Below are 131419 nucleotides of genomic sequence, written 5' to 3'. Positions count from 1 at the left end.
AAGTCCTGAGCGTTCTGGACTCAGTCAAAACCAACGTGGTGCACGTCTATGAAAACTTACAGCAGAGAGGACATACCTGTCTAGTGTTTGAAAAGCTGGACAGGAGTCTGGACGAGCTTCTCAGTGACGGACACAACATGCCGCTGTCTGTCAGTGAGATACGGCCGATAGCGCACCAGGTAACCTCTATGGCCTCACACAAAGAGTGTATAATATACAAGTATTGCAGTAGACTTAAAAAGTCTTAATTTTGTTCCTTGTTGATCTGTACACATCTGTACGCTGGTCTACATTGAGTTTAATTGACATTTCTTCCTCCGGCCCTGCAGCTGCTGACGACTTTAGAAGCCCTGAGGAGACTCAGGGAAACCTTTCTGCCTGAAAGAGCAGCAGCTGCTGAGAGAAGCTTTGGAAAATTAAGATTTTGATACAGTAAATGGACCAAGCTTCAGAGTATCCCTGTTTAACCCTGAACAGAGAAGGTAAGCCTTTATTAAATAATTCAAATAAAGTGTCTAAAACGTTTCCGGCCACAGCATCGAATCATCTGACATATCTAAATACGAGCAAAATTAGATTATGGGATTACAAGGATTACAGTCACTTGATATGAATAAAATACACTGAAAAAAAAAACTGAAGAGGGCTGGGAAAAACATGAGAAATGTATTTAGAAATAAATGAGACAAGAGACCAAGACACTGTGGATCACACACACTGTTTCCCAGTGTTGGTCATGATGAGATGTTCTTCTGTAGTTATTCAGGAAGGAGAGAGGAGTACACTGAACAAGTTGACAAACCTAAAACCCTGAAAATACAAATGAATTAAATTAATCTGATCAAATGTGTTAAAATAAATAAATTTTAATCTTAATTTATTCAACAATTTTCTTGTATGAGACAATGTTACGAGCTACTTGAACTACTATTTCCATTTCCTTCACCACATCTCAGTTGGATTCTTTTTACCTTTTGCTTAACTATATTATTTTAACAACGGAAGAATATTACTTTATTCTTTAAGTTTCTGAACACTCAACTTAAAAAATGCTCTTTCATCAAAACAACATGTTACACACTGCACATAAAAACAGCAAAATCCTACGAAACATTGACAAATATTAACATTCTTTGTTATATGTTTGTGCCTAAACCTAAGAAAATCCCCAGGAGCCACAATTCTGCTATAGCCTAGGTGTGTGGCTGTGAGTGATTGTATTGAACACCAATTAAAACCAGATTGTAGGAAAGGACTGTTTACGGTAAAAATGTAGCCATAACCCTAAAGCTTTATTTATTTTAGTGTTGTGCTGTATATGTTCTGTATACAACACAGCCTACTGCTGAATCTGAGGGACTAAGGTGCACACTCTGAACACCTATCACTGTCGTACCACAGATTTCTCATCAAGCGTGTTCGACTTCCCTGCCGTTCTTCATGATCAAATCCGGCACTCCCCCTGACTGATGTTCACAGGGACTGGTGCTGCTGTTTCAAATCACAACTCCGAGGACAATCAGCTCTGAAGAAAATACGTGTCATCACGTGGAGCACAGACCGGAGTGAGAAGGGCTAAAAATCAATCGACAAATATCTACTACAGCAAAGGAAAGAAAGTCACAAGAATTGACAAAGCAAATTTCACCGAAAAGGAAAATGTGTCAACACATAACATCATAGCCATCAGTTATAGTTCTAATCCCCTAAAAGAGAAATATTTTAGAAACGATCAGAATACAACCTTTGAAAAACCATGTGTGTACACTGAGATTTATTTTATCAGTGAGGGCACTGCACTCTAGTGGCTAAATGTACGAACAACATAGACCAGCTGTCACGACTGCAGAGGATCGATATGATCTGTTATAACATATTATGTTAAGTGTTAGAGGAAGTATAGAATAAAGAAGATTATATATATATGTATTTACAAATAGTGCAAAACAAGATTCATTGGTAATGATTAAAGATTTTATAGATTAAAGTATTAAAAAGTAAAAGTACTTTTATCGGCCTGGTAGTTTCCTATTACCGAATGCATTGGTCTTGGACTTGGTTACCTATTTCAAATGTATTTGAGATGTTCCTATACCAGTGGTGCTACTGCTGCTGCTGCTGCACTCAAACTTTGAAATAACGATAGATAGATACACACATATATATATATATATATATATATATATATAGTTAGAGAGATAGATAGATAGATGGATAGATAGATACAATTATACTTCCCAGAAGTATTCAACCTCTTTTATTTAAATAACACACACACACACACACACACACACACACATAGCCATGGGTTTTTAGTATTTATTTGTGTGGTCTGAGGCACTCCCGGGCTGAAAGTGAATTTGTACTCTAGGTGGCGCAATTGCTCTTTCTCTGAAGTTCTCAAGCACCTTCAAGGTCCCGAGCATGAAAGCATGAACGACAGTCATGGTGTGGATTGTATTTTACATGGCCTGGACTTGAAGCCGATTGCTGTTTTCTCCCGCTTGTATATTAAATATTTTTCATATTGCCTCTCAAGGAAGCTGCAGGTAGATGCTGAGATTTCAAGAGACCTCAGGTCAGTAAGAGTTACCAAAGTTAACTGCAGTTGGTGTTTGTGGTGATGATGGTGATGATGGCGGTGCCTGCAGTGGCCCTTACAGCTGTAGCGATAGTGACCACAGCAGTAGCAGCTGTCAGGACGAGATTACATTTGATGATTATTCTGAAGAGATTCAGAGGGGAGAGGGTGGGAGGGATTTCTAACTTCTGTTGTTGGCTGCTCTTTTTTTTTCTTTCTGCCAGACCTAGTGTTATCATTATCTAAATGACTTTTGAAATTAGTACTGATTAGCTTTCCAGTATTTTTCACAGATTTAGAGGCAAGAAACCCCATCTGGCAGCACATAACACAACAGAAGGCACTTTTAATTATTTGAATTGCGTGCTGATTTTTACTTTTTTGAAAGAACTATTTTTTATATTTGTTATTACTTCACTGTGTAAAATATCAAATGGCAGACCTTGTAACAGATCATAGCCAGTAGAATGATCAGGTAAAATAAGCTTCACCTTAATCAGCCACAGCAGTAAAGTGTTGCCTACATGCAACTACAAAGTATAATAATCATCAATAATAATCCAGCAGCAGCGGGACCTATTTCCTGCCTCTTTGCTTTTGATCCTCAAAGAATGTTTAATGCAATTTCACTTGAAAAACGTTTTGAATACAGAGGTTGTGTTGGATTATATTTACACTGTGGTGTACAAGTACTTTCACTAAGACAAATCATCTATATACTCCTCCCAGTATCAAGGTTAACAGATTATGAAATAATGTTCAGACTATTTAAATGAGATTTATCAGAAATGTTGATGAGAAATGAGGTTTAACTCAAATTTTGATTTATAGTCAGTATTTATTTATATTTCAGTAGTTACTTCAATTTTATTTTTTCCTTGTCCTGGCAAAACATGGGCTTCCATATGAAGATCAACCAGAGTTACAAGGTTAAAAGTTTTTTAACCCGGAGCAAAAAAAGTTGTCCAAAAGGTTTGGAAATACATCGGGAGTCAGGCAAAGGGAAAGCAGGCCTCTGTATATATAGACACAAAGTGTAAACTGTACATCATACATATATGAAAACTCATTAGCATGTCATTTTCTTTACCCACGCTGATACTGTGAACGCCTCTTTGATTGAAGTGAAACCACCATTTTCTATCATTAACCAATCAGTGGCACCACAGGAGCTGTTAGTTCGTTTGAAATTAAACACTCAGACAGATTACATTTTTTTAGACATCAAGAGTAGTTGTAGTTTTCATTTATTCTGAGATGACAAACTTTATTTTCATGTGATGATGAGATTAAAGTAGTAGGCTAAATGGTACGTTGTAATATCGGCCTCTGGTTGGCGCTGACCCTGCCGTTCGATGCTCAGTTGACCAAAGTTGTGCAGTCCTGCTTTGAGACACTTAAAGAATATCAGGTCTTTGCTGTCTTCTGCAGACTAAGAAGGGGTCTTCCACCCCTTATTTCTTCAAGACTTGCCGATTGTAATGCAATAATAATTTGTGGTATCAGTAAGAGAAACTTTGAAATAGTCCAATTAATCCTCAATTTGCTGCTGCCTGTCTGAAGATTTCAGGCAAGTGTCTTCTTTTAAATCTCTTCTTATGACTCATTTTTTTAGCATGGCTTATTTATAACTGTTATTATTTGTCTTTAAAATTTAAACATTTGATTCTTGAAATTCACTCAAAGCCCTTTGTAACTTTGTTTTTAAAAGGTGCTACATAAATAAATGTATTGTTAATATTATTCGTAAAATGCGCCCGTCAGTTATCATTGCTCCAGTTCCAGGAAAAATCCACAAACGCTGTAATACAGACTCATGCAGGAGATCTGGTGATGCTGTAACTAGTGTTTAAATAGGAATCAGAGCTGCACAAAGAACCGACTGAGACTGATCTGAATTCTGAAACCAGCCACAAGCCACAGATCACAGACGTTGACCTCGAGTGTGACAAAATCACAACAGCACTGCCTCGACTAAGATCGCCTCATGAAGGTTGTGGGTTGAACTTCCAGCTGACTGGGGGCTGTTCTGTTTGGAGTTTAAATTTTTCTGGATTTTATGTGGAGCTGTGACTTTTTCCACAGTCCAGAGTCACTCAATTTAGGTTCAGTGCAGAATATTATTTATAAGTGTGAATGTGAGTGTGGATGGTTTGTGTCTTTATAGCAACTTTCACCTCTATCCAGTCTGATATAAAGTCCATTGTCAAATTTCAAAGTCTTTAAAAGCATCTTTTGCTCACGGTCATTACTTTCTTTAAGAGGATTTGATGTAACTACTTGAAGCTACGATCAAGCAGCAGGCGACCCAACTCCTGTCCTAAAGAAATGAACATAGTAGGGGAGAGCGGGGTAATGTGGGACATTTTTTTTTACATTTGCTAAACTTAACTTGTGCTTCATGGTGGGGTAAAGTGAGACAGCATTTGTCCCACTTTACCCCACAGCCACCGTTTTAGAAAAATAACATCTCTTAGCAATTCAGGCTAATCTTCAGCTAGCATCAATCACATGGTTTTATATGTTGGAAGTTCACCAACATGTATTATATAAGTTGTTCTACCTGATTCAATTTGTTTTGACACAACAGTTGATCAAGTTCAAAGCAAGAAAATTTACTTTTACATGCAAAAAACACATTTTTGTGAAAAAACATACTTTCCACAGCACCAGCACCAACTTCTCCTTCATGGCAAGGGGGGAATGGGAGGGGCTTGAAAACATAATAGTCAAATGACCACAAATGTGTTCCGTTGCCTAGATCCAGGGGGTATTTCACATTACCTGATGTCCCACATTACCCCGCTCTCCCCTATGTACTGAAATCTGTTCTCTTATATGAATTTCATTTTAACATGTGTATTATTATCATTATTATTACAATTGTTTGTATTATGAATCCAGGTATTTCATCTATATTTTCCTTTTTATTAAGTTAAAGCAGGCTAGATCATTAACGCTAGATTATGAATCACTCTTTATTTTCGAATATATTCAACAGATCATATCACACTCATGTCAATTCCCCTTGAATAATTCACTATTTCGTGCTGTTTATTCGCACCTCTGCTGATGTGCAAAGGCCTGATATAGACAACAAAACAACAGCAGTCATAAGAAATTTATAGACAAAAGCTCTTTTAATGAAAATCATCTTTTTTTCTGTCAGGTATAAAAAGATTGACCATATGCATATAATTTATAGTTTCAACACAGCAGGCAGTAGAAAAAGAGTTTATATTTAAAATATTCAAAGCATTCAAAAGCACAAGTCTCCTACTAAACTGAAACTGAGACCTTCCCATAAATCATCTACTCACTGTGGTTCTAGTTCTGGCTGCTGTCATCAGCTCCTGGCTAATACAGTGATGTACAGTACACAAGCCTGGGACCAAACTCTGTCCACAATCCTTCCACATGGACAGTCATAGCCAGAATCGGAAAAATGTGGGCAGATGATGCGGTCGGCTGCTCAAGCATTCATTGTGAAAAGCTTCCCAAAAAGGATTCAGGATTATATTTTACCCCCGTGACTTCAATTCTGTTCCTTCTGCAGCTTTTTCCTTTTGCTGTTTCTGTTTTATTATCCCTCATCTTTCATCACTATACTCCAGGGTGTCCGGGAGACCGCTTATATCTCTAACTATGGAAGACTGTTCATGGGCTGCTGCCATGAAAGTTTTGTGTTTATATTTCACAAACTGAGATGACGTATTTGCTTTTATTTAATCTCTGTTGGATAATGTGGGCATGTTTCGGAACATCAGAAACTACTTATAGGTTCTACAACAGGCCCAGTGCATGTTATGTATCTGTCTTGTAACAGATTCATGCAGCTGCAGTGGAGGATTCAACCAAAACCTTAATTTCGTTAAAGAATTGAAGACTTGAGTAGGATTTAAAAATATGAATCCGTGTATAATAATTATTACCATGTGTTGTAACGCTGCCCAGAAGGACATTGAATGTGTATCACAACGTTTTTGTCTACTTAAAACAATGTTTGTGCTAATAATTTATTTTAAAACTTGGTAGTGACGAAAACTTTTTTGGGGCTGCAACTCGGATTTTCATGATCAATTAAACAGCTGATATTTCCTTGATAAATAATAATATCTATAAGTGTGTGAATTGTTATAAAAGTGCTGGTTATATAAAATATCCAGAGATATCAAAGCAGCACTTCTTCTGAGTAGCAGTAACAGTGGGTTCTCGGGTCGAGTCAGCGATGCTTGATTACATATGTACAGTATATAAAGTACGACATGGCTAGTGATCCCAGAACCAGAACGCACACAAGCACACAGAACAACAGGCCCCCAGATATGGCTCTTAAAGAGACAGACAGGGTCAGGGTCGGTCCCGATTTGTCCCATATCCAGTACACCCACCAAACTAAGACTTATTTATTCTTTCTTAACGTACAATAAGAGATACATCTGTTTAAAAAAAAAAGATGCATCATTGCCCTGCAATACATCTGTAATATGCATCACTTATTTATTTAGGCTTTTCCTTGTAGATCTGGATTTATATTTCTTCTTCTTCTGATTTCAAGATTTTTTTGTTCATATGTTAAAAATAGTAATATTTTTTTTTCACTATAATATAATATCCTATTGGGTACTTTTGTCTTATTGTCTACTTATCCATGAATAAAACTCAAGTCAATCAATCAGTCAATCAATTTTCACTACGAGGCAGTGCAGTCGAGAGAGCAAACAATGTGACAGTGAAAGAGGCTTTGATCATGTTCCTCTTACGAAAGAGGCAAAAACTGCTTTTTGTACAAGGTGAAGGAACGTCATAGTTTCCTAACAACTCCTGAAGTCTCTTCTCAAAATGTTGTGCCATTATTGAAATTTCTTCCTTGTGTCACATGGTTCTCTTGCTTTAACTATTGGCTACACTGTCCCATGATTCCGGTGGTCCTGCCCGATTGTCTGTTTAGCCATCAACTTTCTAACATCATTTGTTAGCAGCCTTGCCCACTGATCCTCACAAAACTGTAAATACAAATATACAGAGTACTCTCACTCACCGCTCTCTCATTTTCAGTGAAGGACTTTCAGCCTCCACTGAAATATATCCTCATACACTATATCATCAACTATATTAAGGGTTGAAAGTCTTCGTGTTCTTTCTTTGAGCAGAGTGGGAGAAGAAGAGCGAAGCAGAAAATTCTCAGGCAGTAATTATCGGCGCAGAACTCAGCAGGGGATTCAGACTACGTCAACGGGTTATGAGCAAAAGCAATCTCAATGAAAGGGAGAGTAGAGGGATACATTAAAAGGTCGGCTGCGGTGTTAAAGGGATTATTGATTCAGTATTTATTTATTTATATATTTGGAGGGTATGTGGCGAACAGCAGCTACATTATATAAATTAATAAATTATAGGCCTGATCCCCAGCATGGGAACAGACACCTGGTACCACACGGCACGGTAATAAAGATACGACCATATCAAGGGGAATATTGGTGGTGGTGTTCAAGGAAGGTGCTCAGGAGAGGGAGGGGGGGGGGGGGGGGGGGGAGCATGAATAATCCATCAGAGAATCACGCCGGGATTAAGACAAGGTGGGAGCCAAAAATATCCCCGGCCAAGGCAGCTTGGCGCAATAATGCTGCAACAGAGCTCAACACGACAGCAGGAGCTAACGCTGCCAGTCTCCGTCAGTTCAGGAAGTAAAAAAAACAAACACTATGATGTTGCTGCTTGCAGTAAAAAACTTCCATTGCCATGCAATATGGAGCTCACATACACATACACACACACACAGCAGTGCTTCTGCTTTCTCTGTGCAGCCTGTATGCAAAACACACTATGACCTCTCATTTAATGAGCTTTCAAAGGGCACTACAGCACATTGAGTTCAGTGAACTCATCATGGGCATTGCTGTTAAACTGTTGAACAACAATTGTCTAGTACATCCAAGAGGCAACATTGACAAAACAAACAAAACCCTGTCTGTGTTATGTTGATTTGGAAACTCAAATTTAGGCAGGGAGCCTGTGTAAGTATGGACCAAGTGTTTTTGGAGCCTGACGGAAAGCAGGCCTCTGTCCCAGCTCCAATGCAGGAGCCTAAAAGCTCCATGCAGGTTGTCTGTGAGACAGATACCTTGTTATACTTCATTTTGTACTGTATATGTTTTCTGAAACGTTACTAATATGAATGATTGAGCATGTCAAGCACTTATTTTAAATTTATGAATAGGCTTTTATTTTCTGGTACAAGTATTTGTAATATTTGCGGTGTGTGTTTTTTTCAGTTTGTTTTCATATACCATCACATAAATTAACTTTAAGGGAATCAAAAAAAAAACATTATCCAACTTAACCCCTCACCTGAAATTAGCGATAAACACTTAAAAGCCACAAAAACACAAATATCTTGGCTGAAAAAATAAACAAAGTTATTAAACAATGTACAGGCCCGGTCACACATACGCAAATGCAAAGCAAAAATGGCAAGTTCATGTTTACCAAAGTTGAGCTTCACGTGAAGCTACTTTGGGATAGGCCTAGCCACTGGATGCAAATGTTTTTTATTCTTAATTGCTCCCTTGCTTACACAGATTGGAAGTGAAGAGGGGACAGAGGTTTGCCTCTGAAACAAAATTTCAGTTGAAATTATGATGATATTTTACCTGTTTCTCTCCTCTCCACCAACTTTATGACAGTGCAATACTGCTATGCTGGATTAACCCACTAGAATATGTAATTTAATAAATAGCCTAATCTGATGTTATTCTCTTAACCTGATTTAAAAAAAAAAAGTGTCTGGACATTGTCTTAATATTAGAGGTAAAACCTCACTTTCCTCCAAATCAGCATTTGTCACAACAGACCAACCTTCTATACTAGCTGCAAACAAACTGAGCCAATAAGACTCTCTACATCAGTAAAGCACTTAATGTGAACATTTCCTGCATAATGAAACTCTCCTCCCCCTGAAAAACCTCCCATCATTCCTGCTGCTGAAATCTTCTCAAATTCAAATGAGGGCTTACCTCCTCTCTTGCTGGCATCCCCTTTTCTATATCTCTTCCTCCTTCTTACGTTTCCCTCCAGCTTGCCTCACTCTATTTTCCCCCACTCACTCTGTCACAGTCAGTCAAATGAGGCTAAATCTTCCGGATGTTTTGTAAGAGGTGCAAATTAACAAAACAGGGTTCAAGCTCTGCAGCCTCCTCCAAGGCGACCACAAATACATACCCAGCTTCACAAAGGCAGAGCAGGTAATTTTATGTTCTTTTTTGAGAGTATTGTTGTGTGCATGTGTTTGTGTAACATACAAAGCAAGTACACTATTCAAACAGCTTTTACTGTACATAAGAGGAGTAAGGTTATCAGGTAATAAGATGGGGTTTACATTTTAGCTAAACTGCACCATGTGAACATAGAGGTTCTTCTCTCAGTTTTTCAGAGCACAAGTGCAGTTTCATATGATTGTTGCGAAGTGAATTGTTAAAAGAGAGGCATTCAAATCAAACAGCGTCAAATAGCCAAAATTTAACTGGATTATGATAATCTACCCTTTAACTCAAAGTACTCAAAGTACTAGACCTCTAACCTACATCACGCAGTCAATCAAAAGTGTCATCTCCTCGCAGCGATCTGTCCCTCACCAGGTTCTGAGGATGTACTGTAATCTACACTTTAATCTTAGCTACAGTGTAACAAACATCTGTACTGAAATATTGGAAACATATATGTAAGGTAATCCTACTGGTTATATGAAGAGCAGGGCTATGGTGCTATCAGGCGATTTAAAAGGGGAACACCACCCAGTTAGTCAGGCGAGGAAAAACTGACCCAATCACATCAACCTCAGAACTGAAGCTAATGTGAAGTTTGCAGCACTTTTGGACGAGGGCTGTGAAGCCGCATCTTAGTTTGAAAATACTTGATTACATTACATTACATCCCATTGACAGGGATCTAGACAAACGAAATGCTTGTCAGGGATCTTGACCTAAAACTGCATTAATTTGCTATTTGCTTCAGCAGCAAATATGTGCTGTGTTTGATTTGAAGATGAGCTAACCAATCTGATCAAACTGACTGGACCATCCAGAAGAAATCACAATGCATATGTACTTTCTTTAATTAGGTGGTATACCCTTGAAGACATGATATATAAGGCTAACACTTTGGCAAAAACAAAGAGAATCCTCCAAATGCATAATAAGAACAAACAACCAATTGTACTGTCAGTTGGATCTGCTATCCAGGTTCCAGATGATTGGGTCAGAAAATTCCCATCAGGCCTAGAAAGATGGGAAGAATAGAGAAGCTGTAGCACAGAAACAGCATTTTAACAGCAGTTTAAAGTTATGCCATATGTTAGTATTTAAATCAATAATGATGTAAGGAAATCATTAGATAGATAGATAGTTAGACATAAGGACAAAGGTTACCAAATAACCCTGTCCCTATTGAGCGTGCTGCCCTGTACACTGTTGAACGGTTATGAAAAATGCTGACCTAGATGCCATAAATAACAGGTTTGATGAATGACCGTACATGTCAATTATTCAACAAGCAGTGATTGCATAATTTTATTGCCCTGTTTCGTGAAAACGTTTTGCCGTCCCTGGTTGTGGAAACACAAAATGTGCGAGTGTATGGAAAGCACTCCATGAGACTTATAGTGCACTCACACCTATATGCTGACTGACTTTTGAAATAACAGCACTACGTCATTTATATGTATTTATATTGCTATTTTAATTCTGCGTTCCCCTTTTGATTATCATGCATGGTACTCAAACCTCATTTTGAGGTGACCTCACCTAACAACTAATTCAAAGCCGATTTATTATAAGGACATATCCGCTGTAAAGATCTAATGAAACCTATTCTTTAAACTTGTAGAAGATTTAAACGCTTCAATAGGTTTGACTAAGTCTATCTAACTTTGAAGTAAAAAATGCTGCCTCTATGGATTAAAGTTAGTTTTTACATAGTAATGTAGTAGATGTATAAATGCGGGAGTAAAGCAACATGTACTCTGCAGAATGCATGCGGACTACCACATCTGGTACCTTATCAAGTGAAATTATATAGTAGTCAAGATGTTCAGAATAAAGCTGTCAATGGTGTTATTGTCTAGAAATCCCAAGACCCAAACCATCAGTCCATTGACCCTACCACTACAAATACAAGTCTCATTCCTCTGTGCGACAGACCTCCATTGTTTCCGTTAACCTATTAAAACACATCAATGAGCCACTCTGTTGCACGGGACGACGTCTCTTCATTACCAGGATAATACCTAATGCCATTTGTGAAAAAAAAAAACTTTTAGTGGACATGTCATTGGCTGTTGCAGTTACCCCATAATATTACAGATGTCAGAGGACAAAATAATTATAGTCTATTATGTCACGGATGAGGAGGAGCCAGACAGTAGTTTGATTTGAGCATAAAAACGTGGTTTTACACACAGCATGAATTCCCAACAAAAATGTCCAGCACAAAAGGTAGAAACTCCGGCCTCTGAGCAACTTCCTTGAAAACACCCCGGGAATTAGAAGACTGGTTCTCCATCGAAAGAATAAGGATAGAGCACCTCAACTACAATTGCAATGAATCACCAGTCAAATCTGATTTTAAATTAAGTTTGGAGACTCTGTCGCAAAAAAACGTCTTTACTCCCAACAATTTGTACTGTTCTGTGCCTGTGCAGTACCTGACACAAATCCGTTTAATGGTACAGTCATGTGCTCTGCCATCCTAATTCACCTATGAATACAGTAACACAGTTTTTATATCCACGTAAAATCCTCCTTTTCCATACTTACTTGAAGTGTGAACTATTTGTTGCTGGTTACACAATTTTTTTTTGCTGAGGCACCAATGTTGCTGTCCTCACGTTTAGAAACAAATGTGTTCACACCTTTAAACCAACCACAATTCACAATTTGCGGTCGCCATTACACCGTTTAAATACATAAATACTGAGTATAACACCAAAGGAATATCATTATCAGTTGTCATGTCTCCGGTCTGAGTAACATTAAATAACTACAGTACTCAACTGTTTATTATTTTAACCTTTTTAATGATAAATGGGTTTTAAATCATAAATGAAAAAAGAATATGAGAACCAGTAGGCTTTGGCTGGGGAAGTCAGAGATATTGAGAAATTGGTTTTGGTCTTTTCAGGGGATTTTTTGACAATAATAAAATACTGAATAATGGCATGCTCATCCTTAAAAACCCAGGTTTTCATTTTCATTGGTGAAAATAATACGTAGTATGTATTATTAATATGACATGCTCTTTCAATAACCTTTTGGTTCTTCTACTGCGTTGCTGTAGAATAATCTTTTCTTGTGACTTCTTTTCATTTCTTATGATAACAAATACACAGCAGCCTAATCAGACAGGCGAGTATTGGGAATGATGCTAATTTTAAAGTAGCTGAAAGGTGACAAGGGTTGCTAGGCAATAGCTTTGTAGCCAGCGATGAGGAGGAAGACGCCCATATCTAGGAATGATGTTCCAGACGAGTTAACAATAATGATTAATATTGATATCTTAGTTGCTAAGCTTGGTCTGCCAGACAGCAAAGTGTAACAAATTTAATTCCGGATATAAACTGGACATTCTGTCTATGTTCTGTAAATTTGTTTTTTTGGGTTAAAAATTATCTTAACAAAGCCTGATGGGCCGTCGTGTTGTTTACAAAAGGGCTGTTGATTACTAAGTAATATCCCTAAATGTGAAGGCCAGGTAGAGGTTATAAAGGAGTCAAGACACACAAACAAACAATAAAATGGTGGCAACAGTTTCCCACATAAAAATGTGAATCATCAACAAACATTGACACTGTAGTTTGCAAGGAATAAGATCTAGTATACTGGAAACATTCGACTGTTTGTTACTGGCCTACTGTGTTCAACTTTTTTCCCTTTTAATTTTTTTAAGAAAATTCTGTCATTAAAAATCTTTCTATAGTATATATATATTTTTTAGAAAATATAAAAAAGAATAATTTACAGGTATTTTACAGATGAAATATCCTCTGGCTTTTGTTTTGGAACAGATATGACTCATTTTGTTCTTTTGCAGCACACGGTGTTACAGAATATCCATCGAGACGACAAACTTAACCATAGCGGAGCAAAAGAAAGAGTAAAAAGATAATGCAGACTTCGCACAGAAAAATTAAATACATGCATACATACATACAATACAGTGCCATGCAAACAGTCCATTTTTGGGAGGTAAATTATTTATTATCTGCATTTCTTTCCCATTTTAAAAAGATTTCATGCCTTTTTGCTATACATACATGACGTGGCTTTTACATAACGTGACGCTCACTGCAGCTGCATCAGGAAGTCGCTGGCCATAAACACCTTAATTCTGATGAAAGATAAGGTTCCTGACAATTCAACACTTTACTGTCTAATTCTGCAACAGCAGGACATTATTCTTTTACCTTTATTTCTTATCACTTTACTGATTTAAATCCAAATAAGAAGGATTATCAGGCCTTTTTATAACTTGTTATGAGCTCGTTGTCAAACGACAGATGCCCCTCACTGACATGTGGTACAGTATGGATATTCCAACTTCCTTCCAGCTGCCTGATTAGCTGAGAGACATTCCCTATCCCTCAATGGCAGCCCTTTAAGAACAGTCAGTGTCCTCAGACGTTATTGACAGGTCTGCAATCAGCCTAATCTGCTCACAGGAGGCCACTCTATCACATGCCACCAGATCAGATCTGCCTGCCAGAGGTCAGGCTCAGACCGGTCTCTGCTGGGCCTGCTGACCTTGAGTGTGTGTGTTTTTTTGACTGCAGCACAGATTCCTATCGGACTTTGACCGACACAGATAATACTGTTTACCCCACGGTGAAACAGCAGCCAGTTTAGCCTTCCAAGACGGAATTAATAAACAGGGAATTTTATAGAGATAAATTGATAAAGCTTTTTTCACAGGCTAATGCTGCCTGCTGCTGCAAACCAGGTTGATGAAAGTAGTTGAACCAAAAACAGTGATGTCTTGGGTTATAGAATAAAAATAACGAGCAGAAAGATGCTTAAACGGTCTGCACTGCTGAGGGAACTGCAGCACCAGGTGATTATGATCCATACCTTACATTGCACACTTTGATCCATCGGCTCCATAAAAATATAATTTATTACAGTTTGAGGGCTGAAAACCAAATATAAAATAAAAAAAAGCAATACAATTTTGCATTGTTTTTCAAATGCACTATTTCTGTATAGACAAATGGTGTGAACATGATGGTCTTCAGCAAGGCTGCAGGGCTGGACTTTTACTTATTTGTATTATTAACATGTTATTGTGATTTTTTATTGAAGTTTACTACATTTGGAGCAAAATAAATCCTTATTATACTTCAGCTCTTCATTTCAATTTGTCACACTATTCAGAGACAACATTCTTCAAAAAAAGTGCCTCGCTGCCTAATTTAAAGCCTGTTTCATAATCAGCTTCACAAACCCAAAAGAAACTGAATAGCAATCATTTAAATTAGCTGGGACAAATATCAAACTGAAATTTTTTGTTGTTTGTTTTTATAGAAATCAGTCGCACAAAAGTTTCTGTACACCATTTGGCACCACTGCTAGTAATGAATCACATCCGGACCTTCCTTATACCAGTATCACGCCAGTGAGCTTTTGTGAGTGGATCACAAAGACATTTGTATCCTCACAGAAATTTTCCATTGTAATCAATCTTCTGGGATATGTTACTGGGAAGACACTCTTCACTTTTGGTTTTAGTGGTTTGCAGAAGCAGTTTAGGATTTACTCAAGTACTCTAATATAAGTACTCAATCAGGTTTGCTGCCTAGAATCAGGTTTAGGGCCTTTTCAAATACTGCTGCCCAATAGTTCCTTATCACTTTCTCCTCATACACTGCAGCCCTCTGCAGTATATTTTGCCATTGCCTGAAACCTCAGATGACTTCTGGGATGAAGACATATTTGCCTCATTACCTTGACCGTACTATTCACATAATGCAATGTGAAAGATAATTCTTCACAATTGACACAGTGTATGCCATCTGCCCGGTTCAGCTTGATTTCATGTTACAGAAAAGCATGCAGTGTGCTTCCAGGTCCACAGTTTCTCTATTTCCACAGAATTTGGTTCTGTATCTGTTTGATGTTACCAAGGTGTGAGGAGTGAGGTGCGATCACAGTCGCCGCCTGCCCACTTTCAATCTGTGCACTTGTGTATTATCACCCTTAGCACTTTCACCAACTTTTTCTTGTGTCCTTATTTTAACAGACTGCTTCGCTCCTCTCTCACTGTCTTTGAGATAAGGGCAGCTGGAGATGAACTTAGAATTGCTATTGCTATAATGGACCACCACACTGTGTGTTTAGAATGTACCTACAGACGCAGCAAGCATAGGTTCTGGCAACTAACTTGTGTTTAATACCAAATAGTTGGGAAAGAGCTTTAGAACCATGAGCATGTTTCACTGTCCAGACTGAAGGACTGCATGACCGACCAGTGGGGCTGCGCTCTACTCTGGCCAGCTTAGCTGCTATTGGTTGGGAGTGACGGTTGTCCACTCCTCAGGGGACATATCAAGCTCCCCTGCACCTGTAGAGGCACCTCACAGTTGGAGAACACCTCTCCTTAACCAATACCTGACCCACTGATGTGCACTGCTAAAATAACAAACTACTCAGACGTTTGTCACATGATCAGGATTCTCCCTGACTTCAATGCACTCTATCTCCTCCCTTTCTCTTTCCCTCTCCCTTTCCCGCTCTCTCTCCCTCTCCCGCTCTTTCCGCTTGGCCCGTTTCTTTTTCTTGTGTCTCTTTTTGGATGGTGGGAAGAAGGTCAAGAAGACCGGCAGGATGACGAAGCAGTGCAGCACAGTGCAGCCTGCAGTGAGGAGGGAGCACTTGAACAGTGTGTAGGTCAGATTGGAAGGCACAAACACCAGGGGCATGATCCCGATCACGAAGCAGGATGTGTTCTGCAGGATGGCAGCCCCGTGCTCCTCCAGTGCCAACTTGATGCACTGTGTCCTGGTGTGCTCGCTGGCCAGCACAAAAGTGTACAGGTGTGGTACACAGTGATCCATGGCGAAGTTGAGGGTAAAAATAAGGCACAGGATTGAGATGCTGTCCATGCCAACGTTCCAAAGGGTCATCAAACCCAAGACACCCAGTTCCACAGACGTTACTGTGAGGATGAGCCAGAAGTTCCCTAAGGGGTTGATGACCAGGAAGAAAGTGAGGATGAGGATGGTGAGCACACTGAAGCCTGAGGTCAGGATGGGGGAGATGACAGAAGAGCTGTAGCGGTCCATGAACACAAATGTTGGATTGAAGGCAATGAACTTGATGCTGTTGATAAGCATCAATGGACGGAGCTTTTCCAGGAGCTCCACCACTTCCTCACGCTTCTTCTCAGTTGTCCGCGCCACCAGGTACATCCGTGAGGCGATTATATCATACTCGTCAGTCTCACGATTCCTTGAGAAAATGATATCCTCGGTGAAGTGCTGGTACTCCGGGCTGCGCAGGAAGGAGCCTTTAAGGATGGTGATGAAGTCGCTCTTAGTTGACGCACTCACATTCACCACCCGCAGGTAGTGGAAAAAGTTGTCCATCCAGGAGATCTTGTTGAAGCCATGACTAAGAGTCTTCAGGTGCTCCTGCACCGTGGAGTTCCAGTACTCAATGGGCTCATAAATATAAAACCCGATCACAGGGCTGTAGTTGCTAAAGTATTTCTGCTGGGTTAGAGCATACGAGACACTTGGAGAGTTACTTGCCAGCAGGTTAACAATATTTGATCCATCACTAATTTGTAAACATCCCATGAATGAGAAAGAGGCGTAGATGAGATAGAGAATGACCACAAAGGGTTTCACATAAGTATTGGTTATCCACTCTGTGAAGTGCTCTCGCAGGAAGTGCTGGATGAAGTGATTCTGGTAGGGTACACTGTCGTGGTGCGTGGACAGGTCATGGCCGTCACTCATCATAGTTTTAAACCATGTGGGCTGGCGGTCCAGATACTCCACGGAGGGGATTTTACAACAGAAAACACTGTGGTAGCGGTTCTGCTCCAGCTGTCCAGCAAACACCAGGCAGGAGCCATAGAACGAGAAGACGTAGAAGTAGTTGACCAGTATGGCTACGCACATGCTCTGACAGAAAATTTTCACGGACTCGATGTTGGTAAAAGGGCTAGCTCCCATGCCAAAGGTGATGATGTAGAGTGAGCTTGTCATGGTGTAGCACACCATCACATCAGCAAAAGCGTCCGCCACACGTTCCTTGAAGGGGAGGGTTTCCCTCGTTCTCCTCCAGCCGGCTAGCAGCTCGAACACTCCTTTGGTCCCATGGCCTGGAAGAAGCAAGAGAGAGATGTGTTAACATTTTATACGTTAGAAAACGGCCCAGTTTGAATGTTGTGAAGAGAATATGGTCCATGTCATTGCATAATGAATCAGACACACTGCTGAATTTGTGATTTTCTGTGGCCATAAATGTATGTTGCTTATAAAGAATTATTTCAGACAGCCTGGTTTCGAAAAGTCAGTGTAAGAAAACAGATAATGAATGCATTGCAAAGGAGGAATCAAAACTCTCCTGGTTACATTTGAGGTCATATTTGAGGTCATAGAATAGATATTAAATAAATAGTAGAGACAGTTGGATTGCTTTAAACATCTGTGCCTAAAATACATCTGGTAAAGGTAGATGTCTAAGAGAAGAGAAAATCTCTGACTCCTAAGGTGAATTTCATTATAAATCACCCAACTACTGACCTTTAAGACTAATTAAACCGAAGGTGCTTTCAGACATGCACTGAACTCTGAACATAATCTCTTGAAATTATTCAAGAGAGGCTGTATGTGAGAACACAAATGTCCCAGTCAGTTGCTGCGGACTTTCTCTGGAAATTCTCCCTCCAGCCCCCTGGTAAAGAGTTAAGACAATGTCTGAGTGAGCACACGTGAGAATAAATTGAACAAATCTGAGAAAAACTAAAATAATACAAATATATCAGCATCAGCACTAGCAACACACATAATAGACACCAAAGAAGATGTAAATTCAAACAAAAACGACTTGATCGTTGCAGTGGAATGTAAATGTTACATCCTGCCTCCAGCACGCTGCGGAACCCCCCACAGAAAGTATGAACCGCATTGTGCCGACTCACAATGCTCGAGGGTAATTATCCTGCTCGCACTGTCAAACAGTGGTGACAATATGGTTTTTCCGAGACCCTCTGCAGCAGTAGTTCGGTGAGAGCAACTTTGCGTCCCAGGTAGATGTGATCAGAACGTGAAGCTGTGAAGCCTGGCTGGGTTCAACAGACCAGTAACTTTCAGCTCATAGAGGTCGGTGCAGCTGGGTTTTTCCTCCTTTCAAGTCTAGTATTGAATATTACTTACTTTAAAATTCTGTTACATGTGCCAGTACCAGTGAGAAGAAGTTGGCAAAGATAAATTAAACGGAATAAATGATCGATTCTGGGATGAGTTCTGCAGCGGTGGTGCTCTCTGTGGCCCCTATGGTGTTGTGTTTTGACCCAAACTGCAACAACTCATTTTATTATAAATACACTCTGAGTCATGACGATATCACACTTCCTCTGCACAGCCACTGCAGCCAGGGCTCATGGGTTTCTGTATGAAAAATGAAAACGGATATGATTGTATTACTGCCAGGGAGGGTGAATGTCATGAAAGGAGAAGAAAAAAGGATTTGCAGTGGGGAAAAGTACTTCTGGAACCAGTGGCTCTTCAGGGGTCCAACTTTAATAATAATAATAATAATAATAGACATAACTTTATTTGTATAGCACTTATATAAACTAGGTAACAAGGTGGTCGCACAAAAGTCCATGGAAAAATAAAAATTTGATTGTTATTAAAGATATTCTATTCACTCCAATTTAAGAGCCAAATCAAAACATAACAAGGTCAAGACCTTAAGTGCATAAGTTACATTAGATTTGTATATATTTTAGGGTATTTTTTATGAACCAGCTGGTATGAAAGTGTCAGCTGTCGCAGCAAACATGAAAGGACATCCTTTAAATCCAAAGTACTGGCTGCTAACTGGCTGCTAAATAATTTTAGTGTGACAAGAATTATTAACATACATTTGAAGAGGAAGGTGGGGGTGGTGATCGGGGAGACTGTCTTATAAATTTCTGAAGACTACAATTAATTTAATGTTCCTCCACTACGTAAATATTTCAGTAAGAGTGAAAGATGGATTGAGCACTCGTTTCTCTGCGGAAATCAGCTTTAAAATATTCCTTTCAGTTAGAGCACTGTAGGTGGACAGGAAAGTAAGGGGAGGATTGACAGTATTATAAATTTCCCTTTGTTTGACAGAGAGGGGGAAAGGAGTTAATTAACTATAAAGGATTAGGCCATAGTAATGAGTCGGCTAGATTGCTCTTCCTGCTTTTAGTTTTATTAAGCTGTTCTGCAAGTCAATTAGTTAGTGTCAGCTGGTTTATAGGGTTTGGACTGAGAGGTAATTCACACCAGCATTACACCATGGGCGAGTGCGTGTGTTTCCCTTCACTAGTTACCAAATAGGTTGTTAAGAAGCATGTTATTTTCCAGACATGATTGGAACAGCTCAAAGATTCATTAGAGTGATTGATTGCTGGCAGGTGGAGGTGGATAATGGCAGTGAGCCCATCTGGTAAAGTGTCCCTGGTTCTTATCTCCGAAGAAGGATTCTGACAAATGTGTGCATTTGTATACGTATCTGTGCGTACATGCTGGATCCAAGCCGGGGATGCCACAGTCACATAGTATATGTCCAAGCCGGCAGTCCACTGGGACGACCTGAGCATTTTTATGATTAATAGCAGCAGATAATGAACATTTTCCTAATCAAAACCAGGCGGATTTACATTCATATAAAACAGAAGGGAAGCAGTGAATCCCGAAATTCATAATCCTGGAACAAACAAATAATTTTGATTTTAATCCTTAAAATTAAGTCTATTCAAGTCTGTGTTTCAGAAATACATGTTCTTCAAATATTCAATTCAAAGGTTCAGACAAATGAAGTATGCAATGTTCTGAGAGGGATGTCATATATTATAGGTAATTTCTTCTAGCAAGTTAGAAGTGGAAATGTTGCCCTGAGGTGAATTTTAGGTTAACAGCTCATTTTTGTAATTTTGACACAATTTAGGTCATTTGCAATTGCAGGGATTGATTGCACCAGTTGTTTGTTGGATCAGACCTAAAAAACTAAAAGTAAAAGTGTTCATTAAGTGACAATAGTAAAAAGATACAGTGGACACAAGTCGTCCAAAATGTGGGAGCATTTTACATTCAAGCCTTTAGAAAAGACCGTTATCTACACAATGTACTGATTTGATTTCACATAAAACAGCAGCACAACAACACTGTGTGTATGAACCTGAAGAGAAAACATGTTGGAGCCATCCTTTGATTTCTCGGTTTACTGGAGGATCATACACAGATTAGGTTCATACCGCAGTGATGTTATGCTGCATGGGAAATTAGCTTTTAGGGTTTTTAAGAAAAAAAATTCACATTTTGAATGACTGTCGGTTCCCAGACTCAACGAGGAGATACAGTGAGGGCAGCATAGGGTGAGGGACCTCCAGGCTGAATGAAGAGAAGCAGCAGTGAAACAAAACCCAAACTGTAATTTTCTGATTGTTCCATGCAGATATAACATTTAATTCAAGATGACGAAAGCTTTGATTTGCCTCAATTTAAGATAACTTAAATGAAGTTTAAAGTTGTCTGAATGGTGTTGTAGATATCATGAAGCAGATATCTGAATCTGGAATATCATCATAATAAAGTGGCAGATGTGTGTAATACACACAAAAACAGCATTGTATAAGTTAGCATTTGTCCTTATATCCGATTAATAATCGAACATGTAATTGAAAGATTAATCTATTATCAAAATAATCGTTACTGCTATTGATACTGCTGCAATATTATCTAAAGTTTTCTTCTCTCACTTTTCAGTTTCTGTCAAAAATACTGAAGCTAAATCAAAATCCCAGACCTACATCAACCCTGTTTGGCTCTTGTTACTAACCCTGTAGGATACACATAACCTTAGAGATTGATTTACAAACAGGTGTTTAAAATGTCATCCAGAGGACAAAGGAAGGAAGAAAGCCAGAACAGTGCAGGCGCCTTAATGGGTAAGAGAGTCAAACGGTGGGATAGAGAGAAGCACATGTCTGGGAGCATCACTGATGCTCAATGCTAATCATATTTGGACAAAACCGACAAGTTCTCTCAATGTCTGAATTCTGATAGACGCAAAACCGAACGTCTTAAAGAGGCCTCTGTAACACTGCAACTGAGTCAGAGCAGGAGACTGCTGCATTCCCACTAGCCTCGATTATTGCTGTGATAAAACTAAACCAGTGTCCCCCACACACACAGCGTGACTACCATCTTAGAACTTTATAGCCACAACAATGAGTCTTCAGGGGAGACCAGACTCTCATTTGCTGTAGCTCTCGTCTTCTTCACCCACACACAAACACATGCATACAGATAGCGAAAAACAAAGGCTGCCTCATTTCACCTGCCTTTATTTCCCTCTGACACTGCAGGTTTTGACAGCTGCAGTGAGGTGAGTCAATATCTGCGAACAGCTATTTGCAATGATTGGAGCATTTTGGGACAATAACAGCTGGCAACAGTAAAGTCAATCTGAATTTTTGCTTTTCAAGCTCCCTAGTTAAGCTCTTTCCTGTTGCTAGGGAGGACAATGAGGTGATGCCTGCAGTATTTTTTCTTTCTTATTTTTATTAAGAATTTTTTTTTTTTTTTACTAAAACCTCTTATCATTGAGTTGTACTTGTGACTTTAGTTCTCTCAAACACAGTGGACAACATGTCCTCTGCTTAGGGTGCAGCCTTCTCTAATGTTGCTTTGTTTCGTGTCGCCCCACAAGGATCAGTCGTCGGTTCCCTGTTATTCTCTATCTGCATGCTGCGCCTCTCCACACTCAGACTGTCATTGTAATGTAAATGATACACAACCAATTTATTGCTAAGCTCCACTATGAAACAGCAAATGTCAAATCATGGGGGCAATGAGTCTTTCAACAAAAATCCACGCAGACTGAAACAAGCTACATTTGAGCAAAACAAATCAATCTATTGATACATTAATTAGTGAAAGATTTAGAGATGGGTGGTTAGCTAAAGCCTGGATTTGCATCACATAGCCTAATCTTAAATATGTAGCCATCAAATACATATTTAAGACCCTTTGGTAGGTTTTCCTCTTCAAATTCAGTGAAGTTAAAATGTCTGCAACTGATTCCAACCAACTTTTTATTTATGTAACCCAACCCGAAAGAAAATGTCGGTTAAAAAAGATGTATTGACATGATTGCCATTCCAAAATGACTATGTACGTTAAATGGTAAATCCGCTGATGTTGCATTTGTGGTCATTATACTGACTGTGCTTGATTGGACAGACGGAGAGGCGGTGGACTCGTGGCAGAATAATTGGACTATGGGCAGAAAGTTACGGACATCGGACTGGAAGGTTGCTGGTTTGATACCTCGCGGTGACAATACAACATACCTGCCAGGACAACACCCGGATCTGTTCCAAAGTCCAAAGAGCACTCTCCCTACCCCCACTGTCTAAGTGCCCCTGAGCAAGGCACCTTACTCCCCCAACATCTGCTCCCCGGGCGCTGTGCATGGCTGCCCACTGGTGTGCCCTGTGATGTTCACCAGATGGGACAAAAGCAGAAGACAAATTTCCCTACTCTGCATGTCGTGTGATTTTGCATGTGTTTTGGATCAATAAATGTATCTTATCTTACTCAAGAGCCAAAGCAATGCAGTCCTCTGTTGTGTCTTACAAAGCTAAAGTGTTGAAGGTCCATTTGAATGACTCTAAACCCCAAATCCCTATAATTACTCCTTCCCCTGGTAGCTGCACTGTTAATATAAGTACAGTCTAATGCCTGGGTGCTCTGTGTAAATGAAAGGGATAGGTGTTATCTTGTTTTATTCTGAGCTGAAATGTGATGCCCAGGTCACTGAGGTACTGAAGTCTTATTTTATTTAACTGAGCATATCAGTGAAATCACATTGTGTGTGTGTGTCTATCTCCATTAGGCTCCATGTGCTTAATTTTAGCCTCAGCAGGCACTTAGACTTAAGACCTCAGTATTTCTGAAATCAAGGATATACTGGCTTTATTCTGGTATTTCTCAAACCATGACAACAGTAACAGCTGGTGTTAACCTCTGCCAATCTATCTACAACATTGACAAACTGAATCACCTGATCCCCCCTCTTTAATGGGGGGTACCCTGTGCAGTCTGACACAGGGATGGATAAAGACAGGGAGAAATATGAGAAGCTGTAGCTCAGAATGGAAGGATGAAGATGCAAGAGGCCTTGTATCTCAAGCACCTGTAAGATACAGGTACAAGCCCGAATGGATTTTAAAAGGCCTGTTTGTCACTGGCTGTCCTGCAGACTATTTTCTTCCCAAAAGAGAAGCTGGGGGCTGCATATGTCTTGCATATGTTCCTCTCATGGCCCAAACCAAAAACTAACTGAGGCATTAAACTAAATTTCTGCTTTAAAAATTATCTGGACCCCTGAAATGATTCCTCCAATCAGGATGACGTTTAACTATTCTGGCTCATCACACAGGTGGTGATGACAAAGGAGCCAATATTGCAGAGAGGTTGCTCGTTGCACAAATTCAATAAAAGCAGATGAGGGGGAATGAAAGTGAGGGCGAACACAGGGGAAGCCAAAAAGCAATCTTCATGTTCTGGTCAATATTTGGGTGAATACGCTCAATACAAATCCCAGTTGTTGTATTTTTTTAACAACCATATACAGTAGAACCTTTCTACAATCTAACTGTTCATTTCAAAAGGATATTTCTGCAGTGTTGCCTGTGGTTGAGCCGAATAGTCGTATGAAACGAGTATCCGTTAAATTAATACATCTTAATACTGCATGTGTTGTGTTCATTGTTTCCCTGAAGTTTATAAAAAATTTTTTCTAAATATTCCTCCTACTCTTGTGCTAAAAAATTTGATCTGAAGCTCCAGTCTAAGGCTGTTCTTTAAATAGATTTCTAATATTAGTATCATGGATTCATTCCTCCTTTGCTTCAATTTAAATTAAAATATAGTTAAAACTTATTTTCTAACTACATTTCTTACTATGAGCAATGGGCTCCTACATGAAGACATACTGTTTTGAGCCATTTGAGCCTTCTATATGACTTTTTCGCGCAATTTAAGTTAAACCAATGTAATGATGCATTTGTGGGTTTCGATTATTTTGTATGAAATAGAGACTTTTATACATGTTCCTCTGCGTTTTATAATTTTTTATATTGACTGTATTGACCTTTATTTTGAAAAGGTAATGCCAGTAATCAAAAAGGCGTTTTTTTTTTAAATGGAAGAGATGCCTTGTGAACAAATGAGAAATCATACTATTTGTGTGTTTAGCACCTCGTTAATATGGGGCACAACGTGTGTAGATTTTTTTGATTTTGAGGTTACAACTGCAGTGTGAGTGTTCAAGATCTCTGTGTGAGCTATATTCGTCGTAATGCCAGCATGCAAACAAGCAATTAGCCTTGGCTATGTTAAATGTGGTTATAAATGGTTGCTTATTACCAAATGTGTGTGTAGAACTTTACAATGTGTGGGGATAAGTATCGTTATACTGAGACACATCATTTCATATAAATTAAAAATGCCTACAAACAGGCCTCTATCAAGTGTTTGTCATTTTGTTAAGATAAATAGATATATCAAGGGGATGGGGATTTCATGTTTGTATAAATAGTAATTCATGTTAAAAGTCAAGCTTTATACAGGACAATCTAAAAAACTGTAGTTGGATATTTTTCACACCTTTAAGGTCCTTCATGAGGATATTAAGAGAAGAAATATTTGTTTGTTTTCCTCTTAGCTCTTACGGTGTGTTCACACTGTTCATGGCATGTTTGGAGCGTTATGAACCATCAGTAAGAGAGTCACACCATCATTCAGCCGGGGGTGCTACAATGCTCACATACACTCACATTCCCCCTGCAGTTCAGTGGCATCATTATCTTGCATTTTGAGCAGGAGGCTGGCAAGGTTTGAAACAGATTCTCTGGAAGTACCTCCAGGTGTGAAACAGCAAATTTACCCATTTGCATTATTAAGTCCTCTCCCTCTGCAGGAAAAAATCCAGTATGTTACTGTTGCTGCTCTGCAGTAAACTGCCTTTATGTTTGTGTCCTTCGGTCCATAGATTCCTCATTTCAGAAGCTTGGTTTTTATTGTTTGTAATATCTAATAAAGTTGCTTCTCTGTCTGTTGCTGAGGTGCGGTGTATGGACTTGTTGTCGAGTTGTTATTATTGTATTTAGGGGAATGACCTCCCTAGTTTTTACCTTGCTTTGTAACCCTAGACTCTGCTCCAAAGCCCCTGGGAACAGAGAATCAAATGCTGTTAACAGTCTAATGATCCAGGCTTTAACAAAGGGGTCATGTTTTTTTATGTTTTAGCTCCAACACAGTGGAACCAACACCTCATCAGCATTAGATCAGTGGAATCAGTGACTCAATTCAAAAAGGCACTTTTGGTATTAGATTGGTATTTTTATAGTTCTTTGACATTATTATTTGAATGTTTCATGCTTGCTCTTTTATTGCATTAGGATGAGGCTTTTCTAGTATTTGCGAATTTTGCAATTATTTTATTTTTTGAAAGAACCATATAAGAACCATATAAATAAGTTCAATTCTATTATTATTATTATTATTATTATTATTATTATTGTATATAATCAATTTCCCATGTTTGTTGAGAGTTAAATAAATCACTAGAGATGCTTAACTTCAAAAATAAGTTTAATTAAGACTTGGTTTCTGCTACATTGTAGGGGAGAGCGGGGTAGTGTGAGACATCGGTTAATTTGAGACACCCCTTGTATCTAGGCAACGGTAAACAATTGTGGTCATGTGACCATTATGTTTTCAAGCCCCTCCGATTCCACCCTTGCCATGAAGGAGAAGTTGGTGCTGGTGCTGAGGTAATTATGTTTTTTCACCCAAAAAATGTTTGGCATGTAAAAGTCAATTTTCTTGCTTTGAACTTAATCAACTGTTGTGTCAAAACAAATTGATTCAGGTACAAAACCTTGTATCATTCATGTTGATGAACTTCCAACATATAAAACCATGTGATTGATGCTAGCTGAAGATTAGCCTGAATTGATAAGAGATGTTGTCTTTTCTAAAATGTTGGCTGTGGGGTAAAGTGAGACAAATGTTGTGGGGTAAAGTGAGACATGAAGCACGAGTTAAGTTTAGTCCTAAACATATTTAAGTGTAATATTACATTACATATGTTTTATTTTTAATGTCATAAACATTGTAGAAAAGCCATCATGCCAAGAAACTATACACCAGGAAGACAACCTGGGGCCAAACACCCCTCGCAGAGATGAAGAGTGCAGCCGCTGAGGTCATGCAAGGAAAGAAGTCCTTAAGAAAAGCTGGAAGGGATAGAAATATGGATAAGACAACCCTTAAAAGATTCATAAAGAAAAAAGAGAAAGGGGAAGTAAAATCAGTAGCCTGGGGTGCAGTAGCTGAGGTAAAGAGAATATTCACAGATGAGATGGAGGAGGAGCTTGCCAAACACTTGAAACAACTAGCTGACCAGTTCCATGGCCTTGCTCCAGTTAAGTGCCGTAAACTGGCATTTGAATACGCAGAGAAAAACAATATCCCTGTCCCTGCCAATTGGACAGAGAAACAATGGGCAGGTAAGCTAGGATGTGCAAGAGATCACATGAATCATAATAATCATAAATGTGCTTAATTGACCTTTCCCCATGATTCTGTTACTAGTCCCATATTAGTTTTGGAATGTGTGGTTGTCAATCTAGCTGTCAGGATTTTAACTATTACAACATGTGTTGTTATAGTATTTTTAAAGTGGAAAAAGTAAGTGGATCACTTTACCCACTTGATTTCTCTGGGCTGCCTCACTTTACCCCTTAGCTGGGTTAAAGTGAGACACAAAACAACTTTTAAAAAAACAATCATATTTTCACTGCCCTTTGTCCTGAAGATATTCTGATCATTTACATTGCTAGGAAACATCCTGAATTAATGGGAAATGTGTACATTTTACTGATATATCATTTAAGCCCACCTAGAGGGGAGCAAATGTAAAAAAATTCTCACATTACCCCGCCCTCCCCTAACATTTTGTTGCAGATGTGATATTTTGGGTTTGGACTGAATTCTGACGAATAAAAAGAAGATTAATTTACTTGCCAGTAACATAGGGAACATTTCAAATTACAAAATCAAACACCACTCTGATTCAAAATGTTCCTCAGGTGATGAATATTGTACGTTACTGTCGCTGAAAACCGGCAGCAATCTACGTGACTCTGAAACACCATAGGAGGATAACATAGCTGTCACAATCTCCCCTTTGATGTGACACGACTTCACTAGCAGTTTAGTGAAATGCAGCGAAACAAAAATACAACAACAGACCAAAAATATACAGCAACAAAGGATGAGGCACGGTTAATAAAGTTCTCTGACAACCCATTTAAAATTCAAGTCCTCACGACTCATTGGTGTGTATTAAGTGCTGTTTAGAGCGGTCCTCTCAAAACTCTGCACCTCCTGCCGACTGTTCCTTTAAAGATGGATTAGCCTCCACAACACCTGCTCACTGACTTTGATCAGTGACGCTGATATTCTCCCTGGTCAATATTCACACACTGACACAAATACCACATCTAATGAGACGGTGACATGTTGGAGGTGGTGTGGCTTTTTCTAAATATCTTTTGAAACAATCCAAAATAGATTGATTTTAAAATTCATGTTAAGAGAAAAACTAAAAATATATAATTCTTAACAATACAGCACAACAGTGACTGACCACTTTTACAGTTTTTAGACCGTCCAGGTCAACCAGCTATGAGATAAATTGACCTTTAATCGTTTGAATCAGAGGAAAACTAAACGTTGGAAAAAAGAAGAAATGCAAAGGTACAAGACTATATGCATAATTATTTTAAGAATGAAGGAGCAACGCTTCACAATTATCCCGTTTAAAACGACATCCAGGGCGCTTCTGTAATGGAAAATGTACTTAATAACTACTTAGATTTCATGGGCGGCTGTAGCTGAGGGTAAAGTGGTCGTCCTCCAACCTGAAGGTCGGCAGTTCGATCCCCAGTCTGACCCATATGCATGCCGAAGTTTCCTTGGGCAAGATGCTGAACCCCGAATGACCCCTCATAGAATAACAAATCCTTACCACAGACAACGTTATTTCCTCTCCAACACAGAAATGATGCAATCTATAAGTCAAATGTATTTCAACTTGATATTGCATATAAAATGTGTTTTTCTTCAAACAGAGCTGACTTGTGGCCGAACCGGATGGTTCCAATATCATGAATGTTTATCAAAATCTGTATTCAGAAAATGAATGGGATTTTTAATTCTGCCAGCAAGCTGTTGATCTCTAAACTTCGTTTTGGAGATGTAAATAATGATCCATAGTTTAAGTTTTCAGCATATATCTTATACCATATGAGTTTTATCATCACTATAAATGGACAAATGTCCTAGGTCCTAGCTTTATGTGTGCCAGCTACAGCCCCTCCATTGGTCTGTCAAGTATAATCATTTCTCTTTCAAAGCCCATACATGAGAGTAATGGTCCCCTTCAATGGAGATCTGAAAGCAATCGGCCGCAGTGGTCTCAGATCCATTGTGTTCATTACTCCCCTGTCACACATTAGTCAATAATTATACAGCTGCCTGATTAATGTAATTTAATATGTCACACTTGGAGGCATCTGATCGGATACTTGTGGTTTTGATTAGATTTCTCTAATATTTTATTGCGTACTGGTAAATCAATAGATTTAAATAATTACGATTTTAATACTCAATGTTACGGTTTAAAATTAAATGCTTTAACATTATCAACATTAGCTCAATGCTGCATCCAGGTTTGTACTCAAGTAATTTTCCATGCTGCATACAGTATATGACAAGTGCTTCCTATTGGTTTTACTGTGTGTGTGTGTGTGTGTGTGTGTGTGTTTGTGTAGGGCAGCTGTTTCTTGACCGGTAACTCTGACAGTAGTGTGAAGATCAATACTTAGGAGGAGCCACATATGACACATGTACTATACACACACACACACACACACACAAACACAGTCATGAGTTTTGAGGACATTACATTTACTTACATTGATTTCCTGGAGACTCACTCTAACCTTAACTAGATTGCCTAACTCTAAACCAAACCTAAAACATGTCTTCATCTTAAAATGTATGTTGGCTTATGGGGACTTGATTTGTGTCCTCATAAGAAAGACAAGTCCCCATAACGTGAGTGTGTTAACAGATTTAGGTCCCGACAATATGGGTAATACCTGAATCTTTCACACACACACACACACACACACACACACACACACACACACACACACACACACACACACACACACACACACACACACACACACACAACACCTAAGCTGTCACACACATACATGGATTCCATTGATTGCTTTCTTTCTCTTACCTCAAAACGGTTATGGCAAATATCACACATCCCAAATAAACTGATTATTAAGCCTCTCCCCATAATCATAAGGTATGAAGTATGGGAGTAAACCTTCAAAGAAGCACACACTGAGACACTATGGTTCAGTCAACTACTTCAAGGTTGGTGGCAGTAATGTGGCAGTGGGGAATACAAATGACTCGCCTGTGATGCAAACAGGCTGACAAATGACGCTGTAAACAGAATATCATGTGTTGTTCTGCTTATTTGTGTAGCTGCTGCTGGAGCCAGAGCTTGAGCTTTGTCTGAAGACATCTTCTGAGAATTCGTGTCCTTTTTATTTATTTTTTTAAGTATCACAAGTTGGGGAATATATTGCGATCAAAGTAAACCTCAAAAGGTCCTGCATAACAACAATATATATGTTATTCTAATTGCAAATGCAGAAATAATGTTGAGCAATGCAAGTATCATGCTTTTTATTCTTAATATAATTCTTATTCATTTGACCAAATTCAGGATGTCAATCCTTTGGGCATACACACACACACACACACAAACACTGACACAGCAAACGTCTCTGACCTGCTACAGTTTAAACAATATCAGAATATCAACTTTGATCACCTCACAAGGATGAATATCTTTCTTAAATAAGTCAGATTATTAACATGGTAACACAAATAAGATGAGTTAGTGTTAAGCTCAAAGCATCAATATGTATCATCCTCTTGCATCAGTAAAAACAAAACATTTCTAATTGCCTTATTTTGTCAGAAAAAATACAAAGTAAGAGGCAACAGATTCTACAACCTCTGTCTAGGAAACCAATGATCCTCCTGGGTTTAGGTTTCCCGATCATCATGTGTGACTGTGACAGCTACATCCCTCCCCAGTCACAGTTAATTCAACTTAACCTTTTCCTCCCTGATACAACGCTCAGTTTTACCGGCAAGAAGCAGAGTTTCTTTGTACTACAAATACAGCAAAGTTCACATTTCAGTCTTCAATTAAAGAGTGGACACAGACTAGTGAACACTGATTATATCATTATGAATTGAGAAGGGAAGACATGTTTGGAAAAGCTTAATACAATTTGAACATGACACTAACCATGAAGTCAGAAATAATTCTAGCACCCATCAAAAAATCGGTCTTCCTCTTGCCCACAGCAACATTCAGTGTCTGATGGAAACATTAGGCATATTCTGATCACTTTCTTTTCAGAAACATCACATTTTTACCATTTGGTACTTAATGTCATTATGGAGCTATATTAATTAATGTACCTGGTTTATTATTCCTCCCAGATGCACTAAATAACGACGCTGAAGCTGTCATACCTCCTTCCTCCCAGAGCCACTCACGGCAATAACATCCCTGGATCGATCTTCACTCTCCCAGTGCTGCTTTGTGAAACAGGCAGGAATTCCCGTAGGGCATTTTCACCGACAGCAGTGACGGTCACTGTGCACGAATGTTGAGTGTCACCATCTATTTTGCCCTCACAGGTTAAAAAAATGTCAGTGTGTAAAAAACATCGGTGTTCAGAAAGAGGTATGAGGGCATCACAAGTTCAGATTGATGAGGCAGATTGCCTTTGATGACCCTTCCTCTAACAACCAATCAAACCTTTGCCAGAGATTTAACCTGAAAATTATTATTAATTCAGGTCAACAAAGCGCTATATATTTTTCATGTTAACTGCCATTTGGATAAATATACCAATCACTTTTCCAGGCTGATATGTGAACAAAAAAGTATAACTTAAAGAAATATTATAGGAATACTTATAGAGAAGTATTCTCTACTTTAATATAAGAGACAAGAAGGTCCATATATCATCAGTGAGCAGATGATAGTTGCTAAAAATTTGATGGAGCGCCTCAGGCAAAAACAGTCCTGGGAACTGGGGAGATAAAAAACTAATATCCAAAATGTATCACAGCTCAAATCTAGAGCTGCTGAATATACTCAGCAAGTTTTATGCATATCGCTTTATACCCGACAGTGCTTTCTAACTTAATCACCTGATTTACCTACCACCAAATACAGATTACTCTTTATTAAGTATATGAAGACTAGTAAAGTTTCACAGCAAAAAAATGGCCTTGATGTTTTTTTTTCACATGTAGCACCATAACATATAACATGAATAAAGCACGGATGAGGTTTGGCTGGGGCCAATATCAGCTTATTGATAATATATTAAGAAATATCACTATTGGTGCTTGTGGTGGAAAATATAAAACAAAAAGAAGCAGCACAGAACAATGAACAAGGAAAATGCAAGAGCCACAAAATTACCTTTTTTGGAGCTTTTGATCTTATCCTAAGGTCTTCTTTGGCATTGGAACTCACAGCTACGTTAAATAAATGGATCTTAAGTTCAGAATATATGTACAATGTGAGCCCCCTAAGGTTGTTAAAGGAATCTGCACACTTACATCACCACTATCTTAGGTGATGAAATCCGTTTACATCCATGGCACATAACCTTGATGCTGCTGTGAGCACAGTTGACTGCTGAAGGCTTTTGTAGTTTGACTTTCTGCCGAAAACAAAACACCTGCACACATTTTGTGCAAGGCAGCCCTTCAAGGAATTTTATTTTCTCACTATGAGTCAAATATGGCTAGGGTGAAAAAAAATGTACACCTCTGCACTACAGAGTTCCATCTTGCCCCTGTAGGATGTACGGTAGCTGCATGTTGCGTTGAGTAAATAAAATAGAGTTTGGGAAGGTCAATATACCTGAGTTTATTTAGGCCCTGTCAGAGGCATCACTTCCTCTGGGAAGACACAGCATGTATGTTTCATGAGCCCTCCTCTGCTTTCTTTCCTCTCCTCCTCTGCCTGCCTGTTTTCGCACTTCTAACAGCCGTCACATATCCAGAGAGAGAACAAAGTGACAAGCTCAGCTCAGCAGTAATTGGCCGGCTCGAAGATGACACGGCAGATAGACGCGGGGGAGAATTGCAGGAGAGGAAGCTGGTCCATATTAAACAAAGGTCTGCCGCCATGTGATGGTACCTGCTCCGTGCCGGGTTTTCTTCCGCTACATGATTCAAAGGCCAGAGATGACATCAGCTGGATTGTTCAGAGAGAATAATGGATTAGTTCTAATAAATTGTGAGAGATGAAGGGAAACCATGACGTAGCTTTACATTTGACAAGCCAAATTAAGTTTGGAGAGAGGAAAATTCTCTCTTGAATATTGGATACCATCAAACTTTGTCACAAATCTGAAAAGATAATTTTGTTTATTGTTTTGCCGTTACATTGAAGTGACAGCTCTATGGTTATGTGCCTCGTATGGCTGACAATCAAACCTCATATCTGTAGCAATCACAATGCGTCTGTAGCGCCACCAACTGTTCACCAAATGTCTACTCAGATTCATAATCTCTGATCAGATCATTTTTGATTTAAATTATAATTGTCCACGTTCAAACTAACATGGTTCCGTTCTGGGTCTCCTGTTATTCTCACTGTATTTGATGCCCTTGAGTGAGATCATGAGAAATCATTAAGAATGTATATTTTCGTTTCGCAGATGAAAACCAACCAAAATTCTCTATCAATCCTAGCAAGACATTTAGGTTGTCTAAGCTTCAGCTATCAGAGATTGGACCACTGCTAACTCTAAACACAGAAAAGACGATCTGATTGTTGCCCAATATGAGGTTGTCCCTCCAATCAAACAAAGTTTAAGGTTTCTTTCCTCAGCCTCCCGCTCTAGTCTACCTAATTTAGGGGTTATATTATACACACACATAGAGCAGCTATCTAAATCTTGTTTCTTCTATTTTAGGAATATCATATATATATATTAGTAAATACATTCAAATAGCAAATAAGAGATGCTATTTCACGTTTCCTCCCCTATTCACTACTGTGGTGGTCTTTACTTTTTAAACAAATCAGTCATCTACAAGCAATCAAAAATCCGGCCGCTAGACTTCTTACTAGGTCAAACAGATGGTTCCATAACACCCATCCTTAGTTACCTTCACTGGCTCTGTGTCACTTACAGAATTCAGTAGAAAATTCTCATTATTATAAACTGATCACTGCACCATCAGGCACCCACATATCTGAGAGATGTACTCCACCCTTGTCGTGACTGGGCTTTTGAGACAAAAGCACCAAAGTTGTGGTTTACTGATTCTGTGATATTGTTCAAAATCCAATTAAAAACAAACCTGTAGGCATTCATATGATTCTGTCTCTCTACTGGACTCTATAGAAATGTTTTAAGTGCCTGTTTGTTTTCTGTTTTAACATTTGTATTGCGTAAAATCAGTTTTAACCTCTTGTTTACTAATTTGCTTTAGCATAACTTGACATACCAATATCCCCTATAGACTTGCCTATTATACCAAGTGTCTTGACAGTTTTTTTCCCCCCTGTTATCTAACTATAGACCAGTGTGCAAGTCCTGACTGCTAAGAAAAGCTTCCAAGCAGCATGATGCTGTAAACACGACACCACACAGTGCTGAGCGGTGTCTCAACACACATATGTGCCATTTATGTCAGAGTTTAACTTCCATCCTGTCAGACAGAACAGTGTTTCAGCTTGAAGTGCCCAGAGACACACACCTATTGGACGGTGAGCTGTCTCTCAGACATGGCCGTCATTTGGCCACCTCACACCACAGGCCTGACAGATGGAGAGCTTTAGGAATGGATGGTTTTGGTTGTGTAACACCTTTTTCTACTTCAATGTGATGGAGCCAAGTTTACTGCAGGGACAAATACATATTTTTGTGATCCGTGCTTCTGAAATATACTTTCACGAAAGTCTATTGACATCCACTTTCATGTGTTTGTGTGTAATACGTATGGGGAAGTATGTCCCTTTGTAAAGTAAAATAAAATACAGCAAAATATTGTAGCAAATACAATTTAATGGCATCATGATGAAATAATATGAAAATTATTTGAATTACTCATTTCTTATAGTGCTTGATGCACTTTAATGGAGTAGGTTAAGTGTCCTGGAAATGGAGCTCTAAGCCTTGCTCTTTTCACACACTTAGTCTAAAAGCCAGCTTTAAATTCCAAGGTGTTCACGTCACTGACAACATACTTCACCTAGTCCCTTAATACCAACTTTCTGGTCATGAAGATACAGCTAAATCTCTAAATCTATCACACTTAGCCCAAACAGCACTAAAAGAAGAATCATAAAATAAAACTGGCTCATGTTGTGGTATCATTACTGATCTGTAACTGCCATGCTTTGAGCAGACATTGAAACTGCCCAAGTCCACAAATTCATTACTTTCACACTCTGAGAAAACCATGGCACTATTGAAGACTCGGCCCACATCGGTTGCCACAAACACACATTGCTACAAGCTTCGTTTTTTAGCGCTTTTGCTGTAGTATTAAAAAGAAACCGTGGCGAAGAACAATGAAATGTCCATTTGTGTCTACATGGAAAACCTGCACCATCGGTATAATTTCAGATTCTGTGCTAATGACTATTCTATACATAGGGTTTTTAAATCGTACCCTGGGATCCCAAGTGTTTCTGTTGTCTCCACAGAGGAGATGAAGGGCACAAGAACAAACTAAGAAGCCATGGGACTAAATTCAGATCAGATAATTAGGTCTATGGTGTATATCAGCGCCATGAATGAATCATGGGACTGTGCAGACTGTACCTCAGCTTCAGCAAAGATGTTTGTTAGCATGTGGCCAGCAGCAGCTGCAGGCTAACTCATTAGCTGAAAATAACATTGCAGAGTTGTATCAGTATTTGGATATTTGTGAGCCCTCTACTAAAGTATAACTTAATAACAATGCTTCACATTGCTCATTTTAATGCAGACGACAGACTGATCCTCTGTCCCTTTCACACATCACACGAAGCCTAAGATTACGGTTTTATTCTCGTGATATTGCGACTTTACTCACATAAATATGCAACTTTTTTCTCTTATTATTATGACTTTATCCTTGTGATTTTGTGACTTTACACGTGACTTTGACCTTTGACCGTGTGGCCCTATTACTCTTTCCTGACAGCCTGGACTTGAACAGGCTGCAGGAAGACAATAACATCATCCTGGGCTCAAACCACATTAAAGCCAGGATGTTGAAAGGTACTCAAACATTACTAACTGATGAAGACAACTGTCCAGGCCCTGAAATAATCCAGTCAGTGAATCAAACTACAAGTTGCTATTTGAATTAAAGCATCCAGAGAGAGCTTTGAACAGTGATGACCTCTCAACAGGGGGCACCTCACTGACAGATTGGGCATCAGTATCCATTTCCGTCCTCAGAGTTTGCCCTGATGTGGCGGTGATAAAGTGATAGGGGTGTGTCTCTGTCGGGACCTCCCAAGAGGAGGGTGGACATCTGCTGCCTCTCAGGTCCTGTCACATGAAATTACAGACTTAATCAAGTCCTCTCCGTCTCTTTGCCCTTCTCCACCTCCTCCTTCTGGATGTGACTTTCTGCCTCTACCTCTGTCTCTGTCTGTTCCCTCGCCCTTCTCCTTTTTCTATCCATCACAAGCTGTTTTTTTCTTTGCTGCTTTCTCCTTGACTTTCCTTCTTATCCTCTCTCAGCGCGGCACCTTTATCGCCCTCTCCTCGCCTCTCCTCCCCTCTCATCCCCTCTGCTGCCTTTATAGGTCACAGTGGATCCAGCCTCCTGCTTCTGAACATTACTTAAACTTCCCTTATATCTGTTGGCCTGCAGCAGAGCCATACCAGAGCCCAGGGGATCCAGTGACCTTAGGAATGCACAGTGAGGAGAGGCAAGATATAGTGTAAATATAGTATAACTGAAGACGTGAGGAGAGAGATAAAAATGAAAAGGGGAAGAGATAACAAAAAATGCACAAAATGATAGAACAAACATTATATATTACACTGCACTGCACTGTGAATTTATATTGTGTTATTAAAGCTGCAGTAGGAGGTAATGCTAGGGAATATAGTTGATTGTTAAATCTCATCCCTAGGACGTTCAATACTGACGTTTTAGCATAGAGGCGTTCTGACCTGAATCCCTTACACCAGACGAGCAGATGCACAGATCTCGTACACACACGTGACAGATGTCCACGTTTGACTTATTATGTTTATTGTCCGACTTAATGTTGGGTATCTTTTTGACGATTCAGTCATTTTTTTTGCAGGTTGCTTTGGCAGCTGATGCCGATGCTGGAGTAGCAACCTTTCCGTAAGGATTTACTGCCATTGATTCAGGACAGGCTTTTCCTCGAAGGGACGTCGGACGCAGCTCTCCCTGAACTGCCCAGTGATTGGTCAACATCTCTTGTCTCGGGCCACAGGGCAAGATTAGCTAAAGGATGGAAACGGAGCCTTGACGAAATGTTTGCCCTCAGATCACTTAACTTACATTATACTAAAAGTTTATAATGAAATTGTAGCTCAATAGCAATAGAAAAATATGTTGTCTCCTGCAGCTAAACGTGAATAATGGCGATATACAAACTCTCCCATTGAGAGTAAATGGTATTTGCCAAAACATTTAATTTCTGTTTACTTTCTTGTGCTTACTGGCCAGTGAGTCACCACCTTGATCTCTTAATATATCGATAATTTATCTGGGATTTCATCATATGGGGCAAATATTGAGGTTTGTAGTTAAGTTGATTCAGCTTCTTTTTTTTTAAAGTCAAAATCCATTTTTTGTTCTTGTGGAAGATGTGTGACTCTTGATTACATGACGTTGAATTGTGATTGTTTTTTCGCAATTATGTAAATTCTGGAAGAAATATTTTGAGCATATTTAAATATGTGTAGTAAACTGCACAGTCACCTAATAAGATAGGGTCAAAGAAACATCCATCTCCTTTGTTAGAGGGGATGGAGGAGGACTTAATGGTATGGCCTCTGTATTTCTAAGATTGTGCATAGAGCCCTGATGCCATCGTAGACTTTTGAACATACTGTCCATTACATATCAGACTGTGCAGGCTTTTGATTTACAGCAGAGTCTTCCTCAAAAGACACCCTTTTCTCTTTTTGCATTTTTCATCAGCTCTATGTTTATTATGATCCCACTTGCCTTATTTACAGCATCCACTGCAATTAAATTCTACCTTTACATATCATGGTTCACTGACACCACCTAAATGTGACTTACAAAGTTCAAATATGAAATCAAGTGTTTTCGTAATTTGATTATCAGGCTTTCTTGGATTCTGAGTTGTGTGTTGCTTCTCATTGATTGGCGGGATATCACCTGAGGCTCAGGGCAATAATGAAAAACCTGCACTACAACTGAGGGGCTGTGTCTTCAATGCGAAAGTTACACACACAGACATGTAAGACTGCCTAAGAAAAGAATGTGCCGCGCAACCTCGTCTGCTAGCACACACAGGGAAACACACATGCCACATACCGATAACAATGAACATTCGGGGCCCCCTCCAAGGAAAAGCCCAACACAATTCTGCTAATCCCTTCCCCAATCAACCGTCTGTGAGTGTCAAACCCTGATAAGCCCTTTAACTAACCACATGCACACACTCATATACACACAGATACAAGACACACAGTCGGTCTCAGTCACGCTGCACGCTCCCACTCACCCATGGCAAAGAACGGGATCCCCAGCAGCGTAGAGTTGAACTTCCCGTCTGATATAAAGAAGATCCCTGCGGCCGTCACGTTGGCGATGCATATGGTCATTACGCCGAGGAGGCCCAGGAACGGCTTCCCCCTCAGGCAGTCCCTCATGGAGCTGGAGATGGTGGCGGCCAGGAGTACCAACACCAGGCTGACCAGCACCTCCCCCTTTGCCAGCACGCCCGTCTGGTGGAAGTCCCGCCACAGGCTGAAGGAGGTGAGCGACTGGATGTGGAGTTGGTCGGAGGCGTGGGGAGCCTCGGCCGTGGACAGCCGGTTGACCAAGGCACCAAACTCGTTCTCCCAGCGCTCGGCAATGGCATCCTGCACCACAGGTCCGTGGTTGCGGAGGTAGTAGGTGATTTGAACTGCACGGGCGAACTTGACCTGCTGGTCCCGGCTGTTTGCCGAATAGGACACGCCGCCCAACTGGTGGCCGATGAAGGACACGCGGCCATCCTGCAGGGGATGTACAGATATCTGACATTAGCTCTGATGAAACAATACTCATAAAAATACATTATTATAGCTTTTTAGTTTAATACTATACTTTACTATGGCCCCTGTGATATATACACAGTTATGTTGCTGATGATAACAGGGAGCAAACACTTGGACTCTTGGACATCAGTGATCAGCTGTGCAAGATGCTAGAAACCTCTAGTCTACAGAGAGCAGTGCAGAGGTAGATCTCAATCCTTATTTGCTTTCATGTTGACTCACCAAGTTGAACTCCTAATCTAGCGGTGGACAAAGCAGGTGATAAATAGCACAGGTTGATGTGAAGCGCCACAGCAAGTCTTAAATCAATAATAAATCCAGAAATCCCTGTCTGTGTGTATGCTGAACATACTGTACATAACCATTCATGTCATCAGCTTCACAGTTTGAATGTGTGCTGTCAAGGACCCAAGTATTGAATAAGGTCTGATTTAGACACATGATAATTTCAATGATAATAAACAGGCAACAGCACTCTATAGCAGTGGTGGCTAAGACTCATCTACGCAAGTGACAATGTCAATCACGACAACAGATTGTTCACGACAACAGCAAAGCCAACTGATGTGGGTTCTGCGTTCGGAGTCAAGCTCTACTGAACAGCTCTATGTGCAGGAGCGGTGGTGCAGCTTCTTCAACTAAGGTGAATACATTTTACATTCAACTTATGAATAGTTTTCACCAGTTACAATGATTGAACTTCTGAAGGGAACAAGACTACAGAGAAAAATAATGTCTGAGGGAAAGTAATGCTTTTATGTAACTAATTTGTAAGAGCAACTGGAATTTGTTTTTATTATGCAGAAATACATATATACTGCACATATCAAAATGGTCACAGACATTATACATGTTCTCCACAATGATATCTGATCTTGAAGTTAAATTCTAAATGGTAAGTCTAACGTTTAGTCTAGCCTCGGGTCAAAATTCCACAAGCAGATTCTTTAAAACGTAACTATCCCTCCTCCATTGATGAAGGTTTACAACAGACTGGAATGTGGATGTGAATCCAATCAATATTGTGCGACAGCTTCATCCGCCCAAGCCAAAAATATACCACTGAACATTATCCAGCATGATTGATTACATGGCAACCACAACATAAATGTGACAATGGTTTAGTAGTTTATGAATGATGGCTCAGGAAGTTAGAGTCTAACAATGAATCAACAGAAAATAAAATTATATAAATGAAATTCCTTTGTACATATAGTTATTAATATTCAAATGTGTATGTTGAGATATTTTAGTGGATAAGTACTCTGCTTATTAACATATGTGATGATAATACAAAATCATAATCCAATCTGATATAAAGCAATACAAAATGACTGCAGTTACTTAGTAAAATATCAAGTCTTAATAACATTCAAACGTTTCAAAATGACATCTATATATACAATTACTGAATATGACATAAAACTGCTTCAAAGGCTGGTACTGCTAGCTAGATATCCGCTGCAGTCCACTTGATCCTGATTCATGGAGTTGAGTTTGAGTTTTCAATTGTAAAGATTTGGCGCCCAGCAAGGTGCGACACACATTCAAAACTCCACTTGATCATTAATGACGAATGCGCTGATGCAATCATTAACAAACACACATGCACATTCATACACACATACACACACAACATTGTAATGTGAATTCGAACCCCTACATGACACTGTTTTGTTGCTGGAACAATGTCAACTTTAATTTGCAGCTTATTGCAGATATAATCTTATGAACATAATAATCCAGCCACAGTCAAACAGACACAGTTTGCTGTTTCACAGCAGGGAGCTCGATTTAAATCTCATGCTACTGGCTAAATAAATCCCTGTGATTGTTTGCTGTACTTTCTGGTGGTAATTTACTTTAAAACGGCCGTGCCCTGGCATGACGTGGGCAGCAGGATGAATCAGTTATGGTGGACACTGCACCTTCAAGGTACATTACTGTTTCCATCAATAGGCCAACAGCCAGGTTTCCTGTTGTAGTCTGAAAACGTACAACTGACTACTGATTTATTACATTACATATAAAATGATATTTGTGAGTCATTGTTACTCTGAATCAATTCCAGTCAGTGCTTCAAATGTGTAATGCGAAGGGAACTCACTAATTTCAATTATGAAATTGCACAAAGCTGCGATTTATCACCACACTGACTATCCATCCTCCAGCATTTCATATGAACCTCAATACCCACAACAAGCTAATCTAGAAACGTTTGTATTCAACACTGAGCCATTAGATGCTTTGAGTGTGTACAAAGGGCTGGAACACATACCAACATGTAACCAGCTGTAACATAGTGAATAATGCAACATTATAAGGGCAACAATATCCAAATCATCTGGAAAATGTCTGTTCACTTCAGGTTTTGAAAGTGCTTGAGGTTTGTTCTCTCCTCTTGTTCATCTTCGTGACTACCGCTGTGTGTGTGTGCTAGAGAAAGAGTGACAGAGTGGGAGTAGGTGGGGATTTGCCATCACACACAAAGCGTGTGTATGCGAGTGTGTGTGTGTGTGTGTGTGTGTATGTGTCTCAATGCCATATCTGTGAGGACCTGAAGGATATGTGAAAAGGGGGGACATCTCTAGAGCTTCCTGACAAAAGACGCATGTGACTGGTGGGAGAGGTGCTTCAAGGCTTTTAAGATTAAGATTAAGATGCATTTATTCGTCCCAAACACATGCACAGACATGCAAAGGCACACTCATGTAGGTAGGGAAATTGAATCTCTGCTTTTGACCCATCTGGTGCAGGACACACAGAGCAGTGAGCGACCATGTACAGCGCTCGGGGAGCAGATGTTGGGGGAGTAAGGTGCCTTGCTCAGGGGCACTAGACAGGGTAGGGAGACTCTTGGATTTTTGGACAGATCAATCCAGGTTCGTCTTTTGCTGTCTCTCCGTGGAGTCGAACCAGAGACGAACCAGAGACCTTCTCTGCCCATAGTCCAAGTTTCTGCCACTAGACCACCGCCTCTCAAATTTTCTAACAAATCAAATAAAAAATGTATAAAAACTCATCAAATCAAGAATGCTAATATACTCTTACGGTTTGTCAAGGGCGACCTAATTGATATTTTGGTTTATCAACAGCCTTTTATTAAAGGAGCTACTCATGTTCTGCAGGTCAAATGCTGCGTTCCAGACAACTTGGGTGTCAGCTGTACCGATGTTCCAATACACGGTGATGGCAAGGCTTTGAACAAAAAACAAACATGGCTGACCCTGAGAAACTGATGTTTATTTGGCTCATGATGAGACAATTCAACCGTGTCCAGTGCATCCTCCTTTCATACATTAACAAAGCAGAGGAGGGAAAACGACGCATGAGGCCACAGACACCACTATACGTTTTATTTAGCAGCACTTTTATACTTGGAAATACATTCCAATAAAATGTAATAGAATTGTGAGCACACAACATGCCCCCATTTACAATGTTAGCATGCCACTGTTCAGCAGGTTTGAATTGTAATGTAGCATGTTAGCACGCTTATATTTGAAAATCTCAATACATTTAAAAATGCAGCACTTCACTGCATACACTCCTAGATATCGGCCCCCTAAGTATAGTTGATGTTTGCTACCGACTGCATCGCGAACGTTATTGCACTTGCTTAGGAACTACACAAATTACTGGAGGCTAACCACAGAACTCTGACTAAAGATTGTAGAGCACTCTGCACGATAATCTATGATTCAGACCGATCTTTCTGCCACTTCCGGACAAAATGGTTTGAACAGGGGTTTGTGACTGCACGTTGTCAATAACACATCAGACAAATGTAGGTAACTCTGGACCTGGTCACACGGATTGTCTTCAAAACTGTGAACCCTTTCTGTCACTGACCCTGTCAAGGACTTGCGTCTGCCCTGACCTTTATGTGGGTAATGTAATGCATCTTGTGTGCCCATCGTATTAATTCCTGAGGACAAGCACAACCTACACACCAAGTGCATTCAAGATACAGGAAGCAGTCATCTTTTGTTTTTTCTTTAAAACGTCTGCATTCTTGGTTGAAATTTAACAAAAAGGTTTCACAAATAGACACATTTTCTGATATTGTGAAAATGCGTGAAATAAAATTCCTGAATGTCTTCCCTTAATCAGATCTGCTCCAAAAAATTTAATTAGCAAAAGATATATAGAAACCCTGAGGCTGAAGGAATATAAGTACAAGAAAAGTTAAGTTTATGACCCACCGATGGCCAAAGAAAATTCATTCATGTGAATATCCTAGTATTGATTTCAATAATATCACCCAGACCTGCTATCTATTAAAGCACTTAATAATGAAATACTTGATTGGGGCTTTAATCTAGTTTGAGGAGACATCTGAGGACACTATTGATTGTTTCTTATTGCAGAGTTAGCAAACGCACCCTGGGGCCAGCCAATTATTGACACACACACACATATGTAACCTTATCAGCCAAGTCTCGTGCCTTGTCTCCCCTCCCATCCTCAGATCACATCGGCTCTCCTGCAGGATTTAAAGTGCCATGGATCATATCCTCTGCATATCAGCGGTTTTCCTGCAGCTTCACACAACTGCTGCTTTCACCTTTAGTTTTATGATTTATTAAATACAATGGGGGGTGTAAAACAAACATTGATCTTAGCTTGACATTGCCATGCAGCATATAACCCAAACTATTAAATAACTTAATTCAATCCAGCACTCTATTTCACCGTCCTCTCATGTATGTATCCAGGATTTAGCGCTTGTCAGACACATTATTATTGGTGTATGGATAAATGTAATTCAGAAATGGCACACGTGTGTTTTTAAATAAATCCATTTTGACTACCAGACCAATCACTGTGGAGGCTGAGGCCTGTGGAGGCCCAGTATCTACGTCGAGATAACAACTTAATAATCTCATTATCATGACATTGCAAACGCGCTTGAATGCTGGTAGTTTGCTGCAACTTGTAATGAGACCTATGTGATGCTCACCAAACATAAACCTGCATATGGCCGCCATTGTTTTTATTGTGTCTGACACATGCTCATCACACAAAGCAACAGTAATGGTGGTGGGCCTTCACAAAGTGAACTGTAATGTCATTGTTTCCCAAATGCTCAGTTCTTACATATACACACTGAGAAACAGAGTTTTTGAAAAACAGACCAGTATAATATCAGAACCCCTTAAAGGTAATGAGTTTGTCCGTGGCTCAAATTGTTACAAATGATGGCTTGGTTTGGATGAGGGCAACAAAACGTTTTTATAATACAAGACGACTACATGCTCATCTGTGTGAGGAAGCCGGAGTACTTGGAGGAAACTGGCGCTGACACTCGGTGTGTGCAGTGTTTGGACTGTGTGAAAAAGTACACACATGGTGAGAAAATTCAGAAAACCCCAGGACTCTTCTTGTTGTGAGGTGACTGTGCTAACCATTGAACTGTAGTTTGTGTCTGTGAGTCCTGATGGCTATAGTTAAGGAATTAATTTCCAATTGCTGTATGTTTTTTATAGCATTCTTTAATCTATTTATATTCTTGAGACACCTGACAGCTTTAGAAGATTACACAACTGGAAATACAGGAGACAGGGCGAAACAAAGCATATATATTTTAGGAATTTTCTCCTAGGAAAAAAGCTCAGCTCAGCAAAAAGTAGGCCTTTATTTTTCTTTCTTTTTTTACAAATACTACGTCTGTAAAGTAAGCACAGTAATAAACCCTGGTTGCGACTTCAAAGAGCAGGATGAGGTATAAGAAGTCCGGCAAATGAATAAGCCCAGACAGCTTGTCGGACAGGCCGACAGAGAGGAAGAGGATTCAGGAACATGGAGAGTGCAGCAAGCCTGATACAGAGGGAGGAGAGCTGGAGAGGAAAGAGGTCACAGCAGCCTTCAAGGGAGAATTAAACATCCTTCATGTTGCAGAGAACCTGCTGCTAATGTGCAAGTGTCTGTGCCCGTATGAATACATTTTGTGTAATGAGAAAGAAAAACTTCTGAATCGTTTTACATCAAGTAGGCTCAAGTTAGCAGGGGTAAAGAATAGCTGGACTACAGGATACAAGGGACACATTTCTTTGATGAGACGATTTGACTGTAGAATAATAAAGTGCTGACATTCAGTCACATCACAAGAAAGAAATCTGTTTCTAACTCTTTTCGCTCATTTGAAAGCAGCAGAATCAAGTTTCATAAACAGCTTTCATTGAACTTGAATGTATGTACCTATTGCAGCAGCCTGAAACCGCTTTTTCAAGGTGGTGGCAGTGAACCAAAACAACCTTCATTTATAGAAGGGACAGTTAACTAAAGAGCTGAAGCTCACTATAAGGCTGCTGCAAAGCTGAGCAGAGGAGAATCCATGATGAATCTCTATTGGTTTGACAGCCCCTTTTACACATGTCACAGTGTTTTCAAAGTGTCATTTGATAGATGATTCTAAATGTAAAAATATTAGTTCCAGATATCAACAGATATTAAAAAGGAATAAACGCAGTATTTAAGAGGCTCTGAAGCTTCTGTCGCCGCAACTTACAGTAGAGCTGATCGTCATTTGGCTAAGGCAAAAAACAGTATTTCTAATGATGGCGGTTTTATACAGCAAGAACTTTTTTTTTACTGTGCATGTGTGTGTGTGTGTGTATATGTTTGTGCACATAATGACGAAAAAAACCTGTATGGAGAGATTATCCACAAACTTTGGGAGCAGATTGGACAAAGGTCAACAAAACAATCGAAATCTCACATTGTACAGAAAACTATTCCCCATCATAAGACATTATAGTTGTGAATGAGAGTGGGAATATTTGTTTGGCTCTATAAACCCTGCGATACACTAGCGACCTGTCCAGGGTGCCACCCCCCCCTTCACAAGTAATGTCACCTTGGATTGGCTCCAACTCCCCTGACAACCTTTAAAGGATGAGCGGTGTACATAATGGATGGAGGGATGATGTCATATGAGAAATGACGTCAAAAAGAAATCATAATAAAGTTTAAATACATTTATCATGCATAGTTCATAAATGGACTACAAACACAAGCTCAAACTTCTATTGATCAAAAAAAGATTTGATTATCTGGTAAAATTGTGACCCCACTAATGTCCCACTGCCATTTCACAATGACATCATGATGACGTCTTTTTTTTAAATGGTATTGATTACGGTGTGCACAGGATATGACTCGCCCCTGCTTTGCTTTCCATTTGCAAATTAGACAGTAAGAGGTTGAGGGACGCTCAGCTGCACTGGGACAGCAGCAGGGGTGTCAGAGTGAGAGAGGGCATTCTGTCGTATTTTGAGGTGTAATGAATCTTTACCAATCCGAAGGCCAGATGACAAGGTGAGACATTTACAGGTAAAAATGAGTCATTTAAGGAAGAATTATTACTGCATACTGTAAAGGACCACACTCTCATGATCCTTGAGATGGGATATGAGATGTGTTTGTGATAGAGTAGTTACTCATTCTAATTGCTTGGTTCTCCAGTAGTAAAGACAGTAATGTCCACTTTTCGTGTATATTAAACTCTCAGTCGATCATTTCTACATGTGCAGCTTTATGTGTATTATAACCCCACAGCAAAGCGAAGACATAAAATCCGATTGTCGCCAATGCCTCTGCGAAACCATGTATCTCGTAAATGTCCAGTTTTTATATAGAAAAAAATAAGGCAAGAGGATGATGGATGGCCGTCGTGCTCCACTCGGACACTGATGCTGCACGGGTAGACCGTACTGCTGTGCAGCCCTCAATGGAAGTTACAACCTGCCATGCTGAATCCCAGGCCTGTCATACGCTGAATATGGGCTCGTGACAGTTTGAGCCGACATTATGAGATAAAAGCAGAGTACAGCGGCATGTACCCCACAATTTAGTGTCCAAGAAGCTGATCATTAAAGGGACTGTGTGTAACCTGTGTGTCCACATTCTGGCACAGCTGTACAGTAGAGTGGAGTTAATGCTTCTCAGTGTCCCATTTTGAATGCATCCTTCCTTCATGTTAAACAAACAGCATGCAAATAGTGTGACCTTCCCTATAGAATAACCTTCACACTGCACTTGGCTTGTGGTGTGGGGATGATACAATTTAATCTATATGAATGCAAAAAGCTGGCTAATTTATTGAAATTAAACCGACCCCCAACAGACTTTCTGCAGTAGATTAGATTATAGAATCTTTGTTTGCTTAAATTGATCACAATAAAGTAAATGTTTATTGAATCATGGATTGCCTAACAAATCTACATTTCAAATGGTTCCCTATAAGTCAGGCTGTCACACTTTGCAATCCTCTCAGCCACCGGGAATCGGAATCTCCCTGGATAATGAAGACTTGATTTACTGCAGAAAATACGGGCATCTGCCATTGGGCCGAGAGGAGGATAGTGCTTTTGTTTTAGAGTAGCATTCACCGGGTGGTGAGGGTGCTGGGTATTGAGAAACCAAAGTTACTGTGGGACCTGCAGCTACCTCCACGTAAAGCGAGCCATGGGGAGCCCAGTTTCAGAACAAGCATGGGGCACGTTCACTGAAAAAACGCCACACAGAGAGGGCTAGTAAAGAGACTGGAGGTCCACCAGCCCACCGATGTGATGTCCCTCTAGGATTTCTACAGGTGCTAGCTGTGAAGAGATCTCTGGGATTTGAGAGGGTTCAAACCAGTCATTCAGTTGGGATTACAACTTCTCAATATCTTGTTCAAAGCGTGATTTTATTTTGTGGTTGTGTCTTGCTTTGGTTAACAACCCAGGCTGATAGCCGTAGTCAAGTTGATCGTCTTCTTTCCGGCAGCAGCACCACTTGGAAACACTAAGCTTTCTTCAGTTAAATTGTGTGTTTCCACTTTGAAGCCCTACACAGGCTCCCTATCACCACATCAGACACAAATCTGCAGTGCACATCTGCACATGATTCATTGGTGTATTTGGCTACTGAATGAGCATCTGTGTCTAATACAGCTGCATGTGTGCGGTCAGATCCCACCAGGCCACAGAGAGGAAGATACCGGCGAGCGGGATGCCAGCTGCTGTAGCCCTGTCATTACAAAGCATGTGCAGGCAGGAAAAAGCCAGAGGGAGACACTGCATCAAAAAAAGAGAGGATATCCCTATGTATGTGTGTGTGAGAGAGAGAGAGAGAGAGAGAGAAAGAGGGAGGGTGTGTGGAAGAGCAGAGCACAGCAGTGAGGGGCTGTATGCAGCCAATCAATTCACCTGCACCAAGGAGGGAGGCTGAGAACTGCACACCGGCTGCCTGTGTGGAGGGTTCCCTCATTGCCTGCTGCATGTCGCCGTGCACAGCCCCACAGCTTGAGCCAACACTGTGTTCATTCAGAAAATGATGGCGAGCTCATAAGGGGCCACCACTGCAATTCACATGCTGCACTGTCACCGCCACGGTGGGGTGAGTGGGTGCGGGGCAATGTGAGCGCACACACACACAGGCCTGGCTGTCATGCATTTAGAGAGGAGCTGCAGTGCCCAATAAAACCTCACCTTTAGTGTGGTGTTCGGGTAGCTCACGGGCACCTTGTGGAAAGTGCTGTTGGAGAGCACAGCCTGCCTGATGTCTTCAAATATGGTGATGATATCATCCAGCAGGCAGCGCTTGTCCCTGTGGCTCAGGACGCAGAGGTGGGCGAACGTGTAATTGAACCCCTTGTAATTGAAGCGTAAATCCAGCACCTGCTTGTGGACCTGCAGGACCTGGTCGGCCAGCTCCAGGATGTTTCCCCCGGACTTGGCGAGCAGGATCAGCCTGCCATATCTGCCCGGGGTGTGCAAATCCGAGTACAGCTTGTGCTTCGACTGGTCGATCGGGAACAGGCTGTTGGCGAGACTGCGCTCGATCTTGGCGAGGCTGTGCGTCGGGGCGACCAGCACCTCCAGGTCCGTCTCCGGCTTGAATCGGCTGAGCACGGTAGATCCGAAAATGATGGTGAGGACCGCGGGGACGGTGAGGAAGAACACGGGGTGCCTGCTAACGAATAAGCCCAGCCAGTAGAACGAAGCCTTGAGCCCTCTGTGGATCACTTGCCGCAGCATCCTCCACAAAATCCCGCTTGCAGATGCCCCGTTTCCTCCGATGAAGCACATGTGACATCAGACTCCGTTCCCCGGCTTTAGTCCCATTCGTAAGAGAATTACACGAGGCTACAACATCAGCACCATGCACACAAACACACACACGCGCACGCACGCACGCACACACACACTCACACGCACGCACCTCAACACCTGGAAAAACAGCACTGCAGCAATTCGCGAGCAAGACTGTCACACACACACGCGCGCATACACACACACACACACGCATACACACACACACACTCTCTCTCTCTCTCACACACACACACACACACACACACACACACTCACTCACTCACTCACTCTCACACACAAGGACAAGGCAGACAGTCAGGAGATCATCGTGCAGCGGCAGATCGAGACGAGTCCTCCGTGTCTTGCTCTCAGGCCATTCCGCCTCCATGTGCCGGAGGAAGCCGCGCGTCTCCTTCCCTCGCTGCACCGGCTGCAGCCGCAGCGACGAGCCGTACGTGGCGGTGTGATGTGCATGTGCGCTCACACTCCGCTGTCTGCCGGCTCCACAGCTCTCAACGGCGGCGGTGGCGCCTGATTTATGTACTTAACTGTAACCATGTGTGCGGGGGTCTGAGAGGAGGGAAGGAGGCTGGATGGAGGGGGAGGCGTGTGTGTGTGTGTGTGTGTGTGGGAGGGGGGGCCTGGTTATTTTAGGATCAGTGGAGGCAACAGTCAACATGAGAGTTGTGAAGTGTTTCTGCAGGGGGATGCTGCTGGTGGACCACAAGCGCTCGCAGGGATGAGTCATGATTGGCACCATGAATGGGGAAAACCCACGTTGCTGAGTGGTTCATACAGACCAGACATGTGACTGGAGCACATGTGTATGTTGGGTTCACTGGTCTAAGTCAGGATGAACACACAAACACACACACACACACACACACACACACACACACACACACACACACACACACAAACACACACACGTGCACAGCCGTCCTTATTGGCAAGGGCTAGTACAAATATACCATATGTATCACAGTAAATGGGTCAAGATCTGACGTCAAGATATGTAGCGATCTGATCAAATACGATACATATTACCATGAATAGCAATGCTGACACCATCCTTAACCTAACCACAATTTACATCTTATCAGTAACCTTTACCAGGACCAATTTATATCTAAGGGTAAACTTAACCAAACAACAATTCAAATCTTACCCCTAACCTTAACCAGGACCTCAATCATGACATTGTGCCTCATTAGGACCAGGCTTTGGTCCCCATTAGGTCTACTGGTGCTGACAAGGTCAGAGTTAATTCTAGAAAAGGTCCTAGAAGTAACAAAAAACACATTTACACTCCTTTATAACCTCACTTGATTGGCAAGTCAATTCTTTTAAATAGTTGCTGGCATACTTGTACTTATCCATCTATTGTGCTTCCATAGATGACAAATGAAGATGGGAGCCTCCAGGCTATTTGTCACTCAACTCCCCAACTTGTATTTGTGATTGACATTGTGAAACTGCTATACATTATTTGAAAGGCGTCTATATAGAGGCCTGTCTTCTGGACAACGGACAGCGGACATGGTGCATCTCCCTGACCTTGAGTTATCTGTTTGTTAGTGCAGCTACGGAGAAACCAAAGCTTCAGCAGCCAGTGCTAAGACAAATTCAGTTATGATATCAACATGTTTCCGGCCACCATTGGCAGCACTGAGCAAACTGCTGCTGAACAGGATGCTGGTATTACATGATTATTCAATGACATGTGTTGCTGATGAGTGGCACAAAGCCTCACTGAATTTCATTATATTTCATTAGTTTAAAAATGTTGATTTTTTTTTGTTGGTTGACTAGTTACTACAATTCAAAAAATGGTTTCATCCATGGTTTCATCATGGGTAACGTCTTTTTTAAACACCCCAGACTCCAAACTCTCAGTTTGTAACCCAGATTTTCAGACAATTGTTTTTCTTATACATATCCAAAGGTCTTTAATTTTTGATATAAAGTGCCATATTGTAGAGAGATTTCAATGGGTTAAATATGTTTTGTTTCTCTCAATCCCTAAATCCACTCTATAAATGGAAACCTTTTAAATAATTAGTGCTTTCAATATAAGATGCTTCAGCGTTTGCTAAAGCCATCCAACCCACTCATGTAGCTGCTCACTGCTTCTTGAGTAGTCTCACAGACCCTTGTCTTGGTCTAAAATCCTTTTTAGTGAACATCTCTTCACTGAAAAATCCATTAGAGCCCACAATTAGGATTCCTCTCGTGCTTGTTATATCGAAGTTGCCATTTGTATACTCTTGGGTTGACAATGGTAATCATCAGTGAAGCCCCTTACTAGTTTGAATTCAAAGGAGGCCATGAAAGAGTCCTCTGAACGACAGGCTTCTCACTGTGTAAGCGTGGGAGAGTCTGATTGTACAAGCAGCACCTCTCACAATCACAGAAACAACAGGGGCATTAAAAAGTAGGGCATGCACAGTCACTACCTCTGCACCTCGATAACAACTTGGCATGAGTTCAACCTCATTCACCAGTCTGCCAACCAAACCTCGTGAGCAATGGATGCAGCAGAGATATTTCTTCTTACTTGTTCCCGCTGGTTGTCAGGCTCAGTATGAACGTACCTGCTGATTAGAAGGACACAACCTGGATTCCGTTGTTAGACGACTGCAGAGACTCACCACTCTTAACCTTCTTTGAAATTATCTTTTATAATTGTTTGAAATTTCAAGAATTCCAGCATTCAAAAACCTGATTCTTCAACTGGAACAAGGGACCTGTTCCTGAGGACTTTAGATAAACAGACTTCTATTGTGGCACGCTATCAGTCGAGTTGAAGTAGCCTTCTACAAAAGTCCTTTATCTAACACCAAAGAGCTCATGGTTGGCGCAGCCTATTCAGTGCCACGGAGAGGCAGAAATGGGGCAGAAGATATTTTAAAGCTGCTTTTATATTAAACACTTTACCCTTAAAGTGAAGATCCCTTTAAATACAGCCATTCAATTTAAAACCCTGAAATATGACATTTTATGATGTAGTCACACATTGCTAAAGCATCGATTCACATCTGCAAGTAGACTTTAGGCTTTGTAGATTTCATTAGTGAGAAAAACCTCATTATTTTCTCTTTCCAGAACTGTAAATCCTCTGCTGTGGAAGGACTTCATTAAAGGCCACACAATGACCACATTCCCTTTAGCCTCTGAATGGATGCCAAGTGCTTCCCTTCTGAAACCCAAATCTGTGGTCACTGTGGAGAGTGTCACAAGTGGCGACCTGATCACAGCATTGTGTCAACCAGTGTAAACCACTGTGCACATAATAGCTTCATTTTAAATGTAACTGGATGTTGTCACAGAGTGTACATACATTTTTTATGGCTCTGGTTTCTTGCAAAACCAAAAAAAAATGAGGTTATCTACTGCACTGTAAAACTAAAAACGTTAGAGAAACTTGAGATTTCCGGGTTGAAGAAAATCATTTGCAGATCTGCTGACTTATGGTCTTTCGCTCTGTTATTTATCCATCATATTTATAAAAACGTAACATTTTGAGATCTCACAAGAGCTAGGGGGATACCTTATAAGTACCTCTCCTTGTTAGATTAACTGCATATACAAAACTCTGGAGTGGAGCAGTAACAGACCATTGTCGCAATGCTGCAATAACAAATGTTGAACAATTGAAAACGGCCTCAGGCTGCGCTGTAGGAGTAAACAAATGATGGCAGTTATGCTCATAGGACTGAAAAAGTCAAGCTGTGTGCTGGCTCAAGTAAAACTGTAATCTACAAACTAGTTTCTAAGACATGTATAAAATGTCATTGTTTGCTTGGAGTTATTATGTAGAAAAAAAACAGCATTCACATGACTTAAACTTGTAAGACCCAGCTAAGTCTGGGTTGTGGGTTCTCCACTATTCAAACGTTGTAGTCCGAACTGTTGTCGTGTGCTGAACCTTTAAAATTTCTAGTTTATTACACTTAATAGACAAAACATCAGTAAATCTTTTTGACAATGAAATTAAGAGAAAACAAGTCTGGCTTCCTGAAAATAGCTCACAGTCATTACAAAGAATATCAGTGTCACTCCTGTCCCAAAAATACCCGCACATAAGGCCATGTTTCTATTTCTGTCTCTGCTCCATCAATAACATTTGGGAACAGTGACAGGCGATGACTGTGCCCTTCTTCCTGCATGACAGCACATCTCAACCTGCTGAATCCATTGCAGCGCTGCATGGCGTGCATAGCAGGTGCTTTCATATTGCTCTCTGGGTTGATTGATACAGTTAATAACTTTTAAAAGGCACATTTTGACACAGTCTTTACTTAATTATCTCAAGAACAGAAACACTGTAGCTTCTGTAGCTTCTCCTCAAATGACCATTCATCTTTAGTGAAAGACTTCTTTAACCAGTTTAAGCTAAATTTAGCCTCGGGCTAGTCTTTCTCCAGCAATCTTAATAAAAATATTTTTTTCCCATCCGCCTATTAATTTGACTCGGCGAAAAAAATCTACTGGGATCGCTAATTGCAGGTTGGGTAGCGGATGTCACTGATTGATTTGGCTTGTACTCCACTGTTCCCCACAGACTAGACCCTAATGAGTCCTTACTGTTCATAGTAAGCCCACTTAACCCAGATTGGCTGTCATTAACTGGCCATCACGCTGTGCTCTCCAAGAAGGTAATTACCTATAGTCTCCTGTCTACAAGCCCAAAAAGACCATAAAGGGCCAATAAGGAATTTTTTCGGGGGCTATCTTAGGGACACATTTTTGTATTGTTTTACACAAATACGCTTAGTTTTATTTTTAAAGAGTCAAAAATGATGAAATTCCTCTCAGTTTCATGTCAGTGTGTTATATATGGAGCTGAAGACTGGATTTATATTGACTAAGCTTAGAATAAAGAACAGAATGTAGGAAGGACCTGGCTTGGCTCTGTCCAGTTAACAACAGTCCAGAGCAGACTCTCAGAATCCCTAACTCTTAACGTAAATTTTTATGGTATCTTTTTTTTCCTTGTCGTTTCTCCAGTACAAAATGTCCGGAACAGACTCTGTAAGCTTTTGTGCTGGGATTCATTTAAAATCATGGAGGCATTATTTTCCACTGCTTTGTTGTATATATAACCCTCAGTCACAGCAGACCCATGGTTGATACTAATTACTTATGTATTTGAAGATAAAAGAAATGTATATAGAGCCAAAAGTTAGCTTATGTCCTCATTGATATTAGTCTTTCCACTGTGCTTGAGCCGATTGAACACGAGGAGAAGAACGGAAGCTGGAGAGAAGAAAGCTAAACATCTGAGGGTTTTTAGTGAAGGCTTGAAATCAATAACTCCTGCTCTTGTCTTGAACTGAAAGACCGGGCTCTTGAATAAAGGGAAAATAAAATTAAAAAAACATTGGCATCGATTGTTCAGTAAATGTTATTCTGATACGTTTAAGTGGCTGTTTCCTTTACTAACCCTGTTGTATTAGGACTGTGTAATATGACTCAAAATCAATATCACAATAATTTAAAACTTTTACCTTGATTGCGATTAATGAAGGATTATTTTATTTTAGTATTTGTAGGCAGCTGGACTTGCTTGTGGAAGCACAACCATATTCAACCTCTGAACAACTTCTGAAAATGTCATGACCTTGATGACTGAGAATCTTCAAAGACAGACTAGCAAATTAGTGAGTCAATAGACAATAGGCAGATTTGCACTTATACAAAATTTGAAAACAATGTGCAATCACCTTGGTAAAGGTTTCACAATTTCCAGCCACTCACGTCCACCCACAGCGGAGTCCTCTTCTGCAGGAGAAAAAACTTCCCACAACACCAGATTTTTTTAAATATTGAAACGAACAACATTCATGTTTGCTAGCAGTCTTTTATATTCTGCTTTTGTCTGAGCATTACTTCAGGTAGCTTGGGATTTGTTTCCTAAACTCTTTAACTCTTCCATTAAATACAGTTTTCTGCTCTTACATATAACTGACATGTGAACATGAGGCTTCTAAATATAGTTGGTAGTGGATGTCATGCAAAAATGCCAAAAAAATGTATTCCCTCAGCAGTTAATGGACACAAGTCGATAAGTAGATTATATTGTGGTGTTTTGATGACCATGTTTATTACAACTGATAAACCACAGCTTTATTTTCCCAAGTTGAAAGACAGGAATAAATCTGGACACATACATGCATGATTTTAATAATTAATGAAGGAAACATGAACATGCAATAGTGCTTGCACTTGAAGAAGCATGATTTATAAATCTGCAGTATGGACAAACCCCTGCAGGACTCGATTTAAAGTTTCATATAGGAGAGAGTGAGAGCTAGAGATACCCTTCTGGGTCCGCCCCCCCCCCCCCCCCCCACTCACCTACATGAAAGGGGCTTTTAATCCACAGAGACAGAGCAGTGGGGTAAGGGTGTAGAGAAAAAACTAGGAGGTAGCTGATGGAAGTCAACCGCTGCTTTGTGGGGGATGGAGAACGCCCTGTGCAGAGTTAGCATCTTTATGGCCTCTGAGCTTCACCGACGCTCTCACATCACATCGCTGTGCCTGCAGGGGGAAGAGAAGGCACTGAGCAATGTCCTTATGAGGGTAGGGAAATGCAGGTAGCAAATACAGTACAGGATTTTCAACATGATAAAAAGCATATGTCATGCACCCAAAGTGCCGATTGTCCTCTCCATCTGTTCTTTGGAGGTCACAAACAGTTGCACTGGCAGTCCCTGAAAGGAGGGCCTGTCACCTCATCCCGTCAGAGCTGTGCTGACACACACAGACACGCTCGTCATGAATCACCTCTGTCTGTCAGTATGTCCAGCCGTTTTATTGCACACTCCAATCTGTCAGTCCGTCCTCTTTAATTGGCAGTGGGGACCTGCTCTGTAACAACCAAACAACAGCAAATCTACAAATTGAACAGTGAGCAAAGTGCTATCCGTCTGCTCTCCAATGTCCAATCACCAAGCAGGTTTGAGTGATTACAGACAAGAAAAGCTATGGCCACTATTAACCTGCACATTCAAAGTGAGTGATGGTCCTGAACACGTGTGCTTGGTGACGTAAACTGTTTTCAGACACAAACCATGAAAAATGTTTGGAACATTGGGTCCTGGTTTTTTCCTTGGTTTGCCTTTCACACACGAAGCATACCCTAGTCAGTTACTGCAGACACGGGACCTTCTCCTGCCAACCCTCAAGTAAAAGCTCTGGATGAAGTCCAAATGAACTCATGAGAGAAGCAGGAAGTCTTCTTGAGGATTCATTGTGAGCTAAAGACGTTCCTAACATGCTACATACTGAACTGAAACGAATACAAATATCTCAGGATGAAAAAGAAGAGCTATACATGTAGAAGAGGCTGGCAAAGACCTCAACTTGGAAGGACAACGCTATCTCCCACTTTGTTCTTTGTGTGTGAAAGCCAAACTCCAGACAAAGTCCAGACCCTGTTGTATGGAGACTTTCAGAAGTTTCAAAACCTCCGATCATGCACTAGTGCCTTCTCACGGAGGTAATTTGACCTTCCTCCAGTTGCTTTCTAAATAAACCTTGGGTCATATACAGATACTCTTGGTTCCTAAGAAAGGCCTAAATATTGAGACACTGCCTACTATTTATTAAAATGAATTGGACAAAATAGATCTGTTTAATACAGAGAAATGTTTTAGAAACCAGCTAAGTATACAATTAGCTAAGTATACAATGAGCTGATTCAGGTATAGCTAATTAACTATTTGAGTTTCTTCTTTTGAGAATACTGAACAAGAGAGAGAAGATTAACTCCTATTATCAAAGTTTATATTCACACATATAGGATTTTTGTTCTGCATTAAACCACAAGTGAGATTTAAACATATTAGGAGCAATGTATGAAAGACAGTCAGAGATCGTAGATCAGCATTTTGAAGTCCATTCTGTGATTCACTTGTCGCCAATGCAGACACCTGAGAGCTGGTATAATATGATCAGTTGTATCTATCTAAGTATAAAAGAGTTTTATGGCCATTTTGAAGAAACAAATTAGCAAGTTTGCAATTTGGCTGTTGGGCCTACGTGGAGATAAGCGCTCTACTATGTGCTATTCTAGTTTGGTCACGTCTCCTGCTGCAGTTTTAAGATGATAACCGGCTGATTTTGTAGTCATCTTGATGTGGGAGTTAAAGGTTTTTTTGAGGACGAGGGCTCAGTGGCTTTGTCAAAGCCTCATAAGTGGCCTAGAGGGAGTAATACTCACACACACCACTGACCCACAGTTCCCCAGTCAGTGAAGGGAGTTCAGCCACAGCAATAATTCATAACTTTTATCCTCCAGGCGACTGCACAAGTTTAGCTCTGCTGCCGTTATATCATTAGCCATGATTATTAGAGATGCACAACCCATTTTTACATTTCTCAATGGGAGAATTTACAGTAAGGGGAAGATGGTTAATCTTCAATTCCCGACAGAAGTTGAGACCACTCCCAGCTGATAGTGGTGGGGTCCACCCTGAACTGGTCACAGGCATATCACAGGGCCGTCATACAGAGACAGGCAACCATTTGCACTCTGTTATGTCCCGTGGATGGGTCAAGGGATACCTGGGGACCATAACATGACAATCAATCTTTTGGGAGTCAAAATGAAAATTCTGAAAATAAAACCTGGAGAAAAAATGTCTAAACAACATAAGTACATGGAGTGGCACCAAACAATAACTAGGTGTATATAATAATGAACACGGTGCCCCAAACTCACCTCTTGTCTTTAACCTTCCTTCAAATACCTCTAAACATGCAGCCAATCCTTATTTTACTAGGACAGCATATCACTTGCATTACTCTGCCACTGTGCTTTCCAGACATGCATGCTCTTGTGGTAATTCAGAAATGGACAAAGTAAGTTGTTGTCAGACAAGTATCTGATTTTAGTGTCACGGTATTCTATGTCCTAACGGTCAACACTAGTTTATTTCACCTATGATCCACTGATAATCTGAACATTGGTAGAGTTCAAGATCTTAATTACTATTATTATATTACCTTCCTCGCTATGATTAACGGTAATTTGAAGAGTGTTTTTGGCACTTTTATATATGGCACTTGAAATAATATTATTTCATTCATATGCAACCACTTGTCAAGAGCCTTCTGATAGGCTGAGCTGAGACAATAAAAACTGTAGCATACAGAAGCTATAGTGGTGTCACTTCCTTTCGGCTTTCTGTAAAACAATGGAATACCATTTAGGGATTTTTTTTCTTTTCTTCTGCTACAAGCTACTGTATGGAGAAATTGTACAGCAGTATTTATCTGCTGAAGAAAAACAATAGCGCCTGCTGAAGCAACAATAAATATGATGATAATGACATGTAAAGCAGACAAATCCAATCAAAATGAAGAACAAATTAATTATTTAAAAGCTTGTCTGAGGAGATGTTTATTGTGAGGGGGATGTCAGCTATCCCCCTGATTCTGCTGCCCTAAGCCTCTTAGGCGCTGAGTAAAAACCTAAGAGCCCTGATGGCTCAGTCCCAATCATCCCTGCACTTCTCTTGTTTTTACTCGATTCTGAACTTTGCCAGAATCAAGATGTGGAGCTGATTCATAAAGAGTCACCCGAGTTGTGATTACGATAGAAGCCTGTAAAAGGTTCATGCACTGCTTCTTGAACAATGGTTGACCATCACTCTCAGTGTGCGCACTTGTGCGGACGTGTGCGTCCAGCTGGACTCGGGAATTGTGGCACGTTGCTTTGAATTGATTTGCACAAACATTTATAACCAAACAAAAAATACAACAACCATTTAAAGGGCTATAGAGGTCTACTGTGTAAAAAACAACAACCTATAAAGCATACCATAGTACACAGTTTATACTGAACTTTAAGGGAGTAACAACGGGCAAGGAACCATGGTCTGGATGCTAACAATTTTGGATAGACAACCATCCTTCTGCAGAATTATCACCTGGAGGGATTTGAATCTTGTTTCTGCCACTGCATGCTTGTATCCATCACCTTTTATCTAAACCACAGATCATCGAGAAGCACATAAATAACACTTGTGTTAGTTCCGGACATACAAGGTGCCCGTGTCCGCGCACAGGATTTCTGATTGCCTCTGAAATGCACAGTAAAGCAGTCCAAGTAAAAAAATATGGCCATGTTAACTGATGCTGGAGCAGTAATTCCTAACCTCATTAATCACGAGCACTTGTCACAAACGATTTGCCAACGCGCTGACATAGCATTTCTGGCAATGTACAGCCCTCCAGGCTATAAGGGATTACTCCTTCTTCCGCTCATGTCTTCCAGCAGTGTTCTATCTCCACCCTATCACCTGCTCCACTCTTTCACCTGTTACCTCCCCTCCACCTGTTCTTCTCATCCCTTCTCTCTCCCATACTCCCTCTAGTTCCACCCATAGCTGCCTTTCTGAAAGGTTTTACTCTCTGAAACATTACTTCTCTTTAGCCCTGAGCATCAAGCACTGCCATCAGCCATAATCCAAGCTGGGAATGCCGCTATTAAAATGTATGAAAGCTCCTCCACTGCTGTGCTGTGTTGAGCGTGTGACGAAAGTTCCAAATATAGCCAAAGTTCACAGGCAGGGCATATAGCAGATGCGTTATATTTGTTCATTAGGAGGTATGATTGGTGATATTTAGTTTTCTTCGTTCTCAATATTACACAGTAAAAGACAGATGTGTATACAATATCGTCAAATAGATTGGAGCACGGAGGAAAACCAATGACTGTAAATAAGGAGGGAGAATACATCTCCACTTCCTCCCTTTGTACAAAAATGAAGACAAAATATCCTGGATTCAGGTGCCGCCGTCTTGCACTGGTGAACTCATTTGGAGCCAGTGTCTATTCAGGAATAATCGTGGAGTGGAGCCACAGTATCGAGGTCCTGCTGATACACGTGCACAGCTGATGGGGACCCAGTCTCGGCTGTCAATCATTATGTTTCATCCAGTTTCTTCCAGCATCAAATAACTGATTAAGACCAGAACGACCAGAAACACCAGCACAAAAATTACCAAAAATGACAGACACAATCTTTGGGAACGAATGAATTTGGCAGCCACTTCGTTACTTTGGCATTACCCCCCTTCGCACATGGGAGAAGCAGGCTATATTGCCTATATTGCATCCAGCCACCAGGGGGCGATCAAGGTATTTTGGCTTCACTTTTGGGAGCCATCATGTTATTTACAGTCTATGGCGACAGTCAGGTCAGCTCAGTGAGGTCTCAGCTCATTCTGCCTTGTGAAAAGTTGCTCAATTTATAATGAACAATGAGGATTTCAGTAGCTTGGCCAAAAAGCTAGTAGACCAAATCAGCAAAGAAATGTTGAAGTATTTTTATTTTTGGTATTACTTTTCATATCTTGTGTGCTAAATACATTAAAAAAATAACAGTTCTAAATAACTGGGAATTAAGTTGGAAAATACACTGATAAACTTACTTTGTCATAGTAAGCTAGAAAGGGCAGAGTGCTCTAAAATCTAAAGGTAAAGCTAAACCAAAAGGCTTAATAACTTATTTTATCTAATCTGAAAGATAGTCTGGTCCTTAAACTAAACACAAAAATGAACAATGAATCAAAGAACAATCATGATTTTAGTCATATTTTCTTAGTTTCAATTGCACAAAAATATAAATGTAAAAATTCCGATCATCTCCAGCTACATTGTGAGTTTGTAGATGTGCAGTGAAAGTAGCGGTTTATGAATAAACTGAACAGTCCTCTACAGCTCTCCTGAAAGTCAATACATCTATACATTTTCCCTTAATTATGACACATACTTTACACAACAAACATTCTTTTTACTAAAACAAATAGGATTTAAGGTTTAATGCTATAGGTAGACTATTTTTTTGTTTGATCACACAGCCTGGCTAACTGTTATGCTGAGCAAGGACAATCTATTCACAGTGCTGTTTTCCATTTGCGTCATGTCCCAGAGGCCTCTCCCACTCTGCTGGTATTCCTCTCCACCCTTCACACACCAGCATTTTCCACATGCAGGAAGTTGCTAATGAATTGACTGGGGGTTTCCTGGGAGGATTTCTCCCCCCTCCTCCCTGATGGGGACGAGTGCAGCCGCATAATGGAAAGTATCCCTTTCCCTTCCCCTTCCTTCCCATATACCTGTCTCCCCATCATCTTATCTCTCACACTCGCCCTTCCCCACTTTTTCTCCTTGTGTCATTAAACCACCCTCCGCCCCTTCCCTTCCTTCGTCACTCTGTTGGAGGTGAGTCATTGTGGCCGGTGTTGATCATGCAGCTGAAACAATCTGTCAGGGTGAAGGTCATTTGATTGTCTCAGGGGGAATCCGATGCAGGGAGGAAGAGGAAGAGGAGGAGGAGGAGGAGGAGGAGGACTGAACGATCGCAGAGTGGATAACCTTTGCTGGGCTCACAGCATCATAAATCTACGGCTAAGTCCTGAGCAAGACACTTAATAAAGAATAGATAGTCTCTTATATACTGAGGGCTTCCGGAGAAAGAGATGAGTGGAAACTACACAGAAGGAAAGAGGTAATTGTAAAGATGTGCTTGACAAAAACACTTAATGAGCTTTGCATATTTGTAAAACTGTAAATTTGTCCACTGGGATGCTTTCTGTGATGTTCACTCAACAAGGTCCGCTATAGTTCCAACCGACCCAATCTTGCTCATGTCGGTTCATTTGGTTGATTCGGTTAATTTGTTGACAATGTGTTCCCCGAACTGTCGGGTTTCTGCTAAGTTCCCTGCGGTATCACCCTGCTGCATGTTCTCCCTCCGCACTCCCCCGCTGGCCTGCGCTCACTTTCCACAACAACAATAACCACCAGCACTTATCAGAAGTTATTAGGACACGTAGACTACAGGACTTGAGCATTTGTTTAATTTGCTCTTGAGTTTAGTTGACCCGTATATACACACATGGAAAAAAAAAAAAGCACGCACACAGCTCACACACAACATGAACATGTAACTTACCGCACACAACCAGGAAATCAGGGTTGAAGCACAAACACACACACACACACACACACACACACACACACACACACAAACACACACACAGGCGTAGGCAGGACGCCTGTGTCCCACACGCAGGCAGATTATGACTCCCTGTTTATCCATGAACACATAATTATAAATTCAGCAGGTTTCCATAAAGATCAGTTCTACGTGTGATGATTAGAAAAGAGCAGAAGAGCAGAGTCTCTGTTTGACCGACACTGAGTAATGCAAAAGTTTGAAATAATTGTGATTGATTTGAAGTCATATTGCCCAACCCATTTAAAGTTCAAGCAGCACAGAAGGAGAGAAGCTGATTGGTTACAGTGAGTGCAAGGAGAATAACAGAGCTTCAGTTAGCTTAACCCTGTCCACATCACTTCCGGGTCCCTTTGCAATTCACAACAACAAGCAAGTTAACTGGCTAAATCCAGCCAGGCTCGGCGATCAATTATGATAATTCACTTATTAATTCATTTTTTTCTTTGTTCGGTTTATTGGCCGTTGGAAACCAACATCAAGATATATAGGCGCCATCTGCTGTGTTGTTGCACAGTTCCTAGAGCTACTGCAATCTAATTCATTCATTGATTTAGTCATAGCTGAAATATACTCTGCATTTACTCTCTATACATCAAAGACGATGGAAGTTGGTGTCCTTTACACTTCTGTAGTTTTTTGTGATTTACTATCCTCTTTATAGTATCACATAATCTGAACTATAGTAATAAGAGGTACATACGCCATGAAATTAACCATCTGCAGCAGATACAGTTCTTGATTATTATGGTCATATTGATAGTTTGGTCGTGAAGTACAGTGGACCTGAGAGCTCACAGAGCCTCAGTAACATGAATGAAGACACACATTTAATTATAATCATAATTAAATGTCAATGGTGTTTTTGTATTTGGTTATGTTGTGTGTATTTGCAGAGCATGTGTTGCCAAATTGAGGACGATTTAGTCATAATGTATCCTTAACGGTTCAAAGTGTCAGAGAATGGTTGTGCTGAACACCTGCATGGATGTTAAAGTGAATAACTGGCGGGCTGGATGTCACACAGCTGATGGACGAGCTAGAATTTTGTGACATTTGGACGATAGAGGTGATATATTTAATGTAATTATCTCTGTTGGTAATGCATATTTTCCTCATTTGCCTTTATGTCGTTCTGTTGTGCTGTGTGGGCCCACACAAAGTCCCACTGTTAAAGTGAATAATCCATTGTAACACTGTATAATAGCTGGTACATATTTGTTTATGCTGCTATTCTCACTGAAATGTGCCCATAGTGGTGTGAATATGTTTTGAGTGTGTGGGTCGTGACAAGTTGTGTCTGTATGAATGTGTGTACAGTAGGTGACTGAGTGAGCGTTTGGGAATGAGAATATGTGTGGATATTCGATTGCATCTGCGCCTATTTATGTTTCCACATTGGTTCAATTCATCATATTGTCCAACCTGGTGTGTGTGTGTGTGTGTGTGTGTGTGTGTGTGTGTGTGTGTGTGTGTGTGTGTGTGTGTGTGTGTGTGTGTGTGTGTGTGTGTGTGTGTGTGTGCGTGTGTGTGTGTGAGCGCTCGAGGCCTGACCTGGTGGCTGCTCTGGATGAAATCATTAAACTCATCAGCGGTGCAGATTCTATCTCCCTTTTGGCTCCAGATGGAGAAGGCAGGCTGGTGTGCAGAATTATGTGTGTGTGTTTGTGTGTGTGTGTGTGTGTGTGTGTGCGTGTGTGTGTGTGTGTGTGTGCGTGTGCGTGCGTACATCTGTGTGTGTGTGCAAGCATGACTGACACCAACTTGATGAATACAAATATACACAGTGTTACATACTGTGTGCACAGTGACACACACAGACAGACACACTGCAGAGATAAGAGCACAGAGGAGATGGGTCGTGATTTGCATTCATAAATTGAAATTGTTTGCCACACACTTGGTTTCACTTGGTTTCTCTCTCTGGTGAGAGAGAGAGAGAGAGAGAGAGAGAGAGAGAGAGAGAGAGAGAGAGAGAGAGAGAGAGAGAGAGAGAGAGAGAATTCTTCAATCCACACATCCATGTGGTTCTTCTTTCACAATAGACTCAGTTTCTGACACAATCTTTTCAATGTCCTGATAATTTTGATATTGAGGAGTTTACGAACCAAAATATTAAGCATTATGCTAGTTGTGAAACCTAAACTAAAATGGAACTAATCAAAATGCTCCACATTCCTCATTTAACGCAGGCAATAGGCAGATGTAAAATGAAAGTATACATTTATTCTCTAGATTTAAGAATTGTTTTTGTTGAACATTTTTATTTCAGAAATATGACCAGATTATGTTTTGCTGTCACTGTTATCAGCATAAATTGTTAATTTGTATATATCTGGCAAGACGCAACTAATTTGATACTGAATATATCAGAAACATTTTTCCTGCAAATATATTTCCTGTTTAAGTTGAGCTGTATATAAACATCAATGTGTGGGTTGTGGGAGGCTTATAGTGACAAATATAAATGTATACAGATCTCCTGTTTTCCCTCTCCTGCTTGATTACATGGACTCATGGATTACAAAGAGACGTTTCTCCATCCTGCAGACTAAAGCCTGACAAATTGGAGCAGTCGTTATAAACAGCCCATGGTCAAAAGCACCTAGATATTATCAAGGGTCCGACAAAAGCCACAATTAAACTGTCAAGCTGCATTAGCTTTCACGGCCAGGTGAGGCTGCAGAGAAAACTAAAATGGTAAATCCTTAACGAAACCTTGAGGAAAACGTCTAAAAGAAATGTATAATTTAACAAAAAAAACAGCATTTAGGGGAAGTCAAACAATGCTCATGTGGTCTGGACTCAGGTCAGGGTTAGGTGTACCAGAGACGAGGAGGGAGGAAGGAGACAAATCACTCGAAAAATCCTGAACAGAAAAGTCTGCAACACCAGAGGTAGATGTTGTTTGACTTGGACGATCACAACAGTTTCAATTCATTAGGGGGGCAGGTGCAGATGGACTACAAGCATAAATATAACAATAAGATGTATCTACTAGTTACAGAAATCAGTCAGTCTGTATGTGGCTCAAGTTTCTTGACAAATTTCATCTGATCAGGTTCAGGTTAACACAGGGCATGGGTCGGCGGTTCAATCCCAGTCTTCCTCATTCTGAATGTCAAAGTGTCCTTGGGCAAGAAACTGAACCCAAAACTGCCCCTTTTCATTGGAGAAAAATGCCTAGAAACAAATGCACTATATACATATGGGTGAAATCGGTTGTTTCCTATTTGTATCAGCAGCAGATTGGACTCATCAACGTAAGTTAAGTTGTCGATCACAACAACAGCTTCATTTTTTACAGTTTCAGAAAGAGCTGCAACCATAACCACAGGCCAAACAACAGCCCATTCCAAACAGGCTGGTTTACAACATGCACTGTTATATTACATTAGGGGTGGATGGAGCCATTAAACGTTTTGTGTTTGCGTGCAAAAGTATGACCTGTGGCAAAACTTATTTTCCGATTTGACTGGTGACTCTGAATTGTAGTTTTAGGCCTCATGAACATTCAAAGTAGCTGCAGTAGCTCCCTTCCCCTTCATTAAGGAGCCCTGTCTCGTTAACTAAAAATAACTGTAAAATAACTTAGGTTTTACTACAAATTAATCTTTTACTACAACCATTAAAAATGATTGGTTGCCCAATCAGGGTGCCCTGCTCCCATCTGCAGGACAATATTGTTTCCAAAATCAATACGGAAACCATTCAGAACATTTTCTCAAACTTAATGATCAATGTTTCACTTTTAGGGAGAAATAGTTATTGGTGAAGGAAAGGGTTGGAGTAATGATTCATTCTTTAAAAGAAACATCACTGTAGTCAGCAGCAGCAGAGGAGACTCCAAAGAAAGAGAAGAAGAAAAAGGACACTTAAGAAGAGGGGCCAAAGGAGGGGCAGGAGTCAGTTTGAGACAGAAGAGAAGAAGAAGAAGGTTAAGGAGGATGAAGAAGATAACTTTCTGTTTTAGCTTCGATGACATTTTATTTTAGTTTAATTCATTATTTTCATATTGAATTGATTTGTTTTTTAACATCAGAAATAACTTAAAGGTACAAAAAGATAATTGGCTGTTACCATCGTCTGACAATAGATATGCATTAAGATCCCAGTCTTCCCTAGTCTGCATGCCAAAGTGTCATTGGGCAAGACATAGAAGCCAGATTTGCACCTTTTCATAGAGAAAGTGCTGCAAATATATGCACTTTATGTTTGTGTGTGAGTATGTGAGTTGGTGAATGGTAAAAACTTTACTTTGAAGGGCTCGTCAAGACTGGAAAAGAGTTTTATAAATACAGAACATTTACCATTTACCTGGACAAGACAGGCAGTGAAGAATGAACAGATTGAATTGGCATTTTTATTATTTATTTTTGGGACAGTCTCCCTTGTTTTCACACTAGTCTTTCGACCAGGGACTGAGTTACACCTTTTGAATTAGTGGTTGGTTGAACACAAAACAAGCAAAATTAGTCACATCTCGACTAACTCCGATAACCCCTATTATGCAGTGTGGAGACTTGTGTCCTCTATTGAAAACATTTAGACCCGGAGGGTGGCTCACCTCAGAAATCAATGGTATCAGAACAACTCGGACAGATACTGTGGCTATAAACCTGGATGACAGGCAGATACTTTGCCCTCGGCATCTGGGGAAGTATGAACAGCTCGGCCAAATCATTTGTGCCTCAGGCATGAACACAACATTTGTGCTCGCACTGAAGCTGTTATGCTCAGTTGAGTTTGAACAGAGCAAATAAATATCCGGACAGGAAACAAATAACAACAGTTCTACTAATTGTTTGAAAGTCTCACTGGAATATGTATCACATAAGCTGCAACAGCTGGCACATGTCTAGTAAAGATGCTGTGTGGTTAAGGTTAACAATGCTATCTGCTATTCAGACATTGTTTTCCCTCTTGTATCTCATTCTGCCGTCTGGCTACAGTCACTAGTGTTTACATACATTTGTATGCACCTTTTCAGTTTATGCATAAAAGAACCAAGTGGAGATGAAAGTTTTGATCTTGAAACAAGAAGGCATTCTTTTATTGCCGTCGCCAAACAGGCACAAAGTGGATTGTGCAAAGCTGAAATTGTGGTTACAAAAAACAAAAACAACAATGTACAAGCTCCTCAAATTATGAACCACTGCTATGTACCAGCCGCAGGGCACTAGCACTTGCTGCCTATCCAGGCCCAAGCTGCACTCAGAGAGGACTGCCTCTCCCTGACTTTAAAATTAAATCCCCTCCAATGAGACAACCACCATTGATGAAATCAATAAGCTATAATATGCAATATTATCAATCAAAATATCCATAATCAACATCATTCAATTTATTATGGCAGTAATATCCTAGGCTTCACGTTATCCTGGCTTTTAAAAGAGCATTTCAACCCTAGTAATAGAGACCCCCCTCTGTAATAGCCCACGTTTGGAACACTTTGGGATTCCTCCACTTCTGGTGAGAGGGTAAACACAGCACACAGCTGAAAACTGACTTTTGATAAAAAAGTTAATAAATTACTTTTGCTATTAGCTGCGTATAATTCTTGTTTATATTTGTCATGAATGCTTTTGTACTCTATATGAATACCAACATAATGTCCATGCTAATGCTTTGCTAATGCTGTTCAAGACAATCATAGGGCCATTATTGTTGCAAAAGTATAGACAAATGTGAGTCTCAATCCGTCTGTGTGTAGTCAGATATGTGGAAGTGTACAGGAAATTGCAAATCTGTCTTTAGAAATGTGTGTGCATGGGTCTTGAAACAGATTTGCATATGTGTCAAAAAAACATCACACAGACAAGTTTGTATTTAGAATCTGTGTGTTTCATCAAATTGGCAAATATGGACAAAGAAATGTTAATATGTATTCAGAATCCATGGGTGAGTGTAATTGGATTTTTTCGTTATCATATCTGTAAATGGGTAGACAAATCTGTAAACACATACATAGACAATGACTGAAAAGTCACAGTATTTTCGGTTGAAAAGCTAAAAATACAGACAAATTAGGAGTTCCAGCTCATCCTTCACTCCACATAGATAATATACTGGGGAAAATAGTGCAGCTTTGGTGTTCACCTGACACAATGCAAGTAGCAACAATCCTATAAGAGGGCAATGACGCAAATCAAACTAGAAATTGTGTTCCAGAGCTGTGTGCATTTACGTATTAGAAGAAAATTAGGAATTTTTTATTTATGCTTGGCTGAGGTGGAAAAGTTGGTGAATCAATGAAAGTAGAATTGTACAAAGTGCACTGAGAACAGACTTGTTGTGTTTAATTTGTGCATCAAGGAAACTAATGTTCCTCAAATTAATACAACAAATATAAATGCACATAATTCCATCATGTTTTCACACATTATCTTTGTTTGTTTGATTGATGTAAAACAGCAAAAGTGGTAAAGCATAATGTATTTTCTTTTTCTGATTCTATGGAAATTAGGTTAAAATTACGTGAGGACTGACGTCTGAATGTAACTATTAGTTTTACAAGAGGTTCTCAATAAATACAGACCATAACTCACAACACTCCTGCGTGATCAGCCAAAAATGTTTATGAGATGAACAACTTTTCTGATAAGTTATAATAACTAGTTATTAAAAGTAACCATCTTGTATTTTTATTATGACTCAGTTCAGCACCTTAAGGTTTGCGGATCATCTTTTCAAACTAGCACCACTTCTTCGATGTTGTTTTACTGGAATCTGATACCAGCTGTGAAATCAATAACACTTCCACATGAGTTCTACTTGTATGTCAGCAATCATTTCATCAGACATGTTCAAATACAGAGATATGGGACTAGCGTCTCCCTCGCTGAGAGTCTTGTCTGCTTTCCCTGCTCCTTCCTGATCCCTCAGTTGGAGTTTTGTCTCTTTCCTGTTCCGCCAGCCCTCGATCGCGGGAGCTGCACCGAGCACAGATGGTGAACTTGTCAGGAACTTTTCCGCAGAGTTGAAATTAAATTTGTCCAAATTGAGAGGAAGCTGCTTTGATGAAAGAACTGGATGGGGAACTAATCATGTCTAATTTCAGTAATGAGGCTCTTCCCCAGCAGTGGTAAGTAGGCCATGTAGGGCCGAGGAATGCGTAAATACGAAGGGGGGAAAACAGTGTTGGGATTTCTAGGTAAAGCATAATTGACTTTCCATACTCATTCAGAAATGAGGCTTTGCTTTTTTTTATTTGAATGCTAATTGTGAGCCATTTAAATGTATTTTTATCCTAGCTATGTATGCAAGAGCTTTTAAATAGCCATACATATATTTTTAATTGCTTATTTTTTTACCTATATAATGCAGGAAATATGAATCTCTTTGTGCATGTTTTTTTTAACAAAACTATTTTAAATGCTAATTCCAAATACTGCTTCACAGGTTATTCTTAATCCGACATCTTTGGCCAAAGTTTTCTGTTAAATGTGCTCTCATTTCCTCCCTATGTCTGAGTGAGCTAAGAGCTCCCTGCTCAGACAGAAGCTTGATGAGAATCAATATGGCGCTGCTCAGACACGGCCCTCTCCGTTTGGACAGAGGTGGCAGCCGACAGAGAGCAGCACCACGCTGGAATAGAGGGTCAGGGAGTATAATTGTTCCTGTGATAATAGACAGAGGGACAGAGATGAATACTGAGGGTAGGATGCAAATGTCATTATAATTATGCACAATAACAGACACCCAGTTCTTTTTATTTTCCTGTTCAAAAGCAACAACACTACAACACTGCTGATCCTAGAACAAACTTTTTCGTCTCTGTCTTCAGAAAAAAGCACAAAAAAACGTTTGTTCCCCACAAAATATCCCCTGTAGATGATGCTGCTGTGAAGGTAAAATTTCATGTATATCGACAGATATCATGCTGAACACAGTTATACAATGCAGAACACTAAGTAACAGATCTCCCCATTATGAAACTGTGGCCCATCATATTAATGGTAAACACTGGATTGACTCTGGGGCCTAGGGAATCATCCTTAGTGGAGATTTGCGCTCTTCCATTATTCCTGTGGTTAAACATAACTAACCTGGCACCACTCAATCATATTGAATTTTATATTTGTTATCTTCACAAAGCGTTAAGATAACAAATGTACTGTCCAGTCTTAATGTGTTCTCCTATTTACAACCTAAATAGCCTTTTTTACTAAGTTTAGTAGTAAATGTCATACAAATAGATTTAATTGTTGTATTATTATCAGGTTAAAACTGCAGCAAAAGCACATTGTTCTTACATACTAACCCTGATCATAATAGTTATTAGAATAATTCCCCATACATGCCTGGGTTGAATCAACACGTTTACACATCATCTTATTTGAAAATGTCTATCCTATCTTTCATCTCTATATCTTTGAGTTTCTTTATGGAACATGCAGTCCTAGGTGTCATTGTTTAACACCAACACTGTCTTTCATTAGAAAAATACAGCTAGAGAAGATACAAGCTTATCTCTGAGCGCCTGCTGTCCAACAACAAGGAGAGGAAAAAAGTGAGTAGGTGGTGAATCAGTGTGAGCTATTGTTTGTATTATTATAACTGGCAAAGAGAAGTGAGAAGAGAGGGAGGGAAATGAAATGAAAGTGAGAGATACAGCAGGAGAGAGGAAAGAGCTCAGCCAAAGAGGAAAGTCTCTAATAACCAGCAGGATTATTACAGTGGCTGCTGAAGTCAACTGCTCTGTTCTGCAGAGGACAACAAACACACAAACGTTGTTGGGCCAACTTAAAAAATTGGTTCAATTGGTGACACAAATTAATTAGTTAGTTTGAATTATAATTAACAAGTAACATTAACACAATCCAATATTAAACTTTAATTTGAAAAAAAGCTTCGGTAAACAAAGAAAAAACCCACACATACATAAACACACACACACACACACACACACACACACACACACACTCAGCGTCCAGTTCATACTTTGCACTAGCTCGGCTGAACACAAGTGATAATATGATGTACATACACACAATAATGCAGACAAACACAAAATAAGAGATATTCAGGTGGACAACCGGCAGGTGATGTCACTGCTTCTAACAGTCATCATGTTGACAGGATAGAAACATTCACCCTAATCAAGTTTGCCTGTCATACAGTGCAAACATTTGAGGGACGAGAAGTAAAGTTATTAGATGTTGCCATGAATAGTTTAATGATTTAACTTCATACAGTGTGCAGTAAACAGAAGAAAAATGTACATATCATTTCAAACACCGTGTTGAACTCTTGACATGAAGGGACAATGTTGAGATCGGGGCTCTGATCAGAAGCGGCAGCACGTACCCTTGGGTCTCACGTTATATGATATGCTCAATATTATTATGACCACGTCTCTTGACACCAAATTAACCCTCATCTATAAATGTACATCTGTTCACAAAGTAATCTGAAATAGCATCTATAGATGTTAAAGATGTCTGTCTCTCTCTCTCTGTCACCAAAAACACAGACACACACACCCGCACACACACTTTATTTCATGGCTGAACTATATACATTGATAGATGGCACTGTCAGATACTCTCCATTGAAAGCCACAATGACTTATTACTTCATTAGAGAAGCCTAAAGTTACTAAAATAACATCATTTTTGTGTATTGAAGTGATCTGAATGTTGAAATGTTGAGGTATAACCTGGATTTAGATCTACTGCTGTTATTCAAGCATCACATTCACTTGACTTTCATTGAATACAGAGATAAAACTCTGTTGGATGAGGGAAAACTGAGGACGTCACATGCAAACAAGTAATGGCCAGTGTGATTACACAGCGTTTAAATGACACTGTCTGCTCTCTGAGGATGGAGACATTCCAAAAAAAGCAGTAATTGAGGGGGTGAGGGGCCAAAGATGTGATCAAATTAATGTTGGTCAAGGCTGTCAATGTGTCTGCAGCAATTTGACTGTGCGTGACAAGTTTTCACATCTCCGCTAATTGATTAAGAAACTGTATCTGGGGAATACCCCAAAATTGCTGCTTTCACAATAGGTGACTGTTTAGCTTTTTCCAAGCAGCCGCACAGTCAAGAACTTATGATACTGATGTGGAAACTCACTCACACAAAGGTGGCTCCACTATGAGAACAAATCATTGTTTTTTTCTGTCATGAAAGTCAGCTAATTTATTTATCTTAGCTATTATAAGATCAAAATCTCAACATCTTTCAGAAGTTGTTTCAGCTGCATTTTTTTAAAGCGTAGTTTAGATCCTGCTGGAGGAAATGTGGCCACAATGGCAAAACTGTCCCAAAGCCCAGCAATGTTTTAAAAACTTAGGTATGTCTGCATACCACATAGCTTTATATAAATCTGTATCACTATATAAAATAAACACTATAATGATGATCTTTAGAATCGCTATGTAAAGTGTAATACATGTTGGCACAAGTTATCATAACATTCTCTTTTATTTGGTGGAAAAGTTTTACATGGGACAAAGTAAGTTAGTAAGTAAACAACAATGGTCCCTGCATACACAAATCATGCAATCACCTACATATGCACATTAATATGACACAGGAAACTGAAAATCTTTCAGTGCATTCATGTGGTGTCAGCATAATGTGAAAAAATGACACACTGGAATGTTGCTTAAATACTTTAAACACATATACTACACAAACACAAACACATTTTATTTACAGCATCCACGTTTTTTCTACATTCCGACATGAACACACCAAAATCCGGACAGCAACTCAGGAAACTGAACCTTCCAAGGAGCATGTGAAGGCACAAGTTGTTCTTTAAGCTAAGCCAGGCTACGTTCCTGAGGGGTTCCACAGGAGAAGCCACATTGATTGCTGCGGGTTAACTATCTTTGATTGCACACAACAGGTAGGAGGAGCCTTCACTTTACCGAACTAATTCCAGCAAGAATGACAATCTTTACACAACAAATTACAACTTCTCTTTACTCTTCTGCAAGGGTGACTCCTTCATAATTTACAGAGGACCTCATCATCACTCTGCAATGTGTTGTCTTTGGGAAACAATTTATCCCTGGCACTGCTGAGAGGCATTTTCAAGGACACTGGCTGATGGGAAAAAGATCCCCAAACTTAATGGGGGACTCGGCTCTAACAGAGGTAGATCAAATTGCAATAAAAAGGCCATAATCACTAACTCATCCAGTGGCAGGAAGAGACCTTTTTCTCCATAATTTCCAGCAATTGCGGCTGATTGCGTGAGTTCTAATTTAAACATGTTTAACTGTACGTCATTATAAATACCTTCAAGTTCGATCTGACATGATAGGAAGCCAATGAATGGAAACTCCATTCACTTGATTCAAAACCATTTGAAGACTTTCTGCTTTAGGACACAGTAAATGGTAAGAGGACCACTTTTATAAAGTGCTTTTCTACTCTTAAGTACCACTCAAGGCAATCTATACGGTGGCCCTGAAAGCTCAACGAACGGCAACTTAAGAAAACACATGCAAGTTGACAAAACACCTGCAAAAAGAGAAAAGCGCAGCAAATACCGGAACGCGTTGCAAAAAGCCAAACGCGCAGCAAGAAGCCAAATGCGCAGCAAGAAGCCAAACGCGCAGCAAGAAAAGGCCACAACACAACGGAAGTGTTTCCATGGGACAGCTAAAAGTGATGGACACTGCTGCCACAAAAACGTCCAATACACCATAGACATTCGGTTCCACACAGGGTTCGGCCACCCGCGGCTCTTCGGCCCCTCTGCAGTGGCTGTACAGTACAATGTTGTGCATATGTTTAGCGAACGCTGAACTTAACGAATCAGTTTTCATATTATTAACGTGAACGTAACGATGAACGTGAGTGAACGTCACGTACATTTTTTAAATCATCACCGTATCAGGCCATCATGAAATACCAGGAGCGGGCGAGTGTGTGTGTGTGTGTGTGTGTGTGTGTGTGTGTGTGTGTGTGTGTGTGTGTGTGTGTGTGTGTGTGTGTGTGTGTGTGTGTGTGTGTGTGTGTGTGTGTGTGTGCGTGCGTGCGTGCGTGCGTGCGTGCGTGTGTGTAGCGAGTGCTCCGGTCCCGGGCATAGACTGTATATAGGTCCTGGGTCCCGGGGCTCCGACCCCGCCCACTCGCTCTTTTGATAGTAAAGGTTTTGTACCCCTGCACACTATGGACAATATATTGCCTCACAAACAGGGGCTTGCTTGTTAGCGCTGTTTATTCAGTTTAACAGGAGAAGACGACATGTCTCTAGATCGGATCATCTTCCGTGATCAGAGCTCACTGTGGCTCTCTCCGAGTGAGTGGGCGGGGTCGGAGCGCCGGGGGACACACGTACACACACACACACACACACACACACACACACACACACACACACACACACACACACACACACACACACACACACACACTCGCCCGCTCCTGGTATTTCATGATGGCCTGATACGGTGATGATTTAAAAAATGTACGTGACGTTCACTCACGTTCATCGTTACGTTCACGTTAATAATATGAAAACTGATTCGTTAAGTTCAGCGTTCGCTAAACATATGCACAACATTGTACTGTACAGCCACTGCAGAGGGGCCGAAGAGCCGTGGGTGGCCGAACCCTGTGTGGAACCGAATTTCTATGGTGTATTGGACGTTTTTGTGGCAGCAGTGTCCATCACTTTTAGCTGTCCCCTGGAAACACTTCCGTTGTGTTGTGGCCTCTTCTTGCTGCGCGTTTGGCTTCTTGCTGCGCGTTTGGCTTCTTGCTGCGCGTTTGGCTTTTTGCAACGCGTTACGGTATTTGCTGCGCGTTTCTCTATTTGCAGCTCGTTCCGGTATTTGCAGCGCTTTTCTCTTTTTGCAGGTGTTTTGTCAACTTGCATGTGTTTTCTTAAGTTGCTGTTCGTTGAGCTTTCAGGGCCACCGTAAAATCTACACTACAGGTCACATTCACCCATTCACTCACACTTCATACCACGCTTCTATACATAGCATTCTATATCATTCATTTACGTATGCACAGTGATCAGGGACAACTTGAGGTCTTGTACGTGAAGGACAATTGGACACACAGACTACAGGAGCCAGAAGACGAAGCACCAACCATCTCAATGACCCTACCTTATATTAGTCCTGAGTCACAGCCATCCCATGGCAGGTCAAAAAAAACAATTTATAGTAATCCAGTCTGGATGATACAGATTATGGTTCAGCATCTGCCATAATCACCAAAAAAAACGATTTCATTGGGCTTATTGATGTCTTTAAAGGTGCTGGTTATAAGTTTTGCTATTGCTACAAAGTCAACATTAACATTATAAGCTGATTAGCCAAGTACAGTATATCCATCTCACGTAAAATAATTCAAATAGGTTTTAAACATTGGAAATTATGAAAGAAAATGTACATGAAAATCTTTACAAACAATTACACACCTTTATTGTTGAGTACAATACATTTATCAATTGTGTATTGATCTCAGCACCAAGGGACAAAAAATATCTATAATGTGTATCTAACTGACAAACATTTAAGACAAATGGATTCCTCCATGAGAAAGGCGACACAGGTGGAGGAAGCCGTCACTGAACTGGCTACCTGATTTCCCTTGCAAGTGGAGGCAGATGCGGTGACACCGGTGGAGGCAGCAGCGAGTGGACTGCAGACGAGTGGATTGGTAGAAAAAAGCTCAGATTCGCAGGCAGCTAAATGTTTGGTAATCTGTGCTTTTCGATGAACTATGGTTTGACAGTAACATTAATGATATTGATCTCCAGTCCGGCCGTCTATGAAGCTTGGAGGAATGAAAACAACAGTATGTCACATTGATGCAATGTGCACTCACCAGTAACCTCATTGGCGGTGAAGGACTTGGATACAGAAATGGCCCTGACATTTGACACAACCCCCCCAACCCCGGGCAGACCAGGGATAAACTTGCGCCAGTATGTAGCCTCATGCCACATGCACTAAAGGCACATTCAGCACAAATACATGCCGGGCTAAACACAGAAGTCAGCATCATCGGTAGATGGCTAAAAACAATAATACAAGGGCTCTACCACAACATGAAAACAGCAGGGTACAGCCTCAGTGTATATACCTAATCTCTACCAAACACATGTCAACAGGAGCAGAGGCTCTGCTTACTTGTACAGTTCAGGACCAAGGACAGAGAACAGTTCTGGCTGGGAAGCATCTGCGCTGTCCAGGGTCCTGAACTGTGCAGCTGTGAATCCCAATTATTGAAGGATTATATTGCCGTGCCTCCTCACATGAAGAGCCCTGCACAGCCACAGACTGCATTACAATAGCTCTACCATACATGAAAACAGCCCTGCAGTCAGCTACACTATCAATAATAATAAATAAAAAAGATGTGTCTTACCTTTATGTGGTTAGCAGGAGAAGTAGGAGTTTCCCTTGCTTTGCATCTGTGTCGATCACATGGTCGGAGTCCAGGTTCATTAGGATCTGCTTTTCCATTGCCATCAGCATTAAGGCCTCCAAATGATCCTGCAGTCTGCTCCTGAGATGATGCTTGATGAACTTCAGTAGGGAGAAAAAATCTTTACAAGCCTCTAGTGTGCAGGAGAGGGTAATCAAAAATCTGCAGGCCAAGCTAATTTTGTGGTATGCATGAGTGAACAGGTTTAACTAAAATAGCAGCCCAATAAGCAGTTCTCCAGGTTGCATATATTTTGTTCACCAGATCAACTTCTTCTTGATCCATCAGACTGTCCTCGTCCTCTTCCCCCTGAATATTTGCTGCCCCGTCTGTTGACAGTGTTTTCATGCTCGTTCAGTCGCTGGTGTATGTGTCTCCAATCTTTACATCTAGTTGTTTTTTTTGACAATTTTGCCAGACACACTGCACAAAATAAAGAATGGATCTCAGCACAATAGCTGACCCATTTACGCTGCGATCCATATTTCCTGCTAAATGCCTTCTTGACTGGTGGTTTGTCGGCCAACACATACGGTTGAACTTTGTCAAACAACTTCAGTGCTACTTAGCATCCACCTCTGTTACAACCACACTTGTACCGGCTTGTCTCCCCCTCCTGCTTCAGCTCTAGGTGCACTTTTTGAAGCATTTTGTTGACTGTCATCAGTTTCTTTCGCAGGACCAGCGTCCAAGCCTGATTGGTTTGTCCTTTCCTCTCGTTTGTCTCCCTGACTCACAACAAGACTCACAAACGTTTAAGCACAGGTGTCATGTGTGTTACAATAATTTTAAACGTCTTTTCAGCGGCTGAGATTTTCATTAAACTGCAGGAGCTCAGTCACAAACCAATTTTAAAGATCTTTTTTATCACAACTTCCTCCCATAGTGGCATCTGAACACTCATCTGGTTTAAAACAGGTCAAATGACATCAGCAATCCATTATTTATCTATATTTATTCATCCATTATTAACAGAAATCTCGGTCTCACATGCTGAAATACTGGAGAATCACCAAAGTCAGTCGGATCGTATGAGTCATCCCATTATGTAAATAGCATTACCTACTGGTAATTGTATATCCTTCTTCTGCCACCTGTGGCAGCTAGGAGCACTGAACTGTGGACAAGGCAGACTCCATTTCGGAGGTGAGAGCATCATCGACACACTTTGTATTAACTGTCACTTGTTTTGTTCTTTCACCTGTGTGACATGTGTTTTCCCTAATTTAAGTTTCAAACAAGATTTCCTGACGTCTGCTGAGTTCATATTTTCTTCAGTCTTCAGATATATTTACATCACAACAAATCGCGTAAAGAGGTCAGGAGAACTTTTGTCCAAAGATTAAACAAATAGATCTACTATTCCACTCTGTCTACTGTAACCCAGAACAGAGGTAATTACAGTTTATTATGTAAGTTCCTCTGTTTTGCCTGAACGAGCTCGTCCACATAATCGGAGCTGTATTTCTAAAAAACAATTGTGCTGCGTTGATAATGATACTTGCTAATAGCTAATATGGCTGTGTTGTTGCTGTTCAGTACAAAATGAATTGCTTAAACTGTTCATATCCAACTCAAAGTGTGTGGGCTTGCTTTGAAGTCACGTGCCTCCCAGACATGATGTCCAAAGCTTGTACAAGTGTATCGCAATCAAACAGAGCCGTTCATCAGTCACACCTCATTTGTAACAGTTTTTATCCAGCAAATGATGAATCTTCAAACGAGAAACAATTGAAAACTCACCACTCGAGAGACATTTTGGACATTTGCAGATGGGAAACTATCAGCCTTTCGCCTGCCTCTGGACAAACTGAAAATGTATCTGCGCACACACACACACACAAACACACACACAAACACACACATGCAGACAGGGTCTCTAAGTAGGGCAGTGCCTCTGAGTAAACAACCAATTGATTACTCTGTCCTCTCTGCTTTATCTCGCACTACAAGGAGACACACCACTGACGATGGTCATAGCAAGGGCGAATAGCATGACTGTCTCTGTGTGTGTAGGAGAGATGACGATAACTTGTAGTCAGAGAGTGAGGCGCATACCTGAGACCTATAAGTGACTCTACCACCATCAACTCTGCAGACATAAAGAGCAGCTTCATCTTCTGGAGAGACGTGCACACTGTACACAGCTAGGCCTAATGGATGCTCAGGGTAAGACATGCATAACACACACTGGGGGCTTCCTGTGAGGACCATGTGACCTGCTGAGGTCTGGTTTGACAGATTTTTCAGAGAAGCCTTCTCTTTTCAGTGTAACCACTCTTTAAAACAGGGAAACCTCTTGATTAGACAAGAGTCAACACAAAGTCGATTAGCTTTTGGATGGGGGTGTGTCTATGTGTTTATTTCTTGACCATTTCTCATGCTGTTTAAATGTTTTGTTGTTTGAATTGTATCGCAAGTATTGCTATGTTTTTGTTTGTTATAGTCACGCAAGTATATCAAAAATGACATTCCTGATGCAAACTGGTCAGGGTTGAGGGGAAGCTGAAGAGAGCAAAGTGCAGTGATATCCTTCAAGAAAACCTGGTTGAGAGGCTCAGGAATTCAGACGGGGCCAAAAGGTCACCTTGAAGCATGAAAATGCTCACAACTAACACAACTCTAAAGTGGCTTAGAGACAACACTTTGTATACCCCTGTATGACCCAACAGAGACTCAGGTTGAACCCAGTCAAACATTTCAAGGGACCTGAAAATGGCCTGTTCACCAAGCTGGAGAGGATCTGTGGTGATGAATCACTAAATCCAGACTAAAACATGAAAATCTGAATTTGTCATAACGGCTGGAGGCTGTAATCACTGCAAAACAGGTGCTTCATCAAAGTACTGAGTAAATGGTCTGAAAATTTAGATAAATATTTGTAGTTAATTACGCAAAAAACTTCCCTTATGAGGTATTTACATTTGTTTATGTTGCAGCCTTGTGCTACTTTTTATTGTAGCATAAGGCTGCAACATAAACAAACGAGAAAAATGGCGAGGACGTCTTCATACACTGTACTCTGCACTCAAGCCTTTATATGACCCCTTTCATTCCCCCACTCAATCAATAGGCTTTTGGCTCATTGGTACATTGGTAGGCATTGCGTGGGGCCACTTGGATATTATTTCAGCTCATGAGGAATCACAAAACTCTGAGTTTATCTGAAATTCTAAAGGAAAAGTTAAAAATAATATTGTGCAATGCTGTGCTCTGAGAAAGGTCTGACACAAAGGCATTCCCTGAGCTGAGCACATCAGGTGCCATGAAGCCCATACACAGCCCCTGCAGCTGGCTGCTCGGAGAGGGGAGTGAATAAAACATGAGGAGTGCACAGAGAAGAAGAAAACAGCTCAGACTAAAAAAGAACATAAATGTACAGTGAGCTGCACCTTGACACAGAATGTTACGATGGAACCCGTTTCCTCTGGTCACACACAGCACAAGAGGACATTTTCTGCTTCATCTCTGAAAGAAATAACTGTTGTTTATAATCACAATTTACAGCTTATTTTTCAACCTCCACAGAATCCTCCATCTTGCCAGTATTTTGTGTATTTTTTGGGAAGCAGGGTCTGACGAGGAAGCATGTTTTATTCATGCCAGAACAGGCCCGTGGCAAAACCGAGGAAAGTTCCTCTTTATATTACATGGTCACTCAAGTCCAATAACAATCACAGTCCAAAACATATCGCTGAACACAATGTTACTGGGGTCAGTATATAGTGGGTAGGGTTTGAGCTTCGTAAGTATCTACATTCCAGTGAGGTCCAACAGTCTTTCCAGCAAATGAAATCATCCTCGACCAACATATTTGTGCTTTTTCACCAGAAATCGCCCTCTTCTCTTTAAACCTTCTGCCAGTATGTCTCACTTCCCATATATCTCAATGCTAGAATAAGAGGTGTCAATCTTCCACTTTAATTTCTCCTCCTGTCGACAAGACGTTATCTCCAGTAGATTTCTGAAAGATGCTCTTCAGGATTCTTGGACCACAGATTTACTCCTCTTTCTCTACTGACAGTTTTCTTAACTGGTATGGCTCGAGCCTTGCTCTAAACTATTTTAGAAATATTACCAATCCACCTGCTTTTTTATATACATGTTCATCATTTCCTCCTAAAAATTGCCCATGTACAAGAATGAAACGGATGAAAAATGTATTCAGGATTCAATAAAGTGACAAATAAAAAAGGACAAAAACAGCTCATCAGAATGAGACACACCTCAACAACAGGACAACCTACATATCAGGATTTCCACACTATACAAACGGATCTTAATGTGACAAATGATCTGCCGCTTACTCTGGGGGGCGTGCTCTGTGTATTAAGGACACTGCTCTTGGCTGGATCGGCTCCTATAACTCACTGACAGATCCCCTGCTGGAGCCAACCATCACTCACTAAATTGCCAGGACACAAGCACCAATATGTGATCACTTGAAAATCTTTATAACATTCAGAAAATACTCATGCAGATTTACAGTGCCAATGTTATCAGCTAAAAGGTAATAATTGAACTTTACAATATATTAGTTTTTACCTGGTTTCACTCATCAGTCATTACCTGATAAATAAACCATTCATATGTCGGTTGCTTAGTTCAGGTGCTCTGTGTGAAAACCAATAAGATACAATACAATCTTGCAAGAAAAACAGCTTTTCTTGGATCGGCCGAGCGTGGAGAAGTCGAGCTACACTGAAACAACCGGAGAGAGGAAATACCCTTTTCACAGCACAATCACAGCTCTGACACATCAGCACCTGCTCTGCTGTGGCACCTGATGCTGAGCCAGACAAACTGGCAAAGCAAGAAACGACTGATGCAGCAGCTCTGACAGCTCTGTGTGGGGTGAAGGAAAGCTCATTACATGAAGGTCAAAGTCAGGAACTGGACTTTCATGACAGTCATTTTAGTTTTAACGTGACCAATAAGTCAATATTATCAATAATCGAGTTGCATCTTGTCGGGTGAATTCAGGTCATCTGGGAAATTGGGTTAAAGTGGAACACCTAGGTCTGTTTATTTCCTGTTCAAACAAAATCTAGTCAACAGAACTTTTGCTATATGTTATAATGGACATCATGTGACTGCTATCACATGACTTCATGGAGGGGTGGGGCAAGTGTCAACCATTAGCTGTTATTGTTGCTTGCCGTTGATTTAATTTTAATAGATTCAAAAATATGTGCTACACCTCCAATAGAAAGTTTTAAATCCATTTAATAGTTTCTTTATTTAGGGCTAGGGTTCTTCATGAAAACAGTATAACTTTTACATGTTGATATGAATAAATGACATGTCTATGAATAATATACATTTTCTTATTCATTCTCTTAGTCATTTATTCATAATGCTTTTAAAAATTTGTAATATTGAGCTTGGCATGCATAAAGCAAGGTTATGTAGGTTATTTTTAAAATACAAGTGTCCCATATTACAAAGTGACACAAAGTGACCAACAATAAATCCTTAGAGAGCTAGCTACAATAGCTAACACGCTGAGCTGTTTTCTGCAGTTACCTCATCTTATAAAATTGATATCAAAGTTTATTTGGAAAACTTGTGCTACTCAAATTAATTAATTGCTTCTCAAAACAGTGGATGAGGCAAAGTATTCATGTACCTCTCTTCTACACCAAAACTAGCAGGTATATGTGGGTTTTTGTTTGATATGCAGTAGTAAACTCACTAAAAGAAAATTCTTGTGAGTTTACTTCTCATATTTTTACTCCGTTGAGTCATGTTTGGAACCTGAGAAGCTCTCTGACCTCGCTGTCTTGCCGGTGTTGCCTCTTGTACAATATGAAGAAAAATAAATGCAGTTGCACGATTCTCCCTAGATGTTAAAAAAATTAAATATACTCACACAAATGTTCCAGGCTATTTACACACCAACGCCTGGAAGTTCAATGGACAGCAGCACGTTGCACAAAATAAATATGCAGCATCGAGACTGAAAAAAGAAAGAAAAGGGCATTTGTGTGTCCATGAGTGTCGTTTTTTCATCAGTGCTGATTGGAGCAAAAACATGTGTCTGACCCCGGATTAAACGCATCTTGTATCCAATTGACCGCAAGTTCCATATATATTTTGGAAAGAAATATTTTAAAAAACAGCAATCGTAAGAATACTATACGTTTTAAAGCAGTTCAAGTCATGCTTGTATGGTGTGTGAGTTATGAGACTGTCTTTGCTCAGGATGGAGAGCAGCCATTTCAGTGGCAGGACCATGACGGTATCGATCGAGGCATTTGTCTCGGGCTGATGATGTGGGCGGCCGGGCCTGCCGTTGCATTTCGACAGCAGGCCTGTAATACAGCAGGATAAGGTATCTAATGCGGCCTGTGAAGGGCCACATGTATGGACAGCCTTTCCTGAGCTACGCCAAGGTTGCCAAGGTTGTTCTCCCTGACCAATGAGCTGTGCAGAGGGTTGTTCAGCCATTGAGCCTTCTACTTGTTCCTTTCTTATCAATCTCATCCTTGTTCTTCTTTCTTTTCATCTCAGTTTCCCTTTCCCCCCTTCCTTTCTCAATCCCTCTCAGTTTTTTGTATGAGCGGGTCCTCATCTCTATCTCATCTCTTCTCCATCCATCTCCCTCTCCATCTAAAAGTAAATGGCATCTGGATAATAGTCCCTTTCCACTCCACTCCCCTCACCTGATTTATGCCACTAACCAAGGCAGCCTGCCAGCCCAGGGGCTCAGCAGAATAACAGAACCAACAGTTCGGAACCCAATGAACATTTCATGCTTGGTCAAGAGATAAGATAAGATACATCTATTGATCCCAAACACATGCACAGTCACACTACATGCAGATGAGGGAAATTTGTCCTTTGCTTTTAACCCATCTGGTGAACATTGCAGGACACACAGAGCAGTGGGCAGCCATGCACGGCGCCCGGGGAGCAGATGTTGTGGGAGTAAGGTGCCTTGCTCAGGGGCACTTAGACAGTGGGGGTAGGGAGAGTGCTCTTTGGACTTTGGAACAGATCCAGGTGTTGTCCATCCATGTTGTCAACTGGTGGATGAAGCATGGCACCAACCGAGGGTTACAGGGGAGCAAGGTGAGTTGAGGTTGATAAGCAGCCAGTGAGCGGGGGTTGCTCAGGAGGAGGTCACCTCAAGGCTGCTTTTGCTGACATATATGTTGCGAGGCTTTTAATGTGGCACCTTCTAAACATTAAATCAGCACCAAAATAATGTATTGGTATTTTCATTTTATTTTCCAAACAAAATCAAATCTGAAATGACTGGTAGGCTACAAGCAGAATGACAGATATTCACTGATAAACTACCTTTAATAAATAAGGTTAAAAAGAAAAATATTTACTGTCTTGCTTGGTAAATACTGACTGATCCGACATGTCGAAATTACAAGGACTCAAAGGCTTTTGTCACTTTGCCCCACTTCTATCTTTCTATCTCGTCCTCTCGATCAGCTTATTTAACTTTTGTTCAGTGTGATTGCACCTTTTCCCCAATGTTAACTTCTTAACATTAAAACGACCAGAAATGCAAACACAGAGTTTAAAATTGATCATATTGTTTTTCACTCTTTTCATGTCACTGGAGCTCAAACAGTGGCTTCAGGCTTTGAATACCCTTCAACGCTCTGAAAACTATTAATAAATGGATAAAATTGCTATTTTTATCCTTCGGTCTATCCCTAATAATGCAAATGTGTGTCAAACAAGAGTTTAAAGATTCTATTTATAATAGTATTGAGTATTTAGTTGTCGCACATCATCTATGCTATCCTGTAAATCTACTCCAAACTTAAAAAAAACACTCCTACATCTGTGTGTATGTGTGTTTGTGTGTGTGTGTGGATTAATTGGAATGTGAACGTGAGTGAAGTGTTTTGCTACTTTGTCCAACCCCGTTGGAAGGAAAATGATTGTTGAGGTTCAGAACTCAGATCCTTGGGTTTCAGATTTAGCTTGTTGTGTGTTAAATGGTTCGACACTAAAATACTGTAAGATGATGAAAATTAGCTAAGTATAAAATATAATTTATTATGACGGCTTTCATAAAAGCAATAGCAATGACCCTTAAAAATGTTATACTAGTTTCAAATATTTTTCTCAGATTTTCCTGTTACAGAAGTCCTTCAAAAGTGATCAAACACTTTATGTCAAATAAAAATTACAACATGATACAATAAACAATGAGTACATCATAGGTGATAGAGTAAGATTAACTTAGTTGGTGTGTCCCAGTATTGATGATGTCACAAGTGCCCTATAATGCTGAAAGCCTCTAAATCAGGGGTGTCCAAACTTTTTGTGCCGAAAAAATGAAACCGGAAATGTGACTCCGGTAAGGATGTAGTTAGCGGACCAATCACAGCCTTGCGGGCTGCGTGAGGCTTGCGTAGCCTTGTCGTTTAGATACAAAAATTGGGCAACGCATGCAGGAAGGGGTACGCACCTTCTTGCGTGTCTCTGAAAACGCAGAAGCAGCCTTAAGTGCATCAACCACGAGGGTACAAACCCAGAACAACAAGAATCAATAAAGTGCATTTCTTCAAAAATAAAGCAAAACAAAGTGCTATAACTAAGTGCCATTTACGTGGTACTAAATTGTTAGTTTCAAATACATTTTTTTTTTTTTTTTTTTTTTAATATATATTATATTTTTAGACATTGATGCAGGCCAATTAAAAAATGGATGGAAGGCCGCAGTTGCCCCGCACACATGCCCCGGGCATGTGTGGAGTAATCATGAAAGGAGAAGCATTTCCACCTGTCCAGTCAGGTCTCTGGAGTATTGCACCGGGCAGAATTGAGTTCAAAGGTCAAATGAGTGGCAGTGACCTCAGGTTGAAACTCATCTGCAGGTTGGCACTCACTTTGATAATGTCCTGGAAGCTTTTATATAGCTTTGCAGAACTCAGGTCATTTCGTCAAATACATTTCAGCTGTGGCGTCTTTTTTTTCAGTTATTCTTTCATTTAACCTCTTCACCTAATGGACCAACTGACGGGTTCATCTTTAAATACTCCTTGTGCTGCTAAGCTTTGTACAAACCCATAGAACAGAGGCTTTCAGACAGGCAGTGTTGCATGGACTCACAAAAGGACCGCTCAGCATTGAGTGAATCAGTTTCGAACTCGTTCACAGAACAACGCTCACTTTTCAAGGCACTGTGAGATTAATGATCTAGTTTCCGCCAAAAAAACGTTTAGGCATTTAAAGCGAATATTCCCCTGAAACCATACAGTTGAAGTGATCCATAGCACAACATCTGAACATTATGGTTGCCATATTTTATGCTAATATATTGACGTAAAGCTAAGTTAGTAGAGTTTGAGTAGGCACCGCCAGTAAACCGAAAGAAGTACAGCATTAGGTGGCAGTGTGCACCTTGGAGTTATGCTAGGCGTATAGCCCACCTTCTTCAGGTACGTTTTTATGCCGGTAAGCAACAGTAATAAGTGAGAATTTAAAATAATAAACCGGATTTGGTTGGAAAATGGCCTGAAGTAGCTGAAGTACACAATAAGTACTTGTGTGATGTAGATGAAGAGTAGACAGCATCTTCCAGTGTTGAATAGTTGGTTAAAAATATATTTTCATTGTCCCTGAAGGTGACTCCAGCCAGAGATATGATCAAGGCCTTAAAAGCATGGGTTAGCAATCCTGGAAAAGTTTGCCAGAGCAGGCTACACTTTGAAAAAATGTAACCGATACATCCCAACTCCTCCTATCAGACTAGTAGTGAAAGCCACGCCCCCAAATCACATGAACGCACAGACTGACTAGCTGGTGGAAGCCTACTTTTCTGACTCTCTCACTAATTTGACTCTGTCTATCGTCTCTGCTTTAGTGGTGTATCTCCATCTTAAGACTCAGAGCCTGGCTGGGCAGGGTGTGAACAGGCAGACAGTCAATCATTTCATTCAGTTTAAATGAAGGGTTTGGTCATGGTTATTACAGTCCTGCGACGGCCACACACACCGGCTATCGGGAAGCGAAGAGGATTTCCAATAATAAGACAAAAAAACAATTACCAACCCTACATTTAAGTATGACTAGTGTTTAAACAGTCATACAGTCTCAGCAAATACGAGAAAATGAAACTCAGAGAAAGAGATAAATATAATGAATGGATATTGTCTGTTCAGCAGAATTGGCAGAATTCTGCGTGTGTTGTAGCATTTTATCCAAGGGACTGTGGCTTAAACACTGACATTAATAAACATAATAATTTATCTGGAAAAGTACATATGCTGCCCAGGCTGCTTGCATGTTACAGTCATTTGTCAAAGGAGAGGTGCTTGTGCTTGAATGCTTGAAGAGCTCACTGCAGTCTGAGGTCAAGGTGAAGTTACTGCTTTGCCCTCGTGTAAATCACTCAGGCGTCATTTGAAATACTGACCGGCATTTTTGTGCCGTCATTTGAAAGTGCTCTGTATTAGCGCTTCAATCGACACAAGTGTATATTACCCTGATTGGAGGATTCCCAGGTGCACTGTCCACACAGAAAGTGTTTACCTGGTAAAGTGCATGTCGGCAGTGCAGCGGACCAGCTGTGCTTGAGTTGCTGACCTGTGTCCAGGAGGAGTCGTGCTGCTGATGCCTCCTTGAAGAACGCTGACCTTGTGCTCTGACCTTACCGGATGTAGGAATCTGAAGTAAACTAACAAAAGAGAAGTATCATCAAACATCACTTCAAATCAGCGTTTTCATTCCCAAGGGTTTCATTCATCCTGGGGCCACGATGACAATGTGAGACACAATGACAGCTGTCAATCCTATAAATGTACACTATACGTCCAAGCTGAAGGTGGAAGGGTTTTTGAAGGACGGTGACTGGAGGTGTTGCAGTACTTCAGATGTACTTCAGTCCTGCACCTGAGACCGAGTCTAGACCATCGCCCTCAGTGGACATCTGGCGGTACAGATTTAGGTTGTTTTTCTCCGTTTGCAGACATCTGGGTTGGCCATAAATAGACACTGTCCTTCTTTCTGAATCCTCAACAGTGAGCCATGAATCCCATTCACAGCCTCTGAGCTGATTTCAACACCATTGTGTTGTCTGGAAAATAGGACAGTAAACATGACTCCTCAGACTAGTCTCATGGTGACTATAAGCATATTTCATGTGTTTGTTTGAGCCTGAGTAATTGACCTTGTGGAAGGTCATTGTAATAATGCATGTTGTTATGTTTATGATAATCTGGACTTAAGTTAAAAGACAGGCAGGTAGTGAGGATCAGAAACTTTAGTAAAGAAAGAAAAAGGGCGGACTCCCACTCTAAGGGCCTAGTCTCGCCTACGCAAATGTATCAGTGTTGGGCCTTCATCTCCTGATCACCTCCAAGCTGAGCAAGCAAGGGGGGGAATAAAACATTCCCTTCCTTTGGTGATGCAAATCCCGCTGTGGCTTTGCGTGGAGTTCAACTTTAGTGAACTTTGATGTATGCATGCATGTCGGAGCCCTAAGAAGGACAATGGTGGTAGAAAATTATAATGAACACTTAGGGAAAAACTAATAATGCAAAACTAAAGATGTATAAAAGGAAATATGATGAGAGGTTGAACCATCACAGGAAGCAGAACAAACAATAGGACTATATACACAAGAGAGTCTAACTGGAGGATAACTGAACACAAGTGAAACACATCTCAAGAAACTCAAGAAAAATAAAGTATCAAACAGATGGAACAGGAAGTGAATGTGAAAATAAAGAGATTACGCTGCTGTATGGAACATTAAAAGCAACAAAAAGACACAATTTAAACAATTCCAAAATCTCAAAGCACATTTTTAAATAAATTTTAAGCAAAATAAAATATTCAAAGAGTGGAATAAAGGAGGTTAAAGAAATAAAAAGGATAAATCTGTATGCACATTTGAAAAATGTGAAAAAAGTATGTAAATAAAATACAACAAAGACAAGGCAATTGCATAAAAGCATTTATAAAATAAAAAAATAAAATAATTGAATGACCTTATAAAATGGTTAAGTTAAAGGCACTAAAGGGTTCAACCTGGTTTTTAAAAACTGCAATGGGTCGATCATTCCTTAGACCATTAGTCAGTTGGTTCCAGCTAAATTGACTGAAAGCTTAATGTTATTGTTATATTTTTAGCAAGGTGCAAGTCAGGCTATACGTTCAAGACACGTAGAGTAGTTTACCCAAAGAACATTAGTGTCAAATAAAGAAGAGATATAGCGTTTACAGATTTGGAGTGCACAAGTGACACCAACGACAAAAAAACTCCTTTTGGCTCATGTTCCTCTGCCAAGGTCAAGTTTTCATCTGAAGTTGTTTTTTGTTAGTCTGCTGTTGAGCAGCATTACGCAAAAATGGAGCTAAGTGTAGGATCCCACAAAATGTTGGTGCAGATCCAATTCAGGGGGTGGATACAGAATTTTTCTTTCTTCAACATGGTGAGCCAGTCTGTTTTTCAACACATTAATTGCACGTTTAAGGGATTGAACGAAATACATTTTCTAATCTCTTGAGTGGTTTCATAAGGGGACGGTCAAGGTATATACTCTTCTGAGTACCATTGTAGTTTACAATGATTTTAGTTTTGTTGATACTCTCAACTTGCAATTCAATTTCTGAGGATTTTCCAGATATCTATAATTACAGCTCAGTGGCCGAGAATATCCTTTTCTCTGACTTGGTTGGTTGGAGTTTAGGTTAGTTTTTGATCTACAGTCAATTTGATATAATATGTGGGCCACAAAACAGCCAAAAGAGGGGAGCAGAATCATGAGTTCGGCAACGGAATCAAGTAATAGATGTTATACTTAATGTTTTGCTCAAGTTTACCAGCAGTAGCCAACGTTATTCACTAGAAACTAACCGTTCATACCACATAAAGTAAAGCTGTAGTGACAAACCCCATGTAATCCAATAAAGGTAGTGGCCTATGTAACCCTGCTCCTCAGAAAATCCTGATCATGGAAATCCACTTACATCTTCCACATCCAGGCGTTAGAAAAACATGCGGCTGTATGAATAGCTGTGTTCAATGCCAGCTCAAAACAAAGAAGTCAGTGGTGATGTGTGTTTCTGTGCGTCTGCTCGAGGTAAAACTGTTTTCTGCCTGGCAAGTACATCAGACACATAATGCAGGGTGTTTTTTCCCCTCTGCGCTCCTCTCTATCCTCAGCCTGCCCTCTATCTCTTCCTCCCCCCTGCTCCTCATCATAACACGTTCCCAGGTGAGATGATGATAGAGCCTCCCTCCTCTGCGAACCCACTTTCTATAGCAGCAGTTTAGGAGAAGTAAAGGATGTTATAACATGTAATGAGATGAATGGAAATCTCAAATGAATCATGCTAATCCTGATCTTCTTTTGCCATGTCTCTGAGCACCAATACAATTATAAGAGAAGAAAAGGAAAGAAATAAAGGATTACTGCGAGGTCCAGAAGACTGGAGAGTGCACGGGGGAGGTCATCTTGAATCCATTTCATTGTCCTGTAGAGTATGAAGGGGAAAGAGGGGGCACAATCTCCCAAGTGCCTCATTCTGATAGCTGAGAGCATCCAACGCAAATCCACTTCTATATTCTAATTGATGATGATTATTGATTTCGACAAAAAAAAAGAATACATGAAACATAATAAGGACTTATTAAATAATTTGCACCAGCAGCAAAGCTATGTTTGAAGAAGTAGAGGTCATAAGCGTTATCACATGGTTATTGATTTGGATCCCTGGATGTTCATGCTGTTGATGAATTAACTTTTACAGTTAGCATTTTACTGCCAAATTCTGGGCTTTGGTCAGCTATACATTGAGATATTAAAAAGTAAAACTGGACAATCAACTTCAACTGATCTGAGGGTAATGAAACACGTCGATAAAATAAATGCAGAATAAGGGTTTAGGGATTTGTGAGAGTACAAAAATAGCTCTACTTTAGGGTTGAAGGATTTCCTTAGGGCCTGAGCACCAAACGGTGGGAGGCCCTATTGAAATTTAAAGATTTTTCTTATTATAAGTATTTGCCTTTAGTGGGCTTTTTCAGGGCCTAGACGTTCTCAAAAAGTAATGAAACTTTGCAGGAAATTCAAGGTCTACGGATATTTTAGTATTCTGGAGTAATTTGGATTGGGCGTTGCAAAGCAGGGCCCCCTGGAACCAGCCCCTAGGTCTCCCTTTTTCCGATCTTCACCAAAATTGGAACACAGGTGTTTTGTGACAAGTCATAAACGACAGTCTCAAGGGGCATTATGAAAAACGCAACAGGAAGCCCGCCATTTTGCATTTAGTGGCGATTTTGGCCATATTCCACATTTTACTTTGACGTACTTGTCCCAGGGCTTTCTTCAGATCAACTTCAAATTTAAATGAGTGTCATCACAACAAGAAGGAGATACAAACTAACCCAATGATCGATTTTTCGTCACACGGTGGGACAGTGGCGTGGCGTCAAAGTTTGATTAAACGCCATCAAAACATGAGGTTCTGTATCCCTGACATACAAGATCCAATTGAGTCCAAACTAGACATGTAAGACAAGAGTCCCGGCCTGATGACATCTACACAGAAATCATGACTTAAAAGCACAGCGCCATCTGCTGGCTACAGGAAGTGACATGTTTTATACTTTGATGAACTGCTCCTGGCTGCTTTACAATATACAGCTCAAAAGAGCTCAGTCAGGTCATTGGATCCTGGTCAGAATTGGCTCAAACCGTGTAAACATTGAGGTGCATTGTCCTATTCCTACCAAACTTCTGTCACATGATTAGAGTCCAAGCCTGAACAGCTCTATGTGTCAATATTTCCTCAGTGTCATAGCGCCAGCTTCTGATTTGCCATGAAACAGGAAGTACTTTGTTCTAGATTCATCAGAACTACACTGATGAAAAAAATACACACTCCACCACCGTGAAGGATTGTCTGAATATCAGATTTTCAGCATCTTCTCTTAACTAATGGAAGACTGTATCAGAACGGTCATATGTTAATGTTCAGCTAATCCTCTTCCTGGGAGCCATTTTCTCATACCAGATACTGTCATCATTCATCTTCTGCTATTGAGGGAGGACGCCCAGAATAAGTGGCTCGTGCAAGATAACGTGCACCAACACTACTGTTTCAGAATTTTACAATTACTGTTAGCTGCTGCAAATGCTCCCACTGCTGTCTCACAGGACGTGACACCCACAATCATTCTCACAGTAGTGCTCCGAATGCTGAGTGCTGAGGCACCACAGACTATAGTGGATAATGGAATTACAAAAAGGCTAAAGCGTGAACATCAGTGAGCCGTCTCAACGCTACTTGCAGTTGCCTCGGCTTGTAGTTTAAAAGTCCTCTGAGTGGGCTGCAGCCAGTCACCAACACAGAGTCAACAGTACATCAGTGTTTGTGTTTTTGTCTACAGTTAATCCTAATGGCTGCGGTGGCTAATTCCAATTTGTTGAGATCGGTGGTTCACCTTGATTATGCCCGGGCATGAATGTGGTGGGAAGGAACTTCAGTAAAGAGAGGGGCGGGGATTTTTTTTTCAAATATCTACAGTTGATCCCTGAATCAGTAACAGTTTTAAAACTGTAATGGTGGATAGGATAAAGATGTAACTTATATGGCACTTATGGATTTCTTGTTGCCCAAACAAAGTAGATATGAGCCTACTTGTAAGATTGCAAATGTCGCCTAAATTCCCCAAACATTCAGTCCAGGCAAGTTGTAGCCTGGATTAAACCTAAAGTGGCCCGTGTGGTAAATAGTGAATATGGCCCAAATACCACAACACATACCTATGTATGTGTATTCCGGTACACATACGCACAAACGGGTATATTAATAACTAATTAAATAGATATGCAAATATGAACAAAACAAGCATGCAGATGAAAATACAAATTTGTGACGGAGAAAATGCAGGCGGTCTGTTTTGTATATGGGTCTTTTTGTGTGTGTCAATGTGTTTTCAAGTGTGTAATAGCCTGAGGTAGCGTCAGAGTGATTTTTATAAAATACAAAAGATGAATGCAGAGGGTAGCGAAGATAAAAAAGGAAAGTAATGGGAGAGAAGTCCGTGGGTGAAAAATAATAATAGTAAAAATTATAATAATAATAATGATTAAACATTTTAAGGGTTGAATGCCCAGATTAACATGGGCAAAAAAAAAGTCTTGGAATATAAAGAATCAGGAATATAAAGTGTCCCTCTCTACACCATTGTGAATATGTTGCAGTTTATTTTATTTATTTGCTCTGAGTTTGAGCCTCTTGTCCACAGGCACGAGTATATGTCAGTATTACGAGATTTTTACAAATGCCTTCCAAAGTGCACATTTTCATAATGAAGTATGAAATAGTATGCCCACTGTTGCTTTGTGTAATAAACATGCGCCAGAAACAACAACAATGCTATATTCTCCAGGTTTGGTTTGCACTGCTAGGTCTCACTAAACGTTTGCAGCTAAATTTAGCATTATAAGCCTCACCCAATATTACTTGGACCACAGCGTTCTCTTCAGGTATTTGATGAATCATTGATTTGATTTCCACATACTGGCCCAGTTTGCTAATTTGAGCTGTTGTAATAGTTTTTGTGTTGTCGTCTTGGAGATTTTTTGTGAAATGAAGGTCGTGGAGATTTATTTTAGATCTGCAAGGAAAATGTCCACAAAAAAAACCTTAATATATTTTAAATATTACATTTTGACAGTGCGATGCTCAGTAAATGGTAAAGGGATGTATAATCGAATTCAGTTGTCTATGGCGATCTCATTTTTGAATTAAACAGCTTCAGAGGCCCAGAATCAAATAATTCGATTTTTTAATTTTGTCACTATTGAAGTTCATAAGAATGTGAATCATAAGTAAAACTGCTGCTTTATTGCATAAAGCAAACTGTTCCAATCAGCTCATTACAATGAGTAAATGAGTATGTAGACAAAATCGAACCTTCATTAAGTGGCTCATTAGAATCAACTGTTTACGATGATTCGTAAACAGTAGATTCTAATCATAATTGTCAACAGCAGAGCTTTAACCAACTGGTCTCGACTGACATAGGTTAGAAGAAGAAGAAGTTGGTAGAACATTTTTATAACATCATTGCTCTATATGTGTGTGTGGGTGTGCATGTGTGTGCCACTGAACACTTCTTAAGGATGACGGCAATTTGAAAAATGTAGCCCCTGCACTCATCAGTTGCACAAAATACCCCCGACTGTGGCTCTGGAGCTACCTGCTAATTGTCTCACTGATAGAACGAGTGCTTATGAAAGAGGGAGAGGGAGGAGGAGGAGGAGGAGGAGGAGGAGGAGGAGGGGGGGGTTGAAGGGAAAAGAGAAAGTGAAGATGTTAATGTTAATGTTTGCTTGTACACTTCCGTGACACAGCCTACACGTTGATGAGTTATGAGTCCTGTCAGAGGACTTAACCGCTTCGCTGTATTTTAATCCTGCAGGTGAACCACATCATCACATCACGCCTCTCAGCCGTGACAGGACTTCTCCTCATTATCACCAATATCTGCCTCACAACGTTTCCATCCAATTACTCCTTCCAGAGATGTAGTGTGGGCTATCAGATCTGATGTGGCAACACACCCACATCCCTTGATAAAGGCTGTTTGATGGCAAGATAAGAGCTTCTCCATCTACTGCTCCACCGTCACCTCAGTCTTCTGATTTGATTCAATATGGTCAAGTTTCAATCCGTGTAATATAATATTTCAGTGTCTGACAGCTTTCTGCCACGATATGATAAGCCCTTATGTTATATTCTCATTTATCCTTTTTTAATTTGCCGTTCGTTGGAAATCTAAGTCTGTGTGAAGCAGTGCGGAGCGGAGTGTCAAAACAAGATGCAGCTTCAAACTGGTCTGTGCCGTAGTTTGATTCCCTCTGAACTTACGTTCTATCAACTGCCATGACAACCAAGGTCAGAATCAGAAAGGCACAATATTTTTGCATTTCAAGATCAGATTTATAACCAAATTCTTGAGATGAATGCAAATTTATTCTCATTTCCATCCACAGTAGATTCATAAAGGACAACATGATGGAAATATGGAACTCAGCGGCACTTTGGTAGACCGCACCAACATCAGTCCAGTTTCTCTTTGTCGTGTTTTCAGTGGTTCACAGAAGAGCTATCCCTGCCTGCCTAACAATATGCCTGCCTGAAAACAAATGTTTACCTGATCCTCTTTTGGTGCTGTTGCAAACGCCAATACTGCTTTTCTTATGCTTTTGTAGTTTTGTTGTCACTTTAATTTTTTGCGTTTGTGTTGTTGTTTTTTGCATCTGTGTTGTCAATTATACATGCGTGTTGTCACTTTTGAATTTGTGTTTTCTGTCAATGCGCTTGTGTGGGACATCTACGCCACCAAAACAAAGTAGTGCCTGGGTTGGGTAACGACGCAATTTCATCGAAACGCACAAAATAAATCTAGCTTTAGGCTTTTATCTCACTCCACAGCAGAATAACCAATAATAAACAAAAACAATATTTAATCATTATCTAATGGGGCTTCAGTAAGAGGCCATTCCCCATTCAGCTCTTCACGCTGCCTAAATGGAAAGTGGGGGGGTTGTAGTCTCTGCCACTCCCAATCCCTGCCTATCATGCATTCCATAGTAACACATGAACAGCGCAATAAACTGACTCACTAAAGCATAAAGGGGAACTTCAACAAACTGTGCTGCACAAAAGGCATCTCAACCATTCATGGGATCTAGGTGCCAAGGATGTTCCGCTACTTATATAAGACTCAATCAATAGGCGCCTGATGAGGGATAGCTGCTATAAGGCATCAAGTGGAGAACAGCCTATTACAGTGGAGGCGTATGAATGACATTTGTCCTTCACGTGGCCTTGCCGTTCCTCCTCAGCTGTCCCCTCATCTCGTCCCCTGGTGAGTTATATGCTTCATCTTCATATTCATACGACAGCCGTCACACACACATGAGTTTCCGTGATGGGCTTGGAGAGCGACGGAGGGGTGTTATTTTGTTTTTATATTAGTGGGGATCAATTACAACATTACTCAGTCAGTGTGGTAAGAGGCAATGTGCTTGAAGCAATTCATTTTATACAGCCCCTTTTTTTTCATAGCACACCAAACAACTTTAACAGGAACAAGCATGTCCAAATTCAATACAGTTATTTTTAGCCCACGACAAAATGAACCTTGTTATTTATCGTTGCTCTCAAGAGAAGCTGAGCAGTGGGGACATCGCTATTGAATTCTCATAGCTGCACTTTGAAGACACCCCTTCTGCCGGCCTGGGTATCTGTGCCACTGAAATAACCAATTTGGCTTGGTTCAGCGTTCGCGGTAATGGCCGCATTCTCCATCGACTGCTCTGTTCTCTGATTGCGCCGTCAACTCGCTGTTATTCCTTTTCATGAAACAAATGGCAATTTAGGTTGCAGGGTTGCTCATGAGCTTGTGTTGACGTGCCTGCTTTCCTCGTCCCGTCGCACTCGCGCCTATATTTGGTTTCCTCGACCTAATGAGGATCAGCTGTACGAGCAAACGAAAGCCGAGCCGACTCCGGTGCTGGCATCGCTGTCACGTCAGCAGCATCTGTTTGTTCACATGGTATCTTTGGGCTCTCTAAATATAGACTGAGATGCTTTGAGGACAATGTGAAGATGCAGACGTGTCAGGAGGCATTTGATGTCGTCATATTAGAGCTGAAATTAGATTTATCTCGTTGAGGGTGATAAAAAAGTCAAGGAACGACATAACTCCAATTAAATGTCTCACAAAACAGTGATATTCTTTTTTTCCCAGGCGATGCACAGTATCTTCTTCCTCAGGCGTGTAGATCGTGCTGCCTCTCTCTGGTGGTGTGCATAAGCCCCTCAGACCCTGTGGTGAAGGCTTTAAAAACATGCTGCTCTCAGATGCAAGCACCTGCTGTCCACGAGGCCTGACGGGCCATGTTGAGGAGATGGATTTGGGTAATGGTCCAGCAACAGTCTGGGCATTAAGCTGTCGCGCAGAGGAGCCCACAGAGACAATGGGAAAATGGAAGAGGACCCAGGACTCCCACAGACCTTTGAATTGGTGGAGAGCTCATTTCACTGATGGCTGCTGAGAAACATTCAGCGAGATAGAAGCTTTGTCACGGTGCATAAGGCTGAACAAAAAAACGGCATTGCAATACAAAAAACAACATTTTCACTCAGTAATAAGGAGAAATTCTTCATTTTCTTTTCATGGATACTACTGTTGGGTCAGCTTTTTAACATGGACGTTTTTTTTTTTGTCTTATTGAGGTTGATGTAATGTCCAACATCCATGCCCAATTCCTGATTCCCATTTAAGTCATTCCTTGTTTACTATTAGCTCTGTATCTCTGAGCAAAGCCAAGTCATTTCATATATTTTGAACATATTTCCTTCTTCAACCACATTGTGTACTTCAAAAAAGCTTGCAATATAAAAAATCCTAAAGCGAAATGTTTAATGTTAGTAGTTGACACAATCCTTGGATTTCCTCTAAATGGGGTGGCAGGTGCAGACCATCAATGGTGACAGGAACACCAACACGTGGAGGAGACGCAGCAGCACCAGCCACACACCAGCGCACATTTCTTCCTAAAATATACAATGTGGATATAGGCAATTTGAAGCAGTGTCTCAGAAGTGCAAATAGTATTTCCTTAAATGTTCTCTCTTTCTCTCTGGCTACGTAATTAATTGCATATCACCATTAAACTAAAGACCAAGTGAAAGCCTCCTGAGCTAATGTCTGTAAATCCAGTCCTCTTTGACTTTACTGTTCCTGCAAAACGTCCTCCACGGAGCCGCTGTCAAATCAGTCCCTCGCACGATGTTTTGACGATAGTGATGAGCTTGGCTGGCACTCCACAGTGTAGAAACGCTTTCCAGAGGTTTGTCTGACTCTGTAATTGACATGCAGTGAAAAGTTCCACTCCAGTTATTACTCAACCGGGATTGATGCTGTTATTACCTGATCCGTATCTAACTTGTCGAACCTGGAGATTCAAGTTTCTCTCCATCATTTATCCTGAACCTTGCCAAGAGCTGTTTCTGTATCATCCCATTTTAGTTAGTTACTGTACTTAACTTCAAACTCTTAATTTGATATTAGTCCGATGGCATTTCCCTTTCTTTAGCCTGTATGGCTGTCTTGAATGCCTCTGCAGGTATTGTGTGGCTCAGCAGACATCCTCCGCTGTGTCAAGGCCTCCCAGATGTGGTCTCTGAATGGTCTGTCACAGCGTATGAATAAATCATTGTTCCAGAGTTTCAGTCTTATTTATGTCGTGCACACATACTTATGTGCACCTTTTGTGGGTGGTGTGGTTAATTATATCTTGCTGTTGTTTTAACGTAATTTCAGTGATTGACTTAGAATTTTTAGGTGAAACTTCCTTGTTCTTTGAATAAAAGTCAATTCCAGGACTCTACTTTAAGAAGTTGTACATCTTCTGTTTCTACATCACCAATAAAAACTTTGTTAAAATACATGAAAGGATTATACAAGAAGAGTTATGGTTGTACTTTGAAAAGCCAGACGTTGGGAAGCGTGCACAAGCCGCTTGCCAGTGTGGCCTAGGTGCTACTGCTACTTAGTGTAAGTAAAGCCTTTTGATTTCAGGTAATGAAGCTCCTCAATGCAAAGTACACATCCACAATTTAGGGTTATGATCAGTGATCTTTCATAAGGGGACGTTTGAGGTGGACAATGAGCAGCCTTCAACAGTAAGAAAGCAACCATGGCAACGGTTGCTATGCTACCATGCATCCAGCCAGTCCTAGAAACAGTTAAATATTTTAATAAGTTGGAGTATTTTTTCCCCTTGTGTGTTGTACCAGTGTAGTCTGTAGTAAAGCCACATGTCTCAACACTATGAAGACGTTTTCAGACATAAACTCCGAAAAAGGTCCAGACAATTGGGTTTGTTGGTTCACATATGAAGAAAACAGCAGGGGATAATCCGAGGCGAAACGGCAATCGCTTGATCGAAAGAAAGAATCTGAAATCCGTTTAAGCCTGAAATCTCCTACAATGAATTGAATTACATTTTTTAGAAATGCATATTCAAATACAGTGGGCTATAACTATGTGAATAAAAAAAAACTGCATCAGAAATTTAGTAGAGCAACTTTGATGCACTTAATTGTGCAATGGTAAGGTATGTTTTTAATGGCATAATTTAGAGAACATGAAACCTTAAACATAATGTTAGTTGAGGGCGTTGATTAGATTCCTGTTGGAAAGAAGAATTCTTGTGTGACTTTTATCGTTATCTAGACTGATCTACACTGCAGGTAAATAAGGACAGGCAAAGGATTGGAGGGAACAAATGCCAACTGTGGATACAATGGTGGATGGTGAGATGAGGGGAAATTACAAAATAAATAAAGTATTTGGCAACGAGACATCTTGGCAGCGGAATCTTTATGTCCTCTAAGTTATGTGCTGTGGAAAAACTGCTGATTGAGGTGTTTTAGTACGTTTCCCTAATACCCTGCTCTCAGTTCATGGTTTGCTTTTCTGGTTTGCTGCTCACCAGTCCTGACCGGATGTACTCTATAAGGTTTGCAATGTCAGAAATGCTCCAGCACCAGTTGTTTGGCTGTAATGATTTTGGTTGGAGCCTCATCACAGTCACTCAGCTCCTGTCCCCTAACCATTTCTCTATCATCTTATACATCGACTGCGAGAAGCAACTGTGCACTTGCCATCTAACATATCCCACACCTCAACACCCACCGTGTGGTGTGAGATAAACATCATTCTCTTCATATCTGAGTGGTCATGATGCAATTGGCTCATGTGTGTAGATCTGTATTCCAGCACCTTTTCTGATATATATATATATATATATATATATATGATATAAAGGGGATTTATTTCCCTTTTACTGAGATAATAGATACTGCATCAAATATGGCCACATAGCCCCAGTTCATGGCTTGAGCTCAACAACCTGGGTCCAGAAATACATATAATAATAGATTAGATTTTGATTATCAGCTATAGCTTAAATCATCTAGGGTATACTTTACCACAAGCAACGAGATGAACCGATATTATGTGCTCCCGTAGAAGTCACAAGTTTTCATAACATCATCTACGTTTGTAGAAAAACACGTTTTATTTGCAATGTGAAGGAGAACTACATCACCACCCACATCCTCAGGGGTAATAGCTGCATATCTGATTGGTGGAACTTGCTTTTACCAAGTCAGTCTTTGCCATTTTTTGGGATTCCAAAATTAATTTTTGCTCAGTATCAAATCTTTAATGGTCACGAATGATCTCATAGCTGGTTCTAAAATGTTAATGAGTAAATTAAATGAAAATTGACAGAGCCGTTCTAAAAGTATCCGACCCCATTACACTCTCTAGCCAGCTGAAATATATTTTTCCACTGCAGTGGCAGCAACCACAACAAAATAAATCAGGCTGTTGTCCCCTGACGTTTACACTGATACTGTAATTGATGCGGGGGTGAGTGTCATTAGCAGACCGGCAAACACATATCTTCAAATTGAATCTGCCTACCTCCTCACTTGCAGTGTACAACATATTAAGTGATATTATGTGACGTACCTATGTTTAGTGCTAAAACTTTCTGTGTGTGTGCCTATGGTTTTATGTGCATATGCTGCATCACTTTGGCGCAGCAGCTGAGTCTTCACTTCACACAAATGCCTGTTTCCCCTTCACTGAACTGTGAAGTGCAGCAGTTTCTTATTACTGAGGCCCAGTGGCTCAGTTACAGGGTGTGAAGATTGTGGCTGATACACGGGCTTCTCCTTTTCTGCACCATATTGTTACAAAAGCTCCTGTGTTATCATCACAGCAGGAAATGTAAAAATACAGGATTACAGGAGCCATTTTCCAGCCGCCACAATGAAATCTATTCAGTGTGAGCAGCTGCCCCCGCATGCATAACGGCCCTTGTGTGATTTGGAAGTTTTTGTTTTTTGGGTGTGTTTTAAACCTTTTAGTCTTGTGCTTGTTTTCCTGTGGGACTGTGGCATTGTAGTTTCCACAGGTTTTTTTGTTCCGCTGCCATGATGTTAGAGCGGGATAGGCCTGTGGGATCACGGCTGCAGAAGCAAAATCAATAGCTCCGCAAGCAACAACCTTTTTACCAGCGACAAGTGCATTCATCAAGTAAAGAACGACTACTCAGCAAGTGAATCTCCCCCTATTTCGCTCTTCAAAGCTGCAACTGTGTTGTGTTCCAGCCTGTGACAAGCCTGGAGAGAGGCGCGCTCCCTCACTTCTCCACTGTTGTTAGCTTTTTGAAGCCCTCAGGAATCACAAAATGTGCTTCTGACTGTTACTTTTGTCAGGATGGAATTTAACGGGCGCTGGATGCTTTCTGGGGCTGTGCGCTACAAGCCTTATCTGCAACACAGTGTATGTTTGGCAGTAAAGCTGATACACAGATACCAATACCACAGCTGTGAATGGTTGTGCTGTATATAGTGGTACCTGTTAAGTGGTCATAATCAAAGCAGCAGAGCCAGAGAAACGCCAAACCCGCTGTGTACTAACATTCCTACACTTCCCATGGTGCAACTCCATCGCAATTGTTTTTTCAAATTTCCATGTCTCAAATGCTGCACCTAAAGGCTGTAGGGTTGTGTTCCTCAGCTTTGATAAAGCATCTCCAGATCCACAGAAGACATTACACCGCAGACTTCACAGCCAATACACCCACTGACTGCCAAACAGAGCATGATGTTCAGAACACATCCTGCCAAAAACAACATTAGATCCTCTCTAATACCTTTATAAAAACTGACATCCTACCCATTAGATTAGTTCAATTCAATTTTATTCACAATCACAACCCGGAAGAAACTCTGTAGCAGATCCGGACTCAGTGTGGGCGGCCATCTGCCTCTGGGGCGAGAGGAGGGAAATGGATCGCCTCCATGGAGATGACAAATGCATAGACAGGCAGAGGAGCCAGGAAAGTTAATATACCCCAACTTGTTTAGAGTTTGAATCATAATGGGAGTGTCATCTCAAGGGAGGGACACTTCAATATTCAAGGAATACAAGAAAGTGCAATATTTCAAAAAGATCTAAATTTGTATTCCCATTAAACAGAAGATTATGCAAAATAATTAATTAGGGATGTACCAGAAAGTAACAAAATTAAACCTTGCACTTACTGAACAAACAAAATCAAATCCCTGAATAGATTTGTATTTATTGTCTTCCCAGACAACCGACAGTGCTTCCACTCATGCTGTTAATACTCAATAAATACTGCAAACATCAACATTTTTTCACAGTAAGTGCAAATATTGTTTTCATAAAAATGAAACAAAACCGAGTCCAGCTTCAAGTTGGGCATCAGTAAGCCTGGACCTGTCCTTGCATCCATTGAAGTTCATTGTTGAGAACATTTTCAGACACAGACACGTGCTTCCAAAAAGGCACATTATCCAACTTAACACTGAAAGGACGCTGAACGTTCAGGGAAGGAAGGAGGCAATTCTCTCAGAAATTGTTCAGTCATGTTTGCTTTTCCCTGTGCCTCTCTGAATTTAGTTTTTAGCTCGCTGTTGCACTGCAAGTCTATAAGTTCCATTTGCAACACACTTGCTACAAGCTCCACATGAGCTGAAAAGGGGCCTACAAACATCTGGAAAGTGTCATGGTGTGCCTTGAAGTCAGCAAAACGCTCATCAAACACCTGTGGTAGGTCTTCAATAGCAGAAACGTCACCATCACCACTGTGCCCTCTTCCACAACAGAACTGCACACTGTGAAATGACTGAGATCTGCAGCTGGGTTTTTTCGACAATCTCAGTTTTGTGGAGAAGTCATGAGCTGCTGTAATGAGCTGACCAGGACTCTGCAGCTTTATGTTGAGGATGTTCAGCTCCTGTTATATGTCCACTAAAAATACACGATCCATGACCAATAATGGAACGTCAAGTTCAGGATCATCTATTCTGCCGTTTTCCATGAATCTCTTCACCTCTGCACAAAAGATCACACTTTTATCCTGCTGAGCCGGTGCACCTCAGTAAAATAAAGCACATCACCATGTTCTGACTCGAGTTCTTCTAAAAAGACCAGAAACTGTATTGTAAACTCCTGGATCTGATGTAGTTGAACATTTCATGTTCATATTTAAAGCATTTACTGCAAAATGCCTGTTGGTGCGATTCTAGAGCAGAACAACTGCTGGATCAACATTTTCCTCCTCTAACTTTTTCTGCACCAGCACTACCAGTCAGTTTTTTTTTTCCCTGTCATGGATGGGGCTCCATCAGTAACTCAGCAGCTCCTCTGTCAGCTCAAATTCCTCATTAATAATTCTGATGAAAAGGGCCAGCTGAGCGGCAGGTAGCATTCTCACTGAACTGTAATATCCTTCTTGGACAACTAGGAAATATTATCATTTTAAAAAGTAACTTACCGGAGTGTATTATATGTTGGACATCAGGTCCGGGCCGGGCCGGGCCGGGAGTTTGAGACCTCAGGTTTAGATCTTCAGGCAGAGGAGACAAATGAGGAACTAAATGGGATGGGCAAACCTGGTTACAGAGGTCTGAGGCACAGAAGATTAAAAAAACATCACAAGGAGTCACTGGGAAACAGAAGTTAGCCACAGCACAAGTAGTGGATCCACTGACCGAGCTGGTGATGAGAGGACTGGGTCATTATAATTATAATATTCTGAGGTGTAAAAATGGACCCTTACCAGGGCCTGTAGTTGTGTTGCCTGCAAGTAAAAAGTATTAACAATGTTACACAATGGAAGAAGTTAAACGTCCAATGCACAACACATATCAATATAGCATGCAGTTGAGTTCTGCATTTCCTAAAGCCTCAGCATGTGCGCCCTGTAAATGATCTGGTTGCTGCACTGACCTTGTAGAATAGTTCCATCTTTTACTTTGCAACAGGCAACATTTAGAAAAGCAATACACCCGCCAGGTTCAGTGTTTTAAGAATGCCGAGAGACGGACAGGGATCTCCATTTAGATAAACCACTACAGTAGCCTATCAGACTGTCCTGTTTCAAGATCGTTGAATGTTTGATTCTCTCAACTACACTATACATTTTTTGATTAAGAAAAAATCTTGAGTACTATGCTGCATTAAGGTGTCCCCCAAATGCCTCAAACTTAAATTAGTATATGACCATTGAGCCCTAGAAACTTACAGATTCCTGTTGTTCCTGCGTGTCATATTTATTAAGCTGCGTGACTTTATTACGGCCACGTGGAGCGTCAAGGGCAGTCCTAATAATAAATGTTGAGGTTTTAGCATCTCTGCTCTCCCAGTGACTCTGCCGTGAATAATGATAAGGCTCTGTGTAGGGAGGACCTCATGTTTAATCTAGTCCCTATATGGATGACCTTCACATGAGGCCGGGCCACTGTGATTCATACTGGATACACAACCACTCAGGACTAAAGACCGATTGTCCTGAAAAGGACACTGAGAGAATACATTTGCAATACGAGATTGAAAGTGCTCGACATGCTAAAAGCTCTGGTTTGAGCTCATGGTCAAGCTTTTGCTTTGTAATTGACTGAGCAATGCATGTGGGCACACACACACACACACACACACACACACACACACACAAACACCAGTGTCAAACAGAAAAGTCTGAGGATTATGCTGATAAATTGACAGGCCTCTGAAATTGCAGGCCTTGAATTAAAAAAAAAAAAAAAATGAACCTGCTTGATCATAGTTCTGTTCTGAAATTTCTGAAGGAAAGCTGCAACAAGCAACTCCAGGCCAAACACACAGCCCACTCCAAACAGGCAGGTTTAGAACGAGCACTTGGTGCCTATTTAAATTATGGAATATTGTGCGGTTTGTTTGATTTCGAACCAAAAGCAGAAGCCAAAGCTAGCAAAATATTTTTTTTAACCGTTCATCTATTCCCTGTGATAAGATCAAACGCCTCTAAATGTAAAATGCCTTGAATTTATCAACAATCCTGATCAAGTTCTGCACAACTTTCCAGATTGATTAATAATTATAAACAATGAAACACAGGTAGAAAGCTGTGTACACAGGTCTTAAACATTTAATCAGCAAATGAAACTGTCATTAAAAGTGTTACCTGTGCCCTCCCTCTGTTACCCCCGGCCAGCACCCCCTCTCTGCTGCAAAGTCACAGGAGCCAAGTACAGCCACAGACGAGACAAAGCCCCAAACGACGGCCCACCATCTGTCCTGCTCTCTCTGCCGGGGAGCATATGTTAATGCAGCCACTCTGCAGCCTTCATGTGCTGCTGCTAAGTCAAGGACACAATTTAATTTCTCCATGAGATTGTATCTTCCCATATGCTTGGCATTTTGGCTGCATGATGCTCCCTCATGTCTGTCTCCTCCCCGCGGCTCCCTCTCCTCTTGTTCTGAAAAATACCTGGGTGTTTCAAAAAAACAAAACATTTCTTCTCAACTCTTGTATCCTCACTTGAGTCGCACTGACTCTGGTGGTTTGTATCTTTTTTGGGGAAAGTGATATGATTTTTCTCAGTGTCCATGATATCACTCCATCCCACTATCAAGCCATTACACCAGAGTACCTGAAGGGAATCAGGGAAGAGCAGCACCGTGAGTGATCAGCCACCAAGCTGAGTCAAGCTCCCTGTACTGTATGTGGGTCAAGCACCACTACAGAGCAACATCAGCACAAAACGAGAGGCCTGGTGGGGGAACGATGGTCAAGGTAACCCTGCGAACATCCAGACAACTCTCGGACTATTATATGAACAACCCCCCCGCCCACACCCAAGATGTCCTATAATGGTGCAAAAAAGGTTCCAAAACACAACCATCACAATCCCCTGGATGTGTCCCTGGACTTACAAGCGGCATGATACTACCCTCAACAACGGGAGTTCAGTGTACTAGTTCTAAAAGAGTCCAATCCATCCTCAAAGCACACGTGCAGTCCAGAGTACTGACATCTACTCAGGTGGTGGACTAGTGGCAGAAACTTGGACTATGGGCAGAAAAGGTCTCTGGTTCGTCTCTGGTTCGACTCCACAGAGAAACAACAAAAAGACAAACCTGGATGGATCTGTCTAAAAATCCAAGTGGATTCTCCCTACCCTGTCTAGTGCCCCTGAGCAAGGCACCTTACTCCCCCAACATCTGCTCCCTGTGCACCGTACATGGCTGCTCACTGTTCTGTGTGTCCTTCACCAGATGGGTTAAAAGCAGAGGTTACATTTCCCTACCCGCATGAGTGTGTCTGTGCATGTGTTTGGGACAAATAAATGTATCTCAATTTTAATGTCATAATATTTATCTAGAATAACGAAACAGGAAAGGATTGTCATTAACAATTCTGCTGACCACTTCGGAATCTTGATTCAATTTTACCTCAAGATAAGTTGCATTGATGCCCCAACTAAAAACGTTAGGGACCCTAACGCAAGCACTTAGTAGCCTGTGGCAGCGCAAGCACGTGAGGGCAGGTTAGATATCTTTTATGTTATTACGAGACGTGCAAAAGATTATTTTCATTTCCATTTTAATACTTGGCAGGACAATTTACAATATGACAGGCTGCCGCAGTCCAGATTAATGGGAAAGACTGCATCTGAAGCACTTAGCTCCAGTGTCCACCAGCTAACTCCAGAACAGCCGTGAAGAACGGTCGTTGCAGCTCTGAGGGAACAGAGACTCTGAAGTTCTTGGCTGTGACAAGAAAACACAAACATTTGAAATATTCATTTGTGGATATGTCTCAAGTAGCAACACTTGGAACTCCTGCTTAATACAAAGTCTGAATAGATCACAAAAACAAAAAATGTTCTCCATAATTCTGTCCTCACTCAACATAAAAAGATTCTCCAGAAATAGTGTCTCATGAATGAGCTGAAGCTCAATCATGGCTGGAGTTTCTAACATATTAAAGGTGTCGCTGGAAAAGCTTGAATTCCTGCTTATGATAATAGAGCCTCATCTGCAGAGGTGAAAAGAGCAGCCAGATACATGGCTGTATTGCCCATATAAAAAATTAAGTATATTACAAGGTACTTCACAAAATAAAATATAAGTACAAAGGCAAATCATACATTGCAATGCAATGAAACGAAAGAGATATTACAATAAAGTTAAAATGTGAAAAAACTATAAAGAGGCTAGAGGGGAGTTTTATATTACTGTAGTGTACAGTCATCCGTTGATACAGCCTATATTTCAGTTGCAAAGGATACACCAAATTATAATCCTAAAGTGTACCTTCCTTGCAGGTATCTATGACTAAAAGAACAGTTTGAAGAAACATACCGACATGCGGAAAGCAAAAGATCTCCAGTGGTTTCAAGACTTTAGTGGCTGAGCATTTTGTCAGACACACGAATCAGAAACACTCCGACATTAAAGTCAACTCTGAAACAAATGTAACCAACAGAGTAACTGCTGCTCGATTTCTGTCATCTTGGGTTTGTGGCATCTGGAACACTCAGCAGGTGCAGCTGTGCACATGTGAAACTCTCTACCCCCCTGAAGTGTTCGACGCAGTCTCACAAAGAAGGATGGAAGTTGGTGACGCAGATCGCAGGAATACTCTGGAGATCAGACCGTCTGATTCCGGTTGAGCATTTGTGCTCTATGTGGCCCACATACTCTGCCTCCTTCTGGGACTGCATGGATCAAGTCCTAAAGTTTAGTCTCCCTAGTCTAATTCTGAAAACAAATGGATGATAGAGGAAGAACAAATATTAGATTTCATAAATAGCTCTACAAAATGGAGTATTGGTGTGTGTCTGTCAGTAAATTCACACAAATCTGGTCCGAGGATTGGATTATCAATATTCTATTCACGTTGCTACTTCAGCTAGCGAGAAATAAATATCTATTAATATGTTGTAACTTCTGAAAAAAAATGCACAGCAGTGTTGTGATATAATAATGTGTTTGTGTATGAAAAGGATTTTTTGTTTTCCACTGACACGCTAATTTCCCTCCTCAAAGGCCGTCGGAAATGGAAACATGGCAGAAGGAGGTGACTAAGCAATTAACCTCATATTAAGGCCATCTGTACTGGCTGCTCACGCCAGAAATCTCAGCTGAAATTATACATTCTCACTATTAACACTGGAGCGTTATACTGTGTAATTATACCAGGAATAAATTAAGGAACTAAAAAATAGGTATGCATTTATTCAGGAGTCATAATTAACATGCTTTTGTAAACAACATGATTGCATATGGGGTCTCAAACAGCAGAGAGAATTAATACAACTTTTACATATTAGTGACAGCTCTATTATAATGACACATTTCAGTTTATAATAAATTACAATAAATTTAAACAATACATTCCAAATATTGGGATTTTGTGGCGAAAAACACAATTGTTGAGATGTTTTAGAGGCTTCAGTTTACACCAAGAATGACTATCAATTCGTAAACTAATATTTTTGTACCACATCCAAATACAACTCCAAATCATCAACATTGCAGTTGATACAGTCCCAATAACATGATATAAAATGTGATTACAAATGTAAAGTTGTTTTTTTGCTAGATGGAATTTAACAGATTAGAGACTGACTGGTTAAGACAACAAACAACTTCTGAAATGTGATCAAATGACTATATGAAGATAAAATACATTTTTCCTGAAGAATTTGTGTCTTCACTTGAAGCTTCTCCCTCACACTCAACTTCCCATCTGATGAAGGATAATCAGCTGCTGTGCATATGCACATGTGTGCACGTACAGTGTGGTTTGTCTGTGTTTAAAGGAAACTATGTTGACAACTAAATACAAACTTAAAATGCCAATCTCTCCATTTAAATGAGTCTCAACATCTATTGCTGAATGTGGGAACACAATGGTCACAGAGCCACTGGATTAATGTCATTAAAATATATACATTGCTTAAAAAAATTAAATTGGAACACTTAAATCACGCATCAGATCTTGATATACTAGTTATTCAAGTTGAATATCTTAACTGATGTACATTGTATAATTAGTCGAGAACAAAAAACATAACATTTAACTATGGAAACCAAAAATCATCAGCCCTATGAGGGCTTGATTCAAACCACATAAAAAAAAAGAAAAATGAAAATTTTAAATCACAGGCTGATCTAACAAGCGTACATTTTCTAACGGCAACTCATAATATGACTCAGTCTATCGACCCCACACTGTGCCAGTGTTATTTTTTTAGTGTTGGTGTAAATTAACAGGGGTTACTATTAATTTGACTCAGAATTGATCAAAATTAACTCCCCCTAGAGTCCGTTGCTGATAGTGTAAAGGCAAATGTATGCTTCTCCGTTTTGACGGACACGGACAGATAGGACCGCCGCCTCCAACGTGGAACGCCCTCTCCGTGCCTCTCCGCAGCTCCTCGGAGAGCTTTTCGTGCAGCTCTCATTTTTCTAACTACACGTCGAAATGGCGGAGAGCCCACGGATAGCACTTGGCTGTGATTGGTCCGCTAACGCCAGCATTTCGGGACCTCAAACTTCCTGTTCCATTCCCTACATCCCAATAAACCAAAATCACAACTACGACTCTATGATTAATGTGACAAGTGTGTTAAGGCAGCGGCGTTGTCCGGCTGACGGTGGCTGGTTAGAGCACTTACAGCATGTGTGTACGGTCACATACGGTTATAACGAACTTTCATAACGGGGCTAGCGGGCTAGCCACCATGCTAACTGCGGTGGCAACAGCGCAAAAACCCGCTGACTTTAATCCCACGGCTATCATGACACTGTTTCTCAAACACCGTCAGGTTAGAAGCAAACACTTGGTAGTAGTTAGTATCGGGTGTCCCTGCTGACTGTGTGTGGAAGCTGGGGGGAAGCTAGCTGCCTCCGTGTAGCTTCAAGCTGTTGCAGCTGTTGAATTAGCAACGCAGTTTGGAAACAAGACCGGGGAACCGCTGCGCTAAGACACGATAACATAAGCATGTTGACCCGCTGGGTGTCACTTTATTTCAGCAAAAACTGTCGCGTCATCAACATCCTTTTTCTGTTAGTTCAATCAATCAATCAATCAAATTTTATTTGTATAGCCCGTATTCACAAATTACAATTCATCTCATAGGGCTTTAACAGGGTGTGACATCCTCTGTCCTTAACCCTCAGCAAGAGTAAGGAAAAACTACTAAAAACCCTTTTAACAGGGTAAAAATACGTAGAAACCTCAGAGAGAGCCACATGTGAGGGATCCCTCTCCCAGGACGGACAGAAGTGCAATAGATGCTACGTGCAGGAAAACATCATCAAGATTAAAGTCTTCAAGATTAAAGATTAAAGTCTCTAGCAGCATTTGATGAGGGTAGACATCCCGAAGGACAACCCCAACATGATATGCCAAGCAGTCCCGCTGCAATCACAGTCCATGGTCAGCAACCATCCAGACCACGATCCACCATCCAGACCAGACGCCACTCCAGTCCTCAGTCACCGTCCACCGCCGCCCACCAGGACCCATCACGAGCCACCACCGCGGTCCTGGTCCACCGCCCGTGCCCAATGCCAACGCGACACAGGGTCCGCCACCAGCACCACGATCAGCCCACATAACTCAGAATCCGCCAAACTGGATCCAACACTGCGACCCCCGGTGCGCGATCCACAAACCGCAATCCATGGTGCGGCCACAGAGGCCCTGGATCTGCGGGTGATAAAGCAAAGGGATTCGTTCACTGTGTGTGAGGAGCCGGGAGGATGTAAATAAACCAGCGTGGACTTCTTTTATATACCTCATGAGGTAGGCTTCTCTAAGCTCGACTTCCGTTGCGCCATCTACTGTTCTGGCGGTGAATTGTTTTCACAACAAAAAGGCTCGTAGAACTATAAATCAAAAAGGGTCCGTCCGCTCCGTCCATCCGTCAGTCCGCAACGGACTCGGAGAAGCATACAGAGGCCTTAAGGTTTCTCCAATTTTTCCCTGTTAAATGGTTTTCCTGGAGTTTTTCCTCAGTTGATGTGAGTCGATGTGTTTTTCTTTAACAACAGGAACATTTCTATGATCACCAGAGTGGTTCCGGCTACCTAGTGTGGAGGCTGAAAACTGTTCAGCGGAACTCTGCTCAAGACAGCAAAAAATCCAGGACCAATTTCCAAGAGGGCCCCAAGACTCCACACAGAATCAATTCAGATGAGAAGCAGTTGACTGGTGATGAATGCAGGGAAGCCATATCCTTGTTATAGGCAATTTTCATATGACACAGATGACCAAGTGTAACTTGTTCCATACTGTAATTATATGTGAATCCATGCACTGCTAATTGTTAATGTGGTGTGGTGTCCATTTAATAAGACTATTTTTCTAAAGAAGTGTTTGCCTTGTGTATTTTTTGTGATGGTTTGGTGGGTGGTTGTGGTGGTAAAGGGTGGGTGGGTTTATTGGTAGTCAAATTTTACACCCATTGGTCTGAATGCATTGGTAGTCAGTGTAGCATTTTCAACTGCAGTCAGTGTAACATTTTATTATAATGACACTAGTGTAGAGTACTATTGACACAACACATATTAGCTAGTGTTAATTTTGAACTCCCTACAGTGTTGAAATAACTATAGCTGAGTGTAAAAACACTAACACTAGTGTTAGTGTTAGTGTTTTTACAGACCTGGAAGACGGCAACAGTGAGCTCCTGGACAGTCTGTGGCGGTACTTGGTGGTGTCGGATACACCGATACATAACGTCCCATAGGTGCTCAATTGGATTTAGGTCATGGCATCACTGCCTTGGTCATCCAGGAACTGCCTACACACTCTGGCCACATGAGGCCGGGCATTGTTCTGCACCAGGAGGAACCCGAGGCCCACTGCAATAGCCTAAGGTCTGACAATCGCTCTGATGATTTCATCCAGCAGTCAAGGTACCGTTGGCTATAACAAGAAGGTAGTATAGTATATTTCACTTAGACATCTTTTGAACATAGTTATGAAGCATAATGACATTTACTTTTATTCAGCTTATGGATATCCATAGCACAGTTACAAACCATAAATTATATTTTAATATCCAGATAATGAATTTCTCTAGCATAGGCATAGATCATACTGACATGTTAATATCTTAAGGCGCCTTGAATCTTATGTTCAGACCTTTAAGTATTATCTCCAGATGTTTTCCGTTTGTTTCTCCTTGTCCAAACTATCCTTGAACTACCTATGGATTAATAAGAGGAGAGATGGTTTTCAGCAGGTTCCTAAATCTTAAGGAACATTCCCAAATTTAGGCAGAAGGCCCTGTTGTGTGACGTTATTTTATCTCTAGGTCTGTGATAAACAACTCCCCTATAAAACGCCTTGCCCTGCAGAGTCAAGTCAGATTTTCACTATTTGGCCTGTGTGATTTCTCCGGGCATACCATGGAGCCCATCTGACCTGTGAACCTTCTGTGTAAAAAAGTATCTTATGCTGCAAGTTCTGGGTCTGCTTCTCCTCCCTTCAAACACCGACTTCGACAAGACACTGCTGCTTGAAAGATACGATAGCAGAAATAATTTTCAACCTTTATTTAGCTGTGAACCGCATGCGGCACCAGAGACGCATGAATTACGCAGGCAGTGTGGCGGCTCTAGCCTGACAACCTGGAAAATGACAAGCAAGAAAAGCATTAAAACATCAGGCCATTCTCAATACAGATACACCCAGTTCATGCTCCTGTACCTGGGGGCTTGATCTTCTACTCAGTTAAAGTCAGCCATCCAGGTGAAATAGTTGTACACAAAATACAAGTTAAACAACCCTGGCAGTCTCTTTCCACAGTCGACCATCACCCAGAATGCCATTCAGAGCAAAGGCCCAGAGTCCCCTTGAATTCAATCACGCTGCACTTAATTTCACAAATGCATACATATTATTTCCACGAATGTGTCTGATTGTTTTCATCAAGATCCATAAGTTATTCCCTGGGAAGAAAAGGTGAAGTTTTTGAAAGAAATTCCTGGGTCTCTTACCACAATGGAATGGGTTCTTCTCCGACTCATCCCCCATCCTTCCATAATTTGTGTCGAAATGTGTTCATTTATATCTGTGTAGTCGTGCGAACAATCAAACCAACCACCCAACAAACAGGAAGGGGTGAAAACATCAGCTCCTTGGCGGAGGTAATGAGGATGTTTGCCAGGTTGTCACACAGCAATGAAACACCATGAAAAATAAGCACAATATGCACTTGTCATGTTGTGACATAAAGGGTATTTGTTGCAGCAGCAACCTCCTCTGCTTTATGAGAAACCAGTGACTGGACAGAAAAAAGGGATAATAGGCTAAACTCCTCTTAGCGATAACACCCACAAGACTGAGACGAGTCTCTGAAGAACATCAGACCTGCTCAAACATATTCCCACTCTGCTGGTGTTTGGTTGCTAACTCCTCTTCTTAGCTTAAATTAACCTATTCTATGTCAGCAAGTGTGCCATCTTCTTACAGTGAGCAATTATCACTCAATGCATCCTGTAAAACTCTTAACAAATCGGTGTCGACTGGATTAGCTGCAGATTGATAGTTCTGTGCTGGACTGTATTCAGCTACTAATGATTTGAAAAGGTCCTGTCACTAAAAAGCTACAAATAAAAACAAGTAGAGGTGTTTGACAGCCCCGGGCAGTTATTCATCCACTTCACAGCTTCTCTCTGTCACAAAGTTACTTTAAATGAATGGGGTCTTTCCTCACTTTATCCATCACTGTAGATATATTCTGCTTCACTGACATTTTCTACTTTTTATGTCACAGACCATCTCTCTGTTCGTTCCTCTGTTCGTCACCTGAATAGGCATATATGCACACACACAAGTTTTCACAGCAGTCCATTATTGGACCCTAACGCTAATCTAATCTCAATTAACTTCATTAAGACCCCGTGAGGACAACTGATCCCGACAAGGTCATGTTCATACCGGAAAGGATAAACCAAAATTATTACACACACACACACACACTGTTTGTTTCGGTGAATGACCGTTTCACTGGCTAATCGTGTTTATTTGTTTACCATTAACCCAACCATGATGTTTTCCTAAATTAAGCTCTGTAGTTTTAGCGTAAACACAACCATTCCACAGTCTTTACTTTACATTTGTTTCTATCTGCATGAAGATCAAGGTTAGAGCTCCCACAAGAAACCTACAGTATATGGTTGTTGAGTTGTTGACAAGGGTGGGATGGTGAGTGATATGGGAAACTATAAGCTTCTAAACGACCAGTAAGATTTAGGTGCAGCTCTAGTTATAAATGTAATATAATAATGCTCCATTAGTGTATAATCATGCTACCTTTACAACCCTTTATAATCATACTGGGCAGGTCCTCTTCAACAGTTTCAGACTTGTTTTACTGGCGTGTTTCTACAGTAGCCCAGAATGGACAAACCGAACACTGACTCGGGAGAGCACCTTTCAGACTTTTACAGAACCTGAAGGCCACCACAGGTTCTCCCTCAAACTCGGAAAGGGGAGATATTTGACTAAATCCGATCTACTTCCTCACCACTCGATGCCACTAAAACCACCACACTGACCCTTTGCAGAAAAACCGGGGTTTGTATTTTGAAAGTCCAGCCACCATTTTTTTTTATTTAACCAAAACAGTTTTATGACTTCAGCCATGCACCATGCGTGACCTCAGAGAAATAGTTGATATTTAGTTAACTGGAACAAAACATGGAAACAGAGGAAAAAATGTTGCATGTGTATAACTTAGTACCTTATTGCATACAACATTTGTTAGCATGAGTAATATTGATAAACAATCTTTCTTATCAATCTGTCTGTGCTAACATATACTGAAATAAGATTATTTTTGTTATGCTCATATCTTCCATCACTACCTTAAAACTCAAGCTTGAACTGGATGTTAAGGTTCAATGCTGAAACATTTCTAATGCTTATATACATTTTGAATATTGGTAATGATTCCTAAATTTGTCAAAATGGCAATGACAACAAACAGTAATTTAGGCTTTTCAGTTAAATCATAAACAACTAAATACATTATATATGTTTAACCCCAGATAAACAATGCACAAAGCCCATAAGAAACCTGGCACCAGAAACTGCTGCACCAAAATATACAGATTTTACAAACAATGCATGCAACAGCATACCCTTTTAACACAAACAAATTTGAAAAAAGGCCCATTCTATATATTAACAGGTGTGCCTCAGTGTAGAAGGTAGAGGAGGTGAACATCCTGCCCCCTTTTATAGACTCTTCCCCTTTTCCTGTGTCCTCGTGCTGCACTGACTCTCACTTTTCCTTCAACGTATGGAAATAAGAAAATACACATTATGGACATCTTTTCTGCACCGTTTTCAACTTTTCTCTTTCTTTTCGGCCAGCCAATAAATCGGTCAGGCAGCAGTCACAGAATAGTCTCCTGATCCAGTGGAACAGAACACAGATGTAAGGGTGACTTTCTCTTTCTTTCCTCGCCCCCTTCATGACTGCATGAATGTGTAAATCAAGGGCCATATGTTAACCTCCACACAATCTCATAAATAGTCCATTGTGGATATCATGCACTCATACACCCGCAGTGCTGGATGTAAATCATGTAATTATGGTGAGCGTATGAAATAAAGACATCAAATCTGACAAAACATGCCATGAGACACACTGACAGACTGCATGAGGAATATCAATGAGCAGTTTATGTACTTGGAAGAAAAGGGTTCGCTGGGAAGTGGTTTTGACGGTAAGTGGGACTTCAGATGGCTTTGTGGACGTCGTAATGCAGCTGTGACAGATTCACATCCCATAAACAATAAATAATCTGAGTTATTACTCACGCTCTGCATTGTGCTTTGTTGGCATGGAATAACCTCGACACACTGAAACACTAGTGTACACAACTCGTGGTGCAGACTCTTGAAAATCCTTGAGGGGTCTGGGAGCTCTGTGATTTCTCTGGAGCCTTGTGCACAGGGTGAGGACATGCCAAGCCCCAAGGCTCGCCCTGATTAGATGAGATGTATAAAAATGTCAGTGTGTGGGGACACAGCAATCTTTTTGTGAGGGCAAAGCTTATGTGGAAACAGTGTAGTTTTAACAGGAAGGCACAACAAGAGGCAGTTTGGCCTGTTCTTGAATTCCCGCTGTACATTAAGGTTCAGACAACTTTATTAACTCCATGAGGGTAATTCTTTTTCAACAGCAGCAGACACTGACAGAGGTTATAGTTTGGTTGCATATGCATATGCTACATCCAGCTTTATTTTGAAACAGTTTTCACAGGCTACACTTAATTCTGACATAAAAAATGATGTTACTGTATTCAAAGTCTCAAGTTTCAAGTAATTTGATACCGTTAAAGAGTAATACAGGTACTTTTCAATTATATTACTCAAACATGCACAAAATAAATATTATTTTATCCCTGAGAGGTGACAGAGAATGTTCACCTCACTCTTGATCATTGTGACCTCCACTGTCTGTATGTACAGTTTCAGAAGATTTTACTGTAGACATTTTGAGAGAAATAAAAGGAATTTTGGCAAATCTTTATTATTGCATTCATCACTTGCTCATATTAAATATTATTATTATTATTATTTATGCTGGCCTTTGTTGAGAAAGCAGTCACACGTAAAATATTTAGGGAACAAATACAGCACTTTAACAGTTGCTGACGGCACATTTCCATAAATTTCCATCAATTCACACGCATGTAGGCAATTTTTAGTTTTACTGGGGGGGTTTCTTCTTCTGAAGCTGATAAGTCAAGGGTGGGATTTTAGGAACCACCAGTAGAGAACTATATGCTTCCTGTAGCCTAATATAGCTGCATGCCCATATACCACAGGAGGCAAGAGCAGTATCTACCAACTTTATGCTGAATCCAGCCTGACTGCCGTAGAATGCAACATGTATCTGGATGGCCAAAGATCACTGGGCACCGATGCTGGTAGAACTTCTCCCACTGCTGCTGACTGTCAATCTGACTGTGACTGAAAACAAATTGCGGATCCGGATTTATTAAATGCCTTAATTACAGGATGTTCACCTGCAAACAAATTCTGTATCTGCACCCGTACCCGCTCCCTCTCAAAGGGCACAGCTGAGAGGGGAGGGCAGTTTGGAAGCTCAGTATCTTGTCCAAGGAGCTTAGGCATGTCAGCAAGCAAATATTTGCCAGTTTGAGCCGGCAGCTGTTTAGCTTAGCGTAAAGACTGGGAACATGGGGAAACTGCTAGCCGAGCTGAATCCGTTTTAAAGCAACAAAATGAACCTTTCGGCACCCTGAAAGGACATAAATTAGCTTAAGTTATCCTGTTCGTCTTTGTGGCTGTTTTCGGCTGAGCGCATGGTTTGATCCAGCAGTCTGTTAGAAGCAGATATACCTCTGTAGGTTGTCTTCAGGGTGCAACAGAACCAATCGTATTATTGGCTGCACCAGTGGATGTGTGTGTGTGTGTGTGTGTGTGTGTGCGACCAGATGCAGAGCAGAGGGGAAGCCAGATAAATGAGGTTCCTGTCGGCTGGCCACTCATAGTAACACAACTTGCCAGGAGACGGGAAAACACACAAGATACAAAGAAAAACTGTCAGCGAGGAAGAAAGGATGGATGTTTTTTTTTAGAGAGATGGAGACAGATGGCAACAAAGGGAGCTTCTCAATGTGCACACTTAGCATGTTCTCCTCTTTACTTGACATGTTTCAAGTAAGTGAATGAACAAGAGCGAGTTTAATCAGAAGCTCCGGATGTACAGGACACTAAATTAGCTGATGACACTTCTTGTGATGTTAAGCAGAGCAGAGCACGAATGATGTAGTGTATAGTAAGCAGCCCATAGAGACCATGTGTCTTCAGCACCATTCATATATTCTGGAGTCTAAAACTCTACATTGTCCGACATCGTTACACTGTTTACATGGATACCAATATTCTGACTAGTGGCTTTATTTAAAATAAAGAATTATTGCGGTTATGTTGTTTATATATTTGATACATATTCCTGTTTATATGCTACAGAGCATAGTCTGATTTTGACTCATGCCAAACCTGAAATAGTAATGTTTGGGTGTTAAATCTTTTTGTATTTTGCAAAAGTCCTTTTATCATTCAATCTTGTTCTACTCCCTGGTCATGTGTCATCAAGCAGCTGGTATCTGCATACAGAGATTTTGCTTTTCACACGTCTTCTCATGTTGGTTACAAGGAGACTTGTGATGTGAGTGCGAAGCTTTGCACAGATTGCACATTCAAAATGTAAATGTCCTGTCTTTGAGACAAATCACTTCCTGCAATTACGGACAAGATAACATCAAAAATGTTCATTTAGAGTTCTTGGGCACGTCTATCCATGAACGCACACATGGCAGATGTTCCGATCTGCATGCACACTTGATGAAAGCTATTTAAATGAATTGTTTACTCGATATACTTTTTTCTGCAAACATGTGACAAACTTCTAGCTTCTGGAAAAAGAGTATTTACATTAAAAGTAAGGATGCATACACTCACAACTGCTAGACTGTTTTGAGTGTAGAATTGAAGTTAGGAAACAGCTACGGCTTTGCCCCGAGTCCAATATCCTGACACCTGAACACCTAAAATAATATTACAGACAGATAATATAGACAGACGACCTCATAACATTCTGTAACTAAAGTACTGCATAACCCAAAATATGCATTTTCAACAGATTTTCTATTTCATATCAAGTGCATGCATAAATTTCCCTGTGAAACACTTTTCATACCAGATTTCTAACCTTAAGGAAAAAGGATTCTTAGAGCAAAAGCTGGAACATAATTCTTCAGAGAGCATGTTAGCTAACTTTCACTGGGCTCCCCTGAACATCCCCATGGCCGTTTCTTTAAACCTTTTTTTGCTCAGTGTTTAGTGTACATCCAGGGCTTTATTTCTTATTTTCCACTTTGAAAGCTACTCCCAATAGGAGCTGGAATTACCAGTCAACATGCTTGACGCTCAAATCAGTACAACTCTTTGTTTTGATTTGAGAGGTGTGTGTGTCGGTTTCTCTCACAGCCTGTGGGACCAGGAGACGTTTACATGTTTGCAAATAATCCCAAACTAACTGTAGACAAAGAGGAAATTATACAGAGTGACTATACTGAGTGGCTTGTGCTGGAAAAAAGGCCAGCCAGCCAGCATTAGTTTTGAAACTAATTGTTAGTTTCAAAATGCGGTATTATATATTTCAATTGATTAAGAGTAACAGGGGAGTTGGCTTAAATCCATTAAGACAGAAAAAAGTTATAAACTGAAACTATTAAGTAATTAAAATGATAAAATAATAAAACATTCAAGAGTAAATTAGGCTTAGAGAAACTATTTTTCATCAACCATCAAATCTGGGGAGGTTTGGCCTGGAAGAGATGGAGGACATGATGTGAACAAATGAAGCAGGTTTAGAGGAACTCGCGGACAGTCAGCCTCAGGTGATCTGTACTGTATTATTCTGATTCCTGCAGACAGTAAGGAAGACAGATCTGTCTCTCTGTCAGATCAATGGCTGCTTCTCCCATGGCACTTTCTCCCTCATTTATCTTCTTGACTTTGATTTCATTGTTGGACCATAGCGGAGGATGTCTCTTCAACAATGCTGGAGCTCAGCAGTTCCAGCTCCCATCCATCTTTGCTGGAATCCCCATTAGTCGTCTTCTTATTTTCTTAGCGAGAATGCCATGATATTGCACTTTTGCTGTCAAAGCACAGCCTGTAAATCCAATAGTACACTTTACATTTGTTTAGGATTTAGATTGCTATATTGATCATGCCTGTCTCAGGCACACAGAGCACGCAAACAAAACGTCTTTGTGTAGCTGCTACTATATCAGTTCACTCTTCAAGGTCACTGTGCAATGATGTATTGGTAGTAAGTGAAGTGAAGAGAGGAATGAGCATATAGTTTATCTGTGGGTATGGACACTGTGGCTTTATCCTTGACTGAGAAAGGAAAAACTGCAGTGGATCTTTGCCTTTGTATAGAATGTATGGAAAGCTATGAACACATATGTTCAGGTCTTGTAGCAACATACATCCTGAATAATCCAATCACAAGTGTTCAGTGCTGAGTACAGGTCTGACAATATACTCAATTGACGTCTCTGAACCACTACATTTTCACCAGGAACATATTTTTGCTCTTTACAGTGTCCATATGTCGATTTGTTTTTTGCCACCATCACAATATTCTTGAAAGATCAGTTTCATTCACTCAGCCCTGACTCCTCTCTACACCGTCCACTCTCTCTCTCTCACTCGCTCTTAACGACTCGCGACATCTCACACATCTGTAAACTCAGACTAGTTAAAGACAACATAATTTGAGAAGGGAAGTGAGATCCGTTCGAGAGTGGTCAAAAGAATAGTTTTTGTGTCAGGTGTCAACACATATTCTTAGTCCTGACCACTTGTGATTGGATTGGCTCCAACTCCCCCTTCAATACAACCAAGTGTTATAGCTATTGGTTGGATGTTATACGAAACGTTGCTTATATGACAAGGAGCAACTCTCGCATTAATTTGGAATAATGATTTAATTTTTCCACCTGAAGAATGTACATCATCTACTTTGGTCTTAAGCAAAAATATCTGGCTTTTTTTAGATGAAATGCAACTTTATACCATTAGGATACTATAAGAGGCGGACTTCACGTATGCTAATTTTAATCATTTGTTTAATTTATTTTAAAGATTCATGGCTACCTTTCTTTCTTTATCCCTATGGTGAACTCAGCTTTTTTTCATGCTTTGTTAATTTACCTGGTGAAGGTGGATTTAAAATTCTCGACTTGTCGAGGCTGATTCATTGCTGGGTACTGTTTCCACCAAATCCAGAGGGGGCTGTTTACACCTTTGCGCCAGTGGAAGGCTCCCAGCCTCCCAGTGATGTACATCAGGTGAGAGGCAGGCCCTGTACAGTCAAACCACCAACTGATTAAAACCAGGGGCTGAATGGAGGGACCAGGATAAGGCAGAGTGATGTTTTTACTGATGGGAGATCAAATGAAGAAGATGTGGAGCCCAGAACACTGAGCAGTGGGAGAAAACAGTGACTCAGTGGAGGCTGTGGTGCAGGCAGGGGTCATGGAACAGCAGTGATGTGGAGTCTGTACCATCTGAGTTGCAGCAAGTTTAGTCAGTGGTTGTTTGAGAACTGGAGGAACTTCTGTTCACCTTAATTGAGATTTAAACTAGGAGTATAGAACTAGATAATAGAATATAGAACCCCTTCGTATTTTACATATCTTATTTAATGTCCAAAACCAAAATCGTATATAATTATGTTTTGTAGTTATACATAGCAGTTATGGCATTATTAATGTATGAATGATTTAGTAGTAATTGTAGTTTTTGACTGGAAGCAAACGGAAATAAAAGTCACACACCCATGCAGCATCCTTTGAGACAAATCAAATGCAATTATAAGATCCACTGGGAAGTGCTTTAACCATTCATTGTAGGGAGTGACCTCTCCAAGGTAGACACTTTGGACCTTTTTGCTAATGACCGAGAGGAATTATTTTAATTACTTGTGGGCTCATCAGTCCATATTATAATCGCTACGTGTTACCCTGCCAGCTGTCCCCCACACAATAAAGGTCATTACATGAGCAGGATTAAGCTTCACCCTTGAAATGCACTGAAGCAAACTGCTCATCTTTTATAAACCACAAGATACTGGCCTTTATGAACGGCTGAAACTCCCCAAAGGGAAATAAACACAATATAAATGAATACAATGTTGTGTTTATGCCTGTAATGTCTTTGTGAGATATACTGGATTACTGGGTCCACACATACAACCCAACAATAAGACCATCAGAATTGGCTAATGCCCTCTTGAGGACATTATCAGCACGTTTCCTGTTATTTTATGCTTCCCCTGCTGAAGTCAAGAAAGATCTCCTCAGCAAGCTGAAAGAAACAAAGGCTTATGGCTACGTAATTAAATGGAGCCAAAACCCATATATTTATCTCACTGCACCGCACAAGGAGACCTGTGGCCAAATAGTCACTATCCTGCCAATTTGATTACTACTATTTTCAAAACAGGCAGCAGTCCAAGAAGGATTCATTCATTTAGAAATTGCCCCTTAAAGGTAGAGTGGAGGATGAGGGAAGTCCATTACCAAGAGAAACATTGATCCCCTTGTTTGAAGTTACTTACAAATCAGAGAGACAGAAACGCCTTCTGCCAAAAGTGAGGCTGCCAATTCTTCCCTTTTGAATGTATAAAAGGTTTTTACAATTAAGTCTAACTAGTTGGGTGTCTGATCTAAAACTGCCTGTTTGGAATGTTCTGTTCACTTGTCCTGTGTAAATCATCATGGGGCTACTTAATAATTATTACTGATCATTAGTGACTCCTCCTCAAACAGTTCTAAAATAACCTGTCACTTTTTATTCTTTGGTTGCTGAACGATTTATCTGTGGTTAAGAGTTTAGAGTGCCTGTTTTTTTAAATAAGATTTAACTAAATTTCGCTTCATTACTGTTCATAGTTCATATATAAGTTATATTGTTTTTTTTAACTATTAACCTATTAGCCGACACAATCTTCAGACTCAAGTTCACAACATTTCAAAATAAAAGCTTGGTAAATAGCATTGCGGTAACAAAACATTAAGCCGTTTTTAACCTGATGACAAATTGTCAATCATGAAGAGATTCTATGAATTTTGTTGCAACGACAGATCAGCATCCATCGCGGGTCCGCCCATCTGTGTGAGTCCGATATAGAAATCGAACCATCAAAATGATTAGGCGAAAATTTCGAGCCGCAGTTTGACCCACTTGTTGACCCCTGCTGTAGTTTATCCAAGGAAGGACGTGGAAGAAGACATGTTCAACTCTGTACAAGGACTTACTGTAGGCACAAGGCCCCAAACACACTGACTACTACAGAGCATGGATCACCTGTTTATAAAATGTTCATATATAAATACATGTAATATTGAAAATGTCCAAACTGCACCAAACTCACAGTACATTTCCTACACATTCCAAGTGTGATGCCGATAAGTCGAACGGTTTGTGAGCTTTAAGACTGACAGACAGTTGTCAAATTAGTATGTAGACGATGTCACTGCTATTCAAAGGAATATTTTGTAATTGGAATACTTGAATTGCTAATTATCTATAATCCTATAACAGTTTATTCAGTGTGATGTGAATATTTTGTCAAAATTATTCAGCTGATCCTGGGTTTAACAAAGTTCAGCTCATTATCAAAGGCAACAAGTTGAATTTTTACACTTTAAAACATCATCAGCATCAATAATTAATTTGACTTCAGTAAAACCACCTGTATAATGTCTTCTGTGCCTCGAATGTAGGTTTGTCAAGTCTAGGAAAAAAATCATTTTAGTTCACTTACAGTAACTTTAACCTGTTGAGTGTGGACTAGCTTGGAGCTTCATCTACATGAGTGTTTGAAAGTCACTGAATGTTAATCTATGAAAATGTATCCAAACAGAAGGTTCAGAAGACAACTGACTCTGAGTCCTTTAACTACTAAAGTGACTCTTAACATCTCATCCACATACAACCATAGCTTTTTCGGGATGACAGTGAATGCACAGCTAAATCAAATCTCAAGGGTAATACAAAAGTGATTTTAGAGGAAAAAGAAGATAAATTCAAGTGGGGTCAGTTAATGGTTTCCTGAGCATGAAATGTATGTGAATGCACAAATATGGTATAAAATATCCATCATGGATACAAAAGAGCATCAAAGTGAGCTGATTTGAAATTAGTACTGATTCCTTGTCCCTTCATGTGTGTAAAGTTTTCTGAAAAGGGGAGAAAGATGGAGTAGGTAATGTTGAGTGTTTGTAAGCAGCGTCTGCAGACCAAACGCTCACAGTTCAGAGAGGTGCTGCTGTGCACACAGGCAGCTGCCAATCAAAGTCACCAACAGCGTGACCCACCAGGCAAGGAGATCCAACACCTGTCTCTGTCTGGGGGGAGCCATCAGCTCTCCACGGCACATTTCTATAGCTCCAGCCTCCTCCAATCTTCCTCATGAGGGCCCTGGAGCACTGAGGACACTAAGGTCATGTCCATCTCATTACAGCGTCTTATCTTGTCACTGGGTGAGTTTAGCAGCAAGGGAGAGATGTAGAAAAAATGGGATTGGATTAAAAATCTTTAAAAACAGCATATATAGCCACATTGGAAGTAAAAGAGCTCGACTTTGTTTTACGTTTGCACAACTTTCAAACAATTATCTGGGAAGTGTCTTAGACATTATTTATTCAGAAGAGGATAGATATTATTTTAATGGTCCTCAATAAGACAAGGAAGATCTTGTAAGATCATTTGTTTTTCAAGCTGACTCAACAAAGTAGTAGTAATTAGTGATAGGACAAGTTTAGTCTGGTGTGGAATATTACTATGCATTATTTAAGGCCTCCCTAAACAACCCCACCTAGCCCCCCTGAAGTGACTGACCCCGGTCCATTCCCAGCAAAAAGCTGGTCTGTTCGATTTGGGGTGTGAAAGCAAAGCAAAGCAAATCAAATCTGAAATCTGTGAAGAAAACAATCTGTTGAATCCATGTAGGGATCTACTACATACATCGTGTTCGAATCTCAACGCTAACAAGTGAAATTTAGCAGCCGACTAGTTCCCGGGTAACACATTACAATCTTAGCACAATGGGACAAATGAGGTCCAATTTCCGTGTTTATTTAAAATCAGCTTCAGTTTGCACAACATGAGGAAGCTAGTGTGGTCACATGGAGACTACCAGCACTTCCAAAACTCACTAATCACCACATTAAATCTCTTTTGCTTAATCCACACAAAAAGTAGTATAACAGAAATTTTGTGTTTTTACAGGAGTTTATATGATGGTCTATATCTGAATATATGGCTAACTGAACGACTGCTGGCTGTAGCCTTATATTTAATGCACAGTCGTTACAGTGGCTAATGAAAAGTGTTTTTCCCTAAGAGTTACTTTAGTGTTATGAGCAAACCTTTTCTATTTAGTACAAAGAGTATCTGAGAATCGAGCGATTTAATATAAAAAAAATGTTTTGACTTATTCAAGGGTGGGTTCTTCAACCCATGATCCAGTATTTTCTGGGTACGGCCCTGGTTCCTCTTAATCTGCCCTCCATTGGTTCTTATGCCAAATCATCTGCTGCTGAATTAACAATCTTTTTCCTCATCTAGACCAGCTTGCAGGTGATGTCGGAGATAAATGGCTGCATAAAAAAAGAGAGAGCCCTCTATTAGTAGATGGGTAATGGACCTGATCAGCCCACTCAGCGCTGGCTAATACATCAGAGCAGTCACTCTGTCATTACATAAAGCACAGATAAATAAATAAACAAAAGCCAATTGGATGATTTGACTTGGGAATAAACATTCTGAAATATATTGCTGCTGTTGTAATATCTCAGCCACTCAGCTAAAGTTGTGTGATTTATCAAACATATAAAAAAGTTATATAAAAAAAAAATATATATAGAAACAGCTGAAAATTATTATCTCCATGAAAGTAACATTTATTGCAAGACTGCTGCAATAGTTTCAGCTTGTGGATATCTTACCATCACCCGATTGGCAATGGAACACTTTCTCTACTGTAATCCTAAAGATTACTAGATACTTTTTATCACCCTCGTGTTTAAATGAAGATGCTCTAACTTACAAAAAACAGCTTCTCTTTAGCGCTATAAACAACTTGCTCAGATACTCCAGCAGCTCCTGTAGAAAACACCAGGTCTGAGAAAGTGACTTCACACTCTGATCTCTCTCAAACAGATTATCTCCTGAAAATAAGGCCTAATAAAGTCGACTACGGTGTTGTTTGTTTGGAGTATTTCCCATAAAAGGTACGAAGAGAAAAATGTGTCACAACACAATAGCAAAACATCGATCCATTATCCTTTGAGGGTCGCGGGGGGAGACGGAGCCAATCCCAGTTGACGTTTGACGAGAGGCAGTGTATCACAGGGCCGACATTCAGAGACAAATCACCATTCACTCTCACATTCACACCTCCAGTCAATCTAAATTCTCCAAGGAACTTAACCCCAATCTGCATGTCTTTGCGGGAGGAAGCCTGAGTACCTGGAGAAAACCCCCCAGGCCTCTGGATAACATGCAAACTCACAAAAAAAGAACCCAACCAAGCTTGAACCTGGGAACAGGAACCTTCTTGCTGTGAGATAATGAGGTGACTGCAGTTCTAACCACGGCACCATCATACTCAAAGAAAAGAGTATGATGGAATCATTTTTTCATATTTTCATATTAGGAAGTGTCTGGAAGACATGCTGCTCGATCAACCTCAGTTGTATATCTATCTGTATGAATCTTACTTGCGCTCTTATTTCTTTAAGTAGATGCTACACAGTTTACTCAGGGCTCTTACTTTTCTGGATTCTTTCCACAGCCAGTGGGAGACTTCCTGCAGGAAACCCTACTCTTTCTTGAATAAACTTCTCACAAAGAAGAGTCAGTATACATGAGCGTTGTATCATTTCATCCACCACAAAAAACAGTATCTCTACAGTACCATACATCAACATGACATGAACATTTGTATGATTTTTCCCCTCCCCCCCGTTTCTTTGTGAGCTTGTTAATTTCCTTCCTTTTCTCCCTCCTTCATTCCTTTCACTGCTCTGCTCGGTTTTCGTTCCATGAGGAATGTTCCCTTCATTAAAGTGTCATGCTGAGTCTCAACATCCAGACTTTGTCGGGGCGGACGATGTGTCACCATGGCAACCCTCTCATAATCTGTTCAGATGTTCACAGGCCGAATGCAAACTCACACTTGCGCGCCATATACTTGTGTGGGTGAATGGGAAAGTGGTCTCAGACTTTCTCCTCAACTCACCATGCTGAAACTTTCTTTCACATAAACATGAAATATGCACACAAAAAAAGGGTTGGTTTATGGAACATATAAATCAATATGATAATGATAAATTATATTTGTTTTTACAAGTAAAAAAAAGTTGAAAATTGATGTTTGAATCATATGTTGGCCTATCCTGGAAACTGGACCAGTCAGCAAGCTCCTGTTTATTTGGCCTCACACATCATCCTGGTGATCATAGTGGAGCAGGTACCACCCAACATCATACTGGATGTTAATCAGCTGTTTGGCTCAGGTGGAGTCAAAACCGTCCCCAAATAAAAGTGAATAGTGGACTGACACTTGTCAGGTGTTCCAAAACAATCTATTACTAATCTCGCTCTGCCTTCTGGATGTATGATAGTTTGTTAACACATGGTTTATATCTACTGCTGATATAATGTTGAGAGTTAAATAAAAATTATATTTATATTTATACGTATGTACAGCCTTCCAACAGGAATTCTGCAGCTGGAGTAAGCAAAAGCAGGGAAATCTGTGGGACGATCTATTTGTTGAAATGAAATAACTTGGAGAATCAACAAGCCAATAAAGAACAAGCAGACACCTGCTGAGACATGGCTGCAGTCTGAAGTGTTTTAGATATCAAGAGGTATGCATGCCAACTACAATGCAGTGTGTTTGTGTGTGTGTGTGTGTGTGTGTGTGTGTGTGTGTGTGTGTGATTTTGCAAAGCCCAGTACAAGAACCAATAATGTGATTTAGCCTCCAAAATGCTTTAAAATGTACCCTAATTATGAGTATGGGCCATTACTTAGCACTTGAGTTTTTCAGTTATGAATCAGATATTTTCATACATAACTGCTCAGCTCTCATACAATAAGTAAATGAAACGGTTTCTTCTCAGCCAAAATATCAGCTCCTACTGTGCTATTCTTTTGAAAAAGCTCCCATGTTCCGAATAAAGAATCTGGGTTACTCCAGTCACATTAATACTAAAGTATGACAAAAGACATTTACAGTATATGCTCTGGAGCTGAAGCAATATCGATTTTTACCATGGCTCAGTGGGACTGCCTTTGACTTTGAAATTATGAATCAAGAATTCTCATCCGCACTCTGCAGATTTACTATTAAACCAGATCTACCTACAGAGAACATCTGGGCTTCCGATGTGACCATGTGATGCTTCTGGAGCATGTGCATCAGCAAGGTGCTCGTGCACAAATAGGAGCAGTACAGTGAAGAGTACATTGCATCAGAAAATCCAGTGCTGTTACCTTAAGGGCTAATATTAAAAGCACTGCATCCTGCATCGTGAGAGCGATCCGCACTTCTACATATCCTAAGTGACAGAAGAAATGACTTGATTGTGGATGATAATAAATCTCTTATGCTCAGGGTTTGATGGTTGTAGAAACGCTGACCGGAGTGTCACTCCTCCTCCAGGGTCATGTATTTTTTAAAGCCTCGCTTCACGCCTGTACAGACACAGCACAGTGACTGAGAGAGACAGAAAAAAAGAGTGAGCGTGAGCTCCCAGCTGGAGGCAGCCATCTTGGACTAGGTCATAAGCATAATACTGGTCACGCTGTATCAGCAGCAGAGGAGAGATAAGGGAGCGAGGGAATGCCAGTGCAGGGAAACCCCTCTGCAGAGAGAGAGAGCGAGATAGAGGGCATGGATACTGCAGATACTGTTGCAGGCAAATGAAAAGACTGGACAGGAGGAGGAGGAGAGTACAGTCTCTTGGGCTTTTCCACGGAAATGTTAGGAGTGTCACTGACTCTGCATCATATTTCACACAAAAGAAATGGTTAAATAAATCAGTATAAGTGCTGTACTGTCTTATGCACTGTTATGTGTGCACTAATCGGACTAAATTCTCATCTGTCTGACACTCGCCCGTGTAACATTTATAAGGAACAAAAAACATCATAGCAGGATTATTCAATTTTTTTCCGATTTGGGAGAAACAGAAGAATTTAGAACCTAAAGACTGAACCTAAAGATTTCTCAGTTTGACTTAAATAACGCTTAATCTGTGTCGGCTCCAAACAAATTTATACCATGTCAAAGATCCAGCAGTGTAGCAGCATTTGACTAAAACAGAGTGACCCAACAATCAAGTGAATACTGTGCAAAAAGTAGTTAGCACACCAAAGAGCAGTAACAACATGGCCTATCATTTAAACACAGCAGGATAACTTTGCTCCGTCAACATTGAGCCTCTGAGTGTCAACAGAATTGGTATTTGTCAGAATGTTTGGCCTGGTAATAAGAATTATTTACTTATTTAGAATTTGTTTCGATACTGATGAGGTTAAATGATAAGACGATGATGATCCATATTACTATGTTTTCCTTTGAAACTATTTATGTCGCCTGAAAATGCACATAACATGACCACTAACATACACTAAGCATCTGCATGCTGACACAAGAGGGCATGCCATTATCCATGTTCACTGGTAGTCGAGGCTAATGCCGTTCCTATTATGTCTTCCAGAAGGATTGACATGTGATTGGAGGCAGACGAATCAGAGAAGATACAGCAAGCAGTTGTGAGTTTCTACACCATCATTTCCAAACATCTCCATTTCTGCCTGTTCAGACTAAAACGTGGCCAGAACAATTCCAAACTTCTCTGTTCTACAAACTCTGAATCTCCGTGTCCGTAGCAGAGATGGACGTAAGATAAGACACAGTGTGGTACATTTACAAGAAGATTTCAATCAACCAAGAGTTTTTCTAGAGCCAGAGTCAATAGTGAGTGACTAGAGGGTGTCACTTTGATCATGAAACAAAAAGGGAATCCACCATAGCATCACCCATTTGTTGTGAGCTGTACTTTTGAAGACTTGACTTTGGCATTTTGTGCAGCGCCATCTTGGATTTTTGAGACCAGAGGTAAATCATATTGAGGGGGGGCAGGACAGGAGCTCGACTAAAAGTTTGAGGACGCTGCACGCCCACACAGTCACACAGTATCCTATCCCAATGCATGCTGCGTTTAATGTCTGTTTTACTCTAAATGGGACCATAACTTACTAAATGAAAACCATGCTGTATGGAAGTGTCCCTCTGCTGGTCATTCAAGAGAATATCTGAGAGAATATTCTCTTTCTAGACCTCGAGTATAAGACCATTTACATAAACATTCTACATGAGGAAGGTTAAAGCTGCATTCAAATCAAAACACTCTATTCTCTCTCTGTTTTCTCTCTTATCTAATTCATCCTCATCCCTTATGACATTGAGTTTTTTGCTTTTGTATCGTTTCTCAAAAACTATAAGATGGATTTCATGTAAGTATACTACAGAGCCTTCGTGGTACCCAAAGGATGAATCCTCCTGAGTTTCTTTATAATCATGATCCCCTGACCTTTCATCAAGTGCAACCATGAGGTCAACATTGTAGGTTATGAGTAAAAAGCCTCAATTATTTGATGGATTACCATGGCTTTATTTATGCAGATACCCTTACTTTTATTGGGTCGACCTTTTCTGTTGCCTGTTGTTTTGTCCCCCGCTTGGTGCCCAAGCAGCTGTCATGAGCATATTTCCTTTTTAATAAATGAAGAAGCAATTCTTCATGTTGGGCTGAAAAAAACCCTCAGAGATCCGTTTTATAATTCAACCGTGTCTCTCTGGACTGGATTCAAATAACAGGATGACCAGCATCTTGGAGATATGATCTCCACAAACAGCATGTAGTTAAAACCAACCCTTTAGCTAGTGAAACTAATTCAGGCAGCAAATTATGTTTCCACCAAAAGATAAATTACTCGCAAATCATTTTAATTTCTAGGCAGGGAATCTTACAAAGGGTGAAGGCCAACTGTCTCCCCATTGTATTCAATATAAGAATGTCTTCCTCGAAAAAAATAAAGCTTTTCTCTATGTTTATTCAGTATTTCATCAATTTGTTTGAAAGTGAGTTGGAGTTTTGTTCCTTATGGGTTCTGTGGAGAGTTCTCAAATCATGCAGCTTATTTTTAAGACTTAAACTTATCTATCAAACCATAACCACCACAGGCAGGACACCAAGATTTCTGCCTTTGATGAGCCTTTCAAGGCCAAGAGCATCTGCTCTGGTTGATCAGCAGCAAAGTGAAAACTGTTTATATTGTCAGCTTTCGGCAAGATACTGGTGATGGGATGTTTTGCAGCGAAAACTGCCTTTGGCCAGTGTCCCTGGAATGGCAACTCTGTAGTGCCTTTGGCACAGGAGGAATCTTTTTTTTGTTGGTGTGACATCAACGTTCTTTACGTCGAAATCCGAGACTTAAGACATGTCCTCAAGAGCACAGCCACACACATCATACACGCACACACAGACAAACACATAAGGCTGGTTCAAGTGAGTGACAAAGTGCTGTTCTTGCTCTTGAAAATGATGTTCCTGTCACCACAGGAAGCAGTGTGACAGTGCAGAAGGAGGCTGTGATCATTATTCTTTTCGTTCATTCTATTTGAGGAATTTGAGGCACGTCTCTCGTGTTCCATTTTTACCCACACTCTGCCCTCTTTCATCTTCCTGCAGCTATTTTTACTTCCTTTCGTTTGAACAAGCGCAGAAGCGTATCCTGATGCCAGCAGGTCAGACTTGATTAGGATGCTTGCCGTAGTTTACTTCTCCAGTTCTGGATCGTCTGTGCTCAGTGCTGCTTTCCTCTGCCGTTTGAAATTAAAATTAGCCTGTGTACAACTGACATCTGATAAATATGTGTTCAAGCAGTATGGAGCTAGACCTCACAGCAAGGTGAGCTCTAAGTGTCCTGTAGCTTCATGTTTGATCTGTTTAG

General features: G+C 40.5%; 1 protein-coding gene across 1 annotated transcript; it reads right to left on the bottom strand.

The window, feature by feature from the left end:
* Nucleotides 1-16274: 16274 nt before the first annotated feature.
* Nucleotides 16275-49407, bottom strand: ptchd4 (patched domain containing 4). The gene is made up of 3 exons (XM_053445744.1): nucleotides 48983-49407; nucleotides 38794-39290; nucleotides 16275-17956 (listed from the first exon to the last, which is right to left on the bottom strand). The coding sequence occupies exons 1-3, from the start codon at nucleotides 49405-49407 to the stop codon at nucleotides 16275-16277; spliced, it is 2604 nt and encodes an 867-aa protein (XP_053301719.1).
* Between the last annotated feature and the right edge of the window lie 82012 nt (nucleotides 49408-131419).

Source organism: Pleuronectes platessa, chromosome 17 (genome assembly GCF_947347685.1).
Source record: "Pleuronectes platessa chromosome 17, fPlePla1.1, whole genome shotgun sequence".
NCBI classification, from domain to species: domain Eukaryota; kingdom Metazoa; phylum Chordata; class Actinopteri; order Pleuronectiformes; family Pleuronectidae; genus Pleuronectes; species Pleuronectes platessa.
Note: the sequence above shows the minus strand (reverse complement) of the source record. Positions and strands in the feature narration are given on the sequence as shown.

Coding starts and splice junctions, on each gene's coding strand:
- ptchd4 (XM_053445744.1), bottom strand. CDS start 49,407: ATGTGCTTCATCGGAGGAAACGGGGCATCTGCAAGCGGGATTTTGTGG. Junction 39,291..48,982: donor AAGCAGGTGCTGGATTTACG/CTTCAATTACAA, acceptor ACATCCCCTGCA/GGATGGCCGCGTGTCCTTCA. Junction 17,957..38,793: donor GATCCCGTTCTTTGCCATGG/GTGAGTGGGAGC, acceptor TGCTTCTTCCAG/GCCATGGGACCAAAGGAGTG.